Consider the following 144,179-nt stretch of genomic DNA (forward strand, 5'->3'; position numbering starts at 1 on the left):
ATAATAATAACAAGAAGTAACTTCATAACAGGAAAACATATTGGCAACTAGCCTCACCCTGCCAACTTGTTTCTAAAAACTCTTTCTAGTTTTATATGCTACTATTTTTTTTAACCAAATTGAATCATTATTTTGATGTTTGTTTAATGTTGATGGTATTTGTATGTTGTAAGAAGTTTGCTTTCAAACAGTTTCCAAAATCATTTTGGTAACTTATTTATATAGGGTGTATAAAATGTGTTTTTTCTATTAAGGAAACAAAAAATAATTTTGTCCTAAGATAAAATGATTAGTTATTGAAAAAGAGTCCAATTTAGGACAAAATCTGAATGAATACAGAAAGTGCAGGAGGTGTGTGGAAAAGGAATTTTTATGGTTACATTTGAATAAAATTTATAGGTCTATCTAAAAAGTTTTAAAAGCTATAGTATCAAATAATATACCACTGCAAAGTTAAAAATTTGTTCTTGCTCTGTTAAAGTAACAAAGTTTCTTAAATCATTAGTCTGTTTTAACAAAAGTTTACAAAAAGTTTTTCTCCTGACTAATCAGTGTTCAAAAATGTCTATTTTATTAAAATAACTTCTTGTACTTTAACCATATCATATATCGGCTATTTAAAAAAAAATCACAAGTGTTATCACTTTTAAAGGAACATCATATTCAAACATGCTTTCTCAAAGTCAAATCCTAAAAAATATCTTTTACTTCAAGTTTTTACAAATAATTTGTTCTTTACCTTAAAAGAAGTAAAGTAATAAAATAATTATGTTATTTAATATGTTATAAGTAAAAAATATTTAAAAGTATTATAAAATTAAAAGGGATTCTTTAACCCTTTGTTAAAGTTGTATTAATATAAAGTTCATATAAATACTTTATCTGTGTTTTTTATTTTTTTAATTTTCTTTGTCTTTATTTATTTTTTAATGTTACATTCAAAAAAATATATGGTCCCCATATCTCCCCCACCCCCCTCACCCCACTCCTCCCATAACAACAATCTCCTCCAACATCATGGGACATTCATTACATTTGGTGAATACATCTCTGAGCACTGCTGCACCACATCGTCAATGGTCCACATTATAGTTTACACTCTCCCTCACTCCACCCAGTGGGCCACATATAAATACTTTAAAAGTATATAACATTCCTGAAAATTTTACGATGTTTTGGCAAAATATTAAACAAAAATATAATGCTAATGAAAATTTTAATTATTAAAAATAATATATATCATAAAAACAATCTCTCTGCCTGGAAATTAAAAAAATGATTTAACTCATACTCATTTGATTTCCACTGAAAACTGCCACAAGGCAAATGGTTTAACTCATACTTGTCCAATTTACATTGAAAGCTTCCACAGGGAAATATATAACAATAAACTGTCATAAATTAATGTAACAATACTGCTGTGTGCAGCAAACCTAAATATTGTTAGTTTATTACAAAAATTAATATCTCATTATGTCATTATCACTTTATTTTAAAACTTGATAAAGCTTTCTCTAATATCTCCTTAAACAACTCAAGCCAGTCTGCACTCATATGTGAACAAACCAGCAGTAAATTTTATAGTGTTTTGCCAAAGCTGTGTGCATAACCCAATCATCAATTCTAGCCTAATAACAAAAATCTAACTCTATAAAAAAGCTGTAGTTTTAACCTTCTATTAACATATTAATATTATGTTAATTTTTTTTTTTTTTAACAGAATAACCTCACTCCACCTAAAAATTATGCTTGCAAAACCAAAAAGGAAGAATAGGGTTTTAGGTCTAACCAGTCCAAAGGATGTCATACAAATAGTTTTAGATACTTTAAATTTTAAAAATTGCTATGAGGATGGTTATACTGCAGCAGAATGACATTTTTAGGTACCAGTTGTAAAAATTTATCCTAAAGCGTTATACAAACCCATGGATGGATAAGAAGCTAATGGCAATTGGCATGGTCCAGTAAAGTTACTCACTTGGGGATGAGGGTATGCATATGTTCTGTTCCCAGGAGGACATCTCTGGCTGCCAGCAAAGCACATAAAACCATACCATGGCCTGGTGGAATCTGCAGGACAGCCCAATATCAAGCCTGGAAGCCCTCAACCTGTAATTGACCGACATCCCCCTAAAGACTACCCAAGGAGCTGAACTGGTTACATGGGGGAGTCTTAAAAAATTGGGCAAGCAAGCACAAGCTCTTATGACACAAATTGGGTGCTCTAAGACATATAAAAATACTTTCTTTTAAGCTTATTTGGCAGTAGTCACTACTGCTTCTGCTAAGGGGGGAACATGGAAAATGTACATATTGCTCATCCTTTTGTCTTTTAACCCATGCACTGCTAATCACATCTATTGGATTCCTATAATAGATCCACCCCTATTTGCTTTCACCTGGTGGGATCCTGAGCCCTTGTTAACCTCAAATGATTCAACATAGACAGGAAGATACTGGGTTCTTCCTGCAAGAACAATAATAAATAAAATTGACTGGAGACATTCTAGCATTCATGTTTGAAATTTGAAGTTTGAAAATGTCTCCCTCTTGCCCTGTCTGCTACTAGATAGGATGTGAATCTAGAGACAAGGTTTCTTGTCCCAAGACAAAACATCCTTGAGAAATTTAACTTTAACCATAATCCTTGGTGAAATCCAAAAAATATATGATACATAAACGAGAAATAAACCAGAAGAGGCCCTCCCTATAAAAGAGTTTTGGTGTGTGAGTCTTTCATTCCCATAGCAGGCCCAAAGAACTGGAGAGTAGGAATTTACCATATATCTTCTGGGCTTCATGGTTCAATCAGCATATGAGCAATTAGAATTCTAAGTCTTTCAGGAATATACTTAAATGGTAAATTGAAAATTTTAGGTTCAGATAAAAAATAAAAACTCTTGATTGGGCAATGATAAATAGCTACAACTATGTCATTTTGAGAAAATAGATTTATATACATTCTGAGATAGGGGCCACTCAGGCGGTAGTGATTCCATAAGTCTATATGGGTTTCATAAGGTGTCTGAACATCCCTAGGCTCCTCAGGAGCCCTTTTCTTTGAGTCTTTCTTTACTGTCAAAGTATTTGAATTCTGACTGACATCTGCATAATCATAGCTTTGGAAATTACCTCCTAATTACTTTGAAGTCTCATAGCCATAAAGTCTCTACTTTATTGGATATTTCCCACTTATAGTCAAGGTCATTCTCCAAATGTATCACTGATTAATGCATGATAATATTCCCTCTGTGGCATGGAGACTCATTTCTGGGAGTCATGTCACATACTGGGGGAAGATATTGAGTTTATTTGCAGGCTTTGGCTTAGAGAGAGGCCACACTTGAGTCATAAGAAGGTTTTCAGGAGGCAACTATTAAGCATTAATTATACATAAGTGTAATTTCATTATTAAAGATATAAGGTTCATAAAGGCAAACTTTAATATTAAAAGCTTGGCTAATTGTCCTTTTTTCTTTTTTTATTAGGCAACGATTACATAATCCAGAGGTTTTTGGCTTCTTATTTGGGAAAGAAGGTGAAGTTCCCCAGGATTAAATTTTAATATTTTGTTAGCTACTGGGTGGGTCTCTATATGTCCAGAAAATATACCTTTGGCAACCTGGATACCATTATATACCACAGACGTATCTAGTTGTATAACTTTCAATATGTTCAATTAACCATGTCCATCGGGACACATGACCATTTCCCATCTTTACCTTCTTATAGTTTTATATTAATTGACAGGTAGAACATAAGTAATTTATTTACCTTGAATCTAATGTAAAGTTCTCGACTTTTACTTTCAGAGAGAATTCTGATTAAAACAGTATAACTGAAAAGGAAATTGGTTGTTTTGTGGCATATGATATTTTTCTAAGAATAAGCTTTGCAAATTTCCCATACTCCCACAATATTTGATGCTCAACATTGGTGTGCAACTGTATTATAACTGATGCAAGGATGTTAAAATATTACTGTTACCTATCATCCAAACTTTGATTTAGATGACTTCTTTCCCCATTCTACCCTACTATTCATACCCTGTACAGGTGACAAGTCTTTCTTATGATCCTGAAAGAACATTCTTATATTTGTATTATTAACCACAATCCTTGGCCTCCAGTGGATTCACTGCATTTTACAAACCAATGTTTTAACCTATGGCTTCCCTTCCAGCAATGTATACAACACAAAGCTTCCCCTTTCAACCATGTTCACAGATACAATTCATCACTGTTAATTACACTGTTAATTACACTCACACTCTGTCCATTTCCAAACCATTACAGTCAACCTAATTAAATCTGCACTAATTAAACATTGACTTCACATTCTTTACTCCCATTCTATCACTGGCACCCTGATTGTGTGCGTAAATATTGATGATTGATCTTTCCTTTTGGTAGATTGCCCCTTTAATTGATATATAGTGAATTTCTTTGACTCTTATAACAGTTTTGCATTAAAAGTCTATTTTGTCTGAACTTAGTACCACTATCCCAACTCTTTTTCATTTACTATTTGTATGGCATATATTTTTCCAACATTTCATTTACAATCTATTTGTATCTTTCAGTCTAGGGTGAGTCTCTGGTAAATAGCAAATAGTTGAATCATGCTTTATTGATTCTGCCAATCTGTTTCTTAATTGTTGAGTTTAATCCAACATCATTCAATTTTATTACTGAAAAAGGCAGTACTTTCTTCAGCCATTTTTTCTTTAACCTTGTATATGTCATATTTTATTTTTGTTTATTTTACACTTTCCATTACCCTTACTAAATATCTTCCTTTTTATACTCTCCTCCAAACTATTTTCTCCTGCCTTTTCCTTTCAGTCTGCAGAATTGCTTTTATTATTATTCATATGGCAGGGCACTTTCCAATGAATTCTCAGTGTTTCTGTTTATCTTTAAATATTTTAAGTTCTCCCTCATTTTTGAAGGAGGGTTTTGCTGGATAAAGAATTTTGCCTGACTTTATTTTTCATTCAGTACCTTAAATATATCATACCACAACTTTCTCAACTCCATGTTTTCTAATAGGAAATCAATGTTTGTTCTTATTGTAGAGTTCTATTATAGGTTGAATAACTAATCTTTTGTTGCTTTCAGAATTCTGTCTCTAAGATGGTCATTTGATATTCTGATTAGTATGTGTCTAGGAGAAGGTCTATTAGAATTTCCTCTGTTTTGTGTATGCTGTTTGGAAATTTTTTGTCTTTATTTCCTCACATATCCTTTCTGCCCTTTTTCACTTCTCGTCTCTTTCTTGGACTCCCATAGCACCACTGATTATGTGCTTTGTCTGTCATTACAATACTGAGAGCCTAGTCATTTTTTTCCCATTATTTCCTCTATCTGTCCTCTTGTCCATAAGATTTTGATTCTCTTGTTCTTCCTTTTGACTGTTCAAATCTGCTATTATGTGACTCTAATGTATTTTAATTTCTTCTATTGTGCCTTTCATTCCCATAATTCCATTTTTTTTAATACTTTCATATTCTTCTTTATGCTTGCAGGTGACTTCTTAGTATTATTTATTTCTTTAGCAATATTTTACTTCATCTCCTTGAATTTATTTAAAAGGCTTGTTTGAATATCTTTAATTAGGTTTTCCAACTTCTGTGTCTCCTCTGAATTATTAATCTTTCCCTTAAATAGGCCAATCCTCTTGTTTCTTAATATGGTTTGTAATTTTTTGCTGATGTCTATGCATCTGAGTATCTTGATTTTAATCTAAAGGTGAGTTTCTCTCAATACCTTAGGCTATTATTGTTGATTGGCTTTGAGTTAAGGTTCTTCTTTTATGCTTGTTATAACTTATTCAAGACTTTTAGAACACCTCAATCTTAACTTATCAGATTTTTCCTGCTCTTATTCATCTGATTCTTGCCCTGGATAGGTGGTATAATTTTTAAGATTGCACTTTTTGTGCAAACGTTTTACCTCAATCAGACATTTTCCTTCTCTTAGAATTTATTATTTACACTTTATTTTCAGCTTTTCACATGCATTTTTTTGTCTTTACCTGTTTTCCCTGGAGGGTAAATTCTGGGAATAGGGCCACCCCAGACCTAACTTGCCCAAGTCAGTATTTCTGAGTCAAAACAGAAGCAGGGAACTACAATCTAGTGTGCAGACTGGCTCCAAAGTTACCTGGGGATGGGACCAGGAAGGAACACAAAATTCCCTTTGATGACTTCCCCAAACTGTTCTCTCCTGGCCTACCCAGAAAATGTAGTCCTTCAAGTATCTGTGCCCCAAACCCTGAGGTTTTTCAATTTCAACCATCTACGGCACTGTCTGTGGTGATGTTAAAACAATGGATGACACAGCAATTTTGCAGGGAAGTTTGAAAGTTCCTCAGAGGCAGGAACCAATGATCCATTTTTGCCAATCAAATTCCATGATCATTAACTGACCATGCCCACCCCTGTTTTATGGGAAGAGGATTTTTATGTCCCTTTTTATCTTCAGTGATCCAAACCTGGACTGAAACCCAAGGTAGTTCACTGTATGAATGGGGGATGGTTGCTGGCAACTGTCACTCAAAGGGAGCAACTCACTGTTCTCCACTGTAGTTTACCAGCCTCTTCCTCATGTGCATATCTGGATGTTGAACAGAGATTGTCAGGCCTCTAGAGCCCCATAACAGTTGTCTCAGTAAGTTCCTGCTGTTAAACAAATATTTTGGTGGAATAACTGAGTCTTTGAAATCCCCAGTCTTCCAACTTCTCCAGAAGTCAACAGGGATAGCTTGCTTTTTCTTATTATCTTTCTTTAAAAGACACATATATCACACAAAATGTTACATTAAAAATATAAGAGTTCCCATATACCCCACTCCCCACACCTCCCACTCCTTCCACATCAACTTCTCTCATTAGTGTGGTACATTCATTGCATTTGGTGAGTACATTTTGCAGCACTGCAACATGTCATGGATTATAGTTTACATTGTAGCTTACACTCTCTTGTAGTCCATTCAGTGGGTTATGGGAAGATATATAACATCCTGCATCCATCACTGCAATATCATTCTAGACAATTCCAAGTCCCAAAAATCACACCTGTTTTTCCCTCCCCCTGCTTTCAGCAACTTCCATGGTCACTGTCTCCACATCAATGATACAATTGCTTCCATTGCTAGAGTCACAATAGTTCTATAGTAGAATGCCCAAAAATCCACACTAATCCATATTTTCTCCCTCCAATCTGAGGACCCAGGGATGGCAATGCCTACTCCACCTCTAAATTAAGTGATGGCTTAGATCCCACATAGCTGATGAATGTGATTTTCCTGCTTGCAGTTTTAGACTCCCTTGGTTCCTTGGTGTGGGGGTGGACCACCCTTATCTCCCTGTTAGCTGACCTGGGTAAGTTCAATGAACTGGAGTGTAGCTGTTGCAACTCTGCTGAGGTTCAGGACCCAGTTGGCACATGGACAGCCTAGAGATTCAAGTTACCTAAGCATACACCAACCCCAGCACTAACCACAGGCTCAGTAAAAGTTACAGAAGAGACATGTGTAGAGAAGTCACATCTGAGTCCAACTCCATCACACTCAGGAGTATAAATTCCAAGGTAGGGCCCAGTGGCAAGGCAATGAACTCCAGAGCCATCTGCCATGATCTTAAGACTTGGGTATCTCCAGAGGCCTCAGGAGCGTCACTACCTGGGGTTGTATCTCCTTTGGCTGTCTCTGAGATCCTGTTGAGATGTAAATGTGACCCATCTGATGGCCTCCCAACTCATTTTGAAGTCTCTTAGCCACATAAACTCATATGTCTTTACCAGTTTCAAGCTCTCAGCATTGTTGCAAGTATCTATGCATTTTATGTTTCAAAAAGTGAAGCTTGGTTGTCGCTGTGGGCCCTGAGGAGAGAAAAAAGAGGAATAGAATGGATATAAGAGGGGTAACTGGGGAGCAATGGAAGTGTTCTGCATGATGGTGTCATGATGGATACAGGCAATGTTAAATTTTACCAAAAATTTATAAAAATGAATAGACTAAAATGTTGTGCATAATGTGAATCAAAATGAAACCAAAATTTATAAAATTGTACTGTCTAAAATGTAAACTATAATGTAACCATAATGGAACCATGGTTGCTAGCTATGTTGCAATATCTGTACATCAGTTATAGCAAATGTAACATCCATATGTAAAAAGATCATTGCTCAGGAAGGGAGAGGACGGGTTTAATGTTGAGTTCTGTATGTGACTTTACTCTGACCTAATATTTTCTTAAACACATAATAAAAAAGGATGTAGACACTGAAGAAGAAATGGAAGAGACTTCCCTGCCACTGTACATTCCAGGCAGTAAATGTTACAGTGATGAAAGGCAAAATATCAAAAAATTATGATATTTTTCAATTTTTGATACCCTAATTTCTTTTTTACTTTATTTTCGTTTTTCTAAATTATTATGTATTTCATTTTTAATGTGTAATCCTATCATTATTATTTCATTTTCCTATTAATTGAGTTTGGCAATATGTTAGGTTTCATTTTTGAAAATGTTTTGGATCACAGAGCAGTTCAACTAAGGCAGGGGAGGAACACTGTTGTAGGGTGTCATTGTTGAGGATGCATGGCTGCGAAGGAATTCTCCAGGGCATGCATATAGGGTATATAGATGTGTTCAGATGTTCATTGGTTATTGACATAGTGGGTAGAGTTTCACATTACAAGTGAGGGAGTGCTAATTTCCCATCCTGGGGACCTCTGTTGCATTCCCCAATGGAATAGTAACAATCCCCCAAGTGCAAGGGCAAACATCAGTCAAGAAGGATGGTCCAATGATGGGCCCTTGATACTGATGACTCTGTTTATGAGCCTATGCGCTTGAAATTCAACTAGGCCTAGAACTGCAGGGTATCTAAGAGTTATGACCTGAGAGCCTCCATATTGTTCAAATGTGGTCACGTTCTAAGCCTAACTCAGCCTATAAATGCATTGCTTTCCCCCAGTATGGGGAATGACTCCCTTGTGCCAAGTGATTACTACCAAGCATGACCTGTTTATGCACCTGAAAAAAGGTCTTGAATAAAAAGGTTGTGGTTTTGACTTTTGCATTTAAGAGCTCATCAGCAATCCCACTAAGACAATGCATATTTCTTTATGTTCATCTTAATATTTAATGTTTTATTCTTCACATTTATATATATATATATATTTTTGAGTCAATGGGGCTGGGGATTGAACCTGGGACCTTGTATGTAGAAAGTCCTCACTCAACCACTGAGTCACATCAACACTATAAATCCATTATCTTTTTTGGGCTTTTATTTTTTATTTTTTTTAAGATTTATTTTATTTTATTTTATTTCCTTCTCTACCCCACCCCCCTGCCCCAGTTGTCTGTTCTCTGTGTCCATTTGCTGTGCATTCTTTTGTCTGTTTCTGTTGTTGTCAGTGGCACTGGAATCTGTGTCTCTTTTTGTTACGTCATCTTGCTGTGTCAGCTCTCCATGTGTGCAGCACCATTCCTGGGCAGGCTAAAACTTCTTTCATGCTGGGTGGCTCTCCTTATGGGGCACACACCTTGCGCGTGGGGCTCCCCTACATGGGGGACACCCCTATGTGGCGCGGCACTCCTTGCATGCATCAGCACTGCGTGTGGGCCAGCTCCACACAGGTCAAGGAGGCCCTGGGTTTGAACTGTGGACCTCCCATGTGGTAGATGGACACCCTATCTACTGGACTAAGTCCGCTTCCCTTGGGCTTTTATTTTATAAGTATGCAGGTGTATCCTCAAGTCTCTATTTTAATTTTTTTTTCCCACTGGTATGCTTGTTACATTCTTTTCACTGATGTTCCTTTAACATTTTTAAAAAACTAGTTAACTCTTTTGTGTGATTGTGTTTCTATCTCTGGATCTCTTCTGTTTCATTGGTTATTGTGTAGTTAAAATTCTTCCTATAATGTCTTTCACATTTTCGATAAGGTATATATGTTGCAATTACATTCTCACAATATTTCACCTTCTATTTCTTTTCTTAAATGCATTTTTCAAATATCAAACTTTATTTTCATTTTTGTTAAATAACACCTATTAAATGTTTCCATGGTCTATGCTTACTCTGTCAATGTATATGGAAATTTTGCTTATTCAAAGTGATGCATATTGTTTTCAGTTTATATAGGTGTCTATCTCTCAACCAATACTTCAAAGCCTTGGTTATTATAACCATCTAAAAAGTCTCCACCAAAATATTAAAAGTCTTTTATTATATTTAAAAATGTATTGTGATGGTGAATTTGTGGAGGAATCAAGGAAGGCTGCAACCACAAACTCACTCTCCTTTCTCAGTCATCATTGTTCATGTCAAGTTAAACAGCTTGAATTGAGGTTTAGGCTGACTGGTCCTTCATTATTCATGGAACCAAAATGCAGATTCAAATATTTCTGGATGTCAGGGATCTCAGGATTTCCAGATCTTTTGTTTCTCACAGATGTGCTCCTCCTAACCATGCATCCCTGTCTCATTGGGTCTTGCCCATTTGGGTGCACAATGTAATATTTTAATGGCCATTGACCATTTCCAGCATGGCACTGAAGACAGCAGAGCCCATCCTGGTAAAATGTTAAGCTTGTTTTTACTCCTCCCACTAAGGTAGTTGCAGAGATCTGCATTCATATTACCATTGGAAACTGAGGCACAGTGGCCTTTCAAGGAGAGACATGCTGTCTCCAAGCTAGCGCTGTCTCCATGACTATACTTGCAACCTAAGGAATGCAGTGACTGGGAGTTCCCAGCAAATGGGCTGAAGCTGTTAAAGGCTGAAAGAAAAGATGAGCTTATACCTTTCGTAGTGAATAAAACACTTAGACTTTGTACCTTGAGATAAGATTTTTTTCCTAAAATTCCTTAGGCTATAGGTAATGCTGATAGTTAATAAGTGTTGCTCCTTAATATCATGTACGCTATGTTAATGCTAATGTTTATGTTTAATGGCACGTAGGCTACTGTGGACCTGCTTGTAGACACTTGCACTGTGGTATATAAAAAGCCCCTTGTAAACAATAAAGTTGTCTGATGAGGTTGAGGCTTCAATGCTCTCAGAACCCCTGATCCCAATCTCTCTTTGTCTTTCATTCCCGATACCCTGCGCGTCTGTGGACTCTGACAACTGGCGCCCAATGTGGGGCCCGAAGTAGTTACTATAGCAGAGATTCTTCCAAATCAGTATCAGGAACCGTGGAAAAGACCTCATCAAGGATCGTGTGACGTCTAAAGCAGAGTGGTTCAAGTCTTCAAGATTAAGTAAGTAAGTAACATTTTCTGTGAAGTCATTAGGGTAATGGGTAATCAACTGGGACGTCTGGAAGAATATTCACAGGTACTGAAAAGTCTTTTAAAAACTGTCAGAGTTGCAGTGAAAACTGCAGATTTACTTGCACTTTTTGCTCTGGTACAAGAACACTGTTACTGGTTTCAGCCAGAAGGAAAGAATCTTTTAAATCTTAAACAGTGGAAACAGGTAATAAAGGCACTACGTAGTGCATACCAAAAAGGAAAGAATATACCACTGTCCATGTGGACTTTAGGGCAACAGATTGCAGCTGCAATCGGAGGAAAAGGAGGAAGAAATTACCATCTCTTCCAGAGAACCCCAGGACACAGGTCATCAAAGTGAGACCAGGAAGGAAATAGAGGATATGGATGAGGAGGAGGGTGAGCCTCCTGATGAGAAAGAAACAAATCCTTCTTTGCCGAAGCAGATGTCTAAATTAAATATTTGAAAGCTAACATTTATCCTAATATGTGTAATGTGACCCCTATGGCCCCAGCCATTACAATGCCTACAGTTTCAAGAATTTTTCCTACTACCTTGGATAATGAGCCTTATACAAAAAATGTATTTGTACCTAATACAGTTCCCACTACTCCTTTGATGCATTGTTTGCTGCAAGGGTCTCTGCAGGGGGATCCTGAAGCAATGCAATCATTAACAGCTTTTCCAGTAAATATTCAACAAATTCCTCCAAATGCAAACAACCCTCAAGGAGGATATAACTTTCACCATGAACCCCTGCCTTTTAAAAATTTGAAAGAACTTAAACAAGCTTGTGCACAATTTGGAACTAATAGTCCTTACACTTTTGGCTCAGTGCAGGGGCTGTCTCAAACTGATCAACTAATTCCATGGGATTGGGACATGCTGGCTAGAACTGTGTTGAATCCAGCTGAGTTTTTGCAATTTAAAACATGGTGGACAGATGAAGCCAATATAATTGTGCACTGAAATGCAGTACAAAATCCTCCCATACTCATTACTGCAGAACAATTAATGGGTAGTGGTGCTTGGTCTGGTATTCAAGCGCAGTTTCAATATGATGATCAGGCTATAACACAAGTGCGTAATTCATGTTTGGCAGCTTAGAAACATATTTATGCACCTGGTAAACCTATGCAGTCATTTGTTAAAATAATCCAAGGAGTTAATGAACCATATATGGAGTTTATGACCAGATTAACTGACATTTTAGAGAAAACAATTGAAATACCAGAAGCCAGAGAACTGATTTTACTAACGCTTGCTTTTGATCAGGCTAATAGTGAATGTAAAAAAGCAATTTGGCCTTTCAAGGCTGCTGGAGGTTCAATTCAGGACTGTATTAAGGCTTGCCAGAATATTGGCTCTACAACCCATCAGATGGCAGTCTTGGCTGCAGCTTTTAAAGACAGTTTTAAGGGAGAAAGAAAGAAAGGAAATTGTTTTAAGTGTGGGAAGCCTGGTCATTATCAGAAAGAATGTCGATCCTATTTTGGCTTGCTCTTCTCAAGGTAGAGGGCCACAAAATTCATCGAAAATATGTCCAGTGTGTAGAAAAGGTTATCACTGGGCCAGAGAATGTAAGTCTAAATTTTATAAAAACGGAGCCCCAATTGTGTTGGGAAACCATTTTGGGGGCTTAGCTTAGGGTCCTCAGACAAACAACATGAGCCTGGCCAATCAATATCCAGTCAGCCATGGTCAACAACACACACTCCAGTTTCAGAATTAAGAGCTGCTATAACAGGCAGTGCTGCAGTAGATCTTCCTTCTACTGAAACTAAATTAATAACACCAAGCATGGGTATTCAAACTATATCTACTGGAGTAAAAGGGCCTTTGCCTAATGCCACCGTTGGTCTTATTATAGGAAGAAGTAGTTTGATTATGAAAGGATTACTGGTACAAATTGGAATTATTGATAGTGATTTTAAGGAAGAAATAAAAGTAATGGTGCAAGCTGTCAGTCAAATGCAAATTTACTGCCAGACAAAGGATTGCTCAATTATTATTGCTTCCATATCACAAACCTGCATCCCTTCCTTTTCAAAGGAAGGGATGATTTGGTTCTACAGGAGAAAGAATTTATTGGCAAACTTTTGTGGGTGATGATAGGCCAGAAACTACAATTACTATAAATGGAAAAGTGTTTTTTGGTTTGGTAGATACTGGTGCTGATGTGTCTATTATCGCTAAATGATATTGGCCTCAATCTTGGACATTACAAAAGGTGCCCACTGTATTTACAGGCATTGGCACAATGACAGATGTTTATCAGAGTACTGCTATATTTGATGTTTTGGGTCCAGATGGACAAAAGTCTACCTTACAACCCTATGTGGCAGATGAAGGAATTAATTTATGGGGACATAATTTACTTGGTCAGTGAGGAGCTTTTATCCATATCCCTACTTTATCTGAACAAGCAAAGTCTCTATATATGGAAAAGCAATATAATACTAGAAAAAAAGGGAGATCACAGAGGACTTGGATATAACTCAGGTCTACAAGATTCTGATCAGCAGGAAAATTTACCATAGGGGCCACTGAACAGAAGGGCAATCCAATGCCTATAACATGGTTAACTGATACCCCAGTTTGGATTGTTCAATGGCCCCTCACAGTTGAAAAACTTAATGCCCTTCATATTCTTGTAAAGGAACAATTAGCTCAAAAACATATTGAGCCTTCTAAAAGTCCTTGGAATTGTCCTGTCTTTGTAATTCGGAAAAAAATCAGGAAAGTGGAGACTATTAACTGCCTTAAGAGCTATAAATAAGGTTATGAGCCCTATGGGTGCATTGCAGCCTGAGGTATCACAACCTTCTATGATTCCCAGAGATTGGCCTTTAATTATTATAGACTAAAAGGATTGTTTTTTTTAACATTCCATTACATCCTTCTGACAAGGAAAAGTTTGCAATTTCAGTACCCTGTATAAACAGTCAAGCACCTATGCAAAGATATCAAAGGTGTGTGTTGCCTCAAGGTATGATGAAAAGCTCCACTGTATGTCAATTATTTATACATCAACCCTTAGAACAATTGAGAGCAAAATTTCCAAAAGCAATGATTGTTCATTATATGGATGATACATTGTTTGCTCATGCTTCTAATGACAAAAAAACGCAACAGTTATTTCAGTATGCTGAACAAATTTTTCCTGAGTATGGCTTGCAAATTGCCCCTGAAAAAATTCAAAGGAATGCACCATATTGTTATTTGGGCATGAAATTGGCTAATGGACGTATTACACCACAAAAGGTGCAAATACGCCAAGACAAGTTAAATACTTTAAACGATTTCCAAAAATTGTTAGGAGATATTAATTGTATTCGGCCAACATTAGGAATCCCTAACTATATGTTAACTCATTTATTTCAAACACTCACAGGAGATTCAGATTTATCTAGTCCTCGAACATTGTCAGCAGAAGCAGAAAAGGAATTGGCATTGATAGAGGATGGGATTTCTCGAGGACAATTAACACAAATAGACCCTGACAAATCTGTTGATTTAATTATTTTCTCACCCCCTCAATCGCCTACAGCTCTATTTTGGCAAGAAGTTATATTGGAATGGATTTTTTTACCTAATAATAAACAAAAGAGATTGCAAACATATCTTCAAAAAATTATTTTTATTTTAGCAAAAGGACGTGTGAGACTATTGCAATTAAAAGTGTCCAATCCAGATAGAATTATTTGTGATTTATCTCAAGAAGAAATTCAACTTTTATAAATAACCAATCCTCAATGGCAAATTGCTATTGTGTATAGTGATTTTCAGTATAGTATAGTGATTTTCAGGGCATTATTGATAATCATTATCCAACATCTAAATTACTAACCTTTCGGAGAACTGCTTGGATTTTACCAAAAATAGTGAAAACTGTTCCTATTGAAAATGCATGCATGGTGTTTACTGATGGTAGTAGTAATGGGAAAGCAGCATATGTTACATCTCAGTAAGAACAGGTTTGGCAGACTCCATATTCGTCTGCTCAATGCACAGAGCTCTCAGCTATTATTAAGGTTTTACAAATGTTTCAGGAACCCTTGAATATTGTCTCTGATTCTGAATATGTGTGTTTAACTGTGGCTCATATTGAAACAGATCATTTTTTTATTACTGATGAATTGTCTCAACTTTTTGCCAATCTTCAAACTCTCATTATACAAAAACATCAGCCTATATATATTAACCGTATTCGGTCTCTTTCCTCACTTCCTAGTCCTTTGGCTACACAAAATGCTCAAGCTGATCAGTTAGTGAGATGTTTTCAGGATGCAAGTAAATATCATGCATTAACTCATATCAATACTAAGGGACTTAGACATAAATTTCCTCAATTAACAAAACATCAAGCTCAAGAAATTATTTGTACCTGTCCCACCTGTGGACCCTTAACTACAGTGCCTTTTCAGGCTGGGACTAATCCCAGAGGCCTAGCTCCTAATCAACTGTGGCAGATGATGTTACTCACATACCATCATTTGGTAAATTACAATATGTTCATGTCTGTATTGATATTTATTCTCATTTTATGTGGGCTACCACACAAAGTGGTGAACGTTTTCATCATGTTTGTTTCCATTTATGGTCTGCTTTTGCTGTGATGGGATGCCCCTCAAAAATTAAAACTGACAATGGTCCTTCTACACCAGTAAGTCTCTTGCTGCATTTTGCACTATGTATGGTATTGAACATACTACGGGTATTCCTTACAATCCTACAGGACAAGCCATAGTTGAACACAGCCATCATACCCTAAAAAATATGCTTTTAAAACAAAAAGGGGGAGATGATGGTATTATAACACCAAAAGATCAATTGGCAAAAGCTTTATTTACTTTAAATTTTCTTAATGTTTATAATTCATTGACACCTGTGGAATGTCACTTTGAAAAATGTAAAACATCTAAATTCAAAGGAACTTATGGAAAGTTTTTCTAGGAATAGCTTCTACTATAGAATGGATTGGGAATAATAGTAAGTATGGTCAGTATCTGCATTTAGATCAAATTCATCATTTCAATCATGTGTAAGAGACCCTTATGTGTTTGTGGTCGGAAAATTAACTATAACCGAGAATGCTCTATTTTATAAAAGTGGAGCCTTGCATACCTGTCTGTCTGAGAACATTTTACAGAGTTGAGATTTCATTACATTGGCTTGAAGGTGGAGAGGAGTGTGGATTCCAGTGCCACTGAACCGAATTTGGCAATCATCACCTGAGAGTCAACTGCTGCTCCATATGGCTCGAGAAATCCTGAAGCACTCGAAGTGATTTGTGGGACTGCTCATAGCTGGCATATTAGGACTGATTGGTGTCATTACAGCTGCTGCTACAGCCACTGTGGCATTGCATAAGACTGTGCAAACTCAACAATATGTGCATGATTGGCATAAGAATGGTAGTGACTTATGGCATAGTCAAGAACATATTGATGAAGAACTAAACAGTAGAGTTAGTGACCTAGAATTGGCAGTTTTACATCTTGGAGATCAAGTATATAACTTAAATCTACTTAGAGGATTGAGATGTGATTGGAATGAAAGTGACTTTTGTATTACTCCACTTGTTTATAATAATTCTATGTTTGACTGGGAAAAAATTAAAAATCATTTGATAGGTCATAAAGGTAATATGTCAATAGAAATAGAAGAATTACAGAAAAAGATATTAGAAATGTCTCTTAATCAGATTAATGTAGCTGATGATGAGGATATCTTTAATCATTTGATTTCTCATTTCAATAAATCTAATCCAGTAAATTGGTGGAAATCACAGTATTTCCTGTCAGCTTTAGGAATAGGGCTAATCATATTTGTTCTGTTGCTCATGATTCTCAACTGTGCCAGACAGTGCTTTTGAAGAAAATTACAAAGCATAACAGCCATGGGACATGCGAATAATCTGGTGCTAGCAAAAGCACTTCAATAATTTCCCCAAGTCAAAGAGCTTGGCCGGTAGTCAATGACGGGTAAGACTCTCAGAGGAGGGCAACCTAAGACAGGCACGGTCACCTTGACTGAAACAAAAAGGGGGAAATATTGGAAACTGAGGCACAGTGACCTCTCAAGGAGAGACGTGCCATCTCCATGCTAGTGCTGTCTCCATGACTACATTTGCAACCTAAGGAATGCAGTGATTGGGAGTTCCCAGCAAATGGGCTGAAGCTGTTAAAGGCTGAAAGAAAAGATGAGCTCATACCTTTTGTAGTGAATAGAACACTTCGACTTTGTACTTTGAGATAAGATTTTTTTCCTAAAATTCCTTAGACTATAGGTAATGCTGATAGTTAATAAGTATTGCTCCTTAATATCATGTACGCTATGTTAATGCTAATGTTTATGCTTAATGGCACGTAGGCTACTGTGGACCTGCTTGTAGACATGTACACTGTGGTATATAAAGAGCCCCTTGTAAACAATAAAGTTGTCTGATGAGGTTGAGGCTTCAATGCTCTCAGAACCCCTGATCCCAATCTCTCTTTGTCTTTCATTCCCGATACCCTTTGGGTCCGTCAACTCTGACATATTACAGAAACATGAGTCAATATCTACTAAGGACTGGTGATTATATCCCTGACTCCAGAACCCTGTCAATCAGGTTTCTGAGAGTCATGACCTCTAAACAGGTAGAAGAGAAAGTGGGGGTGGCAGGGCAATAGTAAATATAAGATTAGAAATGAGTAAAAAAGAGGAAAGCACATGCATCCTGAGGTAAAAATCTACTCTCAGAGATCTGTTTAATGAATAAGGAGAGATTTTACATTTGAAAAAAGAGAACATTCTCCATTTTAATTTATGTAACTTCTCTTAATTCTATCTGGAATTCAATTAGTCCTGTCTAATGTAATCTCCCTCAGCTCTCTTCTGAATCAATTGGGGCTTCCAAGATGCAAAGCAGTGGCCAAAGTGAAAGCATGCCTTTTCTCTTACTCAATGACACTCCCTGTTCTATCTACATCTTATGGCAGTTTACTCTAAAAATATAATTCATGAGTTTCAGAGTCAGGAAGGGCCTCAGTAACTTGAAGCTGTGAAGGGTGTGAGAAGAGGAAGGAAGTTCTGAACCCTGTCAAGAAGTTCTTCAGCTACCTTCCCCTGTCCTTTCTCCTGGAAATTTCCTCTGCTTAGTTTTCCTAAACTCATTCAGACCAGGGCTGTCATGGGCTCCCAGAGGGGCAGATTGATTAAACCTAAATGAAAGAAACCCAGCTGGTGCAGTTAAGGAAAGTACTAGAGGCATTTAAAAGTGCAATGACCTGACCATGCATATGAATATCACTGTATGAGACAAGAGGATCATGGAGACTGTCAGGTTGGAGGAGCTGAGATTCCTGAACACAATAAAGGTACACACAAGCAGGTGGGTGGGAGTCATGAGAGAAACTAATGCAAAATGCCAATTTATAGATGATGTTCCAGTGTTGCACCAATGGGGCTTTTAGAATGGACAGCTTGTTTCTGGGCAGAGGGAAGAAATAGCCAATGGTACAACCCAAGGCACACATAGAATGGGAGAAGAGGATTGAGAGGCTCTGGGGCACTGATACTGAGACCAGTGTTATGTTAACAAGACAGTCCTGTCTTTCTGGAGTCAAAGTTTAATGTGCTTGATGGAAAGGGTGGGGGCAGTGGCCATGAAGTCACTGGAATGAGGTCCAGGGAGGAAGTTAGAGTCTGGAATATGAGGAAGGATCATAGCCTTATGTTGGAGATTTGGACCCAAAGGATATTGGGAATGAGAGAAAGAGAAAAAAGAGAGGAAAGGAAGGAAGGAAGGAAGGAAGGAAGGAAGGAAGGAAGGAAGGAAGGAAGGAAGGAAGGAAGGAAGGAAGGAAGGAAGGAAGGAAGGAAGGAAGGAAGATGAGGGGAGGGGAAGGGAGGGAGTGAGGAGAGAAGGGAAGGAGAGGGAAGGGAAGGGAAGGGAAGGGAGGAAGTAAGGAAGGAGAGAGAAAGAAGAACGAGAGAGCTGAGATCAGGGGGTCTGTGAGTAGAGACTCATCAGACAACTTTATTGTTTACAAGGGTCTCTCTATATACCCCAGTCTGCATGACAACAAGCAGGAACACATAGCCTACATGACAACAAGCAGCAACATGCAGTTAACTATCAGCATTATCCATAGTCTAAGGAATTTTTAAAAAATCTTATCTCAAGGTACAAAGTCTAAGTGTTCTATTTACTACAAATGGTATGTGCTCATCTTTTCTTTCAGCCTTTAACAGCTTCATCCTATTTGCCGGGAACTCTTAATTACTGCATTCCTTAGGTTGCAAGCATAGCCATGGAGACAGCACGTCTCTCCTTGTGAGGCCCCTATGCCTCAATTTCCAGTATCTCCCCCTTTTTGTTTAACTCGAGGTGACCATGCTTGTCTTAGGTTGCCCTCTTGTAAGAGTCTTACCCATCATTGACTACCGGCCAAGCTCTTCGACTTGAGGAAGTTATTGAAGTACTTTTGCTAGCACCAGATTATTCGCATGTCTCATGTCTGTTATGCTTTGCAATTTTCTTCAACAGCACTGTCCAGCACAGGAAAGAATCATGAGCAACAGAACCAATATGATTATCCCTATTCCTGAAGCTGACAGGAAATGCTGTGATTTTCACCAAATAACTGGGTTAAATTTTGTAATATATGAAATCATATCTGAGAAAATATCCTTATCATTGGCCATATGAATTTGATTATGAGACATCTCTAATATTTTCATTTGTAATTCAATTATTTCCAGAGGTATTACTTTTGTGGCCTAATAAATGATTCCTAATTTTTTCCATACTATATCTGATGAATTATATGCAAGCGGAGTTATACAGAAATTACTTTCATTCCAATCACACCTCAACCCCTTAACAAATTTAAATTATACAATTGATCTCCAATATGTAACACAGCTGATTCCAAATCATTAACTTATGCTCTTGACTATGCCACAAATCACTAACATTTTTATGCCAATCATGTACATATTGTTATGTTTGTACTTTCATGTAATCTACCACAGCAGTAGCAGCAGCTGTAATGATTCCAATTAGTCCCAAAATGCTTCTAATAAGCAATCCAATAAAGCATTTAGTCTATTTTAAGAATTATTATGCCATATGTAGCAATAACTGACTTTCAGGAGATGACTGCCAAATCCACGTCATTCTCATTGGTACACAGATGCCTTTTCTTCTTCTGGTCATTGCTATTGTTTCCTCATCAATGTTCACCTTTTTGGTGGAACCACTTTTGCCTTTTCTCAGGTTTCAGTGGTAGGGCCCTGGATCTTCACAAAGACATCTGTGTTAACAGTCCTAAAAGGGAAGTTAGTGGAGTGGACAGGGACATGACAGACAGTCATTTGTTACTACCAGCAGGTATCCCAGATATTTTTTCATAATTTGAGGGGGATTTACAACAGTATCTCATTTTTGTCTTGCTTTTAGTATTTGCAATCCACCCCTGGATAGGGATAACAGTCTTTACAGTGACCAAACACTATTGGATTAAACCTTTCACTTTTAGCAGGGCCTCCTATGCTGCACACAATTGCTTTTTCATATTTTGCTTTAAGCCTCTTTTCAGAATTCTGATTAAAACACAAGGGGTACTTGTTTAGAATTTTGCCTTTGCCACAAACCCCACCCAAAACCAATATTGGTACTTGCTACATCCAATTCATAGGCTAAGTTAATGTCCACAATTTACCTTCCTTTTATTATTATTTAAAGCAGCTTGAGGGAAGTTTACCTACTTCCATGAAGGGCTTTTCTCAATACATACAATGGTTTTAATATTTGAGCTAAATGAGGGACGAAAGATTTTCAGCACTTCAACAATGTTACAAACTCTATTAACATGAGAAAACATTACATTCCATCAGTTACAACAGAGGGCATAGTTTTTTTTGTTTGTTTGTTTTTGTGTGTGTGTGTTGTATCGATTTCTCATTTTATGGTTAGCACTTTTTGTCTTTTTTTTGGCATGTACTTTTTTAAAAATTTTAATTCACTTTTAAAAATATTACATTCAGAAAATATGAGGTCCCCATGTACCCCCCACCCCCTTCACCCCACTACTGCCCCCACAGCAACATTTTCCTTGATCATCATGACACATTCATTGCACTTGGTGAATGCATCTCTGAGCATCGCTGAACCTCATGGTCAATGGTCCACATCATAGCCCACACTCTCCCATGTTCCATCCAGTGGGCCATGAGAGGATCTACAATGTCCAGTAATTGTCCCTGCAGCACCACCCAAGAGAACGCCAAGTCCCCAAAATACTTCCACATCTCATCTCTTCCTCCCATTCCCCACACCCAGCAACCACCATGGCCACTTTTACCACACAAATGCCACACTTTCTTTGATTACCAACCACAATAGTTCATGAATAGAATATCAATAAATCCACTCTAATCCATACTCTATTCCTCCATCCTGTCGACCTTGGATTGGTTGTGTCCATTCCACATCTATGTCAAGAGGGGCCTTAGATTTGCACAGTTTTATCCCACCCAACCAAACCACATTTAGAAATTTGATAGAGCAGCAGGGACTTTGCAGCCTGTCCCAATTGTTTGCCTAGTTCAGGCTCTTAAGATAACATACTATTGTCTATGATGTTTCTTGTCATTCTGAAAAAAGGATTACTGGTTAACATAATGTCATCAGTAGAGTTTCAACCACCGATTTTTTCCATATAGCTACATTATTATCACCATGCCAGGATAGATGGTTGGGCTATGCACGCAGCCTTGGGGAAGCATTGCAAAAGTCCATTTTTGGGTTTTTCTACAGGTAGGAGAATGCAGGCTGGCTTGACTTGCCTAAAGAAATACTAAAGAAATTCTTAGCACATTTTAAAGCAAAGTGATAGTGACATAGTTGGATGTTAATTTTTTGCAACAAACTAGCAATATTTGGACTGCTGCATACTACAGTGTTGTTATTTTAATTTATATGGTGTTTGAAGAAATGATGAGGTTAAAGCACAAGCAGCTATTTTGATAAAACAGATTTTCTTTGCATACTGATTATTCAGGAAACTTTTACCAAAACAGACTAATGGCTTGAGAGACTTTGAGAAAGAAAACAAAATTTTTAACATTGATACATACTACTTGATACTAAAGCTTTTAAAATGTTATAGATAGACCCATCAAATTTTATTTTACTTTAATCATAAAAATTTCTTTTCCATGAACCTTCTACACCTTCAGTGTTCACCTAGGTTTTGTCCCATATTCTATTCTTTGCCAATAATCAATCATTTTATCTTAGGACAAAATCATCTCCTGTTTCCTTAACAATAAAAACACATTCCATATATCCCACATACTAAGTTACCAGGCAAACTTCTTACAACATATAATTGACATCAACGCTAAACAAGCTTGTTAAAATAACAAACTTTTCTTGACTTTAAATTCTTAGTAGCATGCAATACTAGAAACAGTCCCCTAGAAGCAAGTTGGCAGGGGAGGCTGGCCACCAACAAGTTTTCCTGTTATAAAATTACCTTTTATTATTAGTACTATTAATTCAGGTTTTGTTTAATAATGACTTTTTGGAATTAGCCATTTAAATACCTCAATTTAAGCAATGCTTCATTAAACTTCTTATAATTATTTATTATAACCATATAGACTATAATTATATTTTAAGACAAATTTTACCTTCACAGAACACATTCCCTTACTTAAAGTTACCACAATACCTTCTACAACTTGCCCCATGCATTTAGGTCCCGTGAGTTTATGAAAATTAGCCATCCTATTTTTGGACAAAACACACCTTTTGGAAAAAACTTATTACATTTCAGTCAGCATTCCCATAAACTTTTAACCATTTTTAATATTCATTTAAGTTTTACATCCTTCATTTTATCCTGTGAAGAAAAATAAAGTTTTCATTTCAATCTAGGCAAGAACAACTCTTTATGAAAAGACTTATAGTTATTTTGTTAATCAAGACTTACAATTTTTATCATTGTAGAGATCTTATTAACATTTAAACTTATTTATTAATATAAGCAATTATTTAATTTTTGGTCATTTGAGTAGAACTCTTTTAAAAATTTTTATTTATTAATTTATATCACCATCCAGGGGTATCAAAATATAAACTGACATTGAACAAACAGACAAACACAAACCAAAACACACATTTACAAACATGCAGTTTACAATAGACTCATCAACAATGCTTTTGTATTAAAGAAAACTATTCTAGTAATTCATAACTTTTTACAGGCACCCCCATTAACTTTCAGTAAAGTTTTTAACACTGGTGAGCAAATATACTTCCACATGTCCTATTTGATTACCCATTACCCTGATGACTTCATGGAAAATGTTACTTATCTAAAAGAAGACTCAAGTCACTCTGCTTTGGACGTCTCACTTGACCCTTGACAAGGTCTTTTCCATGGTTCCCAATACTGATTTGGAAGACTCACTGACTTCTTCAGGCCCCACGTTGGGTGCCAGATGTTGGAGGTTTGGACCCAAAGGGGATCAGGAATGAGAGAAAGAGAAAGGGAGAGAGAAAGAAAGGAAGGAAGAGAGGAAGGTAGGGAGGGAGGGAGGAAGGGACGAGAGAGCTGGGATCAGGGGGTCTGCGAATAGACTCATCAGACAACGTCATTGTTTACAAGGGGCTCTCTATATATCCCAGTCTACATGACAGCAAGCTGGAACACATAGCCTACATGACAACAAGCAGCAACACATACCTTACGTGACAACAAGCAGCAACATACCCATAGTCTAAGGAATTAAAAAAAAAACTTATCTCAAGGTACAAAGTCTAAGTGTTCTATTTGCTACAAAAGGTATGTGCTCATCTTTTCTTTCAGCCTTTAACAGCTTCATCCTATTTGCCGGGAACTCTTAATTACTGTATTTTTTAGTTTGCAAGCATAGCCATGGAGACAACATGTCTCTCCTTGTGAGGCCACTGTGTCTCAGTTTCCAATAGCCTTAGGGTTCCCACTGCTAAAATTTTGGAAGGAACTGATTCAGAAGGAAGCTCTTATGGTTCTTTAACTGGGCATCCATCAATGAACTGGATATAAATTATTTTCAAAATTGGAAAGGCAATGTGGGGTGCTCCTAAGAGAAGAAAGAGTGGACCCTACCAGTAATCCCTCCTCAGCATCTCCCTGCTCCTGTTTGTCCTCCTTTCCTTGTTGCTTGAATTTCATCAACCTTGTCCTGAAATGGGAGTCAGGCACAGTGCATGGAACATTCAGGAATTTTTCAGATTGTATTTATTTATATTAAGCATGAATTCAGAAATAGCCACCAAGTTATATATCTTCTATTCATTAAGATGATATGACTTTTTCAAGTTTCAGCATCAAAGTACACTAAGAAATACAGATTTTACTGTAAATGGCATTCTAGGTACTACATTAAAATTCCTACCCACATGTATCATGCTAAAATGAAGACCACCCTTTTGTCCCATTTTTTTATTTGCTTAGGTCAATTCAACATAATTTGAGGCTAGAGTGGGTTAAATAAATGGTAGCACTTTTCTCTAACCAAACTTTCAACAAAATCAAACAAAGACAGGTGTCAGGACAACGGATATTGAATCTTTATCACCATTCCTAAGGATGGTGGAATGCACAATGTATCAGGGTGCTCATACCTAACAGTTTTCCTAACTATGAAATCCATAATTAGATGTATCTAAAAAGGTAAGCTCACAATTAGACATATCCCACTGTCAACAGGACCATTTAGTTTCTCTCCATGCAGGTGATAAAAGATAAATATTTCATAAAATTTCAGATTTCACAGATTTATTGAGTGATTCATGAATTTGGTTGTCTCCCATTCAGAAAAGGGAAGAGAGCTCCAGTGAGTGGGAGGAAAGGTAGATCTCATATAGGGTGAGCAGAGAAGCAAGTGGGGGAGTGTTTTGATTGGCTCACAATAGATTTCCATTTTATATGGGAGGGATACAAATAGTTTAACTTATATACAATGATAATAGTGTGTTTTTTCCATTCTGATATTCAGTCTCTACTGTAAGAAAACTAGTTTTATCATCAAGTGCTGCTTATCGGCAACCCTGTAAGGTATTTTACATTTTCAGGTATTTTTATTTTTGTTTTTTTTTTCTGTACAAGCCATTCTAAGAAATGGATCTTCTCCCAGTAAACCCAGTGCAGGCAGCCATTTTATTTTCCTAAACGTGTGAAATTCCCTGACTCTATAAAATTCCATCCTGTGGTCTTTAATGGGTATTAGGAGTACATACGAACAAATTCAGCCCCTTCCCACTACCCAGAAGTCAGGTAAATCTCTATTCTTCCCTGAGGGGAGTATGGTGAGGCATAGAGAGGGAAAAGAGCTGAACTACTCTACCTAATATCTAAGTATTAGATACTAAGGCTGTTATGTTCCTGATATTTTCCTAATCAGAAAATGTCACTGAGGTCTCGGGTTAAATAATGATTGGAAAACACTCAACAATCTGCCCTGAGCTGCCTTAGAACTCTGATTCCAGTGAGAAATGTCAGCTATTTCTGCTTCCAAAAGGGACAATCTACTTTGTTGCTCATGTGAAAAGTTTTCCTCTTAGTATAAAGAAAGATTTTCTCATTCAGAGACTTCAGTGGAAGGCACAGAGTACTAACCCTAAAGTGGTACACTTGGGAAACTTCTGACATGGAGGGAGCCCCAGAATCAGACAGGAGGCGAGTCCTTAACCTCCCTTGTCACCTGCCCTGGGCTGGACCTTATGTTCAGTGGATCCTGTGTGCCCTCTTATGGTGATGCTGCAGGAGAGGTTTTTGTCTCAGCTTTCACTGCATTCACTGCACTGTGTTTCTACCACAGTAATACATGGCCGTGTCCTGCTCTCTCAGGTTGCTCATTTGCAAATATAGTGTGTTCTTAGAATTGTCTCTGGAGATGGTGACTCGTCCTTTTAGTGATGTTGCATAATTCTGAGATCCTCCATTAGGGTGAATTTCTCCAATCCACTCCAGCCCCTGCCCTGGAGCCTGACGTATCCATTGCATCCAGTAGTTACTAAAGGTGAATCCAGAGGTGACACAGGAGAGCCTCAGTGATCCCCCAGGCTGGAACAAATCTCCCCCTGATTCCAACAGTTGGATTTCACTCTGAACACCTAGAGGCACAAAAAATCTTGGTCAGACCATCTATCACTCATGTGAAATATTTCTCTCACTCATTCCAACTCACATACTCAATATCTAGTGAATTCCATAAAATAACCTTTTAAAATAGCAACCAGGAAAATCCAGGTCATCCCAAACTCCATGATGAATATTCTTTGTTCAGTCCCAATTCTGGGGTTGTGGATTCTTTGGAAGAGCTTCAGGGTTGGGGCTGCACCGGTTTTCATAAACAGATGGTAGAGCCCTATTTGCATATCCTCCTCACATATAGCAGTTTCTGTGGTTGGAGACCTGCAGAAAGACTGTGCCCAGAGCAGATATGACTGTCCTTGGGGAGATGGGTGGTATTAGGTAAACTATGAATTCTCATTATGAGATTGTATTGGGCTTAATACTTAATACAGGTAATTATTTTACTTTATGTCCACAGAGAACATGAGAAGAAAGTGCTGATATTAATTTTTCAAATTTAAATTGACAAACAGAAACATAGAGGGATGTGGAATATATTGTCCAAGAGCTCATATAATGGTAGAGCAAATACAACAACCCTAACAAGTAAAATTAGAAAACTTCATATTTACAAATTTTCATCAATACCTAAGAACTGAGGCCATGGTACAAACAACATTACTGAGAACTAAAGAAAGACAGGTGTCTTTTGGGAAAAATAAGACACAATCATGTGTATAACTTGGGTCAGATATCACAAAGTGAGATTAAATGAGAAACATTTAATGAGTTTCCAAATACAAAATAGGGCGAAGTCAATAATGTGATAAATTCCCAAGTGGCACACTCCTAAGTGATTCCAAACCTATTTCAGGCAATGGTTTGGGCAATCCAGTAGAAGCTCCCCTACCACCCTGTGTTGCTTTCAGAGAGTAAAATTATCACTGCCAAATAGACCCAATCCCAACTATCCTAAATCCCAAGATTTAGGTGTGAAAGGCACCAAAACCCTATTCTACATGCACTGGCAGAGTCTGATTGAAATTGGTGGGCAAACAAACTGCATCACCTAAAACCTTCTGATTACCTCCCTTTTCTTCCCTGAGGAATAGAAGCCTTGAGCTCTAAGAAAGGGCACCTAAACTGGTGAATACTAATTGCATTCTGGGAGGGAACAGATGGGAATGCAAGACTTTCTTCCCTGGAAGTTGGGGTCAGAAAATAGTGCAGGGCTCAGCATTGCCTCTGGAAGTGGGACAGAAATACTTGTTCTTTTTGCCAAACTGAGGGTCAAAATGCCTTTTTGAGTTAAGTCTATCAGAAGAACAAAAACATCCCTTTATTTCTACCACCATCATCAGGAAAACAAAAAGGTAGGCATATGGCATGAAGCTAAGCAGGGCTACCAAAAGTGCATATCACTACAGGAATATGAAGTCTTTCAAATCTAGAACAAAAGCAGTCTTCAATTTTCTTAACCATGGCATCAAAAGCTTCAAATGCAGCCCTGACTTGATTGACACAAATAGCCACTACAAAGGTCTTGCCATGGAATGGAGTGATAATCTCTAAGAAAAACAAAAATAAATTAAATACACTATAGTCCTGTGTATTCTGTTCTATACAGCACATCTAAATTTCAACCACCACAACAAAATTACATATCAAAAAGCAAGAAATACAGACTTCATGAACAAATTGTAAGAATGAGGTTAATGAATGACAAAGTTATTAGAAGTATAAAAATTTACAATAAAAATTAATAGTCTTACCAACTCTTCAGGACAAGACAGACAGATTTCTGGATCAGATTATTAACTCCCACAGACAGATAAATCTATAAGATAGTAATACCTAATAAAATGCAGGAAATAAAAACAATACAACATAATAATAAGTTAGAAAGATGCCATCTACAGGCTTATCAGCAGACCTGACACAATATTCAAAAGAAATAGTGATTTCTAAATATATCAATATAAATTATCCAAACTGCAATTCAAAGAGAAAAAAATATGAAGAAGAAAAAGAACTCCAAGAGCTGTGAGAATGCATTAAGCAAGATACTGTAGGTGTAATATCAATGCCAATAGTGAAGAGAGAACATAGGTGAGGGAATATTTGAAGTACAGACTGGGCAAAATTTTCCATATTTACTGACTCCAAATCACGGATCCAAGAATATGAGAGAACTCCAAATGTGAAACACACACACGAACACACATGCATGGAATGTAAGAACTTTGGAATACCAAAGACAAATAGAAAAATTTGAAGGCAGCTAATGGAATCAAGGAGTCTTTCCTTACAGAGGAAGTAGAAAACAAATTAATAAAAATCCTCATCAAAACCATGCAAGCAAGCAGGCAAGAGGGTAATATTTTCTCTCAAGTTTCAGTAAATTAAAAAAAATTCCAAATTAAAAGTTTATAGAACATATATCTATATGATCAAAAATAAAAATCACAAAACTTTATGGAGTACATTTCCAAGAATTTTATGATTGTATTCGTAACTACCACTATTCATTGGAAGTGTATTGTCAAATTACTAACTTAAAAAGTTATCAAATTATGTATATGTTTCAGTAATTTCGGTGAAATACCTAATCCTAAAATCCATGGAGAGAAGTGCTAAAATCCTTACACCATGGATATAAACTGGTATTCTGTTGAGAGAAGTGTTTTACTGGAGTATTACTGAAGTGTGTAGAAGAATAAAGCCCTGGCATAGTGCTAGAGTTTGGATTGAAGATGCAAAATAGTTTAATCAAAAAAGCTCCTGAAAGATTGTTAGCAATTTGAAAACTGAAGGATTACATATTGAAATGATACCCATTCTACATTAGTAATTATCAGATGAGAGAAACCTGGGGTTTCAATGGAAGGAATCATAAGGGATCCTTGGGAACATTTTTCTGGGCAAGAAAGGACACCCCAGGGTCTAAAAGGAAATTCAGGTCCCTCTACTACTGCTCCTGAGCAGTCCCCTCCTGCCCTCTGGTGGTCCCAAGCACGCCTGCAGCCCAGCCACCTCCAGGTTTGTGTCTAGGCTTATGCTGTATGTCCCTCTCTGTGTCTTTTGCACAATAACACGCAGATCATGTCCTCTGCTTTCAAGTTGGTCATTTCTAGAGGGACTGTGCAGATAAAGTTGTTTCTGGTAACAGTGAATCTTCCTTCAATGGAAAGTATGATTCTCCATTCCAGGTGGTTGATGCATTCTCACATCCTCTATAACCTCAATCCTAGCCTGTGAAGGTAAATTCAGACACTTTGCAGGAGAAGCTCAGAAAAACCCAGGGCTTTCTCATATTTCCCTGACTCCCCCAGCTGAGCTCTGCACAGGACACATGAAGATACAGAAAAGACAGAGAGAACAGCTAGGGGCACATTTGCGTTTATTTCCCCCTGTGGACAAACTTGAACTATGCAGCAGGGAACAACCTATCCTGCCACTGGATACTCAGGAGGGCAGGTGGCAAAGGTTTCCTGGCACTTGATTCTCAGGTGTATTCTACCCTCAAACCTTTTTCACAAATGGGAACACTTTCAGGATGTTGTGGGCATGGGCCTTCACCAATTTCATGCAGTAAGATGTGAAAAAGGAACATTCACTGAGGAAATGGATATCTGACAGTAGTACGTGAATGAATATTTAGGGCTGAAAATCACAAATGCAAAAGTGTACCCAAATGTAGCATATATGGCTTTGCATTTCCCACAACCCTTCCATTTCTTTCCCCTTCTAGTCATAGCAGCATTTCATTTCTTAATATATTCACAGAAAAACTTTTTGAGCTCATGATTGGTATGTCAAACCTGTATGTTTAGAATTCACTCCAAGAAACTCTAAGGATAATGTGACCTGTGAACTGCTTGACCTTTATATCAATCATTCCCTTATGTAATTAGTGTAAAGCTGTAACTTCAGCCCTACTGACAAATATTGTAAATGCTCATTTTACATAGCTACTGTGAAGGTGTAACTCCTGCCCTGCTGGGGAACATTTTGAATGCCAAGTTCTTCATTATCTGCCCTGAGTCCTGCAATTTTTAATCATGTCCCCCATGTGCTCTCCCCATCTGCACATACATGTAGTATAAAAAATCCCTCTGCTTGATGGCAAGCGCAGGTCAAGGCTCAGAAGCATCACCCTCTCTGTCCCATCACAGATGAGGACTTAGACCACTACCAGTCTCAATCACTCTGAGAGAGAATTCTCCCCTCCAGGTCATTAAGGAAGAAGCCCCTTATAAGCCCTCTAATAAATGCTCTTTTGTTTCCCAAACTGGACTTGCTGTATCTTTCTTTGGTTTGACATATCCCTCTTAGTCAAGTGGGGAGCTATCATTTTACATGGCTCCCTGCAGTACTCAAAACAGGGGGCCTTCATGATTGTCAGTCAGGGGAGATATATTTTGCCTGGGCTTTCTCAGAAAAGTAATTTAAGATGTGAGAACTTCACAAAGATGGCAAATGCAAGTTTTGTTCACATTTTCAGGCAAATTCCAAACAAGGCACAAAAATTGCAACATTTTCATATGTTTTTTCACATTTGTGTGTAAAAGTTTGCACATAATTGCACAAACACACTAGGAATATTAATAAAATACATCTGTGTGTGATATTGGGTACATCATGTCACTGCTGAGAAAAGAGGCAATGTTGGTTCGCTGGAAGTTGCATGTTGTGGAGCAAAATGAAAGAGCCCTAAGCAAGGCCAGAAAGCCCCTACGTAGCCTGACTGCTCCTGCCCCAAGGGATGATCTCTGTGAGCCCCCTGGTGGCCACAAGCATATCCTGCAGTGCCGTCCCTTGTGTCCTGCAAGGGACTGGTTTTGTGTCTGGGCTCACCCTGGATTCCTCTTTATCACTGTGAGAGGAAGTCACACAGTAATATGTATCCATGTCCTTGTCTGTCGGGTTGTTTAACTTTAAATAAACTTAATTCTTGGATGTGTCCCTGGTGGTACTTACTCAGGATTTAAGTGTTGGGTTGTAGTCTGTGCCTCTACAGCTTCATATTGCACCAATCTACTCCAACCCATTTCATGGAACTTGGCAGATCCAGCTCACAGTATAGCTGGTTAAAGAGAATCCAGAGGCAGTGCAGGTGAGGATCAGGGTCTGTGAGGCCTTCACCAGGCCAGGTCCTGACTCCTGCAGCTGGAAGAGGACTCTTGATGTCAAGGAGAACCACAGGGGGTCAGAGTCTCATGACCTGGAAGAAGGATGCTGCCTGAGCCTTCTGATAACACAGTCTTCTATCTGGGGTGCCCTCTCACCAAATCTAATTTCCTCTATTTCTACTCAATTTCCAGGTAGTAAATATTTTATAGAAACAGGTCAGGGAGTCAGGTACAGCCAAGAATCAAAGATGGTTTGGGGAATAAAGTCATTGGGCTGCTACTCTCTAGGATTTGGAATATATGTGTGTATGTGTAAAATTTCTGACAATGATGTGTCAGAAACTTTCTGCAAAATTTCTGACAATGATGTGTCAGAAACTTTCTGCTTCTTTTCCAATGTCTTCAGAGGGATGTGTGTGTGGAGCTGACTTCTCACCATTGGGTTGATTTCCCTGCACAGTAGTCACATAGTGTGAATTCATTTAATATTGTCAGTATTGTTAGATAGTTTCACTGTATTTACTTCTGTAATTATTCTCTCTTGTGAACCAGAAATAAGCCAAGTGTGCCCTCATCTCTGACCACCATGATTTCATGAGGGACACCTGAACTGCCTCTTCCACTCATATATCACACTTGTATGAATTTAGCAGTGTAACTAAACCATTGATTTATAAATGTGATTTTAGCTGATTGACATAATCTAGGGATATACATGTAAATTAAAAGAAAGCTAGAGGATTATCTAGGGAATGTATGATGTAATGAACCATAGTGGATGAGGATTGTCACTAATAATACAAATGCAAGAATGTTCATCTATGAATTAGAGCAAGTGTACATCACTCTTACAAGGTGTTAAGGGCATGATGATACATGTTGTAACATACATTCTACAACAGTGTAAGGTGCTGTTGGTGGGGTGATATATGGGTATCCTGTACATTATCCATGATTAGTTTGTAAACTTACAACTCCTCTAATAGTAGTAGTAGTAGTGGTAGTAGTAGTAAAATTGTCAGTATACCTGCAAAACAAAACAAAACACATAACTGAGGGAGCATTACTTAAATTTGACCTTAAATTAGTCCTCCCTTTTCCAGGCTAAAGTATGATAAGTAATGTGGCCCCATCGCCCTCAGCCATATGATCCAAAGGACATCACATCTGCTTCCCCCTTAGAAGAAAGCAGTATTCCCACTGTTAATCCAGTATTTCTGACTTGAAATGAGCACACATACTTATTTCCAAGTAGATGGAACAGTTACACAACAGTGGAAATCTTTCAATGAGACAAGTCAGTATTCAAATTTTCCACCATAATCTCTGGGATTATACACTCATTTTTGAAGGATTATTTTGTGAAGCAAATATAACTTAGAACTGAATCATTATGCAAGATATTAAAATTACTTCTCCTGCCAGTGCTGTGCATCAGGAAGAAAGGAAATTATCTTTTATTTCCTTTTGAGTATGGTGGGGGAATAAATGAGTAAGAATACTCTTGGGAAGATAGAGAAAGAAACCCAGAGTTCTTAGACAAAGGGGCATTGGGGTCTAGTCATTTCAAAGAAGCTACTATTCTGTTTCCTGTGTGCTGTAATCATTATGTGGACCAACAGGGACTCACCTCACAAAGGAAGACCTGGTCATGTCCTCCAGAGCTCAGAGCACAATGTGGGCCCATCAGCAGTTCTCCCCAATGCCACAGGAAGTGGAGGACATAACCTGACAGTTTGAGCAGTACAAGAGATCAATCCAAAATTTACATTCCATTTTGACCAGATAACCATTAACTGCACACATAGAAATGGCCATTTGCATTTGTCCTGTCCCTGTCTGTCCTCACTCTCCTATAGCTTGGAGATTCCTGTCCTCATGCTGCCATGGGAGCTGGACCTAGTGCAGAGAACACTCAGGAGTTTCCTGGCAGCATTTAATAAAGTTGCGAATCAACTCAACATTTCCAATCAGATTATCTACTCCTTATTAATGTATTTATGAAAATTTAAAGGAGATAAAATAGAAAACACTAATATTCCTTTGGAGAAAAAAAAATTCACTTTTACAATAAACCTTATTAAAAATGCAGCTTACATTTTTGTAAGCTTCCATTCTCAACCCACATTCTATTTCCTAGTAATCTATATTTTAGAGTTTTCCTGAGTGAGTTTACTCATTGCATTATTTCACATTAGTGAAACCATACAATATTTGTCCTTTCATGTCAGTCTTATTTCATTCAATGCAGTATTCTCTAGGTTCATCCATGTTGTCATATGTATCCCAATTTAATTTCTTCTTAAAATTGAATATTATTCCATTCTGTGTATATACGTTTTGTTTATCCATTCATTGGTTGATGGACACTTAGGCTTATTCGAAATGCTGGCAATTGTGAATAATACTGCTGTGAGTATTTATGTGCAAATATCACTTGTGTCCTTGCTTTCGGCTCTCTGAATATTTTCCTAGTAATGGGATTGCTTATTTACATAGCGGTTCTATATTCAGCTTCTTGAGGTAATGCCAAACTATTTTCCATAGAAGCTTCTCCATTCTACAGTCCCATCAATGATGAATGGAGTTTCTCTACATCTTTTCCAGTACTTTTACTTTTCTATTGTTTTTTTTTTAATAGTGATCATTGTATAAGATATGAAATGGTATCTCATTGTAGTTTTTCTCTGCTTTTCTGAAAAAGCTAGTGTTTTGAGCATTTTTTTCACATGCTTTTTGGCTATTTTTGTTTCCTCTGCAGCGATGTCTATTCAAGTATTTTGCCTACTTTTTAATTGGGTTACTTGTCTTTTTATCTTTCCATCATATGTTCTCTTTATATAACATGGCTTTAAAATCCCTGGCAGATATGTGGTTTCCAAATATTTTTTCCTATTGAGTAGGTAAAATTTTTATTTCTTTGCAAAGTTTTTTGAAGACCATAAGGTTTAATTTTGAGAAGATTCTAATTATATATTTTTTCTTCTTTGCTCTTGCTTTAAGTGTAAGATTTAGGAAACTGCTGCCTACCACAAATCTTGATGGTGTTTCCCTACTTTTCCATCTATTAATTGCATGGTTTTAGCTTTTATATTTAGGTCCTTTATCTATTTTGAGTTAATTTTTGTATAAAGTATGAGGCGGGGCTCCTGTTTCTTACTTTTGGATATGGATATCCAGTTCTCCCAGCACCTTTTGTTAAATAGACTGTTCTGGCCCAGGTGAGAGGGCTTGACCAATATTGCAGGGGAAGGTCAAAGGTGCAGGTTGTTGTTGGTGGGGCATATGTGGGAAAGGGTATACCTGGGACATCCTTCTGTGGAATATGAATGTTTTTCTTATCATAGGGTGTTATCTCAGAGGGTGGAAACTCACACAATAAACAACAAATTACTAAACTCCCATCCTTGGGAGTCCTGCTATGTTCTCAAATAGAGTGGCAAGAATCTCTTGAATACATAGGAAATGCTTAATAAAAGAAAACAAAATGATATATCAAGCCATCAATATTAATGAATGTAACTGTGAAACTTATTATTGTAAAAGTGAAACTTAGCTTTATAATAACTATTGCCTAATTGTTACCTCCTGAAAACTTCCTTCTTGCTCAAATGTGGCCTCTCTCTCAGCCAAACTCAGCAAATAAATGCACTACCTTCCCCCATGGAATGGGACATGACTCCCAGGAATGAGCCTCCCTGGCACCAATTGATTAATACCAAGTACCAACCAATAAACAATTTGAAAAAGAACTTGATCCTGAGGAAAAATTAGATATAAAATAGTTTTATGGGTGTGAGATGTCAAAAGGAAACAGGAGGTCATTCAAAAGGTTACATTTATGCATTTCTCAGGCAGATCTCACTAACTGCCACTGTTAACAAAGTCTCAAATAAGTGTGCTCCTGAGGGCTCTACAGCTACCCAGACAATATAGGCAGTACACAATCCCTTGAAATAAGCACCCTTCTGTTGGGCCTTTCCTTGAAATATATGGCAACCTATTTCCCCAATATAACAAAATTAGACTCATTTATAGTTTACCTACATATGATTTTTCTACCCCTTTTTTGAACCTATAATAAACACAATAGTCATTAAATATTTGTCTCAGAGATTTAAATCTTTGGTCAGTTCATATGATGGTTGAGCCCTGAATCTCAGAAAAGTTGCAGCCAAAAACTACATTCCAGATCATCAAACTCACCCAGAACAACTAACTAAATGATAATGATGGAAGCTCCTATTCCCCAAAACAGATTATCTACAACTGCAAGCAAACAATTTCTTTTGCTATGCCTCTATAATATCTAAGGCTCCTCACAATCTGAAGCAGTGTGGACATCACCATCATAAAATACTCAAGTTTGAGGAAAGAACAAACATAAAGGCAGAATGCAGCCATGGACAAAGTAAACCTACAAATATTACAGTAATGGAAGAACAAGTAACATTGTAATAAAGACAGTGGTTAACAGAGGTTTTTATTGGAGGGGGAAGGAGCAATAGTTGAAACATAGGAGGTTTTTAGGACATTGGAATTAAGTGTAAACCACAATGTAAACTATAGGCCTTGGTTAGTAGCAATGCTTCAATATTTATTTATCAAGTGTAAAAAATGCACCACACAATTATAAGATGTTATTAATGTGGGAAAATTTGGGAAGTGGATGGGGTGGGCTGTATGTGCATCCCTTATACTTTCAATGTAGCTTTTCTGTAATCTAAAATAACTTTAAAATGAAGTTTATTTTATTTTTAAAAATCACATGACCACAGTTGTGAGGGTCTATTTATGATTTTTTAAATTCAGTTCCATTGAGCAATATGTCTATCTTTATGCCAGCACCAAGGTGTTCTTATCACTCTAGTTCTTTCAACTTCAGGAACCTAAAGCACCAGTGGCCCAGTTTCTATTCTCTGAGAGCAACACAATGTTTGTGTTAAAGTCAGGAGGCCTGAGGACTACTCTGACCCAAGGACAAAGATTCAGAATATTACTAATGCAGACAATGTCCTGGGAGAGACAGTGTTTATTTGATGGTGAATTTTGGCTTGAGAATACCCTGATTATATTGCTAAATCAGGGAAAAAGAAAATGGTTTAGGGAAAAATGAGAAAACAAGAAGGACAAAAATGACAATTTTGCTGGTTAAAGAATTCTTGGCTGGCAGTTTTACTCTTTCAGTATCTTAATTTCATCATGCCACTGCCTTTTTGCTTCCATGGTTTCTGAAGAGAAATCTGTTCTAAGGCTTCTTGGGCATCCCTTGCAAGATGATTTTCTTCTCTCTTGCTGCTTTCAGAATTTTCTCATTATCTTTGACATTTGATATTCTGAATAATATATGTCTTGGAGTAGGTCTTCAGATTTATTCTAATTAGAGTACACTGTGTAACTTGGACATATGTGCTTATGCCTGTTATGAGAATTAAGATATTTTTGGAGGTGGGGCAAGATGGTATCCAAGTGAGTGCACCCTCATCATCCCTCCTGCAAAAAAAACAGCTGAGTGGGGAAAGAATTCTGCCCAAGTAAACAGTTTTAGGAACCCACAAAGCAGAAGGCTTCTGGACATTGATCTGGAGAGAGTGTGATAAAAGGAGTGCCTGCTCAAGGTAAAACCATGAATTTCTGACACTGAAACCTAAGCTACGGGAATGCAAAACCCTTCCTCTAGGGCTGATAGCTGTAGCATTCTTTGAACACCACCAGTCACATGGTGGCCTTCCCAAGCCCTGGGTTCCCCAAACATGTAATCCCTGAATCCGTTGTTCCCTGAACTTTGTGTTCCTCTGAACCTCACATTCCCTGAGACTGCATTCACCCAAGCACGTTGAGTGAACTCAGTACTCCCCAAACTCCAGCATTTCTTTAGCCCTCCAGTCTTAGACAAACTCTGTGAGGGAATCGTTTTGGTGAGGGTGCAGAGGGGCCAGAGGAGTGTGGGTTCAATTTTCTGGTCCCCCCCCCCCCTTTTTCTGAGCTTGGAAGAGCATTCTAGCTGGCTTGAGGAGAGGCTAAGAAAAAAGGAGAGGTGAATCTTTGACAGAGACTAACTTACTTAAATGCTCTGGAATAGGTAAACTTGGCCTGGGAGAAGGAGAAATCAGAAAATTAGACCTGCATAACACACCTAAGGGAGGGAGCCAGTAGGACATGATATGTAGGATTCCATAGCATATTTAGGGTCCTGGGCAAAGAGTGGGTGCTCTCTCTCAAACAAACTAAGTGTCATTATTTTTTCTGGAGAGTTAGCTCACCAGGGTCCCATTTGAATCTCTGAGGGGAGCTCTCTCATGGCCTTCCTGCTGCTCTCCAACTCTCAAAACATATATCATGGACAAATTTAATAAATTGAAGGAAGAGATTAAGGATATTAAGAAAATGCTTTGAGATAAACCAGAAAAAATTGTAAACATATGCAAAAAGATAATGGATATGATGGTGATGAATGGCAAAATCCAAGAAATAAAAAATACATTCTCAGCAGAAAACAGCAGATTTGAAAAGGCAGAGGAAAAATTAATGATGTGGAAGACAATACATCTGAATACATCTGAAATCAAACAAATAGTAGAATTGATTGAATAACAAGAAAAAATCCAGCAGAGACTTTGGGACATGAATGACAATGCAAAATATACAAACATATGCATTATAGGCATCCAAGAAGGAGAAGAGAAGGGAAAGGACAGAGAATGGGTGTTGAGGGAAATAATGGTTGAAAACTTCCCAAACTTATTGAGAGAGATGGATGTACATGTCCAGGAAGCAAAACATATCTCGAACAGCATAAATCCCAACAGACCTAAAACAAGACATATACTTGTCAAATTATCCAATGCTCAAGACAAAAAGAAAATATTGAAAGCAGCAAGAGAAAAGAGAACCATGATAAATAGTGGACGCTCAATAAGATTAAATGCTGATTTCTCATCTGAAACCATGGAGGCAAGAAAGCAGTGGTTGACATAGTAAAGGTACTGAAAGAAAAAAAAAATTCAACCAAGAATACTCTATCCACCAAAGCTGGCATTCAAAAATGATGGAGACTTCAAAATATTCACAGATAAACAGAAACTGAAAGAGTATGTCAACAAGAAACTGGCCCATCAAGAAATACTAAAGGGAGTTCTGCAGGAGGAAAGAAAAAGACAGGAAAGACCGAGTTGAAGGAAGGAGAGTGTAAGAAAAACTACAAGACAAAAAAAAAAAAAAAAAAAAGACATGTCATACACAAATCCAAAAAAAATATGGCTAATGTAAGTAATTCCTTAAGAGTAATAACACTGAATATCAATGGATTAAACTCACCTGTCAAGCGACACAGACTGGAAGAATGGGTAAGGAAATATGACCCATCTATATGCTGTCTACAAGAAACGCATCTTAGATCTAGGGATTCAAGGATATTGAAAGTGAACGGCTGGAAAACAATCCTACAGGCAAACAACAACCAAAAAACAGCAGGAGTATCTATATTAATATTGGACAAAATAGACTTTAAATACAAAACCATTGTGAGAGACAAATATAGACACTACATATTAGTAAGAGGGGAAATCTTTCAAGAAGAAAGAACAAGCGTAAACATTTATGCTCCTCACCAGGGTGCCTCCAGATATGTGAGGCAAACACTGGAAAAAATAAGTGGAGGAATAGATGCCTCTACAACTATAGTGGGAGACTTTAATACACCACTATCACCATTTGTCAGAACATCTCAATAGAGAATCAATAAAGAAACAAAGACATTGAACAGTATATTAGAGGAGCTGAAACTAATAGATATATACAGAACATTACACTCAAATAAAGCAGGATAGTTATTCTTCTCAAGCTCACATGAGCCATTCTCTAAAATACCACATGCTAGGCCACAGGGAAAGACTCAATGAATTAAGAAAGATTGAAATCATACAAAATAATTTCTCTGAAGACAGTGGAATGAAGTTGGAAATCTGCAAGGAACAGAGACACGGATTAGGTACAAAGATTTGAAAGTTAAACAACACAGTCTTAGACAAACAGTGACTCAAGGAGAAAATCACAAAAGAAATCTGTAACTACCTTGAAATTAATGAAAATGGCAACAAAACAAATCAAAATTTATGGAATGCAGCAAAATCTGTACTGAGAGGTAATTCATACCCCTAAATTCATATATTTCAAAAAGCAGAAAAAGCTAAAATTGAATATCTAAATGATCACTTGGAGGAATTATTAAAAAACAACAACTTAAATCTAAAGGCAGAAGAAAGAAATATCAAAGATCAAAGCGGAACTAAATGAAATAGAAAATAAGAAAGCATTAGAGAAAATGAAACAAAGAGCGGGTTCTTTGAGAAGATCAATAAGATTGACACACCCTTAGCTAGACTAACAAAGAATAAAAGAGAGAAGATGCAAACCTACAAAATAAGAAATGAAAAAGGGGATATCACCACTGAACCCAAAGAAATAAAGAATATCATAAGAGGATACTTTGAAAAACTATATGTCAACAAGAAGGGCAATTTAGAAGAAAGGGACAAATTCCTACAAACACATAAGCAGACTACAATGACAAAAGAAGAAACTAATGATCTCAGCAAACCAATCATAAGTAAAGAGATTGAATCAGTCATTAAAAACCTCCTAACTAAGAAGAGCCCTGGGCCAGAAGGATTCACAGGTGAATTCTACCAAACATTCTGGAAAGAACTAAAATGAATCTTGTTTAAACTCTTTCAAAAAAAAAAAGGAAAAAAAATAAGGATCATTTTCTAGCTCATTCTCTGGTGCCTACATTACCCTAATATCAAATCCAAACAAATACTCCACAAAAAAGGAAAATTACAGACAATTATCTCTAATTAGCCTAGATGTGAAAATCCTCAACAAAATACTTGGTAATCATATTCAACAACAAATTAAATGAATTATACACCAAGACCAAGTGGGCTTCATTCATGGTATGCAAGGATGGTTCAACAAGAAAATCAATTACTGTAATACCTCACATAAACAGATTGAAGGAAAAAATCACATGATGGTATCTAGAGATTCAGAAAAAGCATTAGATAAAATACAGCACACTTTCATGATAACAACAATGCAAAAGATAAGATAGAAGTAAACTTTCTGAACATGATAAAGGGTATAGATGAAAAACCCACAGCTTACTAAAATTTTGAAATCCTAAAATCTTTACCTCCAAGATTAGGAACAAGACAAGGATGCCCACTATCATGCCTACTATTTAACATTGTGTTAGAAGTACTTGCTCAATCACCAAGGCAAGAACCAGATGTAAAACATATCCAAGTTAGAAAGGAAGATGAAAATGTTCACTATTTGCAGACGAGATGATCTTATACATAGAAAGCTCTGAGAGGTCTACAGCAAAGTTTCAAGAACTTAAAAATGAGGTCGGGAAAGTTGTAGGTAATAAGATGAATGCACAAAAATTAGTAGTATTTCTGTACACCAATAATGAGCAATATGAGGATGAAAACAAAAACAAATGTCATTTACAATAGTAAATTTAAAAAAATCAAATACCTAAGAATAAATTTAACTAAAGATGCAAAAGACTTATACATGAAATATTACACAACATTGTTCAAGGAAATCAAAGAAGACTTAAATAAATGGAAGAATATTCCCTGTTCATGGATAGGAAGACTAAATATCATTAAGATGTCTAGCCTACCCAAACTGATCTACAGATTCAATGCAATCCCAGTAAAAATCAATACAGCATTTCTAATTATCTAGCAAAACTAATGATGAAATTTATTTGGAAAGGGAAGCGGCCCCCAAAAACAAAAGAGATATTGAAAAAGAAAAATGAAATTGGAGAACTCACACCTACCTGACTTCAAAATATGCTACAAAGCTACAGTGGTGAAATCCGCAGGTTATTGGCAGAAAGATAAACACACTGGCCAAAGGAACTGAATTGAGAGTACTGATATAGATTCTCACATATACAGTCATCTGATATTTGACAAGACCACCAAACCCATTCAATTGGGAGAGAATGGCCTCTTCAACAAATGGTGCTTGGAGAACTGAATATCCGTATACTAAAGAATGAGAGGATTACCATCTCACACCTTATACAAAAATCAACTCAAGATGGATCAAAGACCTAAATGTAAGAACCAACATCATGAAGAGCTTGGAAAACTTGTAGGAAAACATCTACAGGACCTTTTTAATAGGAAATGGCTTCATAAACTTCACACCCAAAGCACGAGCATCAAAAAAACAAAACAAAACAAAAACAAACACGTAGAGAAATGGGATCTCCTCAAAATTAAATCTTTTTGCACCTCAAAGGAGTTTTGCACCTCAAAGGAGTGAAAAGACAGCCAATGGGAGAAATATTTGGTATCCATATATCTGACTGGAGAGTAATATTCTGCACATATAAAGAAATCCCATATCTCAAAAATGAAAAGACAAATGACCCATTTTAAAAAAGGGTAAGAGATTTGAACAGGTGCTTCTCCAAAGAAAAAGTACAAATGGCTAAAAAGCACATGAAAAAATGCTCAAAATCACTAGCTATTAGGGAAATGCAAATGAAAACTACAATGAGATACAATCTTATGCCCATAAGACTGGCATTTATTAAAAAAAAAAAAAACAAAAAAACAGAAGACTACAAGTTTTGGAGTGGATGTCCAGGAATGGGAACACTCATTCACAGCTGGTAGGAATGTAGACTGATCCAGCCATTATGGAGGACAGTTTGGCAGTTTCTCAGAAAACTAGCTGTAGATTTGCCATATGACCCAGCAATTCCATTGTTGAGTATATGTACAGAAGAACTGAAAACAAGGGCACAAACCGATATATGCACACCTATGTTGATAGTGGCATTATTCACTATTGCCGAAAGTTGAAATCAACACAAACGCCCACCAAGAGATGAATGGATAAACAAAATGTGATACATACATACAATTGAATACTATTCAGCTCTCAGAAGGAATACAGTAAAAATATATTGGATAGCATTGGTGAATCTTGAGGACCTTATGTTGAGTGAAGCAATACAGGCATTGAAAGATGAATACTACATGACCTCTCTGATGTGATCTAAGCAATTCAGGCTGCCTTAGAGAGATAGAAACTGGATGATAGATTACAGATTATTGGGGAGGAGAGGAAGGTTGTGAACTGATGCTTACATGGGTGAAACTATGATAAAGTGGAGGTAATTATTTGTATGTGGAAGGGGTAAGATGGGGACATAAGGATACTATTAGGAGGGGCTTTGTAAGCTTAAGGGGTTCTAGGGTTGGAAGGATGGGTCAGATGGCCCAAGGAAATGGTGGGAGGGTTGGGGTGAACAGGTGAACATGGGAGATTGTTGGATATGTGGTTGAAACTATAATATTGAGAAAAACCTTCAGAAAATATAATAAGGAAGGAATACCTGTTTAAAGTGCTTAATGGGGGCATCTAGCACAGGGACTGACTTCTAGGGAGTTTGTGAAGCTCATATTGTCATAATGTGTTACATCTCTGGGTGGGGACACAGACAAAGCATGGGAAAGTGTACCCCCATCCTGGGGAGGCCTGATGTTCTCAAACATAATGTTTGTGTCTTGAGAGAATTAGTGGCTTCCAATGGGGGACAACTGTCTCGTGTGCCAAGCCCTCAGCATTGTAGCGAGTATCTGTGATTCTCTTACTTCAAGCAGTGAGGCTTGGTTGTCACTGTGCGCCCTGAGATGAGGGGGAGAGAGGAATTGAATACATGGAATTAGGGTACCTGGGGGGGCAATGAAAGTGTTCCACAAGATCATTCAATTATGGATATAGGACACATTAAATTTCACCAAAAATATATAAAAGTCCATAGGCTAAAACCAAAATGTAAACCATAATATAACCAAAAATTTGGAAAATTGTACCATCTAAAATATAAACAATAATGTAAAAAAAAATGGATCCATCTTTGGTAGCTATGTTTCAATATCTGTACATCAGCTACAGCAAATATAACAGGAACATTTAAAAAGATCATTGCTGTGGAAGGGGGAAAATGTTCTGATGTTGAATATATGGGAATCCTTTATAATGTATATGTGATATTACTGTGATCTAAACCTTTTATCAAGACAAACTTTTTTAAAAAAGTAAAAGGATATACACACTGTGGAAGGAATGAAATAATTTACCTTGCTACTATACATAGAGGGCAACACCTATTACAGTGATAAAAGACAAAACATCAAAAACAAGGTCTTATGAAACTTTTCATTTTTTAATACCTGAATTATTTTTTACTTTACTTAATTTTTCTAAATTAGTATCTATCCTATTTCTAATCTTTAAACCTGTCGTTACCACTTCAATTTCCTAATAATTGAATTTGGCAATATATTAGGCTTCATTTTGAAGATGTTTTGAAACTCAGAGGGGTTCAACGATGGCAGCAGGGGAATAATGGTGTGGGGTGTTATTGATGGGGGGACACATGGTTGGTGGGTGTTCTCTAGGGCATATATATAGGATATATAAATATGTTTGGATATTTGTTGGGTATTTTCATAGTAGTTACAGTTACAAATGACAACTGAGGGAGTGCTGAGTTCCTAGCCAGGGAAGCTCTGTCACATTCCACAGTGGATCAGCAACAATCCACCAAGTGCAAGGGTAAAGACCAGTGAAGAAGGATGGCCCAATGATCAGCCTTTGATACTGACCACTATGCTTATGAGCCTGTGTTCCTGATATTTGAACTAGGCCTAGAGCTGCAGGGTACCTAAGAGTTACCTCCTGAGAGCCTCCATGTTGCTCAAATGTGGCCACTCTCTAAGCCAAACTCAGCATGTATATTCATTACCTTCCCCCCAGCATGGGACATGACTCTCAGGGATGAGCCTCCCTGGTTCAAAGGGAATACTACCAATCACTAACTGGTGATACAATTAGAAAAAGACCTTGAATAAAAGGGGGAAATAGTAAAGAGAAATGAGATTATATGGCTAAGAGTCTTCAAAAAAGAGTTGGGAGGTCATCAGAGGGGTTGTGTTTACACACATCTCAGCAGGTTCCCAGAGACAGTCAAAGTAGATATAACCCCAGGTACTGGTGCTCCTGAAGGCTAGGGAGAAACACAGGTTCTATGGTCATGGAAGATGGCTGTGGATTTCAGTGTCTTGTCAATGGGCCCTACTTAGTAATTTGTGTTCCTGAGTGTGATGGTGTGACCCTCCTACACATGCCTCTTCTGTCACTTTTACTGAACCTGTGGTAGGTAGTGGGGTCAGTATATGCTCAGGAGATTTAAAAGTCAGGACTGTCCATGTGTCAGCTTGGCCTTAGCCTCAGCATAGTTGCAACCCCTACTCTTCAGTTCATTGGTCTTACCCAGGTCAGCTAACATGTTGGTGAGGATGGCCAACCACCATTCCAAGGAACCAAGATAGTCTATAGCTATAAGCAGGGGAATTCCATCCATCAGCCATGTAGGATCTAAGCCCCCTCTTGATTTGGAGGTAGAGTGGATATCATCATCCTATGGACCTCAGGATCAAGGAATAAAATATAGATTAGAGTGGTTTTACTGGTATTCTACTAAAGGATTGCTGTGACACTAGCAATGTAATAAAGTGTATTATTGATGTGGAGGCAGTGGTCACAGGAGTTGTGAAGGTCAGGAAGAGGGAAAAGAGGTGTTCTATTAGGGCATTTTTGGAACTTGAGTTGTTGTCAATGATATTGCAGGGACAGATGCAGGACATTATATATCCTGCCTTCAGCCACGAATGGAATGGGAGCGAGTATAGAGGATGTGGGAGAAGTGGAGTGTGTGGGGAGTGCAATATATGGGTCCCTCATATTATTATTATAATATTTTATGTGATTTATATATCTTTTTTAAAAGATAATAAAAATAATAATACAAAAAATATAATAATTGAGGAACTGGAGAGGTAGAGGAGCCAGTGGTTGGTTGTGAAAGGGGTGGTAAGCTAACAACTCAGGTTTAAGGTGAGGCTTGGTCTATGGAGCACAGACAGAAAAGCATGGCCTCAAGGTGGCTGGTGAGGCTATGGCAGCGCTGGACCCAAGGAAGGGGCAGCCTTGGGTGCTGCTGGTTGTAGCAGTGGTGTAGTGGGTTGGGCTTGGGTCCCAAGTCCAAGGGAGTTGGGGGGCTGCCCAGCTGGGTGCTGGAGTTAGTGTTCTCCTACCTGGAATGTCCAAGCTGTGGAGCTGCACCCTATTGTGCAAGCACAGATACTGCTGCCTGTAGGTGATGAGAACAGTGAGGGGTGGTGGAGTCTGTGCACCAGCATCCTTTGCAACCTGCCCAGCTGCAACTCCAAGCCAGGAGGAAGTATTAGAGTTATCTTGAACATGGAAGATAAGACTTTAGCTTTTGAACATGGATATGAGTTCCTGGGGGTTACCTTTAGAGGATTTCCAAAGGTTTGCTTGTATGCAGCAGTGTCTGCTGTATATTGCAACACAGAATTGACTTTGGTTTACCTTGGGAAACCTTTGGATGGATGACAGTGGCTTTCTTGGAATGAAAGACTGAACAAGGAGAGATCTGCTTGTAGAAAGTAGAATCATGAAGAGACAATGTCAAACATGTGTGTCCAAGAAACATCCTGAAAAAGTAAACATGAAATTGTAAACTGGAGAAGAAACTCTATAGTGTGATCATCTTGGTGTTTCCTCTTTTTATCAGGCCAGAAAAATCCTCAGGCTTGCTGTTGGTTGAGCGGGCCATTGACATGTGCGTTTTGCAAAAGATTTTGTTTCAAAGTTAGCAAGGTGTTATTTCTAACTTTAAAGGTGAGATTTTAGAGATGCCATAAAAGGGCTAAGATAAGGATATCACAAGTTTTTATTTAGTTTGTAAGGAAATACTGATCCGATTTTACAACTGCCTGTTTTTTTCCAATCCCTTTCTTCCAGTCAGCTTGACTATTAGAAGAGTATGAAAATGGTTGGGATTTTATTTCATATTTTTAATATATTGAGAAGCATGGTTTGCCTGGACTGCACTTTTCTAACAGTGGATAAAACCGAATAGGTATTTCAAAAGATGTACGTACTATATGTGTGCAAATAAATGTAAAATCAAAAAAGGACAAAGGGGTTATTTTATTCTTGTTCAATCTCTTGAAAACCACTACATGGTACAAAATTAGAATAACATTTGGGGACAATGGGTGACTACCAGGGAGAATATTTAATAAGGAGATATATTCTATTTACTTATTTTGTAATATTAATATATTAGGCTTGCAGTTTCCATAGCTATTGCAGTCTGACTTTTTTTTTTTTAACAGTAAAAATACCCTCAATCTCCTGGGTTTCCTTAAATCTTCCTTAATCTTCCTTAAAGGTCTCCTCAATCTTCCTTAAAGATTGAAGGAAGGCAAATCTGTTCCTAATTATATACATATATCAATAAGGATGATCTTAACATAATAGCAATATGCATTTTTAGTATCTGGTTTTATTTTTTGGCCTTCAGAGAAAATTGTCTCATAACAATATAGATGATTGCCAGTTGCTCTTACAGGTCCCAAATATGAAAGCTGTTAATTATCAACCCTAAGGAAAAAGGGTTGATAATGACCCCACCATTTTGTAATTTTATAATGCAGTAGATGTTATTTTTTATAAATTTCTGATTCCATATTGTTTTCATCCTGCCACAATCTAAGCCTCAATCCCTCCATTGGGGCTCTCAAGGAAAGCAGATTTGCCCCAATGGATAGGCCATCTGCCTACCACATGGGAGGTACAAGGTTCAAACCCAGGGCCTCCTGGCCCATGTGATGAGCTGGCCCACGTGCAGTGCTGATGCACACAAGGAGTGCCCTGCCACACAGGGGTGTCCCCCATGTAGGGGAGCCCCACAAGCAAGGAGTGGGGAGCTGCCCAGCATGAAAAAATATGCAGCCTGCCCAGGAATGATGCTGCACACATGGAGAGCTGACGCAGCAAGATGATGCAGCAAAATGAGACACCGATTCTGGGTGCTGCTGACAAGAATACAAGCAGACACAGAAGAACACACAGTTAATGGACACAGAGAGCAGACAACTTGCAGGGGGGGGAGGGGAGAGAAATAAATGAAAAATAAATCTTAAAAAAGGAAAGAAAATGCCTACTTTCCTACCCGAAACAGTGCCAATCTGAACCCAAGTGAAGAACTTCTTACTCTCGTTGTAGATAATTGACCCCATGGGACCTGAAATATAATACATATAATACCTTGTGCTGAAAACGTCAGGTTGGCAACATTTTGAAGATTTCATTGTAGAAGAGCTTAACATTAATTCCTATTCTGAATTTTTGTCTGATAAATCTGATTACACTTCACTAACATTACTCCAACACAACAAACATGAGCTGAGATTTTCTTTTATTAGAAGAGAAACAAACATCATCTTTCTCTATGGAAGAATAAATTTTATGGCTTCAAATACATCTTTGGGATAAGAATTGATTAAGGGAAGCAGAATCTTGGTACTTTTTAGGTTATTGCTGTATGTGTGTTTTGTCTTAAATCTAATAAATTTATGTTCAGCAAGCAAGCTGGCTGGGGTTCTTAGGTTGTTCCCTTGAGAGTTAAGATTACCAGTACTCCTACAAAGCAGAGGGTTTCAGCCATACAAAAAATATTTATAACAGTGGCCACTGGAAAGGTTTACAAGTATTTACTGTGTATTTGATATGATGCTTGAAGGTAAAAATCTGTAAAAGATTATCTTTTTGACTTTCTGTGACAAGAGAAACCTCTCAGAAACCATATTAAAGTAGGACAGAATAAAATAACAAGTTACAAGTATTACAGATTATAGCTGCTACAGAAATTGATTTTTTTTTTGCAAAAAATAGCTCAATTTGGCAAAGAGTATTTTCAGGAAAATTACACCAAAAGTATAGAGAATTCCAACATAAGCCCATCCACAAATACACATTTGGTTACCCCTATTATTGACCTCTTAGATTAGTGCTGTACAACTGTTGCATTTGATGAACCAATATTGAAGAATTTCTACAAACCAAAGTCTATAATTTACATTATGGTTTATACTCTGTGCTGTAAGGCATATGTCCTGATGTAATATTTTTACATGAAAAGGGGCTTCTACTCACAAACTGGAATTTGGACAAATTGCTACCAAAATGTTAACATTCATGTCAAGTCTACTCTTCATTTAGACATAATACATCTTCCTTCTCTCATGGATCTTATCTAGAGTTTTTGGACCTGTCCTGAATGAGGCTGCTTCCTTTCTTTATAGCACTTCTGAAAGACAATCAAGGATGTGATTTTTTTAATGCCATTGGAGGGACCCAGACTTAGTTCTACTTGCAAGAAATCTCATCTGTTTCATCCTCAAGGATCCCCATGCTGCCAAAACATGGCTTTATCTCCAAATATAAACTTTTACCTCATCAGCAATAAGAAGCTGAAAATATCAACTGAATTACTTGGGTGTGTGGATTCTGAGAATTGTAGTGACATAGATTCTGAAGCTTGTTTAGCAAAGTAGCATAACTCAGTTGCAGAACAAGAGGAATCTATTCTCCCAGAACAGGAAGCTAGATGTCATTTAAAAGGTATGCCCATGTCCATAGTCTTTGTGAAGGCTCAGAGGTAGAATATGTTCCATGATGTTCTCCTGGTTTCTTGTGCCTGCTGGCAATCCTTGGCATTCTTTGCTTTTTTCTGCCTAACTCCAACCTCTTCCTCCTTCTTCACATGGCTGTGTCCCCTCTGATTCTCTGCTTAGTCTTCTCATAAGAGCATCAGTCATTAGATTATAGCCAATATGGCTTCACCCTAACTTAACTAATTATATCTCTAAAGGCACTTTTTCCAAATAAGTTCACATTTTTAGTGGATTGTTAGGGGACACTATTTAATCCTTACATGTGGGTTTCTTTAAAATGCAAGCCAGGGATTTGTCTCATGGAAAAGTGTCTGGATTGGATGCATGTTACAAAATTTACTGTATTACTCCTTCTTTTTTAAACACCTGGGAGATATAATCTCTTCTTCTAAAACAAGCAGAAAGTACAGGATAAAAAAATTACAGAGAGGGAGAATTAATTCATTTTTGACCAATATCTGATAGGCAATGAAGGTGTTATGGCATTTGAGTAGCTCTGAACTTAGTAACCATGTAGATAACCATGATAGGTGCTATTATGATAGATTGCATTCTATCAAACAAAGATAATATGCAGAGATCTTTTATCAAATAAGTATTACTGACTTTACAGGACAGACAAATTTTGGATGACTTTGTAATACTCAAGGTGCATTATTGGATAATATTATTTTCACATGCTCTCAAGATGTATATAATTTAGGGAACACTTGCTCAGCCTAATGGATTTTATATTGATGACGATCATCTTCTATGAGTCATTGTCAGGCATATAGGGGAAATGCCCAAGGAAATAGGGCATGTAGTGTGCATGAACATCTCATGAGTAATTGTGTGAAAGTCATTACCCTGCAGAAATTATACAGAAATTATGATTTTCCTACATTGAATATAGGCTAGGATGTCTACATGCTGAGCAACCTCACAATTGTTTCTTATTAATATGACCTCACACTGGAAAATATTTACCACAATTATGGAATAAAGGTCAAATAAAAAAAGTTGAATTGTTGAAGTTCAGTGCTCAATATTTCCATATATTTATATCAGGCAGGAAATGATAAGAGCAATTCTCTGATTAAGTATCATTACATAGTAATGCAATATAATGTAAGTATAATAAATAATTTGTTAGCACATAAACAGTGAAAATCTAAAGAAAATTACTAGGGAAACGGACTTGGCCCAGTGGTTAGGCCGTCTGTTTACCACATGGGAGGTCCGCGGTTCAAACCCCAGGCCTCCTTGACCCATGTGGAGCTGGCCCATGCGCAGTGCTGATGCGCGCGAGGAGTGCCGTCGTGCCACGCAAGGGTGTCCCCCGCATAGGGGAGCCCCATGCGCAAGGAGTGCACCCGTGAGGGGAGCTGCCCAGCGTGAAAAGAAAGTGCAGCCTGCCCAGGAATGGCGCTGCCCACACTTCCCGTGCCGCTGACGACAACAGAAGCGGACAAAGAAACAAGACGCAGCAAATAGACACTGAGAACAGACAACCGGGGGAGGGGGGGAATTAAATAAATAAATAAATCTTAAAAAAAAAATTACTAGCAACAATGTACATGCACATTTTACATTGTCCCTATATTTGAAAATAATTTTTAAGAATAAAATGAATACAAATAATTATAATCTGAAATGGTGACTGGAATCTTTAAACTGAGAGACTGAGGGACATAAATCATTGGAACATAAATTTATTCCATGGATAACCATAACAAAGAGACTCTGCCAAGCATATAATGATGAATACTAAGAGTTACCATGGCCTCCACAGGCTGAAGCAGAATAAGCCATGTCAGGAGAGATACCTAAATCCAGAAAATCAAAGCAAGAGAAGCATCTAGATATATGTATCAACTCAGTATCTACCCATAACTTTTGAATGTTAATAAATATACACATAATTTTAATTCTTCAATCTGATGAGAAAAGATGGCCTGAAGAGGACAGTTATTAATAAAAAGTACATTAAAATAAAATGTAGAGGAAGTATCAAGATGTTGAGAAATAAGGAAAACCCCACTCCATACAGGAAACCCCTCCACAGACTCCACCTGCTCCTCTCCTTAAGCTTGTTTCCTGCCCTGTGCTCCATGTGTTCAGAGTGCTCACTGCTGTCCATCCCCCTCTCTGCACATGGGAGTTTGTGTCTGGGCTCACACAATGATGTCCTTTTGGTGAATGTCTACCCAGTAATACTCGGTTTTGTCCTTGGCAGTCACAGTTCAGCTACAAGGATAATAGGTTCTTGGATGTGTATCTAGAAATGGAGCATTAATTCCAGAGAGATGGATCATGGTATGTATGTCCTTGAAGAACTATTCCCCACCACTACTGCAACCCCTCATGCGGTCTCACAGTTCCAAAACCAACAAGAACTACATACTGTGATTGAGAACACATAGACAGTGCAGGGGAGGCACAGGATCTATGAGGGCATCTCAAGTTCTCAATTTGACTTAGCACAGCCTAACAGAACATTTTGGTGAGCATATGAATCAGAACATGTTTCTCAGTGAGCACAGATCTGTGTTCACATTCAAAATCAGCCCTTGATATTTGTATGAGCTTGGGCAGTTCATTGGACCATTCCCAGAGAATTTAACAATTCTTGAATGGCTATGTTAGAGAGTCAATGAAGGAACCCTAGGCAAGCCAGGAATTCCTTCTCAATCCATCTTGCCCCAGCCCATGAGTTTGTTTCTTGCATGTCCCCTGCTGGTCGTGAGTGTCTCTGCAGCCCAACCCCATCATGTGCCCTGCTGAGAAGGTGGGTGCCTGGGCTCAACCTAACTTCCTTTCACTCTTTGTCTTATGAAGTAATACACAGCTGTGTCCTAGAAAGTCAAGTTTCTCAGTCTTAAATTTCCTTCTTGGCGGTGGTCATGGTGATGTCAAGTTCAGTCTAAAGAGTTGTGTATGTGATTACTGGTTATCTTGCCTACACACTCCAGCCCTTTTCCTGAAGCCTGGTGGAGCCAGCTCACATCATTTAGTGTTAAAGAGAATCCAGAGGCAGTCCAGGTGAGGGAAAGGATCTATAAGGGCTTCAGAAGGCCAGACCATGACTTCTTTAGGTGCATCTGTGACAGGAAACCTGAGGACAAGAGGAATCACTGCATCATGTGCTCTGATTCTTTATGCCTATTACTTTCTTATTGAATCCCTGAGAAACTCACATCTGGGAGCTGCCACCAGAAAGAGGAAATATCAAAATGGCTTCATGTTCTTATGGATGAGGTCCACAAGCCCACAGAATAGTTTCCAAATGGAGGAGGTACCTGATATTAAGTAAATGATTTTGTGGTTTCATCTGTCTGCCCATGTGGTGATTTGCACTTGGGAGGTAACTGTAAAATGAAAGGTGATGAGATATGGTCATTGTTTTAGGGGCACCCTAGGAAGAGGATGCTGGCTGAGACCTGGGAGAAGACAGTCCTCTCTCCACGGTGCCCTTTTATCAAGTATAGGTTCCCATACTTCTAGACAGGGTATGTGTTCCATGAGCAGATATGGGTGACAGATGTGGCCAAGGACAAAGTATATTTTTTGAGAATATGCTCATTTTGCCACTACTCCTAGGGATTATATTTGTGTATGTGTATTTGTTTGTAGATATATGGAATACATATACAAAATATATAATATGAATATATTCCCTGGCAGTATTTGGCTTTAATGGATTCTGGTTGTTTTTCAAAGTTTCAGTGGAGGGAAGTGTGTTCAGCTCTACTTTTTCCACTTTGGTGATTTCATTCTTTGGTAATAACTTCATGTGTGTAATTTTAGTAAGTTGTCAGTGTTGTTAGATATTTTTATTACAGCTATTAGTGGTGTAATTCCAAAGGGTTCCAGAAAGAACCTGCACATGCCCTAACCTCTGAGCACCATGATTGCCCAAATAACTGCCCTACGGCTACCTCTGACATACCACACCTGTGCAACTGGAGCTTGTTAACACTATTTAACCTCATTGTCTTCACTTGAATAGTTATCCATCCCTCATCTCTGAAATTTCTTATTATAATATCATTAACAGAATTCGGATGGACCATATTGCAACCCAGCAATTCAATAATATTAGTTGAAGAATACATAATAAATATGGTAAGATAGTCATCTCTAGGTTGATTTGAAGTGAGTAAAACAGCAACCTGAGGTGAAAAGTACTTGACCTGGCCACTAAATTCCCCATCATAAGATGGGTTCTAAGTTTAAGAGCTAGTGCATGAATGTAGAGATGGAGTGGACATCACCCTCCCTGGGGTCCAAAGGAAGAAGGAATAAAATATGTATTAGAGTGGCCTTACTGATATTCTATTGTAGAACTACTGTGACTAGTATTAGAAGAAATTGTAGCATTGATGTGAAGAAAATGGCCACAGTAGTTGCTGAGGGCAGGGAGAGGGAAGAGATGCGATGTGGGGGAATTTTGGGGACTTGGAGTTGTCCTAAATGATATTGCAGGTACAGATGCCGGACATTATATATTTTGCCATAACCCACTGAATGAACTGGGGGAGAGTGTAAACTACAACGCAAACTATTATCCATGTGGGGCAGTAGTGCATCAAAATGTATTCACCAAATGCAATGAATGTGCCACAATTATGAAAGAGGTTATTGATGAGGGAGGAGTGGGGTGGGGGTGTCGGGGGTATATGGGAACCTCTTATATTTTTTAATGTAACATTTTATGAGATCTGTTAACTTTAAACAAAAAGATAATTTGGGAAGCAGACATGGCTCAGCCGATAGAGCATCTGTCTACCGTATGGAGGGTCCAGGATTCGATCCCCAGGTCTACTGACCCACGTGGTAGGCTGGCCCAAATGCAGTGCTGCTGCATGCCAGGTGTGCTGTGAAATGCAGGGTCGTCCCCGCGTAGGGGTCCCTCATATGCAAGGAGTGTGCTTTGCAAAGGTGAGGTGCCCCACATGAAAAAAGCACAGCCCACCCAGGAGTGGTGCTGCACACATGGAGAGCTGATGCAGAAAGATGATGCAACAAAAGAGAGGCACAATTTCCCAGTGCTGCAGGACAATGAAAGTGGATGCAGAATGCACAGCAAATAGAGACAGAGAAGAGGAAACGGGGGTGGGGGGGTGCGAGGAGGAGAGAGGAATAAATTAAAAAAGTCTTTAAAAAAGATAATTTAAAAATTAAGTTAAATTTTTAAAAAAATACAAAGTACAAATTAAAAAAAATTAAAGTGGTTTTCTTGAAAAAAAAAAATAGAGCTAGTGCATGAAGCATTCAGATCAGCCATGTTTGAAATGGGTGTGTGACCACAAGATAAAATCCACACAGATTTAAAGAATCTGTACCACAGTAATGAGTTCCACATGACCCATGGACTCATAAGGAAAGTAATTGGTTATTGTCAGTCATTGAGATTGGGATATTTTGGTAGGACTACAAGTTTTAAAAAGCCACCTAGGGAGGCATTTTGAATACAATTGCTAACCAAATAACAGAGACATGAAGTTATAAATTTTAGGATATTGAACATGTTCTACAGAAACAGCATATCTTTTTAACAATTATTTGAGAATAGCTTTGATTAGGTTGATTGGCCTGCCAAGTTCTCACAAATGAGATATATGAGCAACAGGTTCATAATAGGTGTTCTTCATGCTAAATTGGTTCTCAGGGATGAGTGAATAATGGCAGAAATAAACGTGGTGAATATATAAAATATACTGACAACATAAAATGAATTCAAACTTAATGTGACCCAGTGTAGTGAAGTAAAGAAAATGGTAAGAAGGCAGCTTCAAAAGCCCATCTCTTCATAAAAATTGAAAGCAAGCAGAAACTTTCAGAACCATCTTTGTTAGGGATTATATAAAGATATAATCTATGTTCCCTAGGAGTAGCAAAACAATGACTTCATTCCCAAAGCTGGTCTTGATCTTTAGCCACATCTTAGTCCCTGACCAGTCTCCTTTACAATATTCCTGACTGGAAGGAGAGTAGAGGAATCTGGGCTTGCTTAGATGGCAACCAAGGGAGAGGACTGTGTTTTCTCATGGCTCAGCCAATGTCTTACCCCAGGATGTCTCTAAGACACGGATTTTCCATAGTCACAATCATTTTACATACACAGTGATATCCCAAATGCATATCACAACATGGATTAATAGTTAAAATTACAGCACACCTTTGTTCAAATAAATAAACTTTATTTCTATACTAATCAATGCACAGGCAAAAATTCAATTTAAATATCTGTATTTGAAATATCATAAAAATATAATAATATATAGTTGTGAATACATTTTGTAACAGTGCTTCAGTGAAGGAAGTAATAACTTGTTGGCTGAAGAAAATAAGACGTGATGTTACCTAGGAAATAGAACAAGAAAAGGATATTCTTTGTTGAAACTCCCTAGGTCAACAGGAAAGTTTAGTAGAAAGAACAAAGTCACTTTGAAATGTTAAAAGATAAACAGCCTTCCCTGTTTCTAACAATAAGACAACAGCAAAAAATCCCTCGTGCTTGTTAGCAGGTAAGCTTTCTCTATAAATATGCAGCTGAATAAAAATAAACTTGTCTGTGTGCATTGACTTGCAAATCCCCTGATCCCTTCTCTCTTGTCCTTCATTTCCAATACCCTTCTGGCTGGTTGCAACACTTAAGTTATACTCCAATATCTATAAAACATTGTTTCAAGACCCCAAAGAAAATGTAAATGAACGGAAAAACATTTACTTCTCTTGTATCAAAATAACTAACAGGTTTGTGATTGTACGACTCCCACAATGATTTTAAAATTCAACAAAATTCCTCTAAGATATCCAACTTATTGACCTATACAAATGGAAAAAGTGATTCTAATATTTATGTGGACTTGTGAGGGAGAAAAAAACAATGAAAAAGTTAAATAAAGTAAGAGGATTCATACTTCTCAATTTTAAAAAAAATGAATTTTCAAAAAAAATAAAAAATGTTGGGCTGACATAATAAACATACAGATTAATTAAATAGGCTTGAGAATTCACAAATAAATAATGCATCTTCCATTAACAAAATATTGAATTCCCATCCTTGGAAATCCTGCTAAATTCTCTAAAAGTGTGACAATAACCCTTAGGGTAGTGAATGAGGACAGACAAATACACCTGAACTTTGATATTGATGTTGAACTAATGAACCTCGTATTTTTGAAATTGAAATTTAGCCTACTATATATTGCCTAATAGTTACCTCCTGAGAACCTCCTTGTTCAAATGATGCCTCCCTCTAAACCAATCTGAGCATATAAACTCACCACCACCTTTTATACAAAATGGGGCATGACTCTCAGGTTTCAGCCTCACTGGCACCAAGGAATTATTACCATGTGCCAAATGGAAATACATTTGGGAAAATAACTTGACAAAAAAGATGCACCTGACACAAGCAAGTGTAGGCCCACTGGCAGGAAATTAACTAGAAACAATTTTTAATTAAAAAAAAGATTGAGATGATGCAATGGATATGACATTTCTTTCAGCATTGATATAAAAGAGACACAGAGATCATCTCCAACCTATAGGATGCCTCACTTTGGCACCAAATGTTAGAACATTTTCTTACAGAGAACTTATACCCCCACAATGTACTGATGAGTTTCCCTCAACTTTATCAACAAGGCTCAAACTATCTATGAAGCTATAGACAAGGTGAAGCTATTGACTGGACATGAGTGGGGCTCATATAAAAGTTACAGATACTGGCTTATCAGGCCCAGGGTGTCACTATTCTGGGAGCCACATGGTTCCTCCCCTAGAATGCCTGGACTCCTTTTCCTGGATATCAAACAATGAGCCAGACTCCATTCCCCCCTGGAAGTTGTGAAAATTGAAAGAAATCTTAGTGAACACCTATCTCTCATGGTGTTTTTGTGTGTGTGTGTGATTAGGAAAATGACCTTTAAGTTTACATAATATGAAACAAATACATTAGCTGAAATAATCATGGAAAAAATCACATCTTGTGATACTTGACCCTTTGCAAAAGTCCCTTTAATTGCAGCTATCTCATGGTGTTTTTAATCATCACCCGCAATAAGACCAAATCATCGGCTGCCATGGTAGATCATTTCAAATGGGTTCCCCTTGGTATGGCCTCTGGCAATCAAGGTTGATAAAACTGCAATATACCTATACAAAGTACCTTGAGGCTTTTGCCGGTAATACAAAATCTCCTCAGAGAGGAAGACCTTATACCTACCTACCATTTCCCCATACAATTGCCCTGTTTGTCCAGTTTTTAAACCTCCACCAATGAAGTTCAATTTACTATCAATTATACCAAATTTAATTGACAAATCAGGTACATCAAACATCTTATTCCCACAATTATCTAATTAATAAAATATATGCATGGGAACACAGATAATTGCCTTACTGTGTCCTACTAGGCCAATATGTTTTACTCATTACAGTTAATCACTAAAAAAGTGAAAAACATAGAAAACTAAACTTTAGTGGAAGACCATATCAAAGGGTCTTTAATAAATGTAAAGGAATCCCTGATACTTGCACTGTATATCTGCTATCTGATTTAGATTGACTCTAATGAGGGTCTTGGAGAGACTTCACCACACTCCCTCATCATTTATAGGAAAATAGTTCAAAATTAGCACTCCATAAAATACATGGGACATCTAACTCTGTCAAATTCTTGGTCATTTTCCTGACCACTGAGGAGGGACAGATTCCTAACATTATCAAATACAAGCCTCCCTCAGACACTAAGATTTGTACACTTTAAAGGCTTATTCATGCTCTAGATGTAACACATTCAATACATCTTACTTTCATGTGCAAACTTGCACTTATATATGCTGTTTTCACTGGAGATAAGAAAAACGTGCCTTAAAATAGGCACAACCAGAAATTTCCCAAGACATGATGCTTGTTACCCTCAGAATAGAATTTTTTTTTTGTTTTTTGTTTTTCTCTTTTTTATTAAATTGCCTTTTTTATAAAGATAGATCACAAAAAATGTAACATTATAAAATATAAGAGGTCCCCACATACCCCATAACCCAACCCTCACTCATTCCACATCAACAACCTTTTTCATCATTGGTGAATTATCATTGCATTTGGTGAATATATTTTGGAGCACTGCTGTACTGTATGGGTTATTGTTTACATTATAATTTACACTCTCCCCAGTACATTGAGTAGGTATGACAGGATATATAGTATCCAACATCTGTCCCTGCAATATCATTTAGGACAATTCCAAGTCCCAAAAATGCCACACATCTAAATTCTTCACTCTCCCTGTCCTCAGTAACTACCAGGGTCACTTTCTCTAGATCAATGCTACAGTTTCTTCCATTACTAGTCACAATAGTTCTATAGAAGAATATCAGTAAGTTCACTCTATTCCATATTTTATTCCTCCATCCTGTGGACCCTGGATTGGTGATGTCCACTCCATCTCTATCAAAAGGGGTCTTAGATCCCACATGGTTGATGGATACAATTCTCCTGCTTGCAGCTGTAGGCAGTCTTGATTCCTTGGTGTGGTGGTTGACCATCTTCATCTCCCTGTTAGCCAACCTGTGGAAGTCTGATAACCTGAAGAGTAGGTACTGCAACTTTGCTGAGACTTGGGGCCCAGCTGGCACATGGCCAATCCAGATATTGCAGTCTCCTGGGTGTACAACAACCTCAGCACCAACCACACATTCAGTAAAAGTGACAGAAGAGGCATGTGTAGAAAGTTCACATCTGAGTCCAACTACGTCACACTCAGGAACACAAATTCCAAAGTAGGGCCCACTGACAAGGCCCTGAACTCCTGAGACAACTGCCATGATCATAGAACCTGTGCATCTCTGTAGCTCTCAGGAGCACCAGTACCTGGGGTTGTATCTACTTTGGCTGTCTCTGGGATCTTGCTGAGGCATGCATAAGCTCAACCCCTCTGATGACCTCCTGACACTTTTTTGAAGACTCTTAGCCACATAAACTCATTTGTCTTTACCATTTCCCCCTATGTCTTTGAGAGTCTCTGGAACAACCATAGCAAACAATGTCTCTCTCCATTTGTTTTTATTTATTTATTTATTGTTTTTTTTTTCTTTATTTTCTTTTAAATGTTACATTTAAAAAACATGAGGTCCCCATATACCCCCTACCCCCCATGCCACCCCTCCCACATCAACAAACTCTTCCATCACTGTGGCATGTCCACTGCACCTGGTGAATACATTCAGGAGAACCACCACAGCACATGGACAGTGTTCCACATTGTAGTCCACACTCTCCCCCAATCCACCCAGTGGGCCACAACAGAACACACAATGTCCAGCATTAGATTGACTCCCCTGGACTGCACCCTAAATGTTCCATTAGAAAGTAAAGATCCTGGCTGATTTTTGGGCTCTTCTGAAAATGGAGGTGCATACAGGAACATGAATAGCCTGTCTGACAATACAGATTTCCAAAATTCAATGGGTGAGATTTAATTCCCAGCAGGAGCTCTGCAAAGCTACTGAAGCCTCACTTATAAAATTGAAACAAGACCTATGGGGAGGGCTAAATTAAAAAAAAAAAAAGCCACTTCCAAATTTCAGAAAACATGTAGCTTCCTCCATGGTCAGTCACCTGTAAAAAGATCTTGCAACATTTTTTCACTTAGCCAAATGAGGAGGCCATTGGGACCTACTGTCTAACATGGAAGTGGAGACTCTATATCTCACTAATTGCCATGCTATCAGTGTATGCAACACAGATTACTGGAGGTACATGCCATAATCCCTGGTCTCAAATACCTTATTGTCCAAGATGACTGTTTGGGGTCTGCAGAGCTAGAAGCAGTGCAGTTAGCCCTCCAGGCTGCTCTAAGCGCACAGTTCCCCAATTTCCAAATATTCATTTAATATTGTCAGTGACCAAAGCATTGTTAGGGTTCTGAGGCTAATGAAAAGCCTTTGTGGAGGGGTATATATTTGGTAGAAGCTTGTAGTTTGAACCAGTTCCACACACACTTAAATCACAAGAACACAGACATTATTTAATGACACTATAAATGAACTACCAAAAATTCTTTCTTACAGAATATACATCTTGTGTGTCCCTCAGAGACTGCCCAGTCAGGGCCCCATGCTTCTCATACCAATTGGTGGCTGGGCTTTAAAAACATCAGAACTCAGAGGATCCTCTGCCCTGGTGGAGAAGGTACATAGAATGGAATTGCCTCTGGACTAATATCTGGATAGTATGGTTACTAAACACTGTGACTCATGCTATGACACCAAACTTTGTCATCCCTTAGATATGATCATGTTTTATGTCAGGAAGAAAAGGTGCTTCTCCTGTTGTCATATTAATTACATATGAATACATCCCATTTTATCTGAGCCAACAGGGATTAAACGTTATCACTCTCAAACCAAGCAGTGGAACAGTCTAGATAATTTTTAGAGATGAATAAATCTAAGTCTGGTGGATGCCAATCTTATAATAAAATGGCCTCTTTTTATCCTTCCAAGATTGTCTCTGACACATACAAGTATAGCAATCACCCAGAGGGATAACATTAAGCAACCTCTTAGCTTGGAAGAAACAAGTTGGCTCTCTTGATAAAGTAGCAACCCCAGAGCTGATCATGGCAAACTGGCACAGTGGGAATGTTCATTGTGGCTCTGGGTTTTAGTATTTTTTTGGATGCCTGGTTCATAGACTTACAGAACAGTGCACAAGGCCTCAACATGCAAGAGCAGGAATGCTCAAACAGTACTTGGTTAATACTAAAAATCTACCCATACATAGGACAGAGATTGCTGACTGTCATTCCTCAATTGCCTACACCCAACATGCCACCAAGCATGGCTAGTGACCCAAAGCTTTCCAAACTCTATGTCAACTGTGTCCACTGGCAACAGTGCATAAATAATTCTAAAATCCAGCATGACCTAAATGAGATTACCCATCCCCAGGAACAGAGCATGTCTGCAACTGCAAGCAAGACAGTTCTATCCACTTGCCCCATGGAATCTCAGTCCCCTCACGATCATAAAGAGAATGGTCATCACCATCCCCAAATCCTCAAGATTGGGGACTGAACAATGGACTAAACAGACTTACTATTATTCCATTGTAGACATTATTATTCTAGCAATGAAAGAACTTTTAATCATTGATATAAAGGTAGTCTGTGACAACCAGGGGATTCTGAGGGTTTTGAGAGGAGAGAAAAGAAGTAATGTGGGGGCATTTTTGGACATTGGAATTGTCCTGCATGACATTGTAATGATGGATACAGGCTAATAGACTATACAATTGTGCAGGGCAGAGTGTAAACTATAATGTAAACTGGAGTCTACAGTGAGTAGCTGTGCTTCAATAAATGGTTATCAGCTGTAACAAATGGACCATACTAAAGAAACATGCTAATGTGAGTAAGTATGGGAGGAAGAGGGGGTGGGGAATCCCCTAAGTTTTTATGTAACATTTATGTAATCTAAAACTGCTTTTTAAAAATTAAAAATAAATGTTATTTTAGTGCACCCATGACCTCACAAGTATAATTAAATCAAACCTGCTTGGCTAATGGTCCCTAACCTAGCCGGCTGGACATAATATTCCAAGAGAAAAGCTTAGAATGCAAAGAGGGCCTAAAATGAATTACACCCAATAGGCAACTAAATACGGACAAACATATTCTTCCTGCAGAATGAAGTACAGGATGTTGTGGGGGAACCCCTAGCCAAAGCCTTTGTAAGGGCTTCCTAGACAATCCATTAAAAGGTCAGGGAGATTTCACAAAACCAGAAATATGACTAGGGCCACTGCAGGGTATTTAAATGTGCATGATAATATTTTCCACCCTTTATGAATTGTTACTTGGGGGGAATTCTCAACTTGGTTTGGCCCTTAGCCATCACAATCGATCCTCAGAAGACATTATCCAGGCCATGGGCTCACTGGTGGAGATTAAAATTTCTGGGGTGACCACCTAGGGTCACACATCAGTGCCTTTATCACCCTGACCAAAGCCATCCATCAGCCCAATCAATCTAATGGACCCAAATGTTACCTTCAAAAATGTGGAAGAGAGTCATCAAAATAGGTTGTGACTAAAGTGACAGGTTGTCTTACCATGGCACCTCCTTCAGATACCCTGAGTCATACTCCCCATGAATGTAAACCTGCCTTGCACTTTGCTGTCTCATACTGGCAAGTTAAATGTTGCATCTTTACTATGCATATGAGGGGCAAACTTCTGATATCTAGTCCCAACTGTTTGCCTGATCCTTTCTCACTATATGCTTATAATGGCCAATACACAGAAAATACATTCCCTAGCCTAGGAGTATAAAATTAACACCTAGCCTTAGACTAACTCCTCACCATACATGGGGCTGTCCGTGCCATAAAAAATACGTCCTGCTAGATATATATTAATAATTCAGTGCAAGTCAAAATCCACTCACCAAGAAAGGCCAAAGAGCCATTATGTCCAGGGTATTTCCACAGATACCTTAGACCCTACAAAAACTCCCAAAATTTCCTCCTGACTACCCTCTGAAGAGTATGGGTAATGGCTAAACAAAGGCTTCCATTTCTTGGTTTTACTATTTATTAGAATTTTATAATAATCAATAGGCTCAAGTGCTATTAGGTGTGTCTTTTGGTCCCTTTTTAAATTTTCTTTCAATAAAAATCACAAAATGTTATAGCAAAATTTGTTAAATATACTGTACTCTCCATTGACATTCCTTTCAACTTTGTGAAAAATCACTTGACTCTTTCATGCCAATCTATGTTTGGGAAGTTTTTTCAGTTTCATTAATTTATGCATAGTAAAAATGCTTCATAATCTCTTTCAAGTTTTCAATAATATATAAAAGTTTTATTTATATTGATGTATTATGGAATTATCTATTTCTTTTCTAATAGGAATCTTTCAAATAAACTATTTTTGTGAAATTCAGTTTTTTTCATGGTCTCCCTTGTATGTCATAGCTAAGAAAAGCTTTGCTTATGCAAAGTCTCTCACTGCCTTCACATGATGTAGTTGCCTATCCCTACACTATTTCCTCACAGCCTTGGTTATTGTCCCCATCAAAAAAGTCTTTATGCACTTTTTCAAATTTGTCAATAATATCTCAACAAAAAATCTATTGTTATGGTGGATCTGTGGATTCTGGAAGGGTTACAGACAATCAATCATAATTGTGTCTTCCACTCAGCACAAAACCTGCTTTGATGGTTTGTCTAACTAATCCTTCATTACACACGGAAAAAAAGGTAGGGTCCATTATTTCTGAAAGTTGGGGACTATTTGGATGTCAGACATGGGGTTGTTCATTTTTCTTTGGTGTGAATTTCATGACCACACACCTTCACCTTATTTGTTCTTTTATATATTGAAGGATAATATAATATTTAATGGCCTTTGACCATTTCCCACATGACATGGAGGATAGAAGAGCCCATTTGTGATGGTGTAGAGCTTGTTTTCTCTCCTTATACTATGGTACTGCACAGAGCCAAATTCATATTACAGAGGCCCTAGGTCTGGTGTTGAGATCCTGCACCACATAATTTTGGAGATTCAGCAAAAATTGTACAGTTGGAAGATGATATAGGAGGATCCAGAGCAATAGGAAATCTAAGATTAGGGATGAGGATAAAAGGGAACAGCACATGTTCCCTGATAGAGATTTTTTAAATGAATACAGGCAGATTTTAGGTTCAACATAGAAGATATTCACCCCTGCACCTTGTCTAACTTCTCTTCATTCAGTCCTGAATCCAAGGAAATAGTGTTTAGATTTCTTTCAGGTCCGATGAAGAAAATTGAAGGGAACCATCCTGAAGCTCCCAGGACTCATAGGAGTGGCCAAAGGTAAAATCATGGCATCTTCTCTCTTCCTCTGTGACAGTCTATGCTCTGCTTACATCTGATGGAATTTTTCTCTAAAAATCTAACTTGTGAATTATAGACCCATAAACTTGAAGATTGGGGGTGTGTGAGAAGAGAGAAATACGCAGACCTTGAAAGAAAGCCCCTTCCTTGCTTTCTCCTCTCACTACAACTGGGAATGCACTGTGCTTGAGGGTCCTGAGCTCACTCAGTCTAGCCCCCTTCTGGAATTCCTGAAGGGCAGATATGAGTCTGGGCTCACACTGCCTCACTCAGAGCCTTTATCTTCCACCCTTACAAATTATTAGTCCTCAGATCTCAAGTTTCTGTTGCAGGTCCCCAATGAGATGATACAGAGAAGAAACAAACAGCTTTATATCACCCCATTGAGAACATATGAGTGATGTTGAAGGACTTCACACTGTAGTTGATTAAGTCATTTCAGAGATTTCCCAGGAAAGTCTCTTATATCTGGACTCCCTTTATCAGTGCACTGTACAGACAGAGACCATGGGCCTTGGCAACTTTTCTCCTTCTTTCTAAGTATGTATATAATGGTTAGAAAAGCTATAATCCACTTTCAAGCAGGAATTCCCAAAAGTTTTGAATTAATTGGTCAGTGTGGGGAAGGGATATTAATTCATGGTAGTACCTATATGTGATTCTAATGTTAAGTCATATTTAATAATCCATACAAATTCTAAAACTAATTAAATGAAAGGAGATAAGCTCATTTGGTGCAGTGTATGGAAGTAATGGAGGCAGTTAAGTGCAGAAATCTGGAGGTGGGGTAATATGGTATCAGAATTAGTGTACCCACATCATCTCTCCTACAAAAAAATGGCAGAGTCAGAACAAAATCCTGCCTGAGTGAGCTGTTTTGGGAACCCTCAAAGCAGGAAGCTTCTGGATATTGATCTGGAGAGAGTGTGGCAAAAATAATTATTGCTCACGCTAACGCCACAGACTTCTGGCACTTGTGAACCTGTCACAAGTTTAAGCCCCTCACTTAGGGCAAGTAGCTGTGGCATTCCCCAAACCCCACTGGTCACAGCAGTATTCCCTTATCCCAGCATTCCCCAAACCCATGATATCTGAAATTAACTTCCTTGAACCCAAGTTCCCCAAATCCATGCTCACCAAACCCGTTTCCTAAACCCTGCATTCCCTGAACCAGTGTTCTCTGAACCCATGATCCTTAAACCCACATTCCCCAGAACTCACATTCCCTGAACCTGCATTTCTTGAACCCACACTCCTCAAACCTGTGTTGCCTGAATCCAGTGCTCCCTGAATTCATTTTCCCTGAACCCTGAATTCCCTGAACCCTGTACACCACCATTCCCCCAAACACAAACCCCAATGTGCCCAAAACCTGCAGGTTTCAGACAAACTATTAGAGTGGGAGAGTTCTGTTGAAGGGTGAAGAGGGGTCTGAGGAGTGTGGGTTCACGTATTTAGATCTCCCCTTTTTTTGCTTCGAGAAGCATGTCAGCTGTCTTGAGGAGAAATGAGGAAAAGGTGGGAGGCAAATATGCTGAGGCAGGCTGATGTACCAAAAGGCCCTGGGATAGGGAAAATTGGTCTTGAAGAAGGTGGAGTTAGGCAATTAATTAATCCTGTGCAATACACCTAAGGGAGGGGGACAGTAAGAAGTGCTTGGTAGGCTTCCAAGAGCGCATTTAGAGTTCTTGGCAATGTGTGGGTGCTCTTTCTCAAAGAGACGGAAAGTCATGATTTTCCATGGAGATTTGGTTCACCAGGGACCCATTTGAATTTCAGAGGGGAGCTATCATATGGGTTTTCTGCTGCCCTAGGAAAGAAGGAAGGGAGTAAGGGAGAAAGGGGGAAAGGACAGATTCCTAATCAGTTTATTCAATTGCAGAGAGTTGATCCTGCTCCTGGAATGTGACTTTTCTTGAGGAGCAGGTTGACTTGGAAGGAGGGTTTGGCTCAGTGGAGGAGGTTCAGCTTTGAATGTGTAAGGTCTCTGGTTCAGTTCCCAGCTCCTCTTAGAGTGGTGACTTACTGGGATATTACCTGATATTCTGAGATAGGGAAAACATAGATATTGTCCTTCTATTAGCTACCCGTGGGGTTCTTATTTTCCCTAAATCAGAGTTTAAGAGGTAAGTCTGGATTTTTAATTGTTTAGTTGACTCCTTTCTTAAGGGTTTGTCTGTGCTCTTTTTCTTGTTATCTTGTCTTTCCTTCCTCTTTACCCCGTTACTGGATTTTATTTAGGTTCTTGGCTATGCTGCAGAAATGAATTTCAAGGGCACACCACGTGAGTTAGGCCAGTAAGTTATTCAGGTAGGGAGGGAGGAGAAATGGGAGAAAATAACAGAGCAGGGGTCCCAGGTAGAGAGTAAGGGGCCAAAAAGTGATAAAGAAGGCTGATTTACAGGCTACAATTGCCCATCATAGGTTATAAATGTCCAGGTTTTACTTGTGTGGTGATCCAAGTTGGGGAGAAGGCAGCTGTAGTCTGGGTCCAGAGGCAAGAGAGTACATAAGAGAGAGCTCAGGTCTGGTGCCTGCCATTTTTATTTGTTGATTATCTCACCCCTTTGCTAATGGTAGGGTAGGAGTTCCAGCTGTTTGCTGTTTTGATTGCTTATTTTTTCCATCAACCTCTGAGAAGGGCCCAACGATGAAGTCGTTGGGGAATATATTAGGCTTTTCCTGACTTCTGGAGGATGTCTTCTTCTGAGTGGCAGAAACTTGGGGAGGGTCTTCCAGAAGCCATCTTGGGGTTTTGATGTCTATTTGGACTTGTTTCCAGGTTTGAGATCCATCTATTGATTCCCTATCTTACTAGCCTACTTCACTCTCCCCTCAGAGAGTTTACACCTTTAATCTTAAAGTGGTGCTGAAGGGAGATGATCATTTTTCTGTAGCTATTTCCTGCTGATTAGAGGCAGTAGAGCCTACCTGACAAGGTGTAAAACTCTCCTGTTATTCTATCTCAGTTGGAGAAAGATGGATTTGTCATCCTGGGAGAAGCTGGATATTGTTTCCATATGGCTAACAAGATGTTGATTCTGGAAGAAATAAACTTGATTAGAATATTGAAAATATATGGTCCCACTAAGAGAACACTGGACCACAGAAGGAGAAAAGGCCAGGTGCCTGCAAAGGCTGCATTTTCCCAAAGTTGATGGGAAAGAGTATTTTTTTTTTCAGTAGAATGGGAAGAAGTATTGTCCTTTTTGGTTAAGGTAAAGGAGATGAAAACAAACAAGGTTTATTAAAGGGATGTCTTGTTTGCCATCCCCTTAGCAATAGGCATTTGGGCTTGAGTTAGAGGGAACTGCTGACTTTGACATAGACAATACTTAGCTTTTTCTCTTGAATAAGTATTTCAGGCCATCCAATGAGTGGCACTTGTGTGTCTCATTAGGTGCGTCTGGTGATCTGGCACTTTCTTGGGTAGCTGGCTTTATTCAGGATTAGTGCACCAAGCTGTATATTCCTTTAACTTTAATAACTGTGGGAGTGATCAGAACTACAGAGTAAAGTTCCTTAACTTTTGGCTCTCATTGAGCAACTCCTGCTAATTTCATTGGCTGTCTTCACTAGACTTTCAAAACCCCATTTGGCTAAGCAGGTTAGGGCATCCTTCCCCAGATGAGTGGCTTGATGAAGTTCATGAAGAGCTTTCCATTACACTGCTCCTAGCAGGTAGACTTGAGTATCCTTAACAAACCACCCATCTGCCTCCATGGTGAACACCAGGCTAGCTACCCTGGTTTGTTTATCCTGGGTATATTGTGGAATTCAAGTACTGGTACAAATGTTGGAATAAGGAGTAGAAAGGAAACCTGTGTTTGTACGTCTAACAGGACTCCTCACCTACTCTTTCTGTTCATAAAGCAAGCTCAATTGCAATCCAGCATTAAAATTTAAAGGTTTATTTCTGGCCAAACTCCTCCATTGCACAATTCATATTAAGACCAAGCTTTATTACAAAAACCAATCCACTTTTCTGTTACCAAGATCCTCCAAATCCAGACCAATTCTTCAGGATGTATCCCAGCGGGAGGCACACCAATGAGGGAGTGGACTTTAACCCAAAACCTCTCTCATTACCACCAAACTTTTAACTTGCACTTAACCAGAACCAAACAGCAGGTTGGGATAAACCCCTGACTCAGGAAGAACCCCAGAGGGTGCCTTCATTGCTCTTGACTGAATTAAGTCACCACAGAAACACGGATTAGGACTCTGCTCTTGCCCTGTGATCTCACAGTCACACATACACAGCCACCCACTTTTTTTCTTTTCAGACCTGGAGAAGACAGCTTCTCCCTGACCTTCCTGGGAGTACTAGGGTTCTCTCAGTGATTGATCAGGCCCCCCTTCTAATGTTTAAATTTAAACTTTTATTACACTGTGCCCAAAGGGAACTTACATATTTGGCATGCAGAACTTTTCTGTTCCATTCTTAAGATCTCCTTTTAAATTTTTTGGTGCCTCCAGTTTCTTCTGGGATGGTTCTGGTAGGGTTCACAATCTCTTTCTGGACTAAAGAGCCCCAGAGAAGCCCTGGGCTGGGGTTCACCTGGGCCCTCCTGGCTTCCTTGGATGCATCCGAGAGGGGAAACCAAATACTGCCATCTCTGACCTTCACAGTGATCCTGAATGAGCCCCCAGAAATGGAGGGGCAGCAGAGAGAAGTCAGTGATCATATATTGAAAGCTAGGATATGGGAAAGAAGATTTATTATGACCAGCCAGGCCTGGCAGCCTCCTGTCCAAAACACTGTGCCAGTCTTGTAGGTTGCTTTTATACAGAGAGTATGGAGGGTGGGGTTAGGAAGCATTTGGTGTGAAGGGTTCGGTTTCAGTTTTTGGGGGCTTGAGGACTTTCTGGGAACTTGGCAGACTGGACTGGGTGGTGTGGTTTTGAGAGGCAGGGCTGCAGACCTTATTGTTTGCATGTACACATGGCTTATACTGGAATGATAAGTTTTGTGAGCTTACAAACACAGCCCAGGTTATTCTTGAATAAACGCATGGCCCACACACACAGTCCATATCAGAATCACAACACAGACTCTTATGATTTTTTAACAAAGTCCTGCCATCCTCTGTAGATAACTACTCCCCTTTTGAGAAACAGCTTTTGGCCAGCTACTGGACCTTAGTAGAGTCTGAATACTTAACCCTGGACCATCAAGTTACCATGAGGCCTGAGATGCTTATTATGAGCTAGGTGTTGTCTGGTCCACCAAACCGTAAATTTGGGCATGCACAGCAGCACTCCCTAATAAAGTGGAAGTGGTATATATGTGATAGGTCTCAAGCAGGTCCAGAAACACAAATAATTTACATGAAGTAGCCCAAATACTCATTGTCACGACCCTGAAATGTCACCTTCACTTTCCCAGCCCACAGCTTTGGTCTTTTGGTTAGTCCCTTACAATAAGTTTAATGAGGAAGAAACCAAGCCTGGTTTACAGATGGTTCTGCACAATATGCAGGTACCGACTGAAAGTGGACAGCTGTAGCACTGTAGCCCCTTTCTGGAACATCCCTGGAGGACAATTGTGAGGGCAAATCCTCCCAGTGGGCAGAATTTAAAGCAGTGCACCTGGTTGCTCATTTTGCTTAGAAGAAGAAATGGCCAGATGTGCATTTGTACACTGATTCATGGGCTGTCACCAATGGTTTGGCTGGATGGTCATGGACTTGGAAGGAACATGATTGGAAAATTGGTGACAAGGAGATCTGGGGAAGAGGTATGTGGATTGACCTTTTGAGTAGGCAAAAAACATGAAAAAATTTTGTGTCCCACATGAATGCTCACCAAAGGGTGACTTCATCATAGGAATATTTTAGTAATAAAGTGGATAAGATGACCTGCTCTGTGGCTAATTAGCTCAGCCTCTTTCCCCAGACACTCCTGTCATTGCCCAATGGACTCATGAATAAAGTTGCCATGGAGGTAGGGATGGAGGTTATGCATGGGCTCAGCAACACAGACTTCCCCTTACCAAGGCTAACTTGGCTACAGCCACTGCTGAGTCCCCAGTCTGCCAGCAGCAGAGACTCACACTCAGCCCCTGATATGGCATCATTCCTTGAGGTGAGCAGTCTGCTACTTGATGGCAGGTTGACTACATAGGACAACTTCCACCATGAAAGGGGCAGTGATTTGTATTAACTGGAATAGACACATACTCTGGATATGGGTTTGCATTTCCTGCATGCAATGCTTTTTCCAAAACTACCATCCATGGACTTATCGAATACCTTATCTACAACCCGGCACTCCACACAGCATTGTTTCCTATCAGGGAATCCATTTCAAAGCAAATGATGTGTGGAAATGGCACATGCCCATGGAATTCACTGGTCTAACCATGTTCAACATCGCCCTGAAGCAGCTGGATTGATAGAACGGTGGAATGGCCTTTTGAAGACTTAATTCCAGCACCAACTAGGTGGCAATAACTTGCAGGGCTGGGGCAATGTTCTCCCAGATGCTGGGTATGCTCTAAATCAGCATCCACTCTATGGTGCTGTTTCTCCCATAATGAGGATATGTGGGTCCCAGGAAGCTAGGGGTAGAAATGGGAATGACACCAATCATTAATACCCCTAGTGACCCACTAGGAAAATGTTTGATTCCTATCCCTGCAACCTCAAACTCTTTTAGTCTACAGGTTTTATTCCCAAAAGGAGGAGTGCTGTCACCAGGGAACACAATAATGATTCCAATGAACTGGAAGTTAAAACAGCCACATGATCATTTTAGGCTCCTCTTACCTCTGAATCAACAAGCAAAGAAGGGAATTAGTGTACTGACTCTAATGATTGATCTTGATCAAGGGGAAATAGGACTGCCTCTACATAATGGGGTAAAGATGAGTTTGTCTGGAATACAGGAGTTCCTCTAGAGCATATCCTACTATTGCCATGTCCTACAATTAAAGTCAATGGAAAATTGCAACAACCAAATCCAAGCAGGACTAATAATGGCCCAGAATCTTCAGGAATGAAAGTTTGGATCACCTCACCTGGCAAAGAACCACGGCCAGCTGAATTGCTTGCTGAGGATAATGGAAACATGGACTGGGTAGTGAAAGAAGGTAGTGATAAATATGAACTTCAATCACGTGACCAGTTATATAAATGAGAACTGTAATGTAAATGAATCTTTCTTCCTTGTTTCAATATGATGATAATTGGATTGCATATATATACACAAAATGAATTTCTTTGTCTTCTTCCCCAAACTTTTCCTTTATCATATAACAAGTTCTATCTGTGTTATGTCATAATATTTGAGCATGTCAATTTTAAGAGTGAATATTACCTAAGAGCTTGCACCCCATTCTTTAAGGAAATAATGCATTTCCAGGTGTACCCAGGAGAGTTGAACACTGTTAGGTGAAATACATATATATATATATATATGTATGTATGTATGTATGTATGTATGTTATTGTTTCTACTTAGAGAGTAAGTATGGTTTAAGGTAATGTGCATGGTTGCCAAGTTGCCAAGGGGTGGACTGTGATGGTTAGGCTAATGTGCCAGCTCAGCCAGGTAATTGTGCCCAATTGTTTGGTCAAGCAAGCACTGGGTTAACTGTAATACAAGGACATTTATGGACTTTAGTCACCATTGACTTTACTGCAGGGGTAAATCATAGATAGCTGATTACAATTGCATCAGTCAGGGAGATTGCCATCAGCAATGAGTGATGCTTTATCCAATCAGTTGAATGCTTTAAATTGGGAGGTGATTCCAGCATTGAGTGAGAATTTCCAAGCTCATCTTTGGACAGCAAATATCTCCCAGAACTTATCAAGAATCTTCACTGGACTTTCATTGGAGCCCCTGGTTGCAGCCTGCCTGTGGAACTTGGACTTGTGCAGCACCACAGTCTTATGAGAGACTTATAATATTGTATACTACTGACAGATATTTCTTGTTGATTCTGTTTCCCTAGGGAACCCTGGGTAATACACAGGACATTATATATCTTGTCATAACTTAGAAAATTTATGGGACAGCATGTAACCTAATGTAAACTATAATCCTTGCTTAGTGGCAATTGTCCAATACTTGCTCATTAATTGTAGCAAATGGCCAGACTAATGAAGGATGTTGTTAATGTGGGAAAATGCAGGCGGTGTAGGGTATGGGGTATATAGGAATCCCCTATGTTTTTATGTAACATTTATGTAATCAAAATACTTAAATTTTTAAAAAGTTTTTTGAAAGGGTGACTTCAAAGACTTCACAACAAAATCTGATAGAATGCATTACCAAAAACCAGGAATACAAGAGATACAGCTTGAAAGGCAAAAAACAAAGATGAGAGATTTCCAGAGAGTGTAGAAATTAAGATTATTAGGAAAGCAAACTAAATGGTAAAAAGACAGACAAGAGAATGGTATGAAAACAGAGAGCTGAAGAATACAATGGATAAAATCTTGGTTTTACACTATTAACAGTAAATGTTAATGGCTTGAAGTCCCAATGAAAAGACATAGACTAAGACTTATTCCGAAAGCATGACTTGCATACCTACAACTTTTGGTTACTATGAATAATGCTGTAAAGAACTTTGATGGACAATTATACATCTGAATCCCTGTTTTTGCTATGTTGAGATATATCCCTAGAAGAGTAATTGTATTTTTATTTGATAATATTTTATTTAAAAATTTGAGGGCCTGCAAGTCTGTTTTTCAAAGATAGTTAACATTCCTATCAGCCTTGTAATAGGGCTACTCCTTCACACCTTCTCAAATACTTGCCATATCCTAATTTTCCATTTTACCATTCCTCTAGGTGTTAGATGGTATTTCATTGTAGTTTTGATTGGTATGTCCAGGAATTACTATTTTTCATTTCCTTATTAAACATTTGTACATCTTCTTTGTGCAATTTTTGTTGAGATGTAAGTTATTAACAAATTCTAGATAAAGGGCCATTATTAGATGTATGAATTATAAATGTTTCTCCCATTCTGTTGGTTCTATCTTTACACTCGTAATGTTGATTCCCTTAAATCACTGGTTATTAATTTTTATAAAGTCAAATTTAATTATTGGTAAATTTGCTAGTGTCAGTCTTCCAGAGGACATAATATCACTTCTGTATCACATGTTATTGCAGAATTAGGGAAAATCCACATACAAAAAAAGCACAAAATATGCAAAGCAAATAAAGCTCCTCTCTATTGTAGAAATACACTCACAGTAACCTCCCTAATTTCACTGCAGAAGAAATAATGTAGGAAGCAAATAAACCAGTATTCTATGGGCACCGTTGGGATTCAATAGAAGGAGGGAAGAAACAAAGGCCATCACAGAGAGAACATCCAGAACCCACTCCCCTATCCTCAGTGAGGAATGAAAGCCTTAACATGGAGGTGAAGGACTTTGAAATGGGCAGTTGAAGACACTGGTGAAAAATCAATGTCTGGGCATCCAGGGAAGAAGCAACTGGCAAATAGGTACTGTACATAAAGGAAGTATGCAGAAATATGTGATAGACCAATTTCTGCATAAGGACAAGGAATAGTGTTCACAACACTGTAATTTTGCTAATATCCCAGCCTTTATCCAGGAAACTCAGATCAGAGATTATAACCAGTAAAGAGCTAGTTATGCTTCCGGTGAAAATTGTAATCAGGAAGGGTGTGCTTGCCATTGGCCTGGAACCTGTAGGTACACTTTGGGCCTGAACATCCAGAAGTGGGGACAATCATTCCGCAGACACAAGAAGCACACTGAGAAAACTGTTTCCCCATGGAGATTCAGGGTAAGGTAGAGGCACTTGGAGTCATGCACTACTTCTCAGAATGTTGTAGAATATGAGTTCTATGCACACATCTACATAGGTCTGCATCACTGTATGTTCTGTCAGGTAAGCTCAGCCTTCAGAGGTTTGTAGTCATGCAGAGAGAATTAGAAGCCTGTGGTTGTGTTGGGAGAATTAGGAGTGTGAAAATTTCTTTATGATAACCTTACCCACCTCATATATAACATATTATGTTAAAATAATATGTATTATTTTAATACACAAGAAAACTGACCACTGGTAAGAACAGCTTATCACAGGGAGAGAAGGGGAAATGCACTTTTAAAGGAAACTCCCTACAAAAAATATATTTTCCCCTGTCTTGGTCTGCAAATGATCCTGGAGTTGTGGGTCCTCAGCCACCCCTGGAGACAACTCTGCATGGGAAGTTGTCAGTCTGGGCTCACACTGCCTTCCCCTCACTATCATACAGTGATATATGGCTCTCTCCTCACCTCTCAGACTGTCCATTTTCAGACACAGCATACTAATCTCCATCACAATCTGTATCCTCTGTGCAAAGGTAAATCTCCTAGAAATGGGGAATGGAAGACATTCTACCCTGAAACTCTCATCAACTCCAGTTTCTTCCCTCAAGAATGAAAGTCTTACCTTCAGGGAAGAGCACCAAAACAAGTAGCAGAGGACTCTTTTGGAAGGAGAACCAATATAGTTGTGGGAGGGAAAAGATGGAAAAACAACACTCTACTCTCAGAGGCGGTAAGTTATTTTAACTCCAGAACTGACTCTGTGGGGAAGGGAAAGGGACATAAAGACAGCCACACCCCAGACTTAGCTTCATAAGGCAAGAATAAGACTTAGAATAAGACTCAGTCAGGAGATCAGAGAATGCTCCCCATTAGTCCAACCTCCTCCACCACAGTGAGAGCCATTTGGAAACATGAGGGCAGCCTCTATGTCAGGGCACAAGTAACAGATTGCAAGCCAAGCAGGAAGACAAAACAAGATATCACTGGAAGAAACTATTTTTGTGTGCCACAAAACATTTAACATAGGTATAAACAGCAAAAGTAAACAAACTCTGACTAGACTCATGAAAACAACTACAAAATGGCACAAGAGAAGTTAAAGTGTGATCATGTAAGAAGAATAAAATAAATTATAATAAAAATGAATATTAAAATACTACAGAAATATCCACTATCTTATTCACTATCTCTTGCTTTCAACAAAACTACTGAGTGAAATAAAAGAGCAAGAGATCCATCAAAATCATAAAATAATTGAGGTTTACATGTGACCCAACTATTTGAACTAAAATAAAACACAAAGATTTTAATCCAATTATGATTAATATGTTAATCAAACCCAGGCATCAAACCCTGGACCTCCTATATGATAGATGAGAGCCCAGTTGGTCGACCTACATCCATTTCCCTATGTTAATATCTATCTTAAAAGGGAAAAAGGTAGATAGATGACCAGATTAGATATGCAACTTCAACACAAATATGACAGTTATGAAAAAAAAAATTAATTACAAACACAATCAATACAAAAAAGCAACACAGGAACAATAATGAATAATGCATTCTCAGGGGATTTAGTATATATGTTACAAAATTTTAAAAAACAGCAACTTAGGTCAATATACATGACATAAACTAAAAAAAATAAGTAAAAATTTAAAACATGATACAGTAGATCATCCTAGTCTTGTGGGTCAACATGAGAGAGTTTAACACAGGTGTAACTGAAGTGCCAAAAGGATAAAGGATAGGGAACAGGAAAACAGAAACACTTGGTGAAATGTTGGTCAAACTTTTTCTAAATTTAGAGACAGACACAGAATTATACATTTAAGATTCTCAGATAACCATGAACATGATATACACACACACAGTGAAAAGAGTGAGAGAGAGATGTATATACTCTAAAACTGCTGAAATAGAAAGACTAAATGTTGAAGACAACCAATGACTTTGGATGATGCACTACTAACAGAGCAACAAGAAAACTAATTACAGCAGACTGATCATCAAATCCATGGAAGCAAGATGGAATGATAACTTTAAGAGAAAAGAAAAGATAAAACAACTCAGATTTCTATACCTAGTGAAAAGAGATGTTAAATTGGAATTTCTCACATAGGCAGAAACTGGGAGAATTGATTTACAGCATAACCAACCTTCAAAAAATGTTTAAAGTTGTTTTTCAGAAAAATTGAGTCTTCTGTATTTCAGAAGCTTGAAGATATAAAAGCAGAGTGCAAAACTTAAATAAATGGAGGTGAGATTTAGCATTTTGTCCATTTCTTGCTTTATAAGGTAACAATTTAAGTCAATAATAATCAGGCATTGTATGGTTATAACACATATAAAATCATTGGGTGAAAACAATTATGCAAGGGAGAATTTAGAAATATGTCATCATAGTGTCCTTACACACATGAAGAGATTTAACATATTTAAAGATAGCATTAGAAGATTTAAAAATGCTTATTTTAGTTCTTCTAGAAAACACTAAAATGTTAATACAACACCAAATAAAAATATAGTCAACAGGTATGTTAAAATATATCATAAAAAATCTAATTTAAGGCAAGTGATAGAAAAACCACTTGCCAAAAACAAGTGATTGTGGCTGACTTCAAGTGACAAGGCGTAAATAGCATCAGATTACTATAATTTGGGTGCTCTTCTTTATATAAATAAGGCCAATCAGGTCGAGTCAGTTGAAAATGTTGTTCAAGCCTTATATATTATGATTTATTTTGATTATTGAGAAAATGAAATTTCCAAGTATAATTATATATTTCTCCATCTTGTAGATCTCTGCTTTTTCTTTCCTGTAAATTAAGTTTCTTTTTTTGTCTTTATTTATTTTTTAATATTACATTAAAAAAATGAGGTTCCCATATACCCCCCCAACCCACTCATCCCACTCTTTCCCCCATAGCAACAATCTCCTCCATCATCAGGAGACATTCATTGCATTTGGTGAATACATCTCTGAGCACCGCTGCACCTCATGGTCAATGGTCCACATCATAGCCCACACTCTCCCACAGTCCACCCAGTGGGCCATGGGAGGACATACAACGTCCAGTAACTGTCCCTGCAGCACTACCCAGGACAACTCCAAGTCCCCAAAAGGCCCCCACATCTCATCTCTTCCTCCCATTCCCCACACCCAGCAGCCACCATGGCTACTTTCTCCACACCAATGCCACATTTTTTTCAATTACTAATCACAATAGTTCATGAATAGAATATCAGTAAGTCCACTCTAATCCATTCTCTATTCCTCCATCCTTTGGACCCTGGAATGGTTGTGTCCACTCCACATCTATATCAAGAGGGGGCTCAGATTCCACATGGATGCTGGATGCAATTCTCCTGCTTTCAGCTGTAGGCACTCTTAGCTCCCTGGTGTGATGGTTGACCTTCTTCAATTCCATGTTAGCTGAGTGGGATAAGTCCAGTAAACCAGAGTGTAGGAGCTGAAGTCTGTTGAGGCTCAGGGCCTGGCTATCACATGGTCAGTCCACAGATTTAAATTAAGTTTCTTAATGGGATCATACACATTTTATAATGTATTCTTTTTTGATTAACTCTTCCCTTTATCAATAGGAAATATGCCTCTTTATTTTTCATTATAGTTGTAATGAAATCTGATTTCTCTAAATAGTTAATGGTCAATTCATCTTACATTGTTTGATAGTTTCATGATACAGAATTTCCATCATTTAATTTTAAATAAGATTAAAATGCACTGACTGTGCCTGGACACGAGCAGCATTTTTTGAGAGGAGATGATGATTAGGTGCATATTAAGACTCCATGTGGATACATCTCTGGGGCAACAGACACATAGGCTCAAAGAAAGTTGAATATTTCAGGAAGTACATGTACTACATAATCTACATGTGTAGGAATTACACATTAATAAATAATATTTGGCTAAAGATTCAACAATTTCAACTATTTAAATATTGCCAGAAGAGATTGATTCTCTAAATCCAAAATGTTAGACACATAAAACAGAACAGGCAAGAGAGAATCACATTCTCACATTTAGTAGACGATTGCATATCAAAGTAATTGGAAAGACATTTTAACCAATTGTGCATTAACTCAAGCTCATGCACTAAGAATTTCTACCACTGACTCCTGGTCTCCAAGGAGGAAAATGTCAAGATGATTTTCTCAACCTTCTCAATTTACTTAAGAATTATATGGCCTCCAGTATGGAACATGGGAATACAGGTAAGGTGTTCTCTCTGGAGGCAGGGGATTACATGGTTTGTAAATTCAGGAGATGGAAATCAGAGCTATAATAATATGTGTGTTTTTTTCTCTTTATTTTTTTAAATGTTACATTAAAAAAATATGAGGTCCCCACATACTCCCCACCCCCTCACCCCATTCGTCCCACATCAACAACCTCTTTCATCATCATGGCACATTCATTGCATTTGGTGAATACATTTCGGAGTGCTGCTGCTCCACATGGATAAAGGTTTATACTGTAATTTACATTTGCCCCTGTCCACCCAGTGGGCCATGGCAGGACATACAAGGTCCAGCATCTGTCCCTGCAGTACCACCCAGGACAACTCCAAATCCTGAAAATGCCCCCATATTATATCTCTTCTTCCCTCTTCCTACCCTAAGCAGCTACCGTGGCCACTTTCTCCACATCAGTGCTACAATTTCTTCCATTACTAAGCACAATAGTTCCACAGTAGAATATCAGGAAGTCCACTCGAATCCATACTCTATTCCTCCATCCTATGGAACCTAGGGTGGTTATGTCCATTCCACCTTTATATCAAGAGGGGGCTTAGATTCCACATGGATGATGGAATCAATTCTCCTGCTGGCAGTTGTAGGCACTCTTGGCTCCCTGGGGTGGTTGTTGACTTTCTTCACCTCCCTGTTAGCTGGCCAGGGTAAGTCCAATAAACCAGAGTTTAGGAGTTGCAAGTCTGTTGAGGCTCAGGGCCTGGCCATCACATGGACAGTCCAGAGATTCAGGTCTCCTAAGTACACACCAACCACAGTGCCAACCACAGGTCTGGTGAAAGTAACAGAAGAGGCAAGTGTAGAAAGGTCACATCTGAGCCCAACTCCATCACACTCAGGAATACAAACTCCAAAGTAGGGCCAACTGACATAGCACTGAACTCCAGAGCCATCTGCCATGCCCATAGGACCTGCAGGTCTCTCTCTAGCCCTCAGGAGAACCAGTACCTGGGGTTGTATCTACTTTGGCTGTATCTGAGACCCTGCTGAGGTGTGCATAAGCATGAGCCCTCTGATGACCACCCAACTCTTTTTGGAGACTCATAGCCATATAAACTCATTTGTCCTTTCCATTTCCTCCTTTTATTCAAGGTCAAAACACAGTTAATAACACCTGATATTACATGTAGGCTGAGATATTCTGCTGGTCTGAGTTGACCCTTTTAGTCAAGATCTTTTTCTAGTTACATCATCAGCTGGTGATTGGTAGTAATCCCTCAGCACCATGGAGACTCATCCCAAGGAGTCATGTCCCATACTGGGGGGAAGGTAATGCATTTACATGCTGAATTTTGCTTAGAGAGAGGCCAAATTTGAGCAACATAGAGGCTCCCAGGAGGTAACTCTTAGGTACCCTGCAACTCTAGGCCTAGTTCATATTTCAGGCACACTGGCTCATAAGCATAGTCATCAGTATCAAGGGGTCATATGTTTTTTATTGAATCTTCTGGTTCTAAATCAAAACAAAGTACAAAAAAGTTGTTTTTACATTAATATAGCAGGAAACACAGCAATAAATGTAGGAAACATCTTAGCAATGGTTGATTTGTGCAATCCAGTTATACTCAGGAAAGGGTAACCAACTAACAATAAGCAGAATAAGAACTCAAAGTGAAGGGGGTTGGAGGTGTGTTGAAATAATATGAGAAGATTTTATTATTGAGTCCATTATATATGTGTGTATATGTGCTTGCATGCAAGTGTGTGCACACACAGTATATTTAGCCAACTCTAAATCAAAATAAGTTTATTATGTATTTTTCCTGCAAGAAGTTTCTAAACTTACCATGAGAATAAACTCATGTAACATTATAAAAAGGAAAAAATAAAATAAAAAGAGTATACCAAAAAAAAAAAAAGACTGTGTATATGTTGCTAGAATAATAATTAGGAATAAAACCCGGACTGTATAGTGTTTTTAATGGGGGAAAGTGTGGAAGGGGAGGCATTGGGGTATGTATGAATTCCATAATTTTTTGATGTAACATTTATGTAATCTAAAGCTCCTATATAAATATAGAAGAAAATTTTAAATGGTAACCCTTTTAAACTATGAATATAGTTAATAGTATAATGACAATAGAAATTTTCTACAATTGTAACAACCATACTACACTAAGGTACTTTGTTAATACAGGAGTATATTATTCAACTATAAACAATTTATATGCTTTCTTTTATTAATGTGCCTGCTAACCTTAGTTTCCTTTCTTTTCTCTTGGCAAACCAGTTTTATGAAATTTTATGTTCATTAGTAATATTTTATTTTATTTTGCTCTTGACCATTACTTAAACCTCTTATCAGTGGTCACTCCATTTTTTGACTAAAAATCCACCTTATTTTTCTCTTAAGTGTGCATCTGGTGGTAAAGTAGTAGTAATGTGTAACTGTCATATTTGTTGAACTCAGTTTCTTCACCTATTAACTCTCTAATGGAATTATGCAACTTTTTATTATTTCTTCAAACATTTTTAGTCATCATTAGTTGGGCAACTTTGAAATTCCAGAGTCACAAGTAACAGTATTCTGTTAGTATTAATAAAAATAAATATTTTATTTGATATATATTTAAATACACTTTGAATTAATGAATACAGGGTGTTAAAGAGAATTAGGAGTGTGAAAACATTCCTATCTCTACCTTTTCCCAAAGGAATACAGATAGAGTAGGAAGAACTTGTACCAAATCCATTGGAAGAAGGAAAGGAGAGTTGTGAGCTCTACAAGTGCATGAGTTTTAGAAGGGGCATTGTTTCCCAAACTAGTGTCTTCCATCCTTCTTCAAACTGTCCCTGATATTTTTCCATTCATTCATTCATTCATTCATTCAGTCAGTCAGTCAGTCAACCTGTCACTAACATTGCAGAAAGTCTCTATGTGCTCAGGACTCTTCTACCCTCAGAGTTTTCCCTGCACTGCTCTGTTTGAGAGGACTCTGAGATCTTTCCTTCAGCTCACACTTACATTTCCATTTCCATGATATGTTTCCCATTCGTTGTCTCACACCTAGCTAATTATTTACATTAAACCATGTCTTCTGAGTTCTGTAACTGGCTATGGCTTCCTCTCTGTATATTAGAGCTCATTTGCTCTCAGCTCATCTTTGGGGAAATATCCCTGGTGAAATGCTCTCAGTTACAGAGAACTGCATGGCACAGAGGACCAGGACAAAATGAGGGCAATGCAAAATAATTAAGAAGATAGCGATCTCTCAAGACATTTCATGCTTTGGTCAAGAGGAAACCCCAATGGTATCCTTTTCTTCAATCTGCACCTCATCTAACTGCTGATCCCATGATCATGGAGTCTGAATTACCCTGTTCCAACACCTCCCTGTCCTCCTGTGTCCTCAGGGAGGTACTCACTTGGACTCACATTGCCTTAACCTCACTGTTTCTCACACACAGCGAAACCTAGCTGCTTTCTGGACTCTCAGACTGCTCCTCTGCAGAAACAGCATGTTCTCTGAGACATCTTTGGAGATGGTGAGCGAGCCCTTCAAGGAGTCTGCATACATCTCAGGGTTTCCATCAGGGCTTCACATAAACTCACACTGCAGCCAATTTCCTGGATCCTTAAGAGGATAAGTTTAACCAGTAGATGCTGGAGGTGAATCCAGAAATGCCCAAGAGGTTCACAGAGACTTCCTTGGCTTCCTCATGCGCCTCATTTTAATAGATGATACCAGCTGCACTGCACACTGAACACATACAAATGGAAATTTTTATTTAGAATCCTCTTCTCTCTCTCCCCTATTCCCCTGAATCTATTAATATGTTTCTTAATTTGCTATGTGATTACCCTATACAAGGGCCAGAATAAAAGCCCATCTCAGTTTAGATTCCATTTGAGGATCCTTGTTCTCTCTTGGGTGCATAATGTGGGAAGCACAGACAAATGGATTGATTCTTTTGGAGCAGCAGGGTCAGAGGATGGTCCAGTTTTCATCAACAGAAAAGAAGAACCAAATTTGCATATGTTCCATATTAGACTTTGGTGCAGAACATAAATGTTGGTGAAAATAGGTGGCTGAGGACATGTTGATGCTGAGGCACAAGAACACAACCTATCCCCATATCCCCACTACTGTCTAAACCTTTCTTCACATTCAAGGCATTTCTAAATGTCATGTCCCCATCCTGAACACTGGCTGGGGCACTGGTAATCCCATATACGTCAATTTCCACACTTGTCAAGTGAGTTTTCTCCTCTGTCTCTAATTTGGCCTTCTGTTTTTCTCACTGATGTGAGTTCTGGGAGAGCCAGTGTTGAGTGTTCCTACTGTTCTCCAACCAATCAGACATCTGGGGTCATTGTTCTTTAGCCTGCATTAAGCATAGTAATATAGACTGTATGTTGATGGACTAGGTCAGATGACCCCAGCTGCTGTTATGCATTGGTGCTCTAATTCCACCCATTTTTAGTATAGGATCACTTGGGCCCACATGGATACAAACAAGTACTTAGAGGTTAATTTTCCCAGGTGGAAGACAGGCACCATATTTGGACATTAACATTTCTTTGGTGACTCACTTTTGAGAGGGAACCTGTCCTGTGAATTGTTTTACTTCTCTTGAACTTGTGTCATCTACTATTGTTTCCATATTCTTTCACCTCTGACTTACCTTATTTGCCTCAGATAAAACACTGTATTATTGGGTCTCTGGTAACATCTCTTGTTCATCCCTCACCATGAAAGCCTGAAGGGTTTCTGGCCGCTCTGTTGTGCTCTAAACCATAATCTCAACTCACACCCAGTCTTTGAATACTTAGTAGAGATGCCATCTATGGAAATGCCGCCTTCCCTCACAGTCTTCCTGGAAAAAAGTAGCAGCATGTTACTAAATTTCAATAACATTGTCTTTAGTTCTTAGAAATGCTATGGTAAATCAGTACAGACTGAATGGCTAAAAACAACAGAAACATATTACATTATAGCTCTAGGTGCAAGTTGTCTGAAATTGAGGTGTAGATGTTGGAAGGTGATAATCCTTCTGAAACCTGTAAGGAAGCATTTGCTCCACACCTCCCTCCTGACTTTTGTTGGTGGTCAGCAATTCTCGGGCATCAGTCTCTTTCTCATTGTCACATTGATTCCTTCCTCCTGTCTGAATTAAACTGCTCAAGTTTCCTTTTCTTAAAAGGACACTAGTCATATTGGATTGTCTACCTGATTCCAGTGTGATCTAATTTCAAAGTGCTTAAATGAGTGAATCTGATATATTTATATTTCCAAATAAATCCACATTCTGAGGCATTCTGATTATAAAATCAAAGTATACTTTTGGGAGAACAATTCAGTCCAAAATAAGTATATTTCATTTGCAGATCCATGTCTCATCAGCTCTCTTTTGAGATATATATGAATTTATAGTTCAGGGTTTGAATAATTGGCTCTTGTGGCTACTTCAAATATAAATACAACTGATATAGAATTTCTGCCAACTCAGGAGATCCTTCTTTATTCTAAAATTTGCCTCATCCACTCCACCCAGATCTTCACAGACCACAGGACTTACAAGAACATTGGTTATAGCTTCAGCACCCTTCCCTTAATGGTTTATTTTTGGACACTTTCAGCTGTAGAAATGTTTCCAGTGCAATCTTACCTGCCCCCATTCCCCATCTTGACCCAATGCACACAGACCAGTTGGGTATCTAGTTCTCAGGAACAGCTTTAACAGGATACCTTACTCAAGGAGTAGACAGAATTGGTAGGAAGAAATAGATAAATATGGATGGGAAGATAGATGATAAAAGCAAAAAGATCATTATTGAAAATAATTAAGCCAATACCTTTAGAGAAAGAGTAACCAGTCTTGTTAACATGTGTATACTGATAAAATAACAACAAAAGGGGAGGAGAGTAATGCCCTAAATCATAAAGGAAAGATAAAAGAAAGAAATGGACAGAGGGAGGGAGGAAGGACAAAAAGAAGGAAGTCAGGAAGACAATGATAGAACGTATGGAATTTCCACTTAATTAAATGTTTGCCACATAAAAGATGCATTGGTAACACAGGGTTGTTATTTTTTATATTAAGGATGTAACAAGCTTCATGCAGCCACCTTGCTGGCAGGCAAAATGTGAGCCAGAGGACAAAGTAGAGCAACTTAGTTTAGACAAGAAGGATTAATATCCCCCAGGAATAAGTCCCCTGTCTTGTCAGCACATCAGAATAAGTCTCCTTTTGATGCTGTTCTCCCCATCTCACTCCTGAGGAACCAGTCAGACCAATATTTACATGGTAGGTATATTAGAGAAATCCCTGGTGGAGGATGTCTTTGAGAGCACTATGCTGAAGTTGTAGGCTCCTTAAGGTTTTTGATGCTCTCAGGATGTGGTTTCTCTCACTGTGTCTCTTGCACAGTGATTCACAGCTGTCTGTGAGGCCTTCAGTCTGGTCTATGCAGATAGGGCTGGCAGAATTATCTCTGGAGATGGTGACTTCATCTTGGAAGGATGAGCCATGGTGTTTCTGAATCACCAGGATAAATGGTTCCTACCACTCTTCCTTGGTTCCTCGTTCACCCAGTGGATCTAGTAGCTGATAAAGCTATATCCAGGGATCTTACAGAACATCCTCAGAGGCTCATAGGCCTTTTTACTTCTGCCCCAGACTGCACAATCTGCTCTTCAGTGATGACACCTGCATGGGAGACCCAGGTCTCAAACACCAGAGGCTCTAACCTCCTCACCCTCCTCTGTGACCCCAAGCCATACATCATCCTTGACCTGGGTGAAGAGCCATGAGGAGAGCAAGGGTGATAGCAGACACCATCTGTGATGGTTGATGGAAAGGGACAGCACTGAGGACACCTGATGGCCTGTGGGGGATACTCCATTAGGCAAGAGTAGCAGTGGATTTAACTGGGAATTTCCCATAATTTGCAAATTTGCCTGCTGCCCACCAGGTGTGAATCCACAGAGTTCATAACCCAAAAGCTAAGGGCAGGGAAAGGCACTTGTTTTGAGCATCTTGGGAAGGTCAACAGAAGGTCCAGATAATCTTTCCCCTACAAACCAGCCCTGTGGGCCTGGAATGCACAGAGCCTATGGTATCACCCATCTCCAAGGCACCTTCAGGTCCATAATGGGATAAGGATAGGGTAAAAGTCTAATGATTCTGCAATCCAAGTCACCTACAGGGTCAGGGGCAATATGTGCTCCGTCTGCACCTTCAGTGGATGATCCAGATTGTGAGGGAGTTTGTTTCCTTAGAGAGTGTGTTAAGGATTCTGGTCACCCAGACTCATCTTCCCAATAGAAAGATCAGGTATCTCCCAGGATCTTGGAGCCTCAATGGATGTCCTGGGGGTTGCAGGATGGGACTTCTGCCGGGGGCACATTGGGCCTTATTCAAAGCCACTTTTCAGGTCCATGCAGCTGATAGTCAAGTGTTCTGGGTCCTGGGTCCTGATTTCTGGGGTCAATATTGAACTTGTTTGTTTTCTTTCTTTTTGACATCATAACTTTCTTAATCACAAGAAGTAATCTCACAATGCTCATGTTAAGCAAAAGGAGTATGAAATTGTAGGTATAATATTTTATTCTAGTATTCCAAACCATGTAAAATTACTTTATGAGGTAATATTATTTTAATGTTATTTTTAGAGAAGCTTTCAATTTACATTTACAGAAAAACTACATCAAAAGTTTAGGATGTAATACAATATAAGTGTGTGTATATAATCATCATGCACACAACCACAAACATAGTTACTCCCATTATGGACCTTTTAGATTAGTATTGTATATTTGTTACAATTGATGAACAAATATTGAAACATTTGTACTAACACAGTCTATAGTTTATATTTATGGTTTATACTTTGTGCTATACAATATTTGTCATAATGTAATATTTTTATGTTAAATGTATCTAATACTCACAAATTAGAATTTGGACAAAATGTTAATACTCATGTAAGGCTTAGGCTTCATTTAGAAATAATATAACTTCTTTCTCTTATGGATCTGATCTAGATTTTTGGTGCATCTGTCTTGAATGAAGCTCCTTCTTTTTATAACATTTCTGAAAGTCATTCAAGGATGGGATATTTTTTAAGTGTCATTGCAGGGATCCAGACAACTTCTACCTTCAAGAAATCTCATGTATTACCTCCTCAAGGATCCCCATGCTGCCCACACTTGGCTTCATCTCCAAACATAAATTTTACCTCATCAGCATCAGAAAGCTGAAAAAAATCAGCTGAATTACTTGGATGTGTGGATTCTGGGTACTATAGGGTCTTAGGTTTTGGGTTTGCTTAGCAATGCACCACAACTTGGTAGCAAAAAACAAGAAGAATCTATTTTCTCAAGAACAGAAGACTAGATTTTAGAAAAATGGTATGCAAATGCCCATGCTCCCTGCGAAGGCTCTGAGAGAAAGTATGTTCCCTGATGCTTTCCTGGCTTCCGGTGTTTGCAGGCAATTCTTTAGCATTCTTTGGCTTTTTTCTGCATAACTCCAATTTCTTCCTTGTTCATGTGGCCTCTGATTTTCTCCTAATTCTTCTTATGAGGGTACCAGTCGTTGGATTAGGGCTCAACTGCACCCAAAATGACTTAACCTCAAATTAACTAATTACATCTGTAAATGCTCTATTTCCAAATATGCTCACATTCTTAATGGATTTTTAGGGGACACTGTTTAATCCATTACATGTAGTTGTGTTTGAAAAGCAAACAGGTATTAGTGGCATGGGAATGTGCCTGGGAATCATGCATGTTGCAAAAGTTTACTACATTGTAAATCCTCACAGGGCCCACTGGATGGAATGGAGGAGAGTATGGGCCATGATGTGGACCATTGACTATGAGGTGCAGAGGTGCCCAAAGATGTACTTACCAAATCCAATGGATGTGTCATGATGATGGGAACGAGTGTTGTTGGGGGGGGAGGGGGGGGGAGCGGGGTTGAATGGGACCTCACATATATATTTTTGATGTAATATTATTACAAAGTCAATAAAAAAAAAAGTTTACTACCCTTCTGCTTCTTATTTTAATTTCCTGGAATAAATAATCTAATCTCACTGAAGCAAGGAAAAAAGGAAGGATAAAAAAATTAGCAAAGAGGAAGAATTACTTCATTTTGACCATTCACTGATAGGCAAGGAAGAAGTTATGGCATTTAAGTAGCTCTGAACTGAGTAAACATGTAGATAACCGTTAAAAGAGGTATAATATATTGCATTCTGTCAAACACTCAGATTATATTAAGAGGACTTTTTCAAATAAATATTACTGACTTTACAGAACAGAAACAATTTGGATGACTTTGCAATACTTAAAAGTGCATTAGTGGATAAGATTATTTTAACATGCTCTCAAGATGTAGTTGAATTAGTGAACACTTGCAGTGCATGATGCAATTTATAACAATAATACAACAATTCTCCATGTGTCATTGTTGCGTGTAGGGAAATGGTTCAAGGAAAAGGACATGTGTACACAAGCATCTAATGAGTAACTGAAAACCATGCATGTACATGGATTTCTCTGCCAAAATTATGCAAAAATTATGATTTTTTCCTACCTAGAATGTAGGCCAGGAGTCTATTTGCTGAGCAACCTCAAAGTTGTTTCTTAATCAAATGACTCCCACTGGAAAACATTTACCTCAGTTATGGAATAAAAGTCAAATAAAAATAGTTGCGTTGTTTAAACTCAGTGCTCAATATTCCCATATGTTTATGTTAAGCAAGAAATGATAAGGTCACTTCTCTGTTTATGTACCATTTCATGTAACTTGAAATAACTTAGCTATACCAATTATTAACAGATAAACAGCAAAAACCCGAACAAAGTAAATGATTAGAAATACTGTACATGCACATTTTAGCAATGTCACCAGGTTTGAATATAATTTTTGAAAATAAAATGAATACAAATAACCATAATCTCAAATATATTTGGCACCTAGAAATGGAGGAACTGAGTGACATAAATCATCAATACATAATTTTATTCTATAAATAATTATAACACAAAGATACTCTACCAAGAATATACTGATGAATATCTAGATTTCAGCACCACCATGGTCTCTACAAGCTGAGGTAGAAAGAACCATTTCAGGAGATATATGTAGTTGCAGAAAATCAAAGCAGCAGCAGTATCTGGAAATTTGTATCAACACATAACTTTTGAATGTTAATAACTGTGCACATAGTTTTAATTTTATAATGCAATAAGAAAGGCTTGTTTAAAGAGGACATTTACTAATAAAAAAAACCCATTAAAATAAAATGTAGAGGAAAGTATCAGGATTTTGAGGAAGAAGGAAAACCCTACTCCCTAAAGGAAACCCCTTCAAGCCTCCCCCTGCTCCTACTCCTGAAGCTGGTTTCCCATCCTGTGTTCTGAGTGCCCCATGCTGCCCAGACCTCTCTCTGCCCTTGGAAGTTTGTGTTTGGCCTCACACACAGATGTCCTCTTAGTGAATGTTTACCCAGTAATTTAAGTCCATGTGTGCTGGGTTTTCATCTATTGGCCTAAGTAGTAATTTGCATATACAAAGATAAGAATTGGAAACAGACAGACAGAATCATGGTGTAGGTCATGTGATCACTGAGTTTGGAATTGGAAACCAGGGATTTCAGGAAAAACACCAGGGATTTGGAAGAGGACAGGAAGGATTCTCCCCTACAGACTTGAGAATTAGAAACTCCAGAGCTGCAAGACTATATATTTGTATTATATTAGGTCCTCCAATTTTGATATATTATTACAACAGCCCTAGGAAATCATTCATGGATCCATTCATTGATCCTAAATATGTCCATTTCCTGCTTTTCATGTAAACTTACAGGAATTTGGGATCTTTGAATATGTTTTCCACTACATTGGTGGAAATAAGTTGCAGATTCTTGGCAGTTTATTCACACAGTAAATGGTTTGCAGAAGCTCACAATGACTAGAGGGAACCTTCTTGCCCAGGAATCAGGCATCTCGAAAATTACCTAAGAGTTGCCCTCCTGAGGCCTGTGCCACTGAAGGCTAGGACTGTGGCTAAGAGCCTAGGAGTCATTCTTGGCAGAGAGCCCAGCAAGGCTCCATCCCTTCCTGCCATGTGACCCTGAGAACTTAAACCTTGAAACATCCCTTTTAAATGTGCTTCTCATTGCCTTATTGAGTTAGGCAAATGTTCTAAAAGAAGTATAATATTATTAGCCACTAAAAGACTTAGTGCAATTCATATTTTAGACTGTGTTTTGGAAAAAGAAATCCCAGTCCCTGAGGGGAAGGGAGGAAGCCCCTGGCCTGAGCTTTCTGCATCTGCTCTGGGGCTGGGTGCTGTGCTCCAAGGGTCCTAGCATCCCCTGCTGCCCAGCTTCTGCCCTACAGGGAAGTTCCTCAGGCTCACAGGGCTTTACTTTTTCTTTCCTTTTTTTCTGGTTTTGAAGTTTTTCTCTGTATCTTTTTATTTTCAGTACTTTAATGGTATTGAGCTTACATATAACTTTCTAGGCATTTATGCTTTTTGTGGATCTGTAGATTTCCTGAAATATTCTTTTTTTTCCCTCAATCATCTCTGCCCAGTGTTACTTGACTGGTTCCTTGGCATCAGACTGCTCACACAATGTTCATAATATCTCTTGGCATTCCGAATTGTTCTGAACAACCCAGCATATTCTACAAACACAGGATTCTGTGGAACACTCAAGGCCCACCTTACTTGGAGGCCCCAAGATATTTTGACACAGTTCCACATACAGTGTATCAAGAGCTTCTCGGTGACATTCAGGTGTCTTGCATTTCTTTTGTGCCCTCTATTTGAAGGTCACATCAGGGAACATCTGCATATAGAGAAATGTGGTCACCCCTCGGGCTGAGGTGTGGTTTGCTGGCCTGGCGGGGGCCGCGGTAGGCCTATTCCAAACCGCTGCCCCCATAATAGGGTGGTTGGTCGGGCTCACCGCCACCCCTGAAGGAAGCTCGGCATGGGCGCAGAGTGCCCTCGGGTCTCCCCTTCTCGGCAGCCATGCTTCCGCGGCCGCCCCTCCTCCCGGATAGTGCCACACGATGCCTTTGAGGCAACACCCTTCTTCTTCCTTCTCCCTGCGCAGGCGCAGGGCGGAAAATTCCAGTCAGCCTTTTCCCCTCCCCCCGACAGCAGCAACAGCCAGGCGTGGGCGGGAAACTCAAGTCTGCCCTCTACCCCAGCAACAGCAGCCACCAATCCCTAAACTCTGCCACTTCCCCCAGCAACAGCAACAGCCAATCCCTAACCACCACCCCTCCCCCTTCCAGTACCTTCCACTGACCTTTCTCTGGCAACCAATCAGAACAGGGCGTGGCTTCGACCAATCAGCCTTCCCCAGCCCCTATAAAACTGTTCCCTCTCCCTCAATAAAGTTGGACTTGCGTGTTTACCTTGTTTCCGCGGTAGTTCTTCTGCCGTGCGCCCTCCAGTCCTGAGAGCCCCCGACAAGGGCCTGGCCTCCCTTGTCCCCAGTTCGTCGCCTGCTTCTCTGGGCGACCCCCTCGTCGCCGGCTTCGCTGGGCGACCCCGTCAGCCGAACCGCGCAACCCCTTGTGAGACCGATCCCTCGTCTGCTGCCGGACCGACCCCTCGTCCCAAGTGGGACCGACCCCTCGTCCCAAGCGGGACCGACCCCTCGTCCAGAGCTGGACCGACCCCTCGTCCGCAGCCAGACCCCACCTCTACCGACCGAGCAAGCCGCCGCAGAGAAGCATGGGCCTAAAAACCCATTTACATATCAATCAATTCCATAAAATGGACAGATTCAAGCACAAGCATGCACTCATACCATACACACATGCTCACTTATATATATACATACACATCTGCTATTCAAATGATACACGCACACACATGCACTCACAAGCACATGTGGAATCAGCATGTGCACAAACATGCACACAATTATACTAGTATCCATATACCCATCTATATACATACTCACATGCATACACACGTGTACATGCTCTACCTAATTTTTGAAGCAATGGACCCAAATTTGTCCTCCCCCCTCTGTCCAGCACATGGGTACTGCCACCCATGCTAACCCTAGGCTTTCACATGTGACTTACTTTGACAAACAGAATGAAAGCAAACATGAGCAATATGAGACTCAGCTATTGTGCTCACGTTGGGTTTGCCTTTCCCTGCAATGCCTGGGAGCCCTGCAGATAACCCAGTGAGATGAGCCCATCTACCTGCCAAGAGTCAGGAGCATATGGCTGATCCATGCACAGTGAGTACAGCCAGCATGAACTCACCCTGAATGCATGAGAGGAGACTCTGGATATAAAACCCAGAGAGTTGCTGTGCTCAGTGGACACAGAGATCCAAGTGCAGAGCCAGTGAGAGCTTTTGACAGGACATCTTTCCCAGAAGCAGATGCTGGTCAAGGAACAGTGTGCCTAAAATAGCCACTTTGGTAGGAGGTCAGAATCCCTATGGGCCAGCATCTGTGATGGTCCTTCTGGTCATTCCCTCTTAGATGGGATGTCTCTTGAGCTTTGCTGTCCCTCTCCCACCAGTGCAATAGGGTTCATGGGAGATAGGACTAGACTTTTTATTTCACAGATCTCTGAAATAGAAGGATTTCCTTAAAAAAGAAAAATGATTGCAATAAAAATAATTAATAAATTAACTAACTAAATGGAAAGTCATGCCGCAAATCAAGAGAAAGTATACATGTCATATTTATGATAAAGAATTTTTATCCAAAATAAAGTGCAATATCCACTAAATAAAAGACATAAAATGATCTTTACAATTATGTAAAATTTTTCAATGCACATTTCATGGAAGAATATTTATGAATTACTAGTAAGTTCATAAATACAGAGTGAACATCAGTAGTCATGAGGGAAATGCTACTGTGAACTACTACTTCACAATCAAACAAATGGTTGTAATACAACATAAAAGCAAAAAATGATAAGAATCACTACCAAAGATGTGGGCAATAATCGGTAACAATAATGCACCAAACTCTTATGTTTTGGATGTAAATAAAGCACATTATAAGGGTATTTATATATTTCAATTACTATATTGATAAAAGAAAGGCATAAAGTCAATTGCAAAATATTCCATCTATGGAAGTCAGAAAAAGGAGAGAAAATGAGCATAAAATGAGTAGAAGGAAGAAAATAATAAAGATAGAAGTGGAAATCAATTAATGGAACATACAGCATATATTAACAAATCAACATAGTTTAATGACAATAGTGATTGTCAAACCACTTTCTGGAATGATCAATAAAATAGAAAGGACACAAATTATCTATATTGTGATTGCAAAAATAATATTACAATAGATCTTACAGACAAGAAAAATGATAATATTACATAAAATATATGTTATGAAACTAGAGAGTTAAATGGGATGCCATTAATTCTGTAGCAGTCACTCTGCAAAAGCTCACTCACAGTAACAGATGTCAATATTTCATTATCTAATAAATAATTGAATACTTCATAAAGAAAATGTCCACAAAGTAAAAATTCTAGGCCTCATTGCTTTGACTAACTTGATAAATATATAACCTTTAGAAAAATAAATACTATCAGTCGTATAAGATATCTATCTGAAGACACAAAATGTGGGAATGTGACCAGGCAATTTTATGAGGATTAGATATTCCTAACAATAGGCATGGTGATAAAGTCACTATGAAAATAATGTCCCAATATTCCACATGAATGTATAAGATAAAGATAATTGACACAATATTAGATAATTAAATCATGCAACATGTAAACATACATTAAATCATGATCAGTCCACTCCTTCCCTTGTTCCCTGGTGCACTTTGGGCTGCCACAGCCCTCCCCACCCACCAATGCTGGGCTTGAGCCTCCCGCTGCCCCAGGATGATGTGGAGGGAGCCAGAAGGGCTGCCAGGCAGTGGCAAGATGGTATACTTCTTGCAGGTGCGGTCCCTGCTGTCCGTGTGCTTTCCCCTGCTGCGTGCTGACTAACAGGGAGGCGGAGCAGCAATGCAAGACCAAGGAGATGGACAAGACAGATGCCTTTCCCGGGAGAAAGTGGGAAGTCTACCTTCCTCGAGCAGATGCAGAGCAAGCATAGGCAGGACTTGAACCAGCGTGCAGGAGGTGTTCCACTCCACCATTTACAGCAATGTGATCAAAGGGTGAATCTGTAAAATATTCCTGGATAACTTGTATAAACCCGAAAAATCAGATTACATTCCCTAATGACTAAAAATTCTGCTTGCCTGAAGACCCACTAAAGGCATTCATGAGCCATGAGTGTGACCTTGAAGTTAAAAGTGTCCTTTCAAAATGGTTGATGAAGGTCGTCAGAGATCAGGAAGGATATATTGGTTTGAATGTTCCATGACATCAATATTTTTCCTTATTTCCTCAAGTGAATTTGACCAGGTTCTTCTCATGGAAGACTGACTGACCAATCTCCTGACAGAATCTCTGAAGATTTTTGAAACAATCATCAATAACTGGATCTTCAGCAATATCTCCATAATTCTCTTCTGAAACAAGTCTGACTTGCTTGACAAGAAAGTGCAAATTGTGAGCATCAAAAACTATGTAATATATATTTTTGTTTCAATATTTTATCCAGGATATGATTTGCAAATATTTTCTGTCTTTGCTTTTATTTTCATTTCCTTAACAGTGATTTATCTGGGGCAAAAGTCATTCCCGGTTCCTTTATTTGATACTGTACCTAAAAACACATCACCAAGATCATTGTCACAGAAATTCTTTCTTATTTTATTTAAAATTTATTGTTTTAGGTTTTAAATTTATGTCCATGTTACTTTATGAGGTAATTTTATGAAGTTTCAGGTATGCCCTAATACTCCTGATTTTATCTTATTACCAGCAAATGAATGTCCAACTGTTCTAGTCCAATTTATTGATAATTTTTGTCGTTTAACTGAATTTCTTATTGAACTTTGTGAAAATTTACTCTTTATTCATTGGTCTCTTTTGGATGATTTTGTGGTTCCACTGATAACTTTCTTACCAACAATTCCATGCTCACTTGGTACTGTAATTCTATAATATTACTTGGAAAATGTTAAAATAATTCCTTCTTCTTGTATATTCATTTTAAGAAATATTTTGACTTTTCAGTTCCTTCAGCTTCCACGTAAATTTTACAATCATCCTACTGATATTTACAATAATACTTGGTGGGATAGTTGCTCAGATTGCAGTGAATCTGTGGATCAAATTGGGGGAAACTGACCTCTTAAAAGTACTGAGTCTTCAGATCCATGTATACTATAAGTTTTCTATTGGTTCAGATATATTCAAAATTTCGGATGCTGTATTTTTTTTTTAAGTTTTCCACATACAGATCCAGTCATATTCTATTAGTTTTATATAGAAAAGCTTTCCCCTGGTGCTATTGAATATGGTCTTGCAGCATTTTGCACGGTATCCATTGATATATGGGTGTTGCCTTTCTTTTCAAGTTCATACCAAAGCCTAATGTTGACGGTTACATTGGGTTAGTAGCGGCATTTCAGGTATTATTCTCATTTAATACTGAATGAAATGTTGAGCCTCTTTCATTTTTGTTTGACATGTGTGAATTTTTATCTATTTCTCTTTAATTTTCTTTGAGTATTAAAATTTCCTTAACTATTGCATTTTATGTTTTCTTAAGTTACAAATTTTAATTTTCTCCTTGCAATTCACAAATTTATTTTTAAAGTAACTTTCAAATACCAAACTTTTTCTAAGTTTTGAAATAAAAAATATTAATGTTCATAATAAAAAGTGTGTATCTTTTCACCAATGTCACACAGCTTGGTTATTGTAGCTATCGATTATGCCTCTATGAATTTTTTCCAAAGTCTTAAATAATATTTAAAAATAAAATTTTAAAATAAAATCTCCAAGGAGGTGGATATGTGGAGGCCCTTGGAAGGTCTTGCAGACATGATCTTTGTCTCTGTTAGCTCTCATAATGACACTTCCCAGACAAGGTACATACACCTGACATGAGTTTTTATGCCAATCCATTCTTAGGTACATATGTAATTAAAAAAATCATATTACATCATTTTTTGAAGTTAGGTACTCTGTGTACATTTAGGGGTCATTTGAGTCTCTTGAGTGTGCACTTCATGATCATGTACCATAAAGCTTTGGTCTTGTCTACCTCTGGATTTTGGGAACTTGCTTCTTTCCCCACCGCTCTTTCAATAGGGGAATGTCACAACCATTCTTGTATTTACAAATATTTTGAAATTATGTGTCTATACATGCAATCACATACTATTCCCACAATAAAGTTCCCCTTCATTTTTATTGTGGTTTTTAGTTTTAGCAATATCGTGGAGTGGATCTTTAAAACTTAATTTTTTTCCTAGCTGCATTTGTTGAAGAAAATATTCTGTCTTTGATGAGTGGACTTGGTGGCCTTGTTGAGTATCAGTTGGTTGTACATATGCGTATCTATATCTAGGATCTCTTTGGTTCCATTGCCCAGTATGTCTATCCTTGTGGCTCTCAACAATATTGTCAGCAAAGGATTGGGAACATCAGAAGCTGTGACAGTTTATGTGGGCTTCACTTATGCATACATTACTACAAGCAGGGTGCTCAGAACTGTCTTAAGTAATGTTTGCATCCAAATTCACATATACCTGGGGGACAGTTAAGAAACCACAAGTAGAATTTTTTAATTCACCTTGTGTCAGGTGGGCTTGCCATTAGATTTTAGTTACCTCTATTAATACCAATTCCCCTGAGAAATCAACACATATGTGACAGGAGGTATTAACAGTAGCACATGTACTTCATTTTTGAGTTAGGAGGAAGTTTAAATCAATATGATTACCAGACATTATTTTGGGTAGTCTCATGAATTTGCTTAGTTTGTAAGGCTCATACTGTGGACTCAGAAATGCCAACCAAAATGATTGACAGAAAGCATGTAATCTTTACTGGCAAACAAATAAGAAAGATAATAGAGATATTTGCCAGTTTCATTGCATCAAGAATTGTTGCATTGAAACAGGTTGCAGAAGAATGAACAGCCAATGTATGTGATATTACTCTTGCCACAGAGACAAGATATGCTCCTTATGCATCAATATGAACTTAGCAAAAAGGCAAGAGAGAGAGTGAAAGGTCAGATGACAGGTTCAGCCATTGGGCAGATTCTCTGCTACCATCATAGCCTGGGTCAGTCTTCCTTCCAGGTCACAGCTGGGTCAAATCTGTAGTACATAGGAGATGGGAACAGTAACTATTTCTGACAAGGTGGTCAGTGCAAACATTTCCCATGGCAGACCCTTCTCTCAGCCTATTTGCAGTAACATTTTCATCTCTAGGACCACACTTTTGGTTTTCCCCCTTTCTATGGGTTACAACATCACCAATTTCCTATTCATCTAATTGTCTTACCCATGTCTTCTAGTCCATTTCTATGCCTTCCTGATATGGGAAGTGTCAGGACTCCTCTAAAGTGTCCCATGGCCATTCCCAAGAGGAATGCTGTACTCTAGACACTTCTGTTAACCCACTCATCTACCTACTGGCCCTAACCTCTCACCACTCTGGGAATCATGTGAAGGGTACAATAGCTTGTAAAGCAGGATAATCCACTAACTCACTGGAAAGGAGAGTTCCAAGTGGTGTGTTCTTTTTTCCCCTTTGGGGTCCAATCCTCATTCTGATGGTTGTAAAGGCAGACTTGAAGCAAAGCCTGAGTCCCTCCTTCACCTGTCTGAGAGCATGTGACATTACTGTTCATGCATCCATGGCCTGTAAGCCCTGCCTCCCCTTCTGGTTACATCTTGGCCATTTTATTAGTATGGGAGCCCATCCCCTAAGTGGGGAAAGTACAGTAAACTTGCACATTTGCATCTCCCAGGGAAACAGCATGTTGAGTAGAAAACATTAGCTTATCTCCCCACTCAGGGAGGCCCTTTCTAACTGGCTGGTGTGGAACATGCCCATGTCTAAACCCAACTGTTTATGTGTAACTACAGGGTCCTCCTAGATACTCCAAAACTTTGTTGGAATTAATGGGAGGTTGCCCAGAGTGGGGTATGCACATCTAAGTGCCTTTAGGACCCAGGCAAATGTTAGGACTGCATTGTTGCCAGCCTTGGCTCAGCCTTGGATGGAGCTGCTGCTCCTTCCCCACACTATGTTTTCCTCCTGTCTTAGCTCCAATAGTCTAAGAGGTTGTTGGGGGATGGGGTAGGAGCCCAGGTGGCCAATTACTTTTTCTCAGCCTGGTTGAGGAGCATACTCATTACTCCTGCATCATAAAGTCTGGACAGACATGAGAAGAGGTCCTATCCTGGCTTCTGAAAATAACTTTCTTATCCCTTATCCCCTTTTCCAATAAAGCCCACACTTTCGTTTACTCATTTAGTTTTCACTCTTCAGCTCTAATATTATGCTGAATAAGAGCCAGTCTCACACTAACCTCAGAATCAGTCTGAGTAACACAAGTGCACTGAGTGCTTGATTCCACCAGAAATATTTATGATTTACCTTTATCCTTAAAACTTGATATTATTTTCAATGAATTTGCTAATTCTAATTATTTCACTTGTGAGTTCATATAATATTGTACATTTGTTTCTGAAGTATGTCACTCAAAATAATGAATATATTTTTCCAGGGACTGGTGTTAGTGTTTAAATTGAAGAGTTCCTATTTATGGTCCTGGAAAATTTTACATATTTGATTGTGGTAGTGGTAAGAAAACACTGTGAACATATTAATAGCCTATGTTATATATTTAAATATGATTAAAAAGGAAATATTAGGTTGTATTTATGTCACTAGGATAATTAGAAAAAATAGGACTGCACAATGCAAAAAGTTTATCTTATTTTAAACTACAGAATATAGTTACTAATACAATTATAATTGTTTTTTTCTCAACTTTAAAAATGCTACTACACTAATGGAAGTTGCTAATAATTTAGGAGTATATTATTCAACTCTGAATGATATTATGTACTTTCTTCTATAATACCTGCACTAACCTGGATTTCCCTTCTTAACTCTTGGCAAACCCATCAGTTTTATGGAACTTTATGTTCTTTATTAATATTTTATCTTATTTTGTTCTTGACTATTACCTAAATCTTTTTTCATTGATCACTTATCTTTTGGCTGAAGATCTGATGTTGTTTTTGTCTTCAGTGTGTATCTGGTGGTAAAGCAACAATATATGTGAGGCATACTTTTGAAATCAATTTCTTACCCTATTAACTGTCTGATAAACTGAAGCAATATTAATATTTCCTCAAACTCTTTTAGTCATTAGTAGTGGGAAAGTTTGTCTGAAATGCCAGACCTATAATTGGCATAACTTTGTTAATATTAATATAAATAAATTAATATTCTATTTGATATGTATTAATATCCACTTTGAATGAAAGGAATACAGGGTACTAAACAAAATCAGGAGTGTGAAAATATCTCTATTTCTCCCTTTTCCCAAAGGAATACAGATGTAGTAGGCAGAAGAACTTGTACCAAATCCATTGGAAACAGGAGATTTGTGAGTTCTACAAGTTCACAGTGAGATTGGAGTGGACCTCACCATCCCAGGGTCCACAGGATAGAGGAATAATATATGGATTAGAGTGAACTTACTGGTATTCTATATAGAACTATTGTGACCAGTAATGTAAGAAACTGTAACATTGGTGTGGTGAAATGGCCATGGTATTTGCTGAGGGCACGGAGAGGGAAGAAGATATGTGACGTGGGCATTTTTGGGACTTGGAGTTGTCCTAAATGATACTGCAAGGACAGATGCAGGATATTATATATCCTGCCATAACCCACTGAATGGACTGGGGAAGAGTGTAAATTACAATGTAAACTATAATCCATGCCGTGTAACAGTGCTCCAAAAGGTGTTCATCAAATACAATGAATGTGTCACACTGATGACAGATATTGTTGATGTGGGAGGAGTGGGGGCATGGGGAGTGGGGTATATGGGAACTTCATATTTTTTTAAATTTTTTATTCTCTTTTTCAAAAAGATAAATAGATAATACAAAATACTAGTTTAAAAAACATAAGAGGTGCCCAGTACCCCACTCCTCAGCCCCCACTCCCCAGCTCCTTCCACATCAACCTCCCTTTTCATCAGTAAGGCACATTCATTGCATTTGGTGAATACACCGTGAGCACTGCGACACCTCAAGGACCATGGTTTACATTGTTGTACACACTCTGATCACAATCAGGAGCACAAATCCAAAGTAGGACCCACTGGCAAGGCAATGAACTCCAGAGCCATTTGTCATGACCATAGAACCTGTGTGTCTCTGTAGCCCTCAGGAGCACCAGTACCTGGGGTGTATCTACTTTGGCTGTCTCTGGGATCTTGCTGAGATGTGCATAAGTGTGACCCCTCTGATAACCTCCTGATTCATTTTAAAGTCTCTTAGGCAGGTAAACTCATTTGTCTTTACCATTTCCTCCTTTTATTCAAGTTTTTTTTTCTACATGCATTGCCAGCAGGTGATAGTAGTAATCCCTTGGTACCAGGAAGGCTCATCCCTGGGAGTCATGTCCCATGCTGGGTGGGAAGGTACTGCATTTACATGTGGAGTTTGGCTTAGAGAATGGCACATTTGAGCAACATGGAGGCCCTTGGGAAGTAAATTGTAGGCACATTGCAGCTCTAGGCCTAGTTGAAATTTCAAGCATGAAGGCTCATAAGCACAGTCATCAGTATCAAGGGCCCACCGTTAGACCATCCTTTTTCATTGGTCTTTTTCCTTGTTTCCTTGCATTTGGGGAATTGTTGCTGTTCCACTGGGGAATGTGACAGAGCTCCCCAGGATGGAAACTCAGCACTTCCTCTGTTTTCATGTGTAACTCTGTCCACTATGACAATACACAATGAACATCTGAGCATATATATATATATATACAAACATATATATATATACACATATATACATGTATATACATATATATACACACACATACATATACCTTATATGCATGCCCTGGAGAGATCCCTTCCACCCGTGCATCCCCCATGAATGACATCTCACACTAGTTCTCCTCCCCTACCATATTTGAACTCCTCTGTGATGCAAAAATTCTTAAAAAATGAAGCCTAATATATTGCCAAATTCAATTAGTAGGAAAATGAAGTCTTTAAAGATTACAAATAGAATACATAATAATTTAGAAAAAAACAAAAAGTAAAAAATAAATTGGGGTATTAAAAAACGAAAAATATCATAAAATTTTGTTTTCAACATTTTGCCTTTGTTCACAGTAAATAGGTGTTGCCCTGCATGTACAGTGGGAGGGCAGTCTCTTTCATTTCTTCCTCAGTGTCTACATCCTTTTTTTTAATTTTTAATTTTGTCTTCTAAAATGTTTTAGATCACAGTAAAGTGACATATACAATATAGGGAACTCCCATATACCCAGCATCAAACCATTTTCCACTTTCCCAGCAATGATCTTTTTACTTGTAGATGTTTTATTTGCTACAGCTGATGTACAAATATTGAAACATAGCTACTAACCATGGATCCATTATGGCTTACATTATGGTTTATATTTTAGACTGTACAATTTTCTAAATTTTTATTACATTATGGTTTACACTGTGGTTTCATTTTACCTTATTTTATTTTTATATAGTTGTCTTTTTAAAAGATACATAGATCACAAAAAATGTTTCATTAAAAACTGTAAGAATTTCCCACATACCCCACCCCCAATCCCCCATTCCTCCCACATCACCAACTTCTTTCATCACTGTGGCACATTCATTTCATTTGGTGAATACATTATGGAGCACTGCTGCACCACATGGATTATAGTTTACATTGTAGTTTACACTTTCCCCCAGTCCATTCAGTGGGTTATGGCAGGATATGTAATATCCAGCATCTTTCCCTGCAATATCATTTAGGACAACTCCAAGTCCCAAAAATGCTCCACACCGCATATCTTCTTCCCTCTCCCTGCCCTCAGCAACTACTGTGGCCACTGTCTCTACATCATATTTTTTAATCTAACATTTTGTGTGTTCTATATATCTTTAAAAAAAACAATAAAAAAGTTACAGAGGAAAAGTGGTTCAAAAGCCCAATAGATGTAAATAAAATTATATTATTAATGAACCATCTAGAAAATATAAAGAATAATTTTGGTACACATTCTAGTATTCTTCTCACTTTATATGTAATTGTATTGTGATGTATACATATTTATACCTATTTTCCCTCTCCCCTCAGAACCACTGATGGCTGCTGCCTCCACATCAAAGATAAAATTCTTCCATTGATAGTATAACAATAAGTCTAAAGTAGAATAATAGTGGAGTAATACATCAAGATAAAAGAACAATCATAAACATTTATACTCCTAAACAGGATACCTCAAAATAAGTGAGGCAAATATCAGATAAATTAAGTGGAGAAATAGATGCCTCTACCATTATCAACATTAGACAGTATGTCTCAACAGAGAATTAATATTGAAGCAGAGACTTTGAATAATACATTAGAGGATATAGACCTAATAGGCATATACAGAACATTAAACCCAAATACAATGGGATATACATTCTTCTTGAGTACACATGGATCCTTCTCCAGGATAAGCCACATGCTAGTCCACATCTCAACTCTCAATGAACATTAAGGAATGAAGCCAGAAATCGATAAGGGGTAGAGAACTGAATCAGATTATGCACAAAGATATGGAAGCTAAACAACACACTCTTAGACAATCCCCTATATTTTTATGTAAATTTTATGTAATCTAGATTCTTTAAAAAGAAAAAAAAGAAAAGAAAGAAAAAATGAGCAGGATTGGGAGTTATCTTCAGATGTGACTTGGAGTTACTTCAGAGTTTGGGGGCAGAATTTTGTTTTAATAAGGATATGATTTCCTGCATTAAATGTTTGTAAACTTGAAAATTCATGAACAGGTACATTAATCTAAATCACAAGCAGTGACACAAAAAGAAATATACTTATATACCTCTCCAGGGAAATATAGGGAATGACAGACAAGATTGACTCCCATGAAAATAATGTATGGTTTTCTGAATTAGGAAACAACTCTGGAGCCATTATGCATGAGGATACATAGAGGGTCCCAGTCTGGGTGGGGAAACCACAGCTTCTGAGAGGAAATCTCTCCCCAGTCTATTCTACATCTGCTCCTGTGCGGGGAAACTGTTCTTGGAGGGTCTTTTACGTCCCCTCCATCCCAGTCCCCTCCAGGCTCCCCACAGGTGAGGTGTGTATCTGGACTTCCATTGACTTCCTTTCACTGTGTCTTCTGGAAGGAGGGCAATGGCAAGGCCATGTCCTTGGAAGTCACTGAGCTCAGCTGCAGGAAGCATTGGTGTTTGGAAAAATCAGTGAATGAGAAATTTCCCAGTGTGTAGAGCCATAATCTGTATTCCATGATAATCAACTATAATAAGCACAACAAAGCACTTCTATGGAGACTGGAATACTCTGTTCTAATTAGAACCAATGGAGATGGATTAAGCAGAGAAAGCACAAGTGACAGCGAATCTATTCAAGCTTCCAACTTCTGCAGCTGCTCCTGGGAAAGGAGAACAAGAACAATTAGAATTTTAGTTGGTCATGTGATCAGATACATTGTCCCCATTACCTTCATGTCTGAAATCCATTGGAAACTCACACTTTGAAATAGCATATGAATTTCAGGATCACTTTGTGAAAAAAAAAAAAACAGTACTTGGTGTTTTAGTAGAGATAGTGTTGAATCTGTAGAATAATTGATTGATATGGTTATTTTATCATCATTAAGACTTTCAGTCAATGAACACTGAATAACTACCCAACTATTTAGTTTTCCTTTAATAACTTTCAACTAATTTTAATAGTCTTATTTTCTAATATTTTAAAGTATTACATTTTTGTCAAATATATATTTTTAAATTGTTTTATTATCTTTTTTTGAAGATACATAGATCACGCAATATGTTAAATTAAAATATATAACAGGTTCCCATATACCCCCACTACCCACCTCCCCACTCCTCCCACATCAAGAACCTTTTTCATCAGTGTGGCACATACATTGCATTGATGAATACATTTTGGAACACAGCATGGATTATAGTTTACATTGCAGTTTATGCTCTCTCAGTCCATTCAGTGGGTTATGGCAGGATATATAATGTCCAGAATCTGTCCCTGCAATATCATTCAGGACAACTCCAAGTCCCAAAAATGCCCCCAGATCACACCTCTTCTTCCCTCTCCCTGCCTTATCTATTTTATTCTTAATATTGCTATAGTAAATTTTATTATTTTAAATTTAATTGTAAATGTCATTCACAAGTTTGTAGAAATACATTTGATTTTTATATTTTGATGTTGTATCTTAATTTTTTCTTACTTATTTTTAATGTGTGTGTGCTTGTGTAATGTTCCTTAACATTTACATGATGTTTTCATTTACAAAATTAGGTAATTGTAAAAAGAGAGTTTTACTCTTTCCTTTCCACAACCAATGTCAATTTGCTTTTATTCCTAAGTGATTTGACTTGAATCTCCATATCTGTATTCAATAAAAATAATGAGTAAATACTATTTTTGTAATTGTTCTGTTTGTGATTTTCTTGATCTTAATTGGAAGGCTGTCTTCCATTTACCAGCAAGTCATGTTATCTGTGCATTATTCATTGATTATCTGTATCAGGTTCAGGAAGTTCCCTACTATTATAAGTGTGAGTGTTTTTCTCATGGAAAGGTGTTGGAAATTCTCAAATTGTTTTGAGGTGTTTGTGGTTTTGTTCTTTATTGCTTAAAATGATATATTATCTTGCTTGATTTCCATATGTTGAACCAATCCTGCATTCCTGGGAAAAATTGCATTTGGTCATGCTGTAGAGTATTTTATGCATATTCCTTCCTAGGGTTAGTTTATACTGTCTTGAGAAATTTACTCTTTTAAGAACACTATGTCTCTGCATGCTAGGGAATATCATTCTTTCTTTTTCACATTTAAAGGAGCCTTCATCATTCCAAAATATTTGAAGATATTAGAAATTATCTATAGTATCTACTCTCTTAATTTCTTTTGTTGACTTATACGATTTCACAGTAAATCTCCTTATGTTTGATATGATGAGTTATCCTAATCAATTAGGATCTGTCTGAAAGCATTTTTGGATTATCTTGGTCCTTCAAATTTGAAATTTTACCAGAATTTGAAGCTGTCATGATTTGCGTTTTTGACTTCTGGGACTCCGTGATTCTTAGGTTGGACTATGTTGTGAATTACTAAAAAATATTATACAATAATATAATACTGTTTCTTCAATTATTATTTCCCCCTTTCTGTTTTTTTTTCTTTTCTACTAACAAACCCATTCATATTTGTTGACATATTTTTCTTTTCTCTGCATTCTATACTTTGCTCTTCTTAGTCTTTCAGTTTATTAACTTCATCACATTTGCTACATGAAGGACTAAATCACTTTTGTGACTTTTAACTCAATATTTTGTGTTCCATCTGGGGGAATAATGGTGTCATTGTAGGTGGGCACTCCCCAGGTCTCTCAGAAAAACAGGTGAGAAGGGTGAAATCCTACCTGAGTGAGCTCTTTTGGGAACCCACAGAGCAAGAAGCTTCAGGGCATCAATCTGGAGGGAACTGGACAAAGAGATGGAGAGTCTAAGGGAAAACTATGAGTTGCTTGCCCCTGTAACTGGAAATGGTGGGTGGCTAACCCCCATCCTCAAGGTGGGTAGCCTCCATGGACACCCTGACACTCACCAGCCAGCAAGTGGGAGGGAACATTCTCTGGGAGGAGGAAGGTCCTGGTAAAGGGTGGGGAGTGGTTTCCTTTCCATGGGTTTGTGCACCTGAGCCCCTTTTGAAATTCAGGGAGGGTACCAGCCAGCACCAAGGTGACCCCAGGGAGAGGGGAAAGTGGAATCTGCTCAAGCAGCCTATCATACCCAGTTGTCCTTGGAGAGAGGAACCTGAGAAGGGAGGGGGCAGAGACAAGCAACTAACTAGTTTAGCAGCTGAAAACTACTAAAATTCCAACTCCCCTGAGGGAAACAGGTCATAGGAAGAGCTCAATAAGCTTTCAAAAGCCTATTTAGGATCCCTTTGGAGGAAGAGTGGTCTGGAAGTGGTAAAGAGTGGTTTCTTTGTGTTGGGTTTTGTCAGTTGAGCCCCTCTGAATCTCAGAAGGGACCCCAACCTGACCAGGAGAGGGGGAGAGGGATCCACTCACACAGACTATGCTGCCCAGCTGCCCTGGGAGAGAAATCAATTATAATACAGAGGGGGTGGGGACAGACAAGCACCTAATCAGCATGATTCAGGCAAACTGCTAAGATTCTACCCTGTCCTAGGGAAAGGGGGTGGATAGATTTCTGAAAGGTTAACTGACCTAAGGAGAAAGTGTAGCTCAATGGAGTAATTCCCACCTTGAATGAAAGAAGTCCCTGGTTTGATCCCTGGTTCTTCTTAGAGAAGTGATCTATTGGGGTATCAGACATCCACCTGATACTTTATAACAGGGAAAATATAGACATTCTTTTGTATTATCTTTTCTTGTACCTCTTGCTTTTCTTTTAAAAAGGTTCCTTATTAAAATTTAACTTAGTGGGAAAGCTCTTTAACCTTGTTTTTGTTTGTTTTATTTTCTTTCATTTTTTTTCCTTCTCTTTATATTTTTAGAATTAGGCTTGCTGCTGTCTTGTTTCTTGTTAGTTGTCTTTCCCCTTCCTTTGTTTCCCTTTTTTCATTTACTGATTTCATTTAACTATGCTATTTCTTTTCTTTCCTTCATCTTTCTATCTTCTGTTTTTGGTCGTTGTTCTTTCATTCCATCTCTATTTGTTCAGTCTTCAGTTTTTCTTATTTTTTATTTCTTCTTTTTTCTCTGTGTTCTTTCTTTTTTACTTATTACTCTTTTTTTTCCCTTTTCTTTCCTCTTTCCCTCTCTTCTCATCACACTGGGCTGTAGGATTAATGTGAAAAAAAATCAGTAGCATTTCTGTACACCAGTAATGAGCAATATGAGGAGGAAATCAAGAAACAATCCCATTTACAAGAGCAACTACAAGAATCGAACACCTAGGAATAAATTTAGCTAAAGAAGCAAATGACTTGTAGGCAAAATAATTAAACAATGCTGTTAAAGGAAATAAAAGAAGACCTAAATAAATGGAAAAATAGTCCCTGTTCATGGATAGAAAGACTAAACATTATTAAGAATTGGACTCAGTTGTGGTTTTCCTGAACATTGGTCTTCTGACCCTTCTATATGAACCTATAATTGGTGTTAGAATTGATAGCTGTACTTCCAAGAGACTTATGTCTTTGGGCTGTCCATGTTCTAGTTTGGCCCTGAATCTTAAAAGAGTTGCGGCACCTACTCTCTAGCTCATGCTCCAGATTTTCCTTCTATAATTGAACAAATTTAATTTCATATTATTTCAACACTAACTTTATCTTGCCTTCTTTATTTGTTTGGCTTCTTGACTACAACAGTTTAATTTTATATTTAGATAAGCATATTTAAAAATCAAATTATTTTCACTTGTGCATAGAATTCATTAAATTTATCACCTGTGTATTATTTTATTTCATTACTATCAGTGAAAAGAACAGTTCCCAGACTTCTGGGAAAATGGTGACAAAGGAGGTTGGCAGAATCTCAAACTCACAGAAAAAGTGGAGAGAAGGCAAGGACTTATCTAAAGGAGCGGCTTTGGATATATATAGAATGGGAAGGTGCTTTGAGTCATCTTTGAGGATACTGGAAAGTTAAAAAAAAGCCAAAGAAAAACCATGAGTTGCTCAAGTCTGTGGCTTCAAATGGCACATGTGCCCCATGCTCAGGGCAAGTAGCCATGGTCCCTTGGCTTGTAGCTGCCAACAGACTGGGGGGGGGGGCATTCCCTTAGAGAAAGAGGGGTCTGACAGAGGGGAGAGAGTGTTTTTTTGTGGTGACTTTGCCAGCTGAGCCCCCTTTGAATCTTGAAAGGGACCAAGACCTAATGAGGAGAAGGGAGGGGGCATCCAATCAGGCCAGCTGTCATGCCCAACATCCTAGGAAGAGAAAGCAATTAGATTAGAGAGGGAGCAGGGACAGGCACATAATCAGCATGACTCTAGCAAGATGTTGAAGTCTAAAACACCAGGGGAAAAGGGGCAGATCAGTCTCTGAAGAATAAATAACCTAAGGATAAAATTTTGCACAGAGAAGGAATTCCTGCCTTGTACACAGAAGGTCCCTGTATTGATTCCCAGGTCTATCAAAACAGTGAATCACATGGTTATCAGGCATCCAGCTAATAACTTATGACAGGGAACATATAGACATTCTTTTGTTTTAAGCTTTCTTGAGTCTGTTAATTTAAAAAAAAAAAAGGTTCCTTTTTATTTTAATCACTAAAAATCAGTACATCACCTATAGAGGGTAGGATGCAGGGTGATTGATTGATTGATGAATACTGGCAACCCAAGAAGCTCCTTAGGGAACTAACAGGGAAGGCTGTTTTTCCTGGTTGATTTTGTTGCTGCTACTGCTATTTTGTTTCTTGTTTGCTGTGTTTCCCCACACACACACACCATTTTTCATTCCCGCACCCCTGTTTTCTTTTACTGAGTTTTCTACCTATGTATTTATTTTCGTAATTTTTCTATCTTCTGTTGTTTATCATTATTCCACCTCATTGTTTCTATTCCATTTTTTTAATGTTTATTTTTTTGCATTTCTTACTCAAGTTAATTATTCATTTTCCTAGGTCTTATATGGTTCCTTTTGTACCTTTTACTATTATTGCTACTATTATCCTTTTCCTCTTCTTATTGCTCTCTTTTATTTTTTTAGGTTCTTTTTTTAAAGTATTTTATTAAATTTTCATTTTATTAAGGTACATAGATCACAAAAAAAGTTACATTAAAAAATTTAAGAGGGCACACATCCCCCCCCCCCCATCAGCAACCTCTTTCGTCATTGTGGCAGATTCATTGAATTTGGTGAATACATTTTGGAGCATTGCTGTACTGCATGGATTATACTTTACATCGTGGTTTACACTCTCTCCCAGTCCATTCCGTGGATTATAGCAGGATATATAATGTCCAGCATCTGTCACTGCAATATCATTTAAGACAACTCCAATTCCCAAAAATGCCTCCATATCTCATCTCTTCTTCCCTCTCCCTGCTCTCAGTAATTACCAGGGTCACTTTCTCCAGATCAATCCTACAATTTCTTCCATTATTCTATAGTAGAATACCAGTAAATTCAGTTTAATCTATATTTTATTCCTTCATCCTGTGGACCCTGGGTTGGTGATATCTCCTCCAACTCTATATCAAGAAGTGGCTTAAATTCCACATGGTTGATTGATGTGATTCTCCTGTTGGAGTTGTAGGCATTTTCAGTTCCCAGGTGTGGTATTTGACCATTTTCACCTCCTGTTAGCTGACCTGGACAAGACCCAAAAAACTGGAGAGCAGGAGCTGCAAATCTGCTGAGGTTAACAGCCAAGCTGACACATGGCCAGTCCAGAGATTGAAATCTGGGTATACACCAATCCCAGTGCAAACTACAGGTACAGTAAAAGTGACAGAAGAGGCATGTGTAGAAAGTTCACATCTGAGTCCAACTCCAACACACTCAGTGATACAAATTCCAAGGTAGGGCCCACTGACACAGATCTGAAGTCCAGAGGCAACTGCCACAATCATAGAACCTGTGTGTCTCCATAGCCTCAGGAGAACCAGTACGTGGGGTTGTATCTACTTTGGCTATCTCTGGGATCCTGCTGAGGCTTGCGTAAATGTGACCACTCTGATTAAATGCTGACTCTTTTTTGAAGACTCTTAGCCATATATATATTCATTTGTCTTTACCATTTCTCCCTTTTATTCAAGGACTTTTTCAAGTTGCATCACCAGTTAGTGATTGATAGTAAATTCTCATCCCTGGGAGGCATATCCCCTGGTGGGGGAAGGTAATAGGTTTACATGCTGAGTTTGGCTTAGAGAGTGGTCACATTTAAGGATTTGGAGGCTCTCAGGAGGTAACTCTTAGGTGCTCTGGAACTCTAGACCTAGTTGAAATTTCAGGCACACAGTCTCATAAGCATAGTCATCATTATCAAGGGCTCATCTTTGGAGCCCTTGCACTTGGTGGATTGTTGCTGTTTCATTGGGGAATGTGATAGAGCTCCCTTGGCTAGGAACTCAGCACTCCCTTAGTTGTCATTTGTAACTATAACTACTATGAAAACACCTAACATGTATCTGAACATTTTTATGTACCTTATGTACATGCTCAGGAGAACTCCCTCTCAACTATGTGTCCCCCACCAATAACACCCCAAACCAGTGTTACTCCCCTGCCATAGCTGAAACCCTCTGGTGGTCCAAAACTTCTTCAAAGATGTAGAATAAAATATTGCCAAATTCAATTAATAGGAAATGAAATTTTAGTGGTAGGTTTAAAGATTAGTAATAGAATACACAGTAATTTAGAAAAGCTAAAATAAAGTCAAAATAAATTGGGGTATTAAAAATGAAAAATACCACTAAACTTTGTTGTTGACATTTTGCCTTTCATCACCGTAATAGATGTTGCCCTTTATGTGAAGTGGCAAGGCAATTTCTATCATTTCTTCCTCAGTGTCTTCATCCCTTCTTCTTTTATTCTAATTTTAAATTTTGTCTTCAAAAATATTTTAGATCAAAGTTACATATACAATATAAGGGGACTCCCATATATCCAACATCAAACACTTTCCCTCTTCCCCAGCATTGATGTTTTGACATGTTCATGTTATATTTGTTGCAGCTGATGTAGAGATCTTGACACATAGCTATCAAACATGGTTCCATTTTGATTTACATTATAGTTTAAATTGTAGACTGTACAATTTTCTAAATTTTTAATTACTTTTATTTTACATTACCATTTATATTTTAGCATACACAATTTTATACATTTTTTGGTGAAATTGAGCATGCCCTATATCCATCATTGCTCGATCTTGTGGAATACATCCATTGCTCCACAGTTACCCTGCTTCCATCTATTCTATTCCTGTCTCCCCCACCTCTCAGGGCCAACAATGACCATCAATCTTCACTGCTTGAAGGACCAGATTCACAGATACTTACAGCATTGCTTAGGGTTTGACATACTAGCCTGTTCTTCCGCAACGGGCACCACCAGTTCTCTTTAGAGACACAATTCCTTTTTATTTCAGAATATCAGGCCACTCCAGGTGTGGGTACAACTTTCAACTCATTGTATGGGTCTCCACCCAATGATATAACAAACTACAACAAGATGAGCACTCAAACTCCCTAGAAGCCCGCCCCTGTGCCAGATGCCCCCCTTAAGCACTTTTTTTTTAATTGACTTTGTAATAATATTACATTAAAAAAAAAATATATATATATGAGGTCCCATTCAACCCCACCACCCCCACCCCACTTCTCCCCCCCCAGCAACACTCATTCCCATCATCATGACACATCCAATGCATTTGGTAAGTACATCTTTGGGCACCTCTGCACCTCATGGTCAATGGTCCACAGCATGGCCCATACTCTCCCACATTCCATTCAGTGGGCCCTGTGAGGATTTACAATGTCTGGTGATTGCCCCTGAAGCACCATCCAGGGCAGCTCCATGTCCCAAAGACGCCTCCACCTCTCATCTCTTCCTGCCTTTCCCCATACCCATCAGCCACCATGTCCACTTTTCCCAATCCAATGCCACTTTTTCTATGTGGACATTGGATTGGTTGTGTCCATTGCACCTCTATGTCAAGAGGAGGCTCAGATTCCACATGGATGCTGGATGCAATCCTCCCACTTTCAGTTGTAATCACTCTAGGCTCCATGGTGTGGTGGTTGTCCTTCTTCAACTCCATCTTAGCTGAGTGTGGTGAGTCCAATGAATCAGATTGTAGGTGCTGGAGTCTGTTGAGGCTCAGGACCTGGCTATCACATTGTCAGTCCAGAGATTCAAATCCCCTAAATATATCTTTTTTTTTTTTAATTGAGTTTGTAATAATATTACATTAAAAATATATATGTGAGGTCCCATTCAACCCCACCCCCCCCCACCTCTCCCCCCCCCAGCAACACTCATTCCCATCATCATGACACATCCATTGGATTTGGTAAGTACATCTTTGGGCACCTCTGCACCTCATAGTCAATGGTCCACATCATGGCCCATACTCTCCTCCATTCCATCCAGTGGGCCCTGTGAGGATTTACAATGTCCAGTGATTGCCTCTGAAGCGCCATCCAGGGCAGCTCCATGTCCCAAAGACGCCTCCACCTCTCATCTCTTCCTGCCTTTCCCCATACCCATCAGCCACCATGTCCACTTTTCCCAATCCAATGCCACCTCTTCTATGTGGACATTGGATTGGTTGTGTCCATTGCATCTCTATGTCACGAGGAGGCTCAGATTCCACATGGATGCTGGATGCAATCCTCCCACTTTCAGTTGTAATCACTCTAGGCTCCATGGTGTGGTGGTTGTCCTTCTTCAACTCCATCTTAGCTGAGTGTGGTAAGTCCAATAAATCAGATTGTAGGTGCTGGAGTCTGTTGAGGCTCAGGACCTGGCTATCACATTGTCAGTCCAGAGATTCAAATCCCCTAAGTATATCTTAAACCCCAACATTAACTGCACCTCCAGCACATTAGCATGAAAGTCTTATGAAGGAAGATCCCATCTGGGTCCAGATTCATCACACATAAACACCATTTCCAAAGAGGGGCCATCTGACCTGGTAGTTAACCCCATCGGCCATGACCATGACTCCCATGGGTCTCTTTAGCCCTCAAAGGAACCAATATCTGGGGGTTGTATCTGCTTTATCTGTCTCTCAGACTCTGCTCAGTTGTGCATAAGGGCAATCCTTCTGACAGCCTCCAGACTCTTTTTTAGAGACTCGTAGCCATATAAACTCATTTCTCCTTTCCATTTCTCCCTTACATTAGGTCAAACAGCATTTTAAAGTCATGTTATTTTATGTAGACAGGGATATTATGCTGATCCACATTGAACCTTCTGTATAAGGTCATTTTCCAGTTGCATCATCAGTTGGTAGTTGATAGTGGTCCCTCGGTGCCAGGGAGGCTCATCCCCGGGTGTCATGTCCCACGCTGGGGGGAAGGCATTGCATTTACATGCTGAGTTTGGCTTCGAGACTGGCCACATTTGAGTAACATGAAGGCTGACAGGAGGAAATTCCCAGGCACAATGCTGCTCTAGGCCTTGTTCTTATTTTAGGCTTATCAGCTCACAAGCATAGTCATTAGCGTCAGGGGCTCACTGTTGAACCCTCACTCCCTCTCGGTCCCTGCCGCTGCACCTGGGAGACTGTTGCTGCTCCCCTAGGGACCACGACAGAGCACCACTGGCCAGGAACCCAGTACCCCCCCTGCTGTGGTTTTTAATTGTTGCCACTATGAGTATATCCAAACATTACCATGCACCCTGGACATATGTTCTGTACAGCTCCCTGTCAGCCATATATCACCTGTCAATGGTATCCTATACCAGTATTCCTCCATTGCCATTGTTGAACCACTCTGTGATCCAGAACTCCCTGAAATTTGAAGCCCAATATAATGTCAGGGTCCCTTACTAGGAAATGGCATATAGTGATGGGTTTAAAGGTTAGATAAAGAATACGTGTTGACTTGGAAAAAATTCTACATCCTATCTTTTTCTTTTTTTTTTTTTTTCCCCCTAATTATTGAGCTTCTCTTCACAGGAGCCCTAGACCACAGCAATGCATATATATAATATACAGCACTCCCATACAGCCACCACAAAACCTTTTCCCTTCCACAGCGATACTCTTACACCCTATTCACGTCATATTTACTTAACGTGATGTACAGAGTCTGAGACAATAGCTTTCTAACAAGGTGACATCTGTGCTTACATTGTGGTGCATACTTTAGGATACACAGTTTTTTACATTCTTAGTTATCCTATGTTTTACATTATGGTTTACATTATCAGTCTGTCATCTCCTATATGTTATGGTGTAATATTACATGTTTTATATCCATCCTTGTGTACTCTCACGAAACTCCTCTCTTACCCCCCATTTACCTTGGTTCCACACATTTAACATCCATTTTCCCTTCCACCTTGGTGCCCACAGTGACAGCCAACCTCCGTTTCCTGAGGAGCCACTTCCAGAGATAGATGGAATAGTGTTCAGGGCCTAACTTGCTCAACTGCCCCAATGCCCTGGGAGCCACCCTTTCTCTCGAGGGATACAGTTCCCTCTATTTGATGGCATTAGTCCTCCCCAGGATGTGGGTCCACCCCCACTCTCACTACTTGGGTTTCTACCCCATGGTGTCACCCACTCTGGCAGAATGAGCATTTAGACATTCCCCAGGAGCCCGTCCTGCCTCAGACCCTCCCCTCCGAGCATTCTAAACAGGTAACCCTCTTTATTATATTTTGATATGATTTTCTCAGCATTTTACTCTCCACCAACACCTGACCCTCTCCTGTGTTCGTATGCTACCCCTCCCTCCCCCCACTTTTGGGCAATGTTACCCATCTGCCCCTCCCCAGCCACCCTCAAACCCGCAAAGCCCCAACCAAAGGCAACCGCTTGCCCCCCTTTTATCTCTTTGTGTTCATACTTACCACCATCTCGTCTTAAATTCCACCCCTGCAGACATTGGCTCACATCCTTCCTCCACCCTCCGATTTCCTGTAAGCCTATCGTTCAGTCTCTTGCTATCTAGGGCAGCTTGGTTATTTCATATCATTGAGGTCATGTAGTATTTGTCCTTCAATGTCTGGGTTGCTTCACTCAACATAAGGTTCTCAAGATTCATCCATGTTATCACATGTGTTTGTAGTGCGTTTGTTCTTACAGCTGAGTAGTATTCCATTGTGTGTATATACGACATTTTATTGATCCACTCATCTGTTGATGGGCATTTGGGTTGATTCCAACTTTTGGCGATAGTGAACAATGCTGCTATGAACATTGGTGTACATATATCGGTTTGTGTCCTTGTTTTCAGTTCTGATGGGTATATACCCAGCAGTGGTATTGCTGGGTCATATGGCAAATCTATGGCTAGTTTTTTGAGAAACCGCCATACTGTCCTCCAGAATGGTTGGATCCTTCTGCATTCCCACCAGCAGTGGATGAGTGTTCCCCTTTCTTCACATCCTCTCCAGCACTTGTATTCTTCTGGTTTTTTTCATAGCTGCCAATCTTATGGGTGTAAGATGGTATCTCATTGTGGTTTTGATTTGCATTTCCCTGATAGCTAGAGATTTGGAACATTTTTTTCATGTGCTTTTTTGCCATTTGTATTTCTTCTTTGGAGAAGTGTCTGTTTAAGTCTTTTACCATTTTTTAAATGGGTTGTTTATCTTTTTATTTTCAAGATATAGGAGTTCTTTATATATGCAAGTTATAAGTTTCTTATCAGATATATGGTTGCCAAATATTTTCTCCCACTGTGTGGGCTCCCTTTTTACTTTCTTGACAAACTCCTTTGAGGTGCAGAAGGCTTTAATTTTGAGGAAGTCCCATTTATCTATTTGTTCTTTTGCTGCTTGTGCTTTTGGTGAGATATTCATAAATCCATTTCCTATTACAAGGTCCTATAGATGTTTCCCTACACTGCTTTCTAAGGTTTTTATGGTCTTGGCTCTTATATTTAGGTCTTTGATCCATCTTGAGTTGATCTTTGTATAAGGTGTGAGATGGTAATCCTCTTTCATTCTTCTACATATGGCTATCCAGTTCCCAGACACCATTGGTTGAATAGGCCACTCTCTCCCAGTTGAGAGGGTTTGGTGGCTTTATCAAATATTATGTGGCTATATATGTGAGGTTCTATATCAGAGCTTTCAATTCGATTCCATTGGTCTATGTGTCTCTCCTTATGCCAATACCATGCTGTTTTCACCACCGTAGCTTTGTAATATGTTTTGAAGTCAGGTAGTGTGATTCCTCCAATTTTGTTTTTCTTTTTCAGTATGTCTTTGGCTATTCGGGGTCTCTTTCCTTTCCAAATAAATTTCATAGTTAGTTTTTCTAGTTCCTTAAAGAAGGCTGTGTTGATTTTTATTGGGATTGCATTGAATGTGTAGATCAGTTTTGGTAGGATAGACATCTTAATAATGTTCAGTCTTCCTATCCATGAACAAGAAATAGTCTTCCATTTAATTAGGTCTTCTTTGATTTCCTTGAACAATCTTGTATAGTTCTCGGTGTATAAGTTTTTTACCTCTTTAGTTAAATTTATTCCTAAGTATTTGATTTTTTTATTTACTATTGTGAATGGTATTTGCCCTTAAGCACTTTAAACAGGCAATCCTTCCTTATAATATTGTCTAAAGATTTTTCTCAACATTGTAGTTTCAACCACATACCTGACAATCTCCCATGTTCAAGTGTTTCTCCCATCCCCCTCCCCCAGTTCCTTTGGCCATCTGACCCATCCTCCCAACCCTAGCCCCCCTCAAGCCTGCAAAGTCCCACCAGTAGTTATTTCTATGCTCCCATCTTATTCCTTCCTGTACAAATACTTAACTCCCTTTTATAATAGATTTCACTAATCTAGGCATCAGGTCACAACATTCCTCTCCCCCCTGTAAGACTATCATTCACTCTCTAGCTCTCAGAGACAGCTTGATTTGCTTATTTCTTCTCAGGGAGGTCATGTATTAATTGTCCTTCAATGCCTGGCTTGCTTCACTCAACATAAGGTCCTCAAGATTCATCCATGTTATCCTATGTATATTCCTCCATATAGCTGAGTAGTATTCCATTGTATGTATATCTCATATCGTGTTTATCCATTCAGTTGTTGATATGGGCATTTGGATTGATTCCAACCGTTGGCAATAGTGAATAATGCTTCTATGAACATTGGTGTGCATATATCAGCATGTGGCCTTGTTTTCAATTCCTCTGGGTGTAGAGGAAGCAGTGGAATTGCTGAGTCATATGGCAAATTTATAGCTAGTTTTTTGAGAAAGCACCAAACTGTTTCCAAAAAGGCTGGATCCTTCTGCATTCCCATCAGTGGTGGATGAGTGTTCCCATTCCTCCACATCCTCTCCAACACTTATAGTCTTCTGGTTTTTTTGATAGCCATAAATCTTATGGGAGTAAGTTGGTATGTCATTGTAGTTTAAATTTGCATTTCCCTAATATCTAGTGATTTTGAGCATGTTTTCTTGTGCTTTTTAGCCATTTGTATTTCATCTTTGGAGAAGTATCTGTTCAAATCTTTTCCCCATTCTTTAAAGGGGTTGTCTTTTCATTTTTTGAGATATAGAAGTTCTTTATATATGCAGGATATTAGTCTCCTATCAGATATATGGTTACTAAATATTTTCTCCCATTGGGAAGGCTCTCTTTTCACTTTCTTAACAAACTCCTTTCAGGTGCAAAAGGCTTTAATTTTGAAGAAGTCCCATTTATCTATTTGTTCTTTCACTGCTTGTGCTTTGGGTGTGAAGTTCATGAAGCAATTTCCTACTACAAGATCCTGTAGATGCTTCCCTATATTGTCTTCCAAGGTCTTTGTGGTCTTGGCTCATATTTAGGTCTTTGAGCCATCTTGAGTTGATTTTTGTATAAGGTATGAGATCATAACCCTCTTTCATTTTTTTATATGGTTATCCAGTTCTCCAGGCACCATTTGTTGAAGTCATTCTCTCCCAGTTGAGTGGGCATGGTGTCCTTATCAAATATCAGATGACTCTGTATGTGAGGATCTATATCAGAACTTTCAGTTTGGTTCCATTGGTCAGTGTGTCCATCCTTGTGCCAATTCAATGTTTTTTTTTTCATTACTGTGGCTTTGTAGTATGCTTTGAAGTCAGATAGTGTGATTCTTCTAATTTCATTTTTCTTTTTCAATATGTCCTTGGCTATTCGGGTCCTTTTACCTTTCCAAATAAATTTCATAGTTTTTCTAGTTCATTTAAAAAAATGCTGTGGTGAAGTGGACTTGGCCCAGTGGTTAGGGCGTCTGTCTACCATGGTTCAAACCCCAGGCCTCCTTGACCCGTGTGGAGTTGGCCCATGCACAGTGCTGATGTGTGCAAAGAGTGCCATGTGATGCAGGGGTGTCTCCCGCATAGGGGAGTCCCATGTGGAAGGAGTGCACCCCGTAAGGAGATCTGCCCAGTGTGAAAGAAAGTGCAGCCTGCCTAAGAATGGCGCTGCCCACATGGAGAGCTGACACAAGATGACGCAACAAAAAGAAACACAGATTCCCATTCCGCTGACAACAACAGAAGCAGACAAAGAAGAAGACACAGCACACGCAGCACATAGACACAGAGAAGAGACACCTGGGGCAGGGGGGAAGGGGAGATAAATAAATAAATAAATCTTTTTAAAAAAATGCTGTGTTGTTTTCTCTTGGGATTGCATTGATTCTGTAGATCACTTTGAGTAAGATAAATATCTTAATGATATTTAGTCTTACTATCTATGAACAGGGATTATTCTTCCATTTATTTAAGTTTTCTTTGATTTCCTTAAACAGTATTGTGTAGTTTTCAGTGTATAAGTCTATTACCTCTTTAGTTAAATTTATTCCTAGGTATTTGATTTTTAAATTTTCTATTGTAAATGGTATTTGTTTCTTGATTTCCTTCTCAGATTGCTCATTATTGGTGTAGAGAAATGTTACTAATTTTTGCACATTGATCTTATAACTTGTGACTTTACTGAACTCATTTATAAGTTCTAGAAACTTTGTTGTAGACTTCTCAGGGCTTTCTATGTATAGGATCATGTCACCTGCAAACAGTGAAATTTTCACTTCTTCCCTTCAAATTTGGATACCTTTTATATCTGGCTCTCAAGCAAGTACTTCTAACATAATGTTAAATAGAAGGAGCATCCTTGTCTTGTTCCTGATTTTAGAGGGAAAGATTTTTGGATTTTACCATTGTAAATGATGTTAGCTGTTGGTTTTTCATATATACCCTTTTCATGTTCAGAAAGTTGCCTTCTATACCTATCTTTTGCAGTGTTTTTATCAAGAAAGTGTACTGTATTTTGTCAAAAGCTTTTTCTGCATCTTTAGATACAATCATATGATTTTTTTCCTTTGATCTGTTTATGTAGTGTATTACATTAATTGATTTTCTTATGTTGAAACTTCCTTGCATACCAGGAATGAAAACCACTTGGTCATGGTGTATAATTCATTTAATGTGTTGTTGAATATGATTAGCAAGTATTTTGTTGAGGTTTTTCACATCTGGGTTCATTAGAGAGATTGGTCTGTAATTTTCCTTTCTTGTGGTGTCTTTGTATGACTGATATTAGGTAAGGTTGGCATCATAGAATGAGTTCGGCAATGTCCTTCTATTTCAATTTTTTGGAAGAATTTAAACAAGACTGGTGCTAGTTCTTGTGATGGTTAGGCTATTGTGGTAACCCAGCCAGTAATTATGACCAATTGTTTCATCAGGGGAGAACTGGGCTGACTGTAGTGCAGGGGCAATTGTGGACTTTAGTAACCATTGACTCTACTGCAGTGGTAAATTATAGATAGCAGGTTATAATTGCATCAGTCTGGGTGGTTGCCATCAGCAGCGAGTGACACTTAACCCAATCAGTTAAATCCCTTAAAAGGGGAAGCAATTCCAGCATTGAGAGAGAATTCTCCAGCTTGTTTTTGGAAGCCAACACCTCCCAGAACTAGTCAAGATATTTCATTAGACTTTCACAGGAACTCCTGGTTTCAGCCTGCTTGTAGAACCTGGAATTGTGCATCCAAATAGCTGTGTGAGAGACTAATAAATCTCTTACTATGAATAGATATCCCTTGTTAATTCTGTTTCCCTAGAGAACCCTAATACACTTCTTTCTGGATTGTTTTGTAGAATTCACCTGTGAAGCCATCTGGCCCAGGAATCTTCGTAGATGGGAGGTTTCTAATTATTGTTTCTGTTTACTTGTGATTGGTTTGTTGAGATCACCAATTTCTTCTTTCATCAATGGAGTCTGCTTACGTGTTTCTAGGAAATTGTCCATTTCCTCTAAATTGTCCTTCTTTTAGGCATATAATTTTTCAAAGTATCCTCTTATGATAGTCTTTATTTCTGTGGGGTCAGTGGTGGTATCCCCTTTCTCATTTCTCATTTTGTGTATTTGCATCTTCTTTCTTTTTTTATTTGTTTGTCTAGCTAAAGGTTTGTCAATTTTATTGATCTTTCTCAAAGAACCACCTCTCGTTTTGTTTTGTTTTGTTTTTCTAGAAGTTTTATATGTTCTATTTCATTTAGTTCTGTTCTGATCTTGGTTATTTCTTGGTTTTCTTCTTCCTTTGGGGTTAGTTTGTTGTTTTTTACTAACTCCCCCAAGGGTGCAGTTAGGTCTTTAATTTTAGTTCTTTCTTCTTTTTTGAAGTATGAATTTATGGCTATGAATTCCCCTCTCAGTAGAGTTTTTTCTGCCTCCCATAAGTTTGATATGTTGTATTTTAATTTTCATTGGTTTCAAGGCATTACTGATTTCTTTTGAGAATTCTTCGTTGACCCACTGTTTGTCTAAGAGTGTGTTGTTTAACTATCATGTCTTGGTGCCAAATCTGGGCCTCTAGCCCTGACAGATTCCTAGTTTCATTCCACTGTGGTCAGAGAAATTATTTTGCATGGTTTCAATCTTTCTGAATTCATTGAGACTTTCTCTGTGTCATAATATGTGGTCTATCTTGCAGAACAATCCATTTGCACTTGTAAAGAATGTATATCCTGCTGTATTTGGATGTAGTGTTCTGTATATGTCTATTAGGTCCAGCTCCTCTAATATATTGTTCAGTGTCTTTGTTTCTTTATTGATTCTCTTTTGAGGTTTCTGTCCAATGATGTTAGTGGTGTATTTAAGAGCCCCACAATAATTGTAGAGTCATCTATTCCATAACTTAGTTTTTCTAATATTTGCCTCACATATTTGGATTCACCCTTGTTAGGGGCATAAATGTTTATGATTGTTCTTTCTTCTTGAAAGATGATCCCTTTCACTAATATGTAGGGACCATCTTAGTCTCTCACAATAATTTTGCATTTAAAGTCTATTTTGTTCAGTATTAATGCAGCTACTCCTGCCCTTTTTGGTTATTTTTTGCCTGTTAAATTGTTTTCCAGCCATTCAGTTTCAACCTTCTTGAGTCCCTGGGTCTAAGATGTGTTTCTTGCAGACAGAATATAGATAGGTCAGATTTCCATATCCACTCTTCCAATCTGTGTCTCATGACAGGTGAGTTTAATTCATTGACATTCAGTATTATTACTCCAAAGAAATTACTTATATTAGCCATATTTTCTTTAGATTTGTGTTTGTTATATGTTGTTGGGTTTTTAAAAATCTTTTTAGTTTTTCTTTCACTCTCCTCCAACTGTTTCTGCTGTTTTTTTCTTTCTTCCTGAAGAACTCCTTTTAGCATTTCTTGAAGGCAGGTTTCTTGTTGGCATAATCTCTTAGTTTCTGTTTATATGTCAATATTTTGAATTCTCCGTCATTTTTGAATGCTAGCTTTGCTGGACAGAGTACTCTTGATCTGATTTTTTATTTCTTTTTTTCCTTTACTCTCATACCACTGCCTTCTTGTCTCCATGGTTTCAGATAAGAAATCAGCATTTAATCTTATTGAGCTGCTCTTGTATGTGATGGTTCTCTTCTTCTTGCTACTTTCAGTGTTTTCTCTTTGTTTTAAGTATTGGATAATTTGACAAGTATTTGTCTTGGGGTAGGCCTGTTGGGATTTATGCTGTTTGTGGTGCGTTGTGCTTCCTGGATATGTACATCCATCTCCCACAATAAGTTTGGCAGTTTTTCAGTCATTATTTTTCCAACACCACTTATGTTCCCTTTCCTTTCTCTTCTCCTTCTGGGATATCTATAAATATATTTGTGCATTTTTTGTTGTCATTCATGTCCCTGAGTCTCTGCTGCATTTTTTTCTTTTTATTGATCAATTCTACTATGTTTGATTTCAGATGTACTGTCTTCCAGATCATTGTCTTTCCTCTGCCTCTTCAAAACTTGTTATTTGCTGAGAGTGTATTTTTGATTTATTGTATTGTGCTGTTCATCACCATCTTATCCATTATCTTTTTGAGTATGTTTACAATTTCTTCTCTATGCTCTCCAAGTGTTTTCTTGATATCCCTAATCTCTTTCACTTTCTTAAATTAATTGGTATATGATATGTGTTTGTGAGCTTTGATTTTTTTGTTTGATATTCTGCTCCTTTTCCTGCTGTTTAGTTTGTTCTTTGGATTGGTTCATGTTTTCCTATTTGTTGGTATGGTTTGTAATTTTTTGCTGCTGTCTGGTCATCATTTTATCTTGATAGGTTTATTCAGCTGCTTAGCTTCTCCCTCTTTTCATGGGGTTTATTTAGGTGTTGTCTTTGTGTTTGTGTTAAGTCTTCTTTTTGACACTTTGTTCTTCTTATTCTGTTTCCTCGTTGTTGTCTAAGATCCCCCGAAGGAAAATATTAGGGTGAGGGAAAGGAAAAGGGATAAGAAAAGAAAAAGTATAATAGTAGTATTGGTAGTAAATGTTAGCAGAACCAACTGAAATCTAGGGGAATGTGTATTAAACTCATCTAAGTTGTGTAGAATTATAATAGTAAAAAATTGGAGTACCTACAATGAGATGGTAAACTGATTATGGGGAAGAATGTAGTATGAATTAATAGACCAGTGTGGTTGGAAGATAGGGAAGGAGAAAAGAAAGGACTATAACATAAATAGTCAATAGAAGATAGAAATCAGAAGAGATTTGTTAGAAATAAAAAGTCAGAAAAATTGAGGTCTGAACAAAGAGAGGTAGAATGTTAGAGAAACAATAGATGATAGGGGATAGAAAGATATAAAGGACAGGGGATAGTGTTGGTAGCCAATATCAGTATACACAGAAAAGAAGAAATCGAGGATGAGGAAGCACAAAAAATAAGAAACACTGCCTGCAGCACCTAATGAAAAAAAGAAGAAAAAAGAAAAAAAAGAAAAGGGAGGAGAAAAGAAAAGAAAAAAAAACAAGTGAGGAAAAAAAAAAGGTGCCATGGGGGGGGGGATAAAGAGGAAGGGAAAAAAAAATTGACAAAAAGACCAGACAAGGCCTCAAGTAAGGAATCCTCTTTGCAACTGAATAAACTGCTTAGGATTTGGAACTTCATCCTTTCTCTCTTCCTCACTTCCCTCTTTCCCAGGGCAGCAGGAAGACTGTGTGAGGGCTCCCCTTGGAAATTCAAATGGTACCTTGGTGAACCAACACTCCATAAAAAATAATGACTCTTAGTTTCTTAAGAGAGAGCACCACATCTTGCCTGGTACCCTAAATGTGCTATTGAAAGCCTACAAACACATCCTAGTGTTCCTCTCCTTAGGCATACTATGGGGGACTAGTTAATTTTCTGACTCCACCTTCTCCCAGACCAAGTTTCCCTATCCCAAGGCATTTAGGTAAATCAGGCTCCCTCAGCAGATTCACTGCTCATCTCCTCCCAGGCTCTTCCCAAGCTAGCTGGTATGCTCTTTCAAGCTCAAACAAAGAGGGGACCAGAAAATTGAACCTGCACTCCTTGGACTCCTTTGTACCCCTCACTAAAACCCTCCCACTCCCAGAGTTTTTCCTAGATTGGAGGGCTAGTATAATGGCAGAGTTCAGGGAGTGCTGGATTTGGGGAATGCAGGCCTGGGAGAATGCAGATTTGGGATATGCTGGTTTGGGGAATGTGGGTTACAGGGAATGTGGCATTCAGGGAACATGATGTTTAGGGATCACAGGTTCAGGGATCAAGTGTTTGGGAAAAATGGGCCACAGGAATGCTGCCATGTGACCAGCAGTGTTCAGGCAGGGAACACTGTGGCTCTCAACCCTATGGTAAGGGTTTGGCCTTACCACAGTTTCAAAACCCACTGTTTACCTTGAGCAAGCACTACCTTTATCTCAGTCTCTCCAGATCGATGTCCAGACACCTCCTGCTTTGTAGGTTCCCAAAACTACCCACTCAGGCAAGATTCTGTCCCCACTCAGCTTTTTTTTTTTTTTTTTTTGCAGAAGAGATGATGAGGGTGTGCTCACTCAGATACCATATTGCCCTGCCTCTCTTTATTGCTTTCTTATTATTTTCTTTGTTCCTATTTTTTTCAAGGGAACATAAACAGCAAGGAAATATAATAAATGAAAGGAAGTTTCAAAGTGAAACCTTACCAAGACACCAAAACAGCTACAAAATAAAATTTTCGAATAGAAAGAAACTAACCAAATGAATAAACCCATAAAGATAAACAGATACCTAGACACACACAAAAATTACAAAAAGAAGCAGGAAAACATGGCCCAGTCTAACAAACTAGAAAATTGGAGGTGATGTGAACATGGAACAACTAATCAGATAAGTTCAAACAAATATCATGAATCAAGTTAATGAAATAAAGGAAGAGTTTAAAGATATTAAGAAGACACTGCAAGATCATACTGAAGAAATTGTAAACATACACAAAAAATAACATAATGGTGATGAATGGTGCAATGTAAGAAATAAAAAATATACTGGAGCCATGTAACAGCAGATTTGAGCAGGAAGAAAAAAAAGGAATCAATGACATGGAAGACAGTATATCTGAAATCAGGTAGATAGTAGAAAAGTACATAAAAAGATAGAAAAAATCCAGCCTGTACTAATAGACTTGAATGACAACATGAAATGCACAAATATATATTCATAATAGGCATCCCAGAGGGAGAAGAGTAGGGAAAAGGGGCATTCTGGAAGGAGTGCTGGAGGAATTAATAGCTGAAAATTTCCCATCTCTATTGAAAGACCAGGACATATATAGCCAGGAAACACAACACACCTCAAGCAGAATTAATGCTAACAGGCATACCTGAAGACATACACTTGTCAAATTGCCCAATCCTTAAGACAAATCAGGAATAATGAAAGCAGTAATAGAAAACAGATCCATCACATACAAGAGAAGATCAGTAAGATTAAGTGCTGATTTCTCATCTGAAACCATGGAGGCAAGAAGGCATTGGCATGATATAGTTCAGTTGGTAAAAGAAAAAAACTTCCAGCCAAGAATTCTCTATCCAGCAAAACTAGCATTTAAAATGAGGGAGAGGAGGTGGGGCAAGATGGTGTCTGAGTGAGTGCACCTCATAATCACTCCTGCAAAGAAGCGGCTGAGTATGGTTGGAGTCCTGCTGGACTGGGCTGTTATAGGTGCTTGCAGGGCAGGAGGTGTCTGGACGTTGATTTAGTGGGATGGTGACACAGGAGATTCTTGCAAAAGGTAGAATTTGGGGTCTCTTTCATGGAGGTCAGGGTTGTGGGTGAGACCCTTCCCCCTGGGGCTGGCAGCCCAGCAGTGGCAGTGATTCCTGAAGTCTTTGCTGTGCTGGGGAGTTCTCAAGCCCTGAGCGGGCTGTTTCAAAGGCTTGCAGGGCAGGAGGTGTCTGGAAGTCCATTTGGTGAGACAGTGACAGAGAAGATTCTTGCGAGAGGTGGAATTTGGGATTTCTGACATGGAGGTCAGAGGTTCTAGATGGAGCCCCTCCCCCTAGGGCTGGTGGCCAGGCCGTGGCAATCCCTGGGATCTTTATTGTGTGGAGTGTTCCCAAACCCTGAGCAGGCTGTTTTGGAGGCTTGCAGGGCAAGAAGTGTCTAGATGCCAGTTTGGTGAGAGTGACAGAAGAGAGTCTTGCAAGAGGTGGAATTTTCAGTTATCACAGAGGCCAGAAGTTCTAGGCGGAACTGCTCCCCCATGGGGCTGGTGGCCTGTCCACAGTGGTCCCTGAAATTGTTGTTCTGCAGCAGCACTCCCAAACTCTGAGTGGGCTATTTCAGGTGCTTGCAGGGCAGGAAGTATCTGGATGTTGACTTGGTGAGACAGTGACAAGAGATTCTTGTGAGAGGTGGAATTTTGGGATTCTGACATGGAGGTCACAGGTTGCGGGGTGGGACCCCTCTGCTACAGATAGCACCCAGCTGCGGGGGTCCCTGAAGGCTGTGTTGTGCTGAGGTGCTCCCAGGTCCCCTGTTAACCAGATGCATGGTTCCCAGGTCTGTGTCCCCTAAACCCTGGTGGCCCATGCTCCAGAGACTCACACACCTCGAGTCTGCAATATCACAGACTTCCCATCTCTGAATCCACCACGCCCTGAGGTCCATCTGAGGTCCTTGATTACCCTAGCCCTTGGCATTTGTTTGTTTTGTTGTTGTTGTTGTTTGTTTGTTTGTTTGTCTTGGTTGTTAATATTGCATTGTCTCCTGGTCTTTTCTCCCATTTTATCCCCCAAGGTCCTTTTTCATTTATTTAGTATTTTTTCTCTTTTTCTTTTGCTTGCTTTTTCCCCCTTCCCCTTTTCTTTTCCCACCCCCTTTTTCTCTTTTTTTTTCCTTCTTTTCTCTCTTTTTCTTCTTCTTTTCTTTTCTTTATATAATAGGTTCTGCAGGGACTGCTTCACACTTGCTGTGTTTCCACATCCTCCATTTACTCTTTTCTGTGTGTATTGATTTTGGCCACCTACACTGTTCCCTTTCCCCCACAACTTTCTATCTTCCATCATCTACTATTTCTGACATTCCACCTCCCTCTTTTTGGCCCCCAAATTGTCTGAAACTTAATTTATAATACCTTTGCTCTGTTTTCTGTCTTTCATCCACTCTTGATATTATTGTCTTTCTTTTCTCTTTCCCTCTCTCATGAAAACACTGGCCTTTTGATTCACACTACATTCCTCCCCATATTCAGTTGGCTGTCTCATTATACATACTCTACTTATTGTTATAACTCTACATAACTTATATGAGTCTAATATCCATTCTTCTAGATATCACATGGTTCCTCTGTTAACATTTATTATCAATACAATTATTATACATTCTTTTCTTCCTCATTTTGCTTTCACTGGCCATAATATTTTGCTTCAAAGTGAACTAAGCCAGCAAGGAAAAAAGAGAATAAGAAGAAAAAAGTGATAACGAGAAGACATAACAAGTACACAAAAACAACAACTAGTTACACCCCAAGACTAGACAAAGAAGGTAAGGAACTGATTAAACCCATCAAGATAAAATGATGACCAGACAGAAACAAAAAACTACAAACCAAACCAATAATCAGGAAAACATGGCTGAATCCAATGAACAAACTAAAAACCAGGAAGGGGAGAAGAACATCAGACAAGTAATTAAAGGTCTCAAAACATATATTAGAGACCAACTTAATTGAGTAAAGGAAGAGATTAACAATATGAAGAAAACAATTGGAGAGGAAATTGCAGACATACGCAAAAAGATAACAGATATGATGGTAATGAACACCACAGTTCAAAAAATCAAAAATACACTCAGCAAATAGCAGATTAGAAGAGGCAGGGGAGGGAATTAGCAATGTGGAAGACAGTACATCTGAAATCAAACAGATAGTAGAACTGATCAATAAAAGATAGAAAAAATCCAGCAAAGAATTAGGGACCTGAATGACAATGCAAAACACACAAACATATGTATTATAGACATCCCAGAAGGAGAAGAGAAGGCAAAGGGGACAGAAGGGGTGTTGGCAGAAATAATGGCTGAAAGTTTCCTGAATCTACTGATAGAGATGGATGTACATGTCCAGGAAGCACAATGCACCCCAAAACCATAAATCCCAACAGACACACGCCAAGACATATACTTGTCAAATTATCCAATGCTCAAGAGAAAGAAAAAATTCTAAAAGCAGCAAGAGAAAAGAAACCATCACATATAAGGGAGGCTCCATAAGATTAAGTGCTGATTTCTCATCTGAAACCATGAAGGCAAGAAAACAGTGGTATGGCATAGTCAAGGTATGAAAAGAAAAAAATTTCCAACCAAGAATACTCAACCCAGCTAAATTAGCATTCAAAAATGATGGAGAGTTCAAAATATTCACAGATAAACAGAAATTAAAATAGTATGCCAAAAAGAACCCTGCCCTTCAAGAAATACTAAAGGGAGTTCTGCAGGATGAAAGAAAAAAACAGGAGAGGTAGAGTTGGAGGAGAGTGTAAGAGCAATAAAAAAAGAAAAAAAGAGAAGTAAAAACAAACAAAATATGACAAACACGAGTCCAAACAAAATATGGCTAACATCAATACTTCCTTGAAAGTAATAACACTAAATGTCAATGGATTCAACTCACCTGTCAAAAGATTCAGACTGGGAGATTGGATAAGGAAATAAGACCCATCTATATGCTGTCTACAAGAAACACATCTTAGACCCAGGAATTCAAGGGGGTTGAAAGTAAATGGTTGGAAAACAATCTTAAAAGCAAACAATAACCAAAAAAAAAAAAAAAAAAGGCAAGACTAGCTATTTTAATATCAGACAAAATACACTTTGATTGAGAAACAATTGTGAGAGACAGAGAAGAATACTACATATTAGTGAAAGGGATAATCTATTAAGAAGAACGAACAATCATAAATATTTATGCTCCTAACAAGGGCTTCTCCAAATACATAAAGCAAACACTAGAAAAACTAAGAGAAAGAATAGATGCCTCTACAATTATAGTGGGAGTCTTTAATACACCACTATCATCTTTGGACAGAACATCTCAAAAGAGAATCAGTAAAGAAACAAAAACTTTGAACAGTATATTAGAGGAGCTGGATCTAATAGATATATACAGATCATTACACCTGAATACAGCAGGATATACATTTTTCTCAAGTGCACATGGATCATTCTCCAAGATAGACCATATGCTGGGCAACAAAGAAAGGCTCAATGGATTCAGAAAGATCAAAATCATACAAAATAATCTCTGACCACAGTGGAGTGAATCTGGAAATCTGCAAGGGCCAGAGGCCCAGATTTCACACCAATATATGGAAATTAAACAGCACACTCTTAGAAAAACAGTGGGTCAAAGAGGAAGTTTCAAAAGAAATTAATAACTACCTTGAAACTAATGAAAATGATAGCACAACATACCAATATTTATGGAATGCAGCAAAAGCAGTACTGAGAGGGAAATTTATAGCCATAAATTCATACATTAAAAAAGAAGAAAGAGCAAAAATTGAACAACTCCACATTTGGAGGAATTAGTAAAAAAAACAACAAAGTAACCCCACAGCAAGATGAAAGAAAGAACAAAGATCAGAGCAGAACTAAATGAAATAAAAAATAGGAAGCACTTGAAAAGATAAAACCAAGAGCTGGTTCTTTGAGAAGATCAATAAAATTGACAAAACCTTAGTGGGACTAACAGAAAAAAAGAAAGAAGATGCAAATACACAAAATAAGAAATGAAAAAGAAGATATCACCATGGGCCCCATGGAAATAAAGACTATTGTAAGAGGTTACTTTGAGAAACTATATTCCAACAAAAATGACAATTCAGAGGAAAAGGACAAATTCCTAGAAACACATTAGCAGCCTATATTGATGAAAGAAGAACTTGATGATCTCAACAAACCAATCACAAGTAAAGAGATAGAATCAGTCATTAAAAACCTCTCAACTAAGAAGAGCCCAGAGCCAGATGGCTTCACAGGTGAATTCTACAAAACATTCCAGAAAGAACTAACACCAATCCTGCTGCAACTCTTTCAAAAAATCGAAACAGAAGGAACATTGTCTAACTCATTCTATGATGCCAACATTACTCTACTACTAAAGCCAAACAAAGACACCACAAGAAAGGAAAATAACAGACCAATTACTCTAATGAACCTAGACACAAAAATCCTCAACAAAATACTTGCTAACCATATTCAACAACACATTGAACGAATTATACACCATGACCAAGTGGGATTCATTCTGGGAATGCAAGGATAGTTCAACATAAGAAAATCAATCAATGTAATACACCATATAAACAGATTGAAGGAAAAATATCACATGATTATATCTATAGATGCAGAAAAAGCATTTGACAAAATACAGCACCTTTTCTTGATGAAAACACTGCAAAAGATTGAAATACAAGGAAATTTTCTGAACATGATATAGAGTATATATGAAAAACCCATAGTCAACATCATTTACAATGGTGAAATCCTAAAATCCTTCACTCTAAGATCAGGAGTAAGACAAGGATGCCTACTATCACCTCTTCTATTTAACATTGTCTTAGAAGTACTTGCTCGAGCACCGAAGAAAGAACCAGGTATAAAAGGCATTCAAATTGGAAAGGAAGAAGTCAAAATTTCATTATTTGCAGATGACATGATCCCATACATGGAAAATCTTGAGACATCTGCAACAAAGTTTCTAGAACACATAAATGAGTTTATTAAATTCTCAGGATATAAGATCAATGTGTAAAAACCAGTAGCATTTCTGTACACCAATAATGAGCAAGCTCAGGAGGAAATCAAGAAACAAATGCCATTTACAATAGTAAATTAAAAAATCAAATACCTAGGAATAAATTTGCCTAAAGATGTAAAAATCTTATACACAAAGTACACAAGTCTGTTCAAGGAAATCAAAGAAGACATAAATAATGGAAGAATATTCCCTGTTCATGGATAGGAAGATTAAATATTATTAAAATGTCTATTCTACCAAAACTGATTTACACATTCAATGCAATTCCAATAAAATTCAACACAGCATTCTTTAAGGAACTAGAAATATTAGCTATGAAATTTTTTGGAAAGGAAAGAGGCCCCGAATAGCCAAAGACATATTGAAAAAGAAAAACGAAATTGGAGGAATGACAGTACCTGACTTCAAAACATACTACAAAGCTACAGCAGTGAAAACAGCATGATATTAGCACAAGTAGAGGCATACAGACCATTAGAACTGAATTGAGAGTTCTGATATAGATCCTTATATATATAGTCATATAATATTGGATAAAGTCACCAAACTCTCAACTGGGAGATAAAGACCTATTCAACAAATGGTGCCAGGAGAACTGGACATCCATATGTAAAAGAATGAAAGAGGATTACCAACTCACACCTTATACAAAAATCAACTCAAGTTGGATCTAAGACCTAAATATAAGAGCCAAGACCACAAAGACTTTGGAAAGCAATGTAGGGAAGCATATAGAAGACCTTGTAATAGGAAATGGCTTCATGAAATTCACATCAAAAGCATGAGCAGCAAAAGAACAAATAGATAAATGGGACTTCCTCAAAATTAAAGCCTTCTGCACCTCAAAGGAGTTTGTCAAGAAAGTGAAAAAAGAGCCTACACAAGAGGAAAAAGTATTTGGCAACCATATATCTGATAGGGGACTTATATCCTGCATATATAAAGAACCCCTATATCTTGAAAATGAAAAGACAAACAACCCATTTAAAAAATGGGAAATTGATTTAAACAGACACTTCTCCAAAGAAGAAATACAAATGGCTTAAAAGCACATGAAAAAATGCTCCAAATCTCTAGCTATCAGGGACATGCAAATCAAAACTAAAATGAGACACCATCTTACTCCCATAAGATTGGCAGCTATGAAAAAAATGGAAGACTACAAATGCTGAAGAGGATGTGGAGGAATGGGAACACTCATTAACAACTGGTGGGAATGTAGAAGGATGCACCCATTCTGGAGGACAGTTTGGCAGTTTTTCAAAAAACCATCTATAGATTTGCCATATGATCCAGCAATTCCCCAGTTGGATATATATCCAGTAGAACTGAAAACAAGGACACAAACTGATATATGCACACCAATGTTCATAGCAGCATTGTTCACTATTGCCAAATGTTGGAATCAACCCAAATGCCCATCTACAGATGAATGGATAAATAAAATGTGGTATATACATACAATGGAATACTACTCAGATTTAAGAATGAATACACTACAAACACATGTGATAACATGGATGAATCTTGAGAACCTTATGTTGAGTGATGCAACCCAGCCATTGAAGGACAAATACTACATGACCTCAATGATATGAAATAAATAAACCAATCTGCCTCAGAGAGCTAGAGGATGGATGATAGGCTTCAAGGAAAATGGGGGATAGAGGAAGGATGTGAGCTGACACCTACATAGGTGAAATCTATGATAAGCTGGAGGTAAGTATTTGTACAAGGGGGGGATAAAATTGGGGCATAAGGTTACCTTTGTGTGGGGCTTTGTGGGCTTGAGGGTGGCTAGGGATGGGAGGATGGGTAATATTGCCTAAGAAATTGGGGGGAGGGTGGGACAACATACAAACATAGGAGATTGTCAGGTATTTGGTTGAAATTGTAATGCTGAGAAAACTTTTTCAAAAATATAATAAGGAAGGTTATCTATTTAAGATTCTTAGAGGGGATAATCTGATTCAGGACAGGCTCGTAGGGAGTATGTGAATGCTCATTTTGCCATAGTGGGTTATATCATTGGATAGAGACCGATATAGTGAGAATGAAGTTATACCCACATCCTGGGGAGGGCTGATGTTCTCAAATACAGGGAATTGCATCTCTGGGAAAAAATGGTGGCTCCCCGTGCATTAGGGCAGTTGAGCATGTCAAGCCCTCAACAGTGTTGCAAGTATCTCTGAAAATGGCCCTTCAAGCAATGATGATTGACTGTCATTGTGAGCCCTAAGGGCAGGGGGACAGAGATATTGAATAGATGGAACCAATGTAACTGTGTGGGCAATAGAAGTGTTCCAAAAGACAATGCAAGGATGGATATAAGACATATTAAATTATACCAAAAATATATAGGGGCTGACAGGCTAAAATGTAAATCATAATGTAAAACATGACAATTAAAAATTTAGAAAATTGTATAGTCTAAAATATAAACCACAATATAAACCCAAATGTTACCTTATTTGAATGCTAGTGTCTCAAAATCTGTACATCAGTTTCAGTAAATATAATATGAATATGTAAAAAGATTATTGCTGTGGAAAGGAAAAGGGTTTTATGATCTAAAACTTTCATGAAGATAAGCTTAATAGTTATGGGAAAAAAAGAACAAGACAGGACATAGACACTGAGGAAAAGATGGAAGTAGTTGCCTTGCCAATTTGCATACAGGGCAACACTTATTGCAGTCATGGAAGGCAAAATATCAAAAACAAAAGCTTTTGCATTTTTAAATTTTCCATACCCCAATTTATTTTTACCTTAATTTTTTAAAATTAATATGTATTCTATATCTAACCTTTAAACTCATCACTATATTCCATTTTACTATTAATGGAACCTGGCAATATATTGGGCTTCACTCTTGAAGATGTTTTGGATCACATAGAGGTTCAACAATGGCAGGGGAGGAATACTGGTGTGGGATGTTATTGACAGGGGACACAGGCTTGGCAGGTAGCCCTACAGGGCATATATCCAGGGTACATAAAAATGTTTGGATATTTTCATAGTGGTTACAATTAAAAACAACTGAGGGAGTGCTGAGTTCCTAGCCAGGGGAGCTCTATCACAGTCCCTAAAGGAATAGCAACAATCCCCCAAGGGCAACAGCAAACACCAAAAAAGATGGAAGGTCCAACAGTGAACCCTTGATACTAATGACTATGCTTGTGAGCCTGTGTACCTGAAATAAGAACAAGGCCTAGAGCTGCAGGGTGCCTAAGAGTTACCTCCTGAGAGCTCCATGTTGCTCAAATGTGGCCAGTCTCGAAGCCAAACTCAGCATGTAAATGTGTTGCCTTCCCCCCAGCATGGGACATGACTCCTGGGAATGAGACTCCCTGGCACCGAGGATTACTACCAAGTACCAGCCGATGATGTAACTAGAAAATGATCTTGAATAAAAGGGTCAACTCAGGCCAGCAGAATATCTCAGTCTACATATAATATCAGGAGTTAAAAATGCTTTTTGACCTGAATCAAAGGGGGAAATGGAAAGGACAAATGCATTTATATGGCTATGAGTCTCTAAAAAAGAGCCTGGAGGTTATCAGAGGGGTTGCCCTTATGCACACCTGAGCAGAGTCCCAGAGAGAGATAAAGTAGATACAACCCCAGGTCTTGGTTCTTCTGAGGTCTATAGACACCCACAGGTTCTACGGTCATGGCAAATGAAATTCAGTGCCATCTCAGTTGGCCCTACTTTGGAGTTTTTGTTTCTGTGTGATGGAGCTGGACTTAGCTATGATCTTTGTCCACAAGTCTCTCCTTTTACTTTTACTGGAACTGTAGTTGGTGCTGGGGTATAATGTATACCCAGAGGACCTGAATCTCTTGACTGACCATGTGATAGCCAGGCCCTGAGCCTCAACAGACTTGCAACTCCTACACTCTGGTTTATTGGACTTACCCCACTCATCTGACATGGAGGTAAAGAAGGCCAACCACCACACCAGGGAGCCAAGAGTGCCTACAACTGGAAGCAGGAGAATTGCATCCAGCATCCATGTGGAATCTAAGCCTCCTCTTGATATAGATGCGGAGTGGACACAACCATTCCAAGGTCCACAAGATGGAGGAATAGTGTATGGATTAGAGTGGACTTACCAATATTCTATTCATGAACTATTGTGATTAGTAATTGAAGAAAATGTGGCATTGGTGTGGAGAAAGTGGCCATGGTGGCTGCTGAGGGTAGGGAGTGGGAAGAAGAGATGAGATGTGGGGACATTTTTGGGCCTTGGAGTTGTCCTAGATGGTGCTGCTGGGACAGTTACCAGACATTTTATGTCCTCCCATGGCCCATTGGTTGGAATGTGGGAGAGTGTGGGCTATGATGTGGACCGTTGACCATGAGGTGCAGCAGTGCTCAGAGATGTATTCACCAAATGCAGTGAATGTCTCATGATGATGGAGGAGATTGTTGTTATGGGGGGAGGAGAGGGGTGAGGGGGGTGGGGGATATATGGGAACCTCATTTTTTTAATGTAATATTATAAAAATAAATCAAGAAAAAAATTTAAAAAAATTCATTTAGTTCTGCTCTAACCTTTGTTATTCTTTTGTACTATGTTAGGGGTTAATTGTAGTTTTTCTTATTCCTCCAGCTGTGCAGTTAGGTCTTTGTTTTAACTTTTTCTTCTTTTATAATATAGACATTTATTGCTGTGAATTTCCATCACAGTATAGCTTTTGCTGCATCCCATAGATCTTGATCTGTTGTTGCCATTTTCATTCATTTTAAGGTAGCTACAAGTTTCTTTTATAATTTTCTCCTTGAACCACTGATTTTTCTAAGAGTGTGCTGTTTAACTTCCATATCTTTGTGCCTACTCTGCTTCTCTGGCCCAAAGTGATTTGCAGATTCATTCTATGATGCTTAGAGAAATTATTTTGTCTAATTTCAATTTTTCTGAATTCACCGAGAATTGTTATGTGGCCTAGCTTGTGGTCTATCCTGGAGAATATATATCCCACTGATTTGGGATAGTGTTCTGTGTGTATATATTAGGCCCAGATCCTCTAATGTGTTATTCAATGTTTTTATTTATTGATTCTTTATGAAGAGATTCTTCAAATGGTGAAAATGGTGTATTAAAGTCCTCCAGCATAATTGTGGAGGCATCCATTTCTCCACTTAGAAGAATGTATATCCCACTGATTTGGCATAGTGTTCTGTGTGTATATATTAGGCCCAGATCCTCTAATGTGTTATTCAATGTTTTTATTTATTGATTCTTTATGAAGAGATTCTTCCAATGGTGAAAATGGTGTATTAAAGTCCTCCAGCATAATTGTGGAGGCATCCATTTCTCCACTTAGATTTTTCAATGTTTGTGTCATGTATTCTGAGGTGGGCTGGTTAGGGGCATAAATGTTTATGTTTGTTCTTTCTTCTTGAAAGATTACCACATTTATCAATATATAGTGTCCTTTGTCTTTTACAATAGTTTTAGATTTATAGTCTATTTTATCTGATATTAGTAGAGCTATTCCCACTCTATTTGGGTTACTGCTTGCAAGTAAAATTGTTCTTCAAACATTCCCTTCAGCCTCCTTGCATCCCTGCACCTAAGGTGAGTTTCTTGTAGACAGCATAGAGAGGCATCATATTGCCTTATCCATTCTGCCAATCTGTGTCTCTTGATTGGAGAATTTAATCTGTTAACAGTCAATGTTGTTAATGTCAAAGAATTATTTATATTAGCCATATTTTCTTTAAGTTTATGTATACCTTATGTTGTTTTCATTTCTTTTTATCTTTTTAGTTGTTCTTACACTTTCCTCCAACCCTTTCCTGTTTTTTCTTTTCAATCTGCAGAACTCCCTTTAGTATTTCTTGAAGGCAGGTTTATTACTGACAAGCTCTCTTAATTTCTGTTTTTCTGTGAATATTTTGAATTCTCCCTCATTTTTGAATGCCAGTTTTGCTGGAAAGAGAATTATTGCATTGTAGTTTTTCTTTTAGCACCTTCACTATGTCACACCACTGCTTTCCTGCCTCCATGGTTTCATATGAAATATGAGCACTTAATTCTATCAGTCTCCCTTTGTTCATTCAAACCCCTAAATCCCTGCTGGATTTTTTCTATTCTTTATCTATCTGTTCTACTATCTGTCTGATTTCATATATACTGTCTTCAGAATCACTGATACCTCTGTCTGTTCAAATCTGCTGTTATATGCTTCCAGTGTATTTTTGATTTGTTGCACTGTGCCATTCATTTTCATCACATCTAAGTTTTTATGTATGTTTAAAATTTCTTCAGTTTGTTCTTCCAGTGCCTTAATATTTTTAATCTCTTCTTTCACTTCATTAAATTGATTCATAATATTAGTTTGGAGATCTCTGATTATTTGTTCCATGTTCTGCTTCTCCTCCTGTTTTTTAGTTTATTCATTAGACTGGGCCATGTCTTCCTGTTTCTTAGTATGGCTTTTAATTTTTGGTCAGTGTCTAGGCATCTGTTTATCTTGATGGGTTTATTTTTTTGCTTAGCTTCTCTTTCTACTCTAGGGTTTTATTTTGTTGTTGTATTTGTGTGTGTGGTAAGGTTGCAATTTAACACTTCATTGTTCTTATTCTATTTCCTTATAGAAGTGGAACTGTACAAGACCTAGGAAAATAAATAACATGAATAAGAAATCATAGGAAATACAAAGGAATAAGAATAAAAGGAAGTGGAATAGAAACAATGAAAAAGAAACTAGAGAAAGATATATAGAATGAATTTTTACGTTGAAATGATGAGGAGGAAAAAAAAAGAAAGAATATAGAATAAAAAGAGAAAGAGAAATAAAAACAAGAGAAATTGGGAAGTGGATGTGGCTCAACTGATAAGAGCATCCACCTACCATGTAGGAGGTCCAGGGTTTGAACCCAGGGTTTCCTGGCACATGTGGTGAGCAGGCCCATGTACAGTGCTGTCATGTGCAAGGAGTGCCATCCCAGGCAGGGGTGTATCCCACATAGGGGAGCCCCTCATGCAAGGAGTGCACACTGCAAGGACAGCTACTCCATGCAAAACAAGCGCAGTCCACCCAGGAGTGGTGCAGCACACATGGAGAGCTGACGCAACAACAAAAAAAAGAGACACAGATTTCCAGTGCCACTGAAAAAGCATGAGGGCGCAATAGAACACACAACAAAAGGACATAAGCGAGCAGACAATGAGAGAGCAAGGGGAGGGGGAGAGAAATAAATAAAATAAATCTTAAAAAAAAAAACAAGAGAAAATGAAGTCCAAGTAATAAGAGCTGGAATATAAGAAAAACAAGGAAAACAGAAGATAGAAAAATAAAGGAAAGAAAAGTGATGAAATAGGAACAAAAATTTGGTAAAACAAAACAAAAATGAAACAAAGAAAAGGGAAACAGGAAAAAAACAAGAAACAAGAGCAACAACTAAAAAAAGACAAGGAAAAACAGTCTTCCCTCTAAGGCTACTAAAGAGCTTCTCGATCTGCTGGAGTTAATAAATAATGCTGCAACCTGCCCTCCGCAAGTGATGTAAAATAAGGAAGAAAAAAAGGCATATTTTAAAAAGAAACAGATCAAAGAAACCTGAAAACAAAAACAAATATTTATATGTTCCCTATCATAAGGTAATCAGCTGAATGCCTGATAATTCAGTGAATCACTGGATCACTTCTCTAAGGAGACCCAGGAATTGAACCAGGGACCATGTATATGCAAAACGGGAATTCCTCCAAGGAGCTAAACTGTCTCCTTAGGTTAATTAGCCTTCAGAAAACTATCTGCAGGAAGTAGATGTTGCTCAAGTGATAAGGCCACTGCCCACCATGTGGGAGGACCCAGGTTCTATTCCTGGGGTCTTATGGTGAATAAGAAGAGAAAGCATGCCTGTACAGTGAGCCAGTGCCCATGTGGCAAGCCAAGTGCCTGCATGGTGAGCTAAGTGCCCATGTGGGTGTCCACAGAGTGAGCCAAGTGCCCTCATGGTGATCTGAGTACATATATGAGTGCTTGCATGGTGAGCTGAGTGCCTAATCAGTGAGCTGTGTACCCACATGAGTGCCAGTATAGTTAGCTAATTGCCTATGAGTGCCCACATGGTGAGCCAGTGTCCACATGGCAAACTGAGTGCCTGTGCAGCAAGATGAGTACTCATGTTATGAGCTAGTGCCTGTGCAAGTGAGTCACACAGCAAGATGATGCTACAACAACAGAGAGATGAAAGGGAGAGTCAAGGTGAAGCACAGCAGAAACCAGGAACTGAGGTGGTACAATTGACAGGGAACCTCTCTCTATATCAGAAGTCACCAGGATCAAATCCCAGGAACTCCTAGAGGAGAAAGATGAGAAAACAAAAAGAAAAGTAGATACAGAAGATCACACAATGAATGCACACAGACAGCAAAGACAGCAGGGTGGGGAAGGGGGGAAGGAAAAAAAAAAGAAAGCTTCTGCCCCTTTCTCTCAAGCATTTTAGATTTCTACTGTTTGCTAGATTCCTATTGATTAGTTGCCTGTCCCTTACCCCTCTCTAATCTAGTTTCTCTCGTCTTATGGCTGGGACTGTAAATGTTGGAGAGGATATGGAGGAACAGGAGCCCTTATCCACTACTGGTGGGAATGTAAAATCTGTAGGCATTGTGGCAGACAATATGGAAGGTCCTCAGAAAACTACCTATAGACCTGCTATATGACCCAGCAATTCCATTGCTGGGTGTATACCTAAAAGAACTGAAAGCAAGGACCTGAACAGAAATATCCACACCAATATTCATAGTGGCATTATTCACTACTGTGAAAAGTTAGAATCAACTCAAATGGCCTTCAACAGATGAATGGATAAACTGCAGTATATACATATAATGGAATATTATACAGCTGTAAGAAAGAATACAGCATTAACATACAGGATGACATGGATGAATCTTGACGACTTTATGTGCAGTGAAGGAAGCCAGGCCCTGAAGGATAAATATTACATGACCTCACTGATAAGAATTAAGCAAATTGAGCAGGTTCAAAGTGCTTGAGTTTGGAAGATAGGTTTATAGGAAACAGGGAGAAGAAGGTTGTGAGTGATCACCCATATGGGCAAAATCTACGATAAGATGGAAGTGTGCAGTTGTGAAGTGGAGGGGCATGATAGTGTTGCAGTGATACTATTGGGTTAGATGGTGTAGGTATGTCAGGGAGTAGGGTGGGGAGAGTGGATTAAACACTTCATGGAACTGGAGGGATGGTTGCAGGATGGAGCAGGTGAACACAGGTGATTGCTGGGTACATGTTTGAAACTACAATATTGGAATACTCTTTTAACAATAGGGCGTGTGCGGGTTACTGGTTAATAGAATTGGATGTGGGGGCATTCAGGACGGGGTACACCTGGAACAATCTTCTAAGGAATGTGAGAATATTAATCTTGACATAGTGTTTAAATGAGGGGGTGGAGAACCACATAGTGTGCAGGAAGGTGCTGGACTTCCATCCGGGGAGGCCCACTGTGTTCTTAAACAGAAGGGTAGGAGTCTATAAAAGCATGGGTAGTGCCCAATAGGGGAGGACAGAACAGTGTGTCAAGCCCTCAGTGTTGTCACAAGTAACTATGAATCTGGTCTGCAAGGAATGAAGCTAGGTGATTGCTGGGGTTTTTGAGAGGAGGGGAAGGGAGGAATAGAATAAATAGAAGAGGCAGCATTTTGGGGGCAATGGAAGTGTTTTACATGATCTTGCAAAGACTGACATAGGCCATGTTACGTACCATAAAAATTATAACATAATGTAAATTACTGATCATGGTTGGTAGTTATGATTCAATATTTGTACATTATTTGTAACAAATGTATCATTTACATATAAAATGTTATTAATGAGTGGAAAGGGGAAAAGATAGAGGATTTTGGGTATATGGGAGTCCCCTGTATTCTGTACATGACTTTTCTGTAACTTAAAACTTCTTTAAGAACAACATAAAAAAAAAGAAACTGGGGGCATAAATAGAAGACAATGTCACTGTAAATATAGGACAACAGATCTTACAGTGATGAAAGAGAAAATGTCAAAAAAATTAAATATTTTTTCATTATTTTTATTATTCCCAATTTTAATTTCTTAATTTTTATATTTTCTTTCTTATTTTTAAAACTATCATTGTTATTCATTTTCATATTAATTACATTTGGTTCTTTTCTTGGCTTTATTTTTGAAGAAGTTTTGGATCACAGATGGGTTCCAATTGGGGCAAGAGTGGATCGATGGTGTAGGGTGCCAGTGATGGGGGATACATGGGAGGAAGCTCACTTGTGCATACATATACAGCATATGAATGTGTCAAAAGTTCATGGTGCATTCTCACAGTGGGAAGAGATTTACACAATAAAGGAATATCAAATTCCCATTCTGGGGAGCTCTGCCACATTCTCTAATAAATTAGCAAGAATCCCCCAAGTACAGGGGCAATGACTAGTGAAAGAGGATGGTACATTGACAGGCTCTTGATATTGATGGCTGGGCTTCAAACCTTTACTCTGGAAATGGAAACTTAGCCTAGTTTTGTAGGTGCTTAAGAGTTGCCTCCTGGGAGCCTCCTTGTTGCTCAAATATGGCCTTTCTAAACAGAACTCAGCATAGAAATACATTACCTTCCCCTAGCATGGGACATAAGTCCTGGGGATGGGCCTCCCTGGCATTGAGGGATTACTACCAAGAACTAACTAGCAATGCAACTGGAAAAGACCTTGACCAAAAAAGGAAAAGGAAAAGACAAATTAATTTATACAGCTAAGAATCTTCAAAGTGAGTTGGGAGTCATTCCAGAGTTTACACTTATATATGTTACCTTAAGGTAACCTGGCATCTGTGTATAGGGACTAGGGAGTGTTTATGTGTAAGTCTCTGTGGTATGCTTGTGAATGTGGGGGGCAGGGAAGGTGGGTATGAATGTGCTCTGGAGAGGTACAGTGGGGTGCACATCCAGATCCTTGAATACACTTCTAGGCTCCAGTCCACCCAAAACCAAAATTCCATGATTAGGAATAAAACCTGAAATTTCTGCCATTTGAGAGAGATTGCTGTCCAGCTGTCACTCAATACTTTAAAGGCCTGGCAGGGTTTCTGGACAACTTATGTGTGAACAGGGCTATTGTCTGGCTTGTTTCATACACTGGCTCTCCCAGTCCTGCTGATCTGGTCTCCTGGAATCAACCAGGTCCACCACAGAGTCTCTGGACCACAAGGCCAAGGGCTCCCTTATCCTCTCAGAACTCACAACTATAGCTAGACAGGTCTGCCCTGTCCTCCAAACTCTACTCATGCCCCTCCCAGTGAACTTTCCTTAGGCCACACAGGTGTTTACCTGCACTGGGTCACTTGGATAAGCATAAATGCTTTCTTCCTTCCCTCTGCCAACTGGCAACACTGTTCCAGAACAAGTGTAGTTCCAGAAATCATCCTGTATCAGGTTCAAGAGAAGAGATCTGGGAAATAAAAAGAAATGAAGAGAAAGAAGAGGAAATGTGGAAGAGGTAAAAGAGGGGAATTGAAACAAGGACATATGGCATTCACTGCTTTTCTGGATTTCTTTTTGGCACTTTAAGAAATTCAGCAAAGCTAAGGGGAATACTAGCATAGCTGCTATTTTTTGTAAAAATGCAAGTGGAAGTAAGAACTAGCTGGCAAAAACAGGCACAGGAAGTGAAAGGTATTCTCAGAACTCTTCCCCAGGGTACAGAAACCCTCCCAAATAAGCCCTTAGGCTCCTCAGCCAGCCATTCAATGGTTCCTTAACTTGGAGAAAAGGGCCTGTAGGGTCAGCATGCACAACTTCCTCCTCCATTCATCTCTATGTTGCCCCAGATTCCAGAACTTGTGTTTGTGTTACAGATCCTAGTATGGACAGCTACAAAGACCATGCATGACCTAAAGGTTTCTGTCTGAGCCTCAGCAGAGGTGTTATTTGGTGACTGAAAGAAGACATTATACTAAAGAAATGGAGATACCTCAGAACTCAACCCCTTATGCCCTTTCTCTAATCAGCCAATTTAGTAAAAGTTTGGTTTATAGTTTGATAGATTTAGATATAGGTTTACTTTTAATGTTTGATGTTATTATATTAAATATTTATCTCCTCCTAGTTGTTTTTCTTAACATTTATCAATAAAATAAACATGCAGGTAAGCACCCTAACAAGCAAAGTTAAAACTTCAGGAATTATCACATCTGTCTCTCTATCAGCTTCCACCAAGGACACTCCCTCTCCCATAAAATCCTCATTTAGTCATAGTTGAACAAAGAACTGCAAATTTAATAATTAGCATTGTCCTCAGGCCACTGTCTTCTAAACAGTGAATATATTTATCACATTGGTTCACTGTCACCACAATCCAGTTCTGGAACATTTCTAACATGGTGTCTTTCAAGGCACAAAAATATTTATTTTAATTATGTCCAGTAATTTATTTTTTCTTTATAATTTGAGCTTTTGGAATCACATCTAGGACTCTTTGGATAACTCAAGGTCTCAAGGATTTTCTCCTATATTTTCATCTAGTTGTTTTTTATTTTAGGTCTTATATTAGGTCTACAATTCATTAAAATAAATAAAAAGACAACCCACATCCTGGCAGAAAATATTTGGAAATAGTATATCAAAAAAAAAAGACTTGTATGCAGAACAAGTACTCAGATCTATAAAAAGAAGACAAACAATGCTTAAAAATGGGCAAACATGAATAGGCATTTCTTATTATTGGGATATTGAAAGTACTTTGGGAATGACTGATGTTATGAATGCACAAATATGATTACAGTGATTACCAATGATTGCACAATTTAGATGGATTTATGCTTTATTAATATGTACCAATAAAATTGATTTGTTAAAATAAATCTCCTTTATATATCTGAGGATCAAGAAGACCACGGAGGCATGCTGAAAAAGTCCCGAGAAAATTCCAAATGTTCTCCTCCAGCTGACCAGTAGGCTCACAGCAGTATGTGAAGGCTAAGTCAGAGTGGTAAATGGCCTGGGATAAGCCTGTGAAGGAGACCTCCAAAACAAAACCTCCCAGGACAAACCAGGAGAATTCCCCACCCCCACCTCCTTTGTTTCCAAGCACATAAGGAAACATCTGTCAAATCACAAGCTGTCCGGTAAGCTAAAAGAACAGAAACTTCTGTGATCACACACAGCAGACTACAATGTTAAAAAAAATGTTTTACGACATTAAGCAAACAACTACAACCTACAATTAGCAGCAAGAACAAACCATGGCCAGGGGGAAGAATTTGATCTCTAAAATTACCATATATAATGTTTAAAATATCCAATTTTCAACAAAAAATTAAGGTTTGTGCTGCCACCTACACAGAGCTGCGACTCAGAGCAGTGTTAGGCCTGACAACTTGAAGTTCTGCTCAGCATTTGGCAGCACTTCCCCATACCTCTCCATGTTGGGGGTTCCAGCAGCAATCAGAGCTTTGGTAGCAGATAAGATGCCTGAGGTCCAAACTCCCCTCAGGAGCACTTGGCATTAGAGAATAAATAAGTGGGACCTATAGCACACGGACACCTAGATGGGAAGCTTGGTCCCTGAAAAAATGGGGCCCCTGAAGACAGAAGAGCCAGAAAGAGCAGCTATGTACAGTGGGAAACAGAGCTCTGTTTCCCACTGTACATAGCTGCTCTTTCTGGCTCTTCTAACCAAAGGGTCTGGGGTACTACAGTCCTTCTTTGTAATTATAGCACCAGGGACCATGAAGGCAAAGCTCAATTATTGCAAGTAGAGGAACCAGCACCACTGGCAGCAAATTCTCTATTTAGTTGTATGTTTGTTCAGTCCTTTAGTCCAAATAACCCCATCTCTAGTGCAGGGAACAACTAAAGGCCCTGTCTCTAGGGAGCCCTACTCACTGACCAAAGATTTGTTGAACAAGGAACTACTGGGGCATAAACAAGTTCTGTTTTCTGTTTCAGGATCCATGATCTTAGGATCTAGTAAATGAAAGTTGGCCTGAAAAAAACACTTTCTCAAGAAGTAGCCAATGTTCACATAACTGTAGTAGGACCAGTCCTGTCTAGGGGTGTAATGCAAAATTACCCTTGATCTCTGCTTTCCTCAAATAAGCTGGAGGCCCAAGACCGGGTGTGAGGGAAAGTTGCCAGGATGAGGAATCACAAAGGTGTACACTTGGCAGTGAGTTCCACTGTGGAACCTGAAGAGAGACAAAACGCTATTTCCGACTTGGTTTCTCCAGCCTCCAGCTGCAGGAGATCAGTAAAAACTTCCCTTTCTTTTCCTTGAATTAGAACTGGGCAGGAAAGAAAGCATCCTCTTCCTGTCATCTTTGCAAGGGGGTAAGGAGTCTCCCCAAATCTTCACACAGCCTAGCATGGCAGCAAGAAGAGGGTCCCTTATTTGGGACCCACGTGTCTGTTCCCCAGGTTTTGGTGAATTTTCTCTGTGGGTTTCTTGAATAATCACTGGGGGAGACAATCACTGAAATTTGAATCCAGGTTTGCCTTGGGGTTCAGCTTCTGAGGGAACAGAGGTTGCTGGGCCTATAGATCCACATCCCAAGCAAGTAATTTCTTTTCCCCAAAGACCCAGCATCCTATGGCCACCTCCTCTCTACAGGTTTTTCTTACATTTGTGGAGTGT

This window comes from Dasypus novemcinctus, chromosome 19, assembly GCF_030445035.2.
Source record: "Dasypus novemcinctus isolate mDasNov1 chromosome 19, mDasNov1.1.hap2, whole genome shotgun sequence".
Classification (NCBI taxonomy): Eukaryota; Metazoa; Chordata; class Mammalia; order Cingulata; family Dasypodidae; genus Dasypus; species Dasypus novemcinctus.